This window comes from Hyla sarda, chromosome 4 (assembly GCF_029499605.1).
Source record: "Hyla sarda isolate aHylSar1 chromosome 4, aHylSar1.hap1, whole genome shotgun sequence".
Classification (NCBI taxonomy): domain Eukaryota; kingdom Metazoa; phylum Chordata; class Amphibia; order Anura; family Hylidae; genus Hyla; species Hyla sarda.
The window spans coordinates 119,646,262-119,790,440 of record NC_079192.1 but is presented as its reverse complement, the minus strand read 5'-3'; the positions used below and the strand labels follow the sequence as shown (position 1 = coordinate 119,790,440).

The following is a 144,179-nucleotide window of genomic DNA, read 5'->3' as shown; positions in this document are numbered from 1 at the left end:
CCTGCAGGACCCAGTAGCCTCAGACTCCCGTCTGCCTCCAAAGGTGTTCAGCCCACATGCTAAATTTGAAGAGCTCCTGGACGTGGCTTGGAAACATACAGAGAGAGGCGGTTCCATGCGCCTAAAAGTATGCAAACCCTCTTTCCATTCCCGTAGGATCGAGTCTCTAAGTGGACCACCCATACTGTGGACCCTCCGGTGTCCCGGCTGTCCAATACCACTCTCCCTCTGGCAAATGCGGTGCTTCTCAAGGATCTGTCTGACAGGCACATTGAGGGCCTCTCTAAATCTGTCTTAGAGGCATCATATTCTGTCTTCCTTCCACTCTTTGCCTCTACTTTGGTTACCAAGGCACTTTCTGCCTGTGCTGCTTATCTGGGCCAGGACCTCGTGTCTGGGGCTTCCCTTGACTTCTTGGTTGATCTGGCCCATCAGATCGCTTTAATGGGGGATTTTCTCTGCAACGCCTCTTTATCGACAGCAAAATACTCTGCCTCTGGTTCCGCTAATTTGGTTGCCATCCGGCGTTTCCTCTGGCTTAAGGCCTGGTATGCAGACCCCGCCTCCAAATGGTCTCTGATTGATCTTCCATTCCTGGGAGACCATCTGTTCGGCAAGCGCCTTGACGAAATTATCTCCGAGACCATGGGGGGCAAGAGCCCCCTCCTGCCTCAGAATCTTACTCTGCGTTCTGATCCTCACCGTAAGTCTTCATCCTTTTGGGCCTCAGGCCGCATGGACAAGGTCCAAGCGTCTCAGAACAAGAAGGCTCCATCCTTCAAATCTCAACTTTCTTGTAATTCAGTCCCTAAATCTGTCTGCTTCGCCTCCAAGCTGGCAAAACAGCCTTCCTCATGAAGGGACGAGGCCACCTGAGCTACCTTCTCGGCGGGGTGGTGGGCGTCTTCTTTTTCATGACGTATGGCTCTATAACGTGGCCGACGCCTGGGTTCGGGAGGTGTTCTTGCAGGGTTACAAGATAGTTTTCTTCTCTGCCCCGAGACCATTTCTTCCATGTAGAGTCTGTGTCCCTCAATGAAGACTATGAGAAAGGGATTTTAGGGTAAGTAATAAAAAATCCACATTTAATGTGGCTCAGTGATTCTGACAGTCTCTTCTCCCCACTCAGATTTACTTCATTGTCAGATGTGGCCATTGTTGCACGTAGTTTGCCTTTTTACAGTTAACAGTTGGGGTACAGATTTATTTTCCATTTGGGATCTTGTGACATGGTCAGTTTTGAAACAGGACAGTTGTACAGTATGAGGTATGATGTGCCTAGTGCATCAAGGGTGTAAGTAGTGTAGTGATGAACAAGCTTTAAGTCATGGTACTATGAAAAGGTGGCAGTGAGGTGCATTGGGACATCCTACTCCACTGTGTGAGAATGCATCCACTCTTCAATTAGGAGTTATTCAACCCTCCAACCACAGCTCCTCTGCTGGATAGAAAATAGAGATGATTTTGAAAGATGTCCCCACCAACCACTTACAGGTGTTAACCTCTTCCCGACCCATGACATACATGTACGTCATGGGTCTGCTCCCATTCTATAACATGGGGCCACGGCGTGACCCGCATCATAGCGGGTCGGGCCCGGCACCTAGCAACAGCCTGGACCTGTGGCTAATAGCTCGCAGCACTGATCTCAGTGCCTATTAATCCTTTAGACGTGGCGTTCAAAGTTGATCACCACGTCTAAAGTGAAAGTTAAGAAATGCCGGTTAGCTCAGGGGGCTATTCGGGATCGCCGCAGTGAAATCACAGCATCCAGAACAGCTGTAGGACACGAGGAGGGTCCCCTACCTTCCTCCTCGCTGTCCGATTGCCGAATGACTGCTCAGTGCCTGAGATCCAGGCATGAGCAGTCAAGCAGCAGAATCATTGAGCAATGTTATCCTATGGGATAACAATGCTCAATGTAAAAGATCAGTGTGTACAGTGTTATAGCCCCCCATGGGAGCTATAACATTGCAAAAAAAAAAGTTAATACAGATAATTTAACCCCTTCCCTGATAAAAGTATGAATCACCCCCCTTTTCCCATTTAAAAAAAAAAAAAAACACTATATATAAAAATAAACACGTGGTATCGCCGTGTGCAGGAAACGCACGGTTAATGGCGTACGCGCAAAAAAATTCCAAAGTCCAAAATAGCATATTTTTGATAACTTTTTATATCATGAAAAAATGAATAAAAAGCGATCAAAAAGTCCGATCAATACAAAAATAGTACCTCTAAAAACTTCAGATCACAGTGCAAAAAATGAGCCCTCATACCGGCCCATACGCAGAAAAAATTAAAAAAAAGTTATAGGGGTCAGAAAATGACAATTTTAAACGTAAACATTTTCCTGCATGTAGTTATGATTTTTTCCAGAAGTACGACATAATCAAATCTATATAAGTAGGGTATCATTTTAATCGTATGGACCTACAGAATAAAGGGACGGTGTCATTTTTACCAAAAATTAACTGCGTAGAAACGGAAGCCCCCAAAATTTACAAAATGATGTTTTTTCTTCAATTTTGTCGCACAATGATTTATTTTTTTTCCGATTTGTAAAATAACTGATGTCATTACAAAGTAGAATTGGTGGTGCAAAAAATAAGCCAACATATGAATTTTTAGGTGCAAAATTGAAAGAGTTATGGTTTTTTAAAGGTAAGGAGGAAAAAACGAAAGTGCAAAAACCAAAAAACCCTGGGTGAAATTTTTTTTTCATGTCAACTGGTTCCAGATAGTTAAACAAATTTTTAAATTATTCTATTAAAAAAATCTTAATCCTACCAGTACTTATTAGCTGCTGAAGTTGAGTTGTTCCTTTTGTCTGACAACAATGCTCTCTGCTGACACCACTGTCTGTCTCAGGGATTGTGCGGCGCAGGAGAGGTTTGCTCTGGGGATTTGCTCCTACTCTGGACAGTTCCGGGCATGGACAGAGCTGTCAGCAGAGAGGTAGAGCCAGTTGATATGAAAAAAATAAAATTCACCGGAGTACTCCCTTAATGCAGTGTAGGGAACATCTTAGACTTGTGTCTCTTCCATGTGGTCTCTGTGAGAAGCAATAGTCTGAGAGTTACAGTGCAGTGATAATGTTGGAAGGAAAATGATATAGCAAGACATGGCTGGATGATAGATATGACTGCAGGGTTACATAGTAACATAGTTCGTAAGGTTGAAAAAAGATCAGAGTCCATCTAGTTCAACCTATATCCCTAATGAGTCCCTACTGAGTTGATCCAGGGGAAGGCAAAAAACCCTCATACTAGAGGTAAAAATTCCTTCCCAACTCCAATATGGCAGTCAGAATAAATCTCTGGATCAACATGCTGTCCCTAAATATCTAGTATACATAACCAGTGATGTTGTTATTCTCCAAAAAAGCATCCAGACCCCTTTTTAACTCTTTTACAGAGTTCACCATGACCACCTCCTCCAGGAGAGAATTCCACAGTCTCACTGCTCTTACTGTAAAGAACCCCCGTCTGTGGTGGTGTAGAAACCTTCTTTCCTCTAAACTTAGAGGAGGCCCCCTTGTTATAGATACAGTCCTGGGTATAAATAGATCATGGGAGAGATCTCTGTATGGACCCTGATATATTTATACATAGTTATTAGGTCTCCCCATAAGCCTTCTTTTTTCTAAACTAAATAGCCCCAATTCTGATAATCTTTCTGGGTACTGTAGTCCTCCCATTCCCCATATTACTCTGGTTGTCCATCTTTGAACCCACTCCAGCTCCACTATATCTTTCTTGTACACTGGTGCCCAGTACTGTACACAGTATTCTATGTGTGGTCTGACTAGTGATTTGTACAGCAGTCGAATTATTTCCTTGTCGTGGGCATCCATGCCCCTATTGATGCACCCCATAATTTTATTTGCGTTGACAGCAGCTGCCCAACACTGGTCACTACAGCTAAGTTTACTATTAACTAAGACCCCTAAGTCCTTTTCCGCTTCAGTCGTCCCAAGTGTGCTCCTATTTAATATATAACCCCATCTCAGATCTTTCCTCCCCATGTGCATTACCTTACATTTATCAGTGTTGAACCTCATCTGCCACTTCTCAGCCCAAACCCCCAACCTATCCAGATCCATTTGTAACAGTGCACTGTCCTCTATTGTGTTTACCACTTTACAGAGTTTAGTATTATCTGCAAAGATTGCTACTTTACTATTCAACCCCTCTGCAAGGTCATTAATAAATATATTAAATAGAACAGGACCCAAGACTGACCCCTGTGGTACCTCACTTGTAACAGTCACCCAATCAGAATAAGTACCATTAATAACCACCCTCTGTTTCCTATCGCTGAGCCAGTTACTTACCCACTTACATACATTCTCCCCCAGCCCAATCCTTCCTATTTTATGCACCAATCTTTTATGTGGCACCGTATCAAATGCTTTGGAAAAATCCAGATATACGACATCCAGCGATTGCCCTTGGTCCAGTCTGGAGCTCACCTCCTCATAAAAGCTGATCAGGTTAGTTTGACAGGACCGATCCCTCATAAAGCCATGCTGATATGGAGTCATACATTTATTTGTATCAATGTACTCCAAAATAATATCTCTTAGAAAACCCTCAAACAATTTACATACAACGCAGGTTAAACTAACAGGTCTGTAATTTCCAGGGTCACCTTTTGTCCCCTTTTTAAATATTGGCACCACATTTGCCATGCGCCAGTCCTGGGGAACAGTCCCTGTTACTATAGAGTCCCTGAATATTAAATATAGAGGTCTGTCTATTACATTACTTAATTGCTTTTGAACTCGGGGGTGAATGCCATCTGGACCTGGTGATTTGTCTATTTTGATTTTTTTTTTGTAGGCGGCACTGTACTTCTTCCTGGGTTAGACAGGTGACCTGTATGGGGGAATTTACCTTATCACACTGTATTTCACCTGGCATTTCATTTTCCTCAGTGAATACAGTGGAGAAGAATTTGTTTAATATATTTGCTTTTTCCTGATCCCCGTTTATAATTTCTTCCTCATCATTTTTCATTTTTGACCTTTTTGATATTTATATACCGTATATACTCGAGTATAAGCCAAGTTTTTCAGCACGATTTTTCGTGCTGAAAACACCCCCCTCGGCTTATACTCGAGGGAACTCTCCGCCCTCAGTGGTCTTCAACCTGCGGACCTCCAGATGTTTCAAAACTACAACTCCCAGCAAGCCCGGGCAGCCAACGCCTGTCTGAGCTTGCTGGGAGTTGTAGTTTTGAAACATCTGGAGGTTCGCAGGTTGAAGACCAGTGCGGCCTTCGACATCATCCAACCCCCCCACCCTCTCACCCCCCTTTAGTTTTGTACTCACCTCCCCTCGGCGGGATGTTAGGGTGAGCTGGTCCGGGCCATCTGTGCTGCAGGGACCGTCCGGTGGGGAGGGATGGTCGTTCCGGGCTGTCCATCTTCACCGGGGGGGGGGGGGGCCCTCTTCTCCGCACTTCGGGCCCGGCCCCGGAATAGTCACGGTGCCTTGACGACGACGCACAGGGACGTTCATGAGCAGCGTCCCTGTGCGTCGTCGTCAAGGCAACGTCTCTATTCCGGTCCCGAAGCGCGGAGAAGAGGCCCCCCCAGGCTTGCTGGGAGTTGTAGTTTTGAAACATCTGGAGGTCTGCAGGTTGAAGACCACTGCGGCCTTCGACATCATCCAGGCCCAGCCATTGCTACATTTCGTGGGTGTGCGCTTATTCTGTGTGCAGCCCCGTCGCCTTCTCCTGCTGGAGCCGCATATAAAACTCGCTCCTGCTAGAGGCTGCTGAAGAGGGATCCTGCTGACCCTTACTGGCCCCTGAATTGGCCTCTACTCAGCATTCTGAAGTGTGCTGTGGACCCTGCCCTGCTCTGGAGCCCTGAACTGTGAGTCTTGCTGGGAACTGTTCTCTCTACATCTGCCTCTTCTCTGTCTGCGGTCACTTTATCTGCTAATATGGGTGGCTCTCACAATAAGGCCAAAAAAAAAAAAAAATCGAAGGTGACTGCTGAGGGGGCTTGCCAGTCTTCTAAAGACGACAATTCCTCCAACAATGGTTCATTACAGTTGGGTGTTCTGCCCCGCAGGGACTCCTGTGCCTAGCCCTCTGGCATCTAAGGTGTCCTCCCATGCGGCTAAAGCACTCAGCCAATATTCCAGAGCCCATGAACGACCGGACTGTGACTCTCCTGATCCATCCCTCCTGCTGTTTGAGGGACACACACACACACACACACACACCACACCACACCACACCACCCCCCCCCCCCCCCTTTAAAACTATCACAGCAGTTTTTGAGCCAAAAGCAGAAGTGGATCCTACAGGAGGAGGAGTAAGTAAAAGACCCTTTTATAGTTCTCATTCACACTTTTAAATCCACTTAGTTTTGGCTCAAAAACTGCAGCAACATTTAAAACAAGAAAAAAAAAACTGCTAGTAGCATTTTTTTTTTGGCGTTTATCGTATGTGTTTTTCTCAATGCCAGAGGAAAGGACAACACACTTGTCATTTATTTTCTGTCATTTTTATTCCACCTATAGAAGTCTATTAGAGGAGAAACGCCACAATTTCTTTAAAAAAAACAACAGAGCAAAGCTGTACATAAAAAAAAAAAAAAAGGCTAAAGAATAAAACAATGCCAAACAAAATGCCATGTGGGTCTAGCGTTACATATTTCCCTATTACTTCTAAGCCAGTGTTTCCCAACCATTGTGCCTCCAGCTGTTGCAAAACTACAACTCCCAGCATGTTGGGAGACACTGCTCCTATTGAGCCGTTTTTTAGTTACTCTTTATTCAGAATTAGCAAAAACGTATTCCAGGTCAGAGATGCCAAACTGCAGGATAGCAGACATAGTTGGGGTTTTCTTTTGGAACCAGCCAGACAGTCTTGAAAACACCTCTGTATTCTCTTCTGAAAGATTTTCCTGTTCTTCATCAATGCATTTTTTGGATATATTACATACATTTTTCCTAGATTAACTGCTGTAAGTATCATGAATTGCAGTCTTGTTACTTGAAGACTGCAAGTATTCTGTGTGCCACCAGAGGGCACTGTCGATTTTTGCTTGATATCCTTTTTTTTTTTTTTTTTTACATTTTCCTATTCTGCCGTAAATAAGACATCATGGACAACTTGGCAGAATGTATCCCACAAATCTCTAGCACGGTCTTTAATAAGAAGAGTTTTACTGAAAATCTCTTTGAATTTTTACAACACGTATTGATCACACGGGTCATGAACATACAGGCTGATAACCCTAAACCAATGATATAATCAAAAAGCCTTAACCAGCCTGTAAAATGGATGCCTCTCCTGAGGATAAGATCCCAGCACCCCCACCGATTAACTATTTGAAGTGGCTGAAACCTATTCAATATTTCCTTATGCTTTCCTTGCAATCACCATGGTATAGTAGCACCAGTGCAAGGAACTGCAGCATTATCCTGTTCACTTAAAGGGGTACTCCACTGGAAAACTTTTTTTTTTTTTTTAAATCAACTGGTGCCAGAAAGTTTAACAGATTTGTTAATTACTTGGATTAAAAAATCTTAATCCTTCCAGTACTTATCAGCTGTTATACGATCCACAGGAAGCTCTTTTCTTTTTGAATTTCCTTTCTGTCTGACCACAGTGCTCTCTGCTGACATCTCTGTCCATGTCAGGAACTGTCCAGAGCAGGAGAGGTTTACTATGGGGATTTGCTTCTACTCTGGACAGTTCCTAAAAGGGACAGTTCCTAAAAAAAGGTGTCAGCAGAGAGCACTGTGGTCAGACAGAAAGGAAATTCAAAAAGAAAATAACTTCCTGTGGAGCATATAACAGCTGATTAGTAGTGGAAGGATTACGATTTTTAAATAGTGAAAGTAATTTACAAATCTGTTTAACTTTCTGGCACCAGTAGATTTAGAAAAAAAGGTTTTCAGTGGAATACCCCTTTAAATGGGCTATCGTGGCTTTTTAAGAGGCCTCTCAGGCAGAGCCAAGAACACCAGGCACATAAGGAGTCGGAGTATGGTAGGGCACGGAGGCACAGAGTGGACCACATGGGAATTAGGTAAACCAGTGGCTGTGTCTGCCAGGAGGAGCAGTATGCTGGCAGGGGTGAACTGCCGGCATTACAGGTCATCTCATGAAACAACTTGTGTCCTTATGTTCTTTCAGAGCAAATGGACATGACAGACAAGCAACTCTGTTCTGGTGGACTTAAGCCATCTATGTATTTTGTGGTTGGTCCTTCATTTAAATGGCCAACCATGTATTATTGGATTTCCCCAGGGAGTTTTCACAGCTTCGATTAGGCTATGTTCATGTGGTGGAATGTCCGCATGGAAAATTTGTGTGTGGATATTTCACCAACAGAGGATCGCAGGTGCTAGGAATGCTCGGAAAGGCACTGTCTCATAGATGACAATGCATTTTCTTCCAGAATCTGTAGAAAGAATAGACATGTCTATTCTTTCTGCGGATGCCGGAATCTGAATTTCCGCCTCAGAAACATCTTGTACGGAAATTCTCCGTGTGAACAGTGCAGCAAAATCCCATTGAAATCAATGGGACTCTGCTGCAGCGGAATGTACGTGCGGAAGATTCATGTGAAATTCCGCATGGACATTCTGCCATGTGCACATGGCCTAAGAGTACCAGGAGCCAGAAAAAAAAAAAAACTCATGTAACAACCACTTTAAGGCATGATTTCCATTGGTTTCATGGGTTCTCTTTGTAATGTATGGAGCTCAATGATCCTCATTGGCATGTGGAGACCATCTGGGGTCTGTCTTTTTAACGCCAAAAACATTGCTGCGTGCTGCATTATTCTTGTCATCTAAAGTGATGAAAAGCCAGATGTGAACATGGCCTAATAAGAGTAAATCCTTTATGTTGAAAATTAAACCCAGCAGATGGAATAGATTCTAGTTTTTTGTGCATATTCAAGCATGATAGAAGTGATTTTGACTGAATAGCTCATGACTAGGGGATCGTCTAGATCCGCTGGCCCCTACCACCTCTCCCACCTTTAAATAAGACAATCACACTTGCTCTTGTGGTAGAAACGGCCACAGCGGACCACATTTTATTAACAAACCTTCCAAAAATATGTAAATAAATAACTCTTCATATTAACATCAATTTTGCAGCCAACATTAACCCCATTCCAAATAACAGATATAAAAGTGCAAATAATGATCATAACAGTGCAAACAAACTACTTAACTTGAGCTCTTAGAACTCCCCTGAATGAAGAGGGGACCTGAAGGCAACCAAATTCCCAACTTCTCCTACTGTGCCCTTAGTCGCCTCTCCCCCTGACCCAAGGGCCCCACCTTCGGAGAGTATACTGCCAGAACCAGCTGGGTCCCATCCCAGCTCCACCAGGGGCCGGTATAACCGGGCCGCTGCCACCACTTTTCCATAAATGCCTCCAAGTCCCCCCTTTTCCTTCCTGCCACAGTGGCCGGGCGTGAAACCTTACCCCCAGCCGACCCTCCACACACACACAGCAGTTTCGACCGCCTCGCGGATCGACAGCGTCCAAAGATCACAGCCAAATTGGTTCAGGTGCACGCCATCAGCATCCATCAAGTCCACATCCGGCACCTCCAAATCTACATGTCGAACCACCAGCCCCCCATTACTCGCCACAAATTTAGCCACTGCCTTGTTTACCCGAGCCCTAGCCCGATTCACGCAGCAGACCGACCGTGTCTGCCGCCACCTAAGGCGCGCCACTATGTCGGACCACACCAGCAGGAGACCCGGATACATGGACCATAACCTCAACAGGTCCAACTTAATGTCTCTAATCAGAGACCGGGAGGTCCGTACCGCTAGGTCATTCCCCCCGGCGTGCACCACCAGCACATCTGGGAGCCTATCCTCGGCCACAAAGGAATGAAGAAACGGAAGGAGCTCAGACCACAACAAACCACCCCTTCCCAACCAGCGCACCTGCACTGCCGACCCAGAGAAACCCAGCTGCCGACCCTTCGGCCGCACCACCGCTCGCACGCCAGCCCTCCGCACATACGAGTGGCCCGCAATCCAAACCAAAAAGGGACCAGCATCTGAAAGACAAAACACAGAACATAAAAAGACCCCGAAATCAAGACACCCAAACCAACAAACCAACCCCCACAAAAACACACCCCATTACAACAAATGCCGCCTCACATACAGTTGGAACCTGCCTGACTCCCACATGCCAATCCTCTTAATAACCTCCGGCCCCAACCCCCAGCTTCCGTGGCTGTCCCAATCCGGAATGAATGTGAACTATAACCAGTCACCTCTCCCCCCGCCACGGCCACACACCGCCGGAACACCTGAATTAACTGAAAACGAGACAAACTCTCACCATTAGCATGCACCAACAGCGAGCCCCCGCACCCCGGCCGCAGCGCCACAAACGCCCGGTAACACCACACTGGGCACATGGCAGACGCCTCCAGCGACACCAAACGTACCAGAAAACCCCTACCCAGCTGATCCGTCTTGGACCGGCGAATACAACATTCCAACACCGCATCCACCACACTCACGTCAGTCACCAGCAAACCCCCAACCGCCCGCCTACTAGGCGCCACCAACTCTGAGACCCAGAAAGGTCCAAAAAACGCCAGGGAGAACGCCAGGCGAAAAAGCACCACCTCAAACTCCGACACACACACCCCTAACAACACCATCCCCAACTGCTCCGGCAACTCAAAAGAAACAGGCCAGCGTGAATCCCTCACCTGAGCACCCCTACGAAACCCTTTAGCAGCTTGCCGCACCAAAAAGGCCTTAGTGACATCGGGCAACCCTTTAAACTTAAACCAAAAAGCCAAGGCCACCAAACGACGGCTCAGCCCGGATGGGGACACTCCTTCCCCAAAGCACTGGCCCACATAACACAACACCCACACTTCCCAATCCACCTGCTCACCAGCACTCGACCAGTCTCCCAACACCGACTCCCACTCCCGCCAGCACCTACTATACCCAGACCACGTAACCTCACTCACGGACCGGCGAACCAACATCAAGGCATCCCTCAGATTATCGTCCACAGCCACTCCGGGCACTGTTCGCCATGCACTGCCGCCTCCGGAGCCAACTTCCGAAACCGCCCCCACTGAAAGCGAGAAAGAGAATCGGCTATATCATTCTGTACACCAGGAACATGACGAGCAACAAAATGGGAATTCAACTCAAGCCCACGGAACACCAACCTGCGCAGCAAATGCACCACCGGCGGTGAAGACGCCGTCTGTGCATTCACTGCCTGAACCACCCCCAAATTGTCGCACCAAAAACAGATCCTCCTGTTCCGGAGCCGATCGCCCCAAATCTCCACGGCCACTACAATAGGAAACAGCGTAAGGAGCGCCAAATTCTTTACCAAACCCATCTCCCTCCAGGCATCCGGCCATGCACTGGCACACTACCTACCCTGCCAGTATGCCCCAAATCTTCCACTGCCAGCCGCGTCAGTATACAGGTCCAAAGCACCACTAGACACCATCCCCTCCATAACCGCAGAACGCCCATTGTAACACTCCAGAAAGGACTGCCACACTAGCAAGTCCGCCCTCAAATCAGCCGACAGCCGAACATAGTGATGCGACCGTCTTTCCCCAGAGGTGGCGGCCGCCAACCTACGGCAGAACAACCGCCCCATTAGCATAATGCGGCACGCAAAATTCAAACGCCCCCAAAAGCAATTGAAGGTCCCGCAACTGCAACTTGCGAACCCGCACAGCCGAAGCCACGGCCTCCTGCAGCTCCGACAACTTGTCGGCCGGCAACCGACACTCCATTGCCACGGAATCAATGACAATCCCCAAAAACTTAATTTCAGTAGCCGGGCCCTCCGTCTTGTCAGACGCCAACGGAACCCCAAACAAACGAGCCACCCTCTCCATTGTGTCCAACAAAATCCCACACAAGTCCCCATAAACAAAAAATCATCGAGATAGTGCAGCACAATTACAATTACAGTATGCTGTCTGCTCACATCTCCCCTAGCATTAGCAAAACTACAATTCCCAGCTTGTCCTCACTGACAGTAGCGGGACACAAGCTGACAGTGGGAGGATTTTTCGGACCACACCACCCATTCTAAAAACTTACTAAGACACTCAAAATACAAACATGTAATAGAACAACCCATAGGAAGACATAAATCAACAAAAAACTGACCCTCCCAACAACACCCAAGGAGACGAAAACAGACGGAGCCCCCCCCATGGGATACCCCAGACCCCGCCACCGCAGGAAGAGCCCCACTACCCCCAACCCCAGACTTCAATCGCCCAGATGCCCCCCACACCCCCGTCGCCCCCTGCAACACACCCAAAAACTCCCGCAACAGGTCACACAACCCCCCCCCCCACGTTGGAGTTGGTGGTGGACTCACCCAACCTCTCTGGGGCGGACGGCCCAGAGGCTGTGACTCCAGGCGGACTCAGATGCACCAGCGCCGACTCCTCTCCTTGACAAGATGACTCCCGACCCGGGGCCCGACCGGCCCCAGCTGCAGCAGCCCGCACCACTCCAGCGGGGGCCACACCACAGGACTGCAGAGCAGCAGATGCTGGCAGGTTCACAAGGGACTCAGCAGGCTCCACGTCCATAATTTCACCCTCCTCAGCCTCCAATGATGAGTGGGCGGGGCCTGACACCAGCCCCCCACATAGCAGGTCAGCGTGCGTTCCTCGCCGGCTGCCCGCCCCCAACCTCAGGGGCCGATGGGGCCGCAGTGGTACTCCTGGAACCCAGGCCCCTCCGTGAACGTCCTTCTGCAGAGGCCCGGGCACTACACCTGGCCTCAGGCACTGTGGATGCAGCAGCCGGCATCAGCCCCGCCCCCCTCCCCGGACTGTCGCGCCTGCGCACCCCATGCAGTGACCGCCGGGGAGAGGAAGCAGGCGACTCTTTCCTTGAGCGCCCAGAGCCCCGACGCCGCCGGGCAGTCCTCCCAGCCTCCACACCGACCCCCAAGGCAGCAGCACGGACAGGGGGAGCCAGAGGGGCCAGCACAGGGGACTCCCGACGACGCCGTGCCCGCGGCTCCGACCCCGGGCTGAGACATTCTGGCGCACGGGAATGCCGAGCGCTCGCCCGCGGGGCCGCCAGAGCAGCAGGAGCCGCAGCAGCAGTGGAAGCCCCCCACAGCTGCATTTCAAACCACTCGGTACCCCACTGCAACGCCTCGTCATGCTACCGCCGCAGTATCGCCTCAAGCTGGGACTCCATCGCAGGTACCGCTCCTCACAATCTTCTGTCTTCCCGGCAACTGACCTATACTTCCTGCTAACCCCCCCCTATTAACCCTTACTCGCTCCTCCCCCTTTTTTCCCACTCTTACCTGACCCTTACTTGACCCCTCTTGCTTCTCATCCCACCCCTGTCATGAGCCCTCCCATTCTGTCCGGTACATGGGCTATATTTCCATATATTTACTGGAAATAAATAGTTAAAGGGTAAAATCCTCCCCCACCCTTTAGTTATGACAGTCAACAGGACAGTATTGAGTTTAGCATTTTCCTGAGGTCCTGGGACACAATGGAGGAGATTCATCAAAAATTGTGGAAAAGAAAAGAGGAAAAGTTTCTGAGTTGCCCATAGCAATCAATCAGATCACTTCTTTTATTTTTGACAAGGCCTCTGGAAATCTGATTGGTTGCTATGGGCAATTGGTCAACTTTTCCTCAGCACAGGTTTGGTTTTGTTCATGGCTAATTCTGATTTGCCCCATGCAATATTGGTAGGTTTGACCAACTTTTTATTTATTTAATGTGTATGGAGGCCTTCAGGGTCTGTTCACACTTGTCAGATCTGACCTCAATTTCGGCAGCAAGATGCAAAAGCAATCTGTATCTAGGGTTACCACCTTTCTTGCAAAATATTAGGCCCCTTTCACACTGCCATTTGTGCCCGGCAATTGTGCTTGTGATGGAATAATGGCCGCAGTAATGGATGTCAGAGAATCCCATTCAAGTGAATGGGAACCTCTGTGCATGTTATGCCTCCCGTTGGGCTTCTTCACACTAATGGCCATTAAAGCATACCCGTCAGATCCAACAATTTTTTTTTTTAAATCTATAACTCAGTACCTAATCCTGACCATGTACATGGATTTTATGGGTCTAGCACCTTTTTTTTTTTTTATTACACTTTTAATTTGGAGGGGGCATGGCCTCACTGTGCAGGTCTCCGCCCCCTCCCTCAGTATGCTGTCTGCTCACATCTCTACTAGCATTAGCAAAACTACAATTCCCAGCTTGTCCTCACTGACAGTAGCGGGACACAAGCTGACAGTGGGAGGATTTTTCCTCCAGGTGTGAGCCCTGCACTCACAGCTGTCAATCAAGAAAGTGTGTCCATGACATAGGTTATGATGCATGGACACAGCAGGACTAGTATGTGTCCAAGCATAGTATGTGTCCATTATATATGCATAACATCACAGTATACACATATGCAGGGAAAATGTCCTATTCTGACCCCTACAACTTTTCTTTATTTCTCCTTATACACGGCTGTATCAGGGCTTATTTTTTGCACCCTGATTTGTAGTTTTTAACAGAGCCATTTTTGTTTTGATGTGACGTTTTGATCACTTTTTTAAATTAAATTCGGGAGTTGCAGTTAGTTACTAACTACAACTCCCAGCATGCCCTGATACAGCCTGTGGCTCAGCAGCTGCTCCAAACAAAAATTACAACTTCCAGCATGTTGGACCATATAATGGTATATAGTATAGGTCAGTGTTTCCCAACCAGGGTTGCCTCCAGCTGTTGCAAAACTACAACTCCCAAAATGTTGAACTCCCAAAATGTTGAACTACAACTCCCAAAAAAATAAATAAAAAAAAATAAAAAGAACAAAAACAAAAAATACTACAACTATTTCTGTGACTTCTACACTAGCAAAGAGCTGGTGTAATTTTTTTTATGTAAAATTTACTAACCATGCCCACTTTTACAAAACCAGTGTGACTAGTGTAAACATGCGATCATTCTCATGTAAAACACAGTCAGACCATGAAGAAGTGATTTGCGCCGCAGTTCTCCTTTAAGTACTGATAAATCAAGTCCCTGCTGGTGGACAGCTGCTAGTTGCCAGTGAGCAGGCGGCGCTACTGCATAAACTTAAAACCAGTGGCTGTATACAATGGAAGCAGAAAAAGTTGCAATGCACTCACCATCATGCAAGCTTCTTACTTTATTAAGGCAAACACTGTAAGAATAGGCAGAATCTGGAAAATGACTAAAACATCTGTGAAATTGCCCTTAGAAACCTATTATTAATTATTTTAAAAAACCGTTGCCAGTAGGATAATTTATTAATAATAGAAAACGCAAAAGGAAACAAAAGAGGACAACATGGTTAGAGAATATTGCCCCTAAGGGGAATTATCCTTGCTTAAAGGGGTTATCCACCATAAGGTGATTTTAGTACGTACCTGGCAGACAATAATGGACATGCTTAGGAAGGATCTGCGCTTGTCTTGGGGCTAAATGAGATTACTATAATACTGTGGCTAGCTTTTTGTGAACTGGTATTTCCTGTTTGACTACAAATCCCACAATTCCATCTTCCTCCCTCCCACACATCAGCCACCACACCCATTGAAACATAAATGAGCTGCATCTATTCAAATCAGTGTGGTTTTCAATCAGGGTGCCTACAGCTGTGGCATTAGTTGCTGATTGATCTCTCTCCCACCAAGCGATCCCTCCACCCGTTGAAGCAGACAGGCTCCCTGTCATCAGCTGACTAGTGAGTCAGGTCTCGGCCGCATTGCAACCTGGGAAAAATCTGAGACAACAGTCATTTTGTATGCTGTTAAAAATAAATATTGGGGTGAAAATCACATAAGAATTGTGAGAAAACCGTCACACACAGGTACAGACACTATATTATGAATTACACTAACTTTACAGCCCCTGTAGCATAGTCAAATAAAAAAAATTCCTGGAATACCCCTTTAAACTGTTCCATCTGTAAGTATGGGTTAACTCAATCGAGTTAACCTAATTTGTGGGAGGAGTCTGTACCTGGATATATATGGGCTGTGACCCTAGATGCAGTCTCTGCCGGCATCCCGTTTCATGTGCCTCGTCACTTCCAGGTCTTATCCAGCAGAGTGTCTCGTTGTAAGTACTCTAACTCTAGGCGCAGGGTTTTACTATGCCGGGCTGCTGCCGCACTCTCAGCTATTGCGAAGCCTCGGGGGCTCACCGGGGGGGGGGGGGGGGGGAACGTATATATACCCCTCCTTCTGGGGACCAAGATCCTGCGGTAATCACTCACAGCTCTCGCTGGGCTTAAGGCTGGTTCGCACGCCGGGTCTGCTTGGCAACCTATCGGATACATCGCGCTCCGTTAAAGGTCCCTGATCCGGGGTTCTCCAACAGCTGTGAGTTTTAAACTCCCAGTAATCATCTGGGGTAAGGGCGCTGTTTCTGGACTTATCTGGACTTATCTGGACGGGCATGTACTATGGCCACGTTTAAGTCATTAGTATTATCACGGTGGTTTTGTTACTTACATGATATTGCTTACCATTATGCCAATCATGGGGTCATTGTCATGTGGGTAAAACATCTTGGTACATGTGTTTATCAGCTATGATTAATTACAGCTGCGTTATGTGTTTTTCAGTCGGCATACAGTTGCAAAAAAAAGGGGAAAAAAAGGAAAAAATAGGTATATATGAAAAAAATGTATATATGTATATATTAATAATAGAAAGTGTGTTTACGTGTTGTGGGCATATGCATGTATATGTGAATGCATGTTCATGTGTACACGCGTGCATGCGTGTGTGTGTGTGTGTATATATATATATGTATGTACATACGTTTGCATAACAGGTAAAGGGTATCCTTTAGCGTCTTCTGTATAAATCGGTATGTACAGTCATGGTTGTAATGTTTCGTCCCTGATGTTGGTCATATTGGTCTGTGTATATGTTGTTATATTCAGTCTAATATGGGAGTTTTATTTCGTCACTTCTTGGTAGGTGGTGGTAGAGGTCGTGGCGTCATATGATTATGCATCCCCTGTACGGGTTAGCTTAGTGCCTCATAATGTGTTCTGAGTCCTGCCGTGTCTGGCACTCTTACAAATGAGTATATATATTTTTGTCTCCATAGAAACCTTGTTACTATCTTGCTTTGCAGTGAGTATTTTCTACAATATATTTTGTTGTACGTTTTCTAAGTATATACGTTGAGCATTGTTTTCCCAGGCGCTCAAGGTTTTAAATTGCATCCCATGTATAGGTAGCCATAGTACCTAATGCTAGTCCTGAGTCCCGCTGTGTCTGGGATCCTTACAAATGAGTTATATACATTTTGTCTCCATAGAACCTTGTTGCTATCTTGCTTTCCCTCAGTGAGTATAGTCTACAATTGCAATATATACATACATTAAGCATTGTTTATTCCAAGCGCTCAGCTTCATCTTGCAGGTTTATATTTTTAGGTACCGTGCGTGTTGTGGATCGGTAAGTTTCAGTTTCTCTCCTTACTGCATTTCTTTTCTGGAGGTTGATTGCCGTGTCAATCCACGATACCTCGTGTTTTAAAGGGTTGTTTAATTAATTGGGTAAAAATTGCCAGTAGAGGTTGATTGCTCTCGTCAATCCTCACGCCTCTTACCTGGCTAAGCACTTGGTTTGTCTTGTCTTCACTCAGTAGGCAGATTGCTCGTCCATCCACGCGCCTCATGTTGTCGTGTCTGGTTTGTTGTTGGTGGCTTAGGTTGTTGTACTGCTCCTCTGTCTCATGACGTCGTAATTATTTTTCTAGGTATCATGTCGCAAGTGTCGGACAGTTTGGAGCGTGCAGCAGTTCTGCTTTCACCAGCCAGATTCTCTGGGCTCAGCAGCGTTCGATCTCTTAGATCTTGGACCGTGCCCAAGATAACCGTTAAGCTTCGCTGTCGGGGTATCCCATTCCCGGCTACGGCCCGAAAGGCTGAACTTTTTAGAATGTTGTGTGCTCATACTGCCCCTAACACCTAAGAGCAGGTTGAGCAGGGCCCTGTTGGTACTTCTTTAGTTCAGATCCATGCACTCCTCAACAGTGTCAACCTCATTCAATAACATGCAAGACAGGATTGCGGCTTTAGAGACCCGCAATACCTCTACAGCTCCAGCAGTTAATCCTGAGCCCGTCGCTACGTCCTCACCAAATCTGCCCACGCCAGGTATGTCCCCACCTGTGATGGACCTCCTCCCTGCACACTTTATCTACTACTACTCTGAGGCTACTAGGAAAGACATCCTTGATGGGAAAGATGTCAATCTGGCGTCACTCCTAGTAGCCTCACAGGACGTCCTTGACAACAAAACCTTTGCTTGCGGAGAAGTGTCCATAATAGTTAAGTCTTGAGATCCTAGACTCAATAGGAAACTCAATATCCCTGAGTTGGTTTTAGCTTTTAGTTTGTTTTAGTTAATGTGGTCTACGCTGCCAAGCAAGATAGAAGAATTGAATTGGACCAGTATCTGTACAAACTTGTAGATTTGGGCTACAAATTCGGTGGGTTTTCATTTTATGACTAGTGTTGAGCGGCATAGGCCATATTCGAATTCGCGAATATATGGACGAATATTCGCGAATATTCGCATATTCGTTATATTCTCGTTTTATTTTCGCGTATGCAAAAATTAGCATATGTGAAAATCCGCATATGCGAAAATTAGCATATGCTAATTTTCGCATATGCAAATTTTCGCACGCCAGTCTCACACAGTAGTATTACAGCCTTCTTTACACCACACAAGCTGGAAGCAGAGAGGGGTGATCACTGTGATGTGTACTGTGAAGAAAAAAAAAAAAAAAAGAATATTCGTAATTACGAATATATAGCGCTATATTCGCGAATATGCGATATTCGCGAATAATATTCGAATTGCGAATATTCGCGAGCAACACTATTTATGACTACCATCGTTCCTTTTCTACCAAAGCTGCAGCTACTTTTTTCCAATTCCACCAGGCTACTAATTGGGCAGCTCTCGATACAGAGCTATTTTGTAGGCATTTTGCCAGGTTGAGAGCTCCTCTCAGAGCAATTTGTCAATCGTCCACGCATGCCACGAACTTGTGCCCTAACGTGTTGTCACCAGCCATTTCTAGCACTTCGAGTGCTCCTGCCAGTGGTGCAGTTCCCAAAACTAAAGCAAGTGCGGCAGTTGACAAATTGGGACAACCTGTTCACTATCTTGGGAATGCGCAAATTTGTAACAAATTTAACCTGTCTTCCTGAAGGTTCAGCCAATGCCGCATATTTGTACCATTTGTCACAGGGCTCACCCTAGGAGTCAGTGTCCCAAAAAAATTGGGCCAGAGGTATTACTAGGCAGGGTTAACACGGATGTCCTGCGAGCTTGCTTATATGGTCATTCTGCACCCGATTTAATCGAGTTCCTGCGTGACGGCTTCACCTCAGGGTTCAATCCCGGGCTGGTCACGCTTCCCCAAGCGACCCATGTAGAATCCTACAGTCAGCCATCAAGTCCCCTACTGTCGTTTACGAGCTAATACAGAAAGAGGTCTCCAAAGGTTTTGTCATAAGCCCCTTTTCCAGTGCCCCGTTTAGCCAATGGAGAAAATTTTCAAATAAATACCGACTAATCTATGATTTGTCCACGTCCTATTCTTTCACAATTCCGAGCATCAATTCCCAGATTCCTTCAGAGGAATTCACGTTAAAATACACCTCAGTGGATAAGGCCATTCAACAGGCCCTGCTTCTCCGCAGAGGCACGTGGCTTTCAAAAGCTGACATATCCGACTCCATCAAGCTTCTGACGATTCGTCCGGACTTGTGGCAATGGCATGGCATTAAGTGCGACAATCAGAACTATTTTGCTACACGTCTTACATTGGGTCCAAAAGTAGCCCCCGTGTTATTTGACAAGTTTTCTACGGCTTTGGAGTGGGTTCTGGTTAATTGTCAGTGCTCAAACATGCTCCACTATTTAGATGACTTTTTGCTGCTGGAACGTCCAGATAGTCAGCCTGCGGATTTAGACACCCTGTTTTACATGTTTCATTGCCTCAACGTCCCAGTGGCAGATAATAAGGTGGAAGGTCCCGCCACTTCTATCACATTTCTGGGGATAATATTGGACACTGCTGACATGGTGTCAAGGCTGCCTCAAGACAAATTGGATCATATTTGATCATTCATCCATGGTACGGTACTGTCTCAGATGATCAATAGGCAACAACTGCAAAGTCTCCTGGGCATGCTGAACTTTGCCATGAGGATAATTTCTCAGGGCAGGGCATTCGATTCGAGACTCTTGGCATTTTTACCAACCGCCCAGGAAGCTGACTCTCCGGTAAGGTTGGATCAAGCGGCCAAAGCTGACTTGGTCATGTGGGATCAGCATCTGACTGGATGGAATGGGGTGTCCATGTTCATCCCTAAAGCTTCTCGTTTGTCTCCTGTTGTGGTCACTGACGCAGCTGCGTCAGGCGGTTATGCAGCGATATTTGAGCCCCACTGGATGGCTGAAACTTGGCCCGTGGAGGTGTTTACTTTCCCCGAATTCACCAGCACCACAGCGTTGTTCTAGATAGTACCCTTAGTGGCAGCAGCATTTACTTGGGGTCACTTGTGGGAAGGTCAGACCATAATCTTCCATACAGATAACATGGCAACCCGAGACATAATCAGCAAAGGGAGATCCAGATCGTTACTCATCATGCCCTTTTTGCGCAAACTCACGCATATTGCCTTGCTAAGTAAGTTCCATATTGAGTGTGTTCACATCGAAGGGAAAAAGAATTGTGCTGCTGACGCTCTATCTCGTTTGAACGTTCAGGTATTTCATCGACTTATGCCACAAGCGGACAGTTGGTGTCAGGATCCGGACTGGTATGCGGAGAGGACACTGGAGGTGGATCCTCTGTGTCAGTGAGGTGATGGCGTGGGCCGTACCAGGGGAACGGAATTTAAGGGGTTACTGGTTTTCACCAGAGCCCCCCGCAAAGCGGGATGGACTTGCAGCGGCAGGTAACCCCCAGGTCGTTCCACCCAATAGCGACTCAACCTCACTGATAGCTGAGACAGGCGCGGTACACAAGGACAAGGCAAGAGCAAGGTCGGACGTAGCAGAACGTCTGGGCAGGCAGCAATGGTTCATAGTCAGGGGCAACGGCAAGGGTCTGGATACACAGGCTTGGGATACACAAAACGCTTTCTCAGGGCACTAGGGCAACAAGATCTGGCAAGGACAGGAAGGGTAAGTGGGTTTTTATATGTTTTAGAACTGATTGGGCCAGGCACCAATTAGTGGTGCACTGGTCCTTTAAATTTCATAGAGACGGCGCGCGCACGCCCTAGAGAGCGGGGCCGCGCGCGCCGGGAGGGCAGTGAAGGAGGATGTGGTGGGTGAGGGACACGGGGCACGATCAGTGAGCGGGCACGTCCCGCACCTCGGATCGCGTCCCCTCCGGGAACATGGAAGCAGCGGGACCCGGAGCGCTCGGCGTGACAGTACCCCCCCTCTTTTTGGAGCCCAGGAACCTATGGATGAGTTCTTTGTCGAGGATATTGTCCTCGGGCTCTCAAGGCCTCTCTTCGGGGCCACAATTCTCCCAGTCAACAAGAAAAGACGAAAAATCTGGAGAAAAATTGCTTTGCCAACTGTGGCGCAGAAGGAAGGCCTGGAAGCGGAATAAAATAAGCCATTTTGGAAAAACGATCAACGACCACCCAGATGACAGTGTTGCCATGGGATACAGGAAGATCAGTGATGAAGTCCATGGCTATGTGGGACCAAGGCTGTTCAGGCACCGGCAGCGGATGGAGAAGACCTGAAGGTTTCTGACGAGGGGTCTTGTCACGTGCACATATTGTACAGGCTCGTACGAAATCGGTCACATCCTTTTCCGAGGAGGACCACCAATAGTGTCTGGCAATCAACTGTAAAATCTTTTTTTATTCCAGCGTGACCAGCCAGAAGGGAGGAATGGCCCCATTTGAGGATTCGGAGGCGAAGTCGGGGAGGAACATAAGTCTTTCCTGGAGGGACAGGTACCAGAGAAGCAGGAGCAGAAGAGATCAGGCACTCAGGGGGAATGATGTGCTGTGGAAGGGTCTCGGCTTCAGAGGCATCGGTGGTACGAGATAGAGCATCAGCTCTGACATTCTTGTCTGCGGGATAAAAATGGATCTGAAAGTTGAACCGGGCAAAAAACAACGACCACCTAGCCTGGCGAGGATTTAGCCGCTGGGCGGATTGGACATAAGACAAATTTTTGTGATCTGTAAAAATGGTGATGGGGTGAAGGGATCCTTCCAAAAGATGTCTCCATTCCTCAAGGGCCAACTTAATCGCCAACAGTTCACGGTCTCTGATGGAATAATTTTTTTCTGGAGGTGAAAAGGTTTTGGAGAAAAATCCGCAAGTGAGATTTTTTCCTTTAGCGGATTTTTGTAGGAGAACAGCTCCGGCTCCAACAGAGGAGGCGTCAACCTCGAGGAAGAAGGGCTTCCGAGGATCAGGTCTGGACAAGACTGGAGCAGAGGAGAAGGCGGCTTTGAGGTGGTTAAAGGCTTCCTCCACCTGTGGCGGCCAGGATTTCGGATTAACATTTTTCTTAGTCAGTGCTACAATAGGAGCAACGATGGTGGAGAAGTGGGGAATGAATTGGCGGTAGTAATTTGCAAATCCGAGAAATCATTGGATTGCCCGCAGGCCAGTGGGACGAGGCCAATCCATTACCGCAGAAAGTTTAACAGGGTCCATTTGAAGACCTTGTCCGGACACAATGTAACCCAAGAAGGGAAGACTGCTGCGTTCGAAAAGACACTTCTCGATTTTGGCGTAAAGTTGATTTTGGCGTAGTCGCTGGAGCACTTGACGAACATGAAGGCGATGTTCCTCTAGGTTGGAGGAAAAAATGAGTATGTCGTCAATATAGACTACCACACAAGAGTACAGCATATCCCGAAAAATTTCATTAACAAAGTCCTGAAAGACTGCTGGGGCATTGCATAGACCAAAAGGCATAACTAGGTATTCAAAGTGACCATCTCTGGTATTAAAGGCGGTCTGCCATTCTTCACCTGCTCGAATACGGATGAGGTTATATGCGCCCCTTAGATCTAATTTGGTGAAAATCTTAGCACCTCGCAGTCGGTCGAAGAGTTCGGAGATGAGAGGCAGAGGATAGCGATTTTTTACGGTAATTTTATTGAGACCGCGGTAATCAATACAAGGGCGGAGAGATCCATCTTTTTTAGCGACAAAGAAAAATCCAGCTCCAGCCGGGGAAGAAGATTTTCGGATAAAACCTCTTTTGAGGTTTTCTTGTATGTACTCAGACATAGCTTGGGTTTCCGGGGCAGAAAGTGGGTAAATCCTACCACGGGGTGGTGTGGTACCAGGGAGCAGGTCGATAAGACAGTCATAGGGTCTATGTGGTGGAAAGACCTCTGCCTGTTTTTTACAAAAGACGTCCGAAAAGTCCTGACAGGCCTTAGGAAGACCTGGCAAAGGAGTAGCCATGGAGACTTGGCAGGAAGAAACTGGGTGAAGACATCGCTTGTGGCAAGAAGATCCCCAGCTCTTAATGTCCCCTTTGACCAAGTCGAGGCTAGGCGAATGACATTGGAGCCAGGGCAAGCCCAGAAGAATTTCAGAAGTGCAGTTGGGTAGCACAAAAAATTCAATATGTTCATGATGGTGAACTCCTACAGTCATGAGTAGCGGTTGAGTGCGGTAACGCACGGTACAGACCAGTCTCTCTCCATTGACGGATGAAATGAAGAGAGGCTTGACAAGATGGGTAACTGGAATGTTGAATCTGTTTACTAGGGAGGCTTCAATGAAACTTCCTGCTGAAGCCGAGTCCAAGAAGGCCACAGCGGAGAAGGAAGTAGTATTAGCGGGTATAGCAATCCGCACATGTAAAGTCAATTGTGGAGAGGTAGAATTCACTCCTAGCAATGACTCTCCTACGTTGACAAGGTGAGTGGGTGCGTCTCTCAGACGCGGAGGACGAATAGGACAGTCCTTAAGGAAATGTTTGGTGCTTGCACAGTATAGGCACAGGTTTTCATTCCTACGGCGAGTCCTTTCTTGTAGGGTCAGGCGAGACCGATCCACTTGCATAGCCTCCTCGGCAGGAGGCACAGAAACAGATTGCAAAGGACGTTGGAGGAGAGGAGCCTGGGAGGAAAACCGCCTGGTGTGAACAAGATCCTTTTCCTGACAAAGCTCGTGGCAACTTTCCGAAAAACTCATGTCGATGCGGGTGGCTAAATGGATTAGTTCAGACAGGTTAGCAGGAATTTCTCGTGCGGTCAGGACATCTTTGATGTGACTGGATAAGCCTTTCTTGAAGGTTGCGCAGAGGGCCTCATTATTCCAGGAAAGCTCAGAGGCGAGGGTGCGGAACAGGATGGCGTATTCGCCCACTGAAGAACAAGATTCAGCAAAGCAGTCTCGGCTGAGGAAGCCCGGGCTGGCTCCTCAAAGACACTCTGACTGAGTCTAGCTGAAGCTGGGTCTGTATTCTAAAGTGTTGTATTATTAAGTGTTACATTTGAGAAGTTTTATAAGCAGAAGTTCATGTGCTAAGTATACTGTGGATCATTGTTTTCCAAACAGGGTGTCTCCAGCGGTTGCATAGCCCTTGCATTTTATTTTTTTTTTTTTTTTTCCTCCTGTCTGTAGCACACCTGGGGGAGGGGTTAATTGATTAACTGCTCTCAGGTGTATAAAACTAACTGGGAAACTCTGTGAGCCCTGCTCTGACTGAGTCTAGCTGAAGCTGGGTCTGTATTCTAAAGTGTTGTATTATTAAGTGTTACATTTGAGAAGTTTTATAAGCAGAAGTTCATGTGCTAAGTATACTGTGGATCATTGTTTTCCAAACAGGGTGTCTCCAGCGGTTGCATAGCCCTTGCATTTTTTTTTTTTTTTTTTTTTTTTTTTTTTTCCTCCTGTCTGTAGCACACCTGGGGGAGGGGTTAATTGATTAACTACTCTCAGGTGTATAAAACTAACTGGGAAACTCTGTGAGCCCTGCTCTGACTGAGTCTAGCTGAAGCTGGGTCTGTATTCTAAAGTGTTGTATTATTAAGTGTTACATTTGAGAAGTTTTATAAGCAGAAGTTCATGTGCTAAGTATACTGTGGATCATTGTTTTCCAAACAGGGTGTCTCCAGCGGTTGCATAGCCCTTGCATTTTTTTTTTTTTTTCCTCCTGTCTGTAGCACACCTGGGGGAGGGGTTAATTGATTAACTGCTCTCAGGTGTATAAAACTAACTGGGAAACTCTGTGAGCCCTGCTCTGACTGAGTCTAGCTGAAGCTGGGTCTGTATTCTAAAGTGTTGTATTATTAAGTGTTACATTTGAGAAGTTTTATAAGCAGAAGTTCATGTGCTAAGTATACTGTGGATCATTGTTTTCCAAACAGGGTGTCTCCAGCGGTTGCATAGCCCTTGCATTTTTTTTTTTTTTTTCCTCCTGTCTGTAGCACACCTGGGGGAGGGGTTAATTGATTAACTGCTCTCAGGTGTATAAAACTAACTGGGAAACTCTGTGAGCCCTGCTCTGACTGAGTCTAGCTGAAGCTGGGTCTGTATTCTAAAGTGTTGTATTATTAAGTGTTACATTTGAGAAGTTTTATAAGCAGAAGTTCATGTGCTAAGTATACTGTGGATCATTGTTTTCCAAACAGGGTGTCTCCAGCGGTTGCATAGCCCTTGCATTTTTTTTTTTTTTTCCTCCTGTCTGTAGCACACCTGGGGGAGGGGTTAATTGATTAACTGCTCTCAGGTGTATAAAACTAACTGGGAAACTCTGTGAGCCCTGCTCTGACTGAGTCTAGCTGAAGCTGGGTCTGTATTCTAAAGTGTTGTATTATTAAGTGTTACATTTGAGAAGTTTTATAAGCAGAAGTTCATGTGCTAAGTATACTGTGGATCATTGTTTTCCAAACAGGGTGTCTCCAGCGGTTGCATAGCCCTTGCATTTTTTTTTTTTTTTTTTTTTCCTCCTGTCTGTAGCACACCTGGGGGAGGGGTTAATTGATTAACTGCTCTCAGGTGTATAAAACTAACTGGGAAACTCTGTGAGCCCTGCTCTGACTGAGTCTAGCTGAAGCTGGGTCTGTATTCTAAAGTGTTGTATTATTAAGTGTTACATTTGAGAAGTTTTATAAGCAGAAGTTCATGTGCTAAGTATACTGTGGATCATTGTTTTCCAAACAGGGTGTCTCCAGCGGTTGCATAGCCCTTGCATTTTTTTTTTTTTTTTTTTTTTCCTCCTGTCTGTAGCACACCTGGGGGAGGGGTTAATTGATTAACTGCTCTCAGGTGTATAAAACTAACTGGGAAACTCTGTGAGCCCTGCTCTGACTGAGTCTAGCTGAAGCTGGGTCTGTATTCTAAAGTGTTGTATTATTAAGTGTTACATTTGAGAAGTTTTATAAGCAGAAGTTCATGTGCTAAGTATACTGTGGATCATTGTTTTCCAAACAGGGTGTCTCCAGCGGTTGCATAGCCCTTGCATTTTTTTTTTTTTTTTTTTTTTTTTTTCCTCCTGTCTGTAGCACACCTGGGGGAGGGGTTAATTGATTAACTACTCTCAGGTGTATAAAACTAACTGGGAAACTCTGTGAGCCCTGCTCTGACTGAGTCTAGCTGAAGCTGGGTCTGTATTCTAAAGTGTTGTATTATTAAGTGTTACATTTGAGAAGTTTTATAAGCAGAAGTTCATGTGCTAAGTATACTGTGGATCATTGTTTTCCAAACAGGGTGTCTCCAGCGGTTGCATAGCCCTTGCATTTTTTTTTTTTTTCCTCCTGTCTGTAGCACACCTGGGGGAGGGGTTAATTGATTAACTGCTCTCAGGTGTATAAAACTAACTGGGAAACTCTGTGAGCCCTGCTCTGACTGAGTCTAGCTGAAGCTGGGTCTGTATTCTAAAGTGTTGTATTATTAAGTGTTACATTTGAGAAGTTTTATAAGCAGAAGTTCATGTGCTAAGTATACTGTGGATCATTGTTTTCCAAACAGGGTGTCTCCAGCGGTTGCATAGCCCTTGCATTTTTTTTTTTTTTTCCTCCTGTCTGTAGCACACCTGGGGGAGGGGTTAATTGATTAACTGCTCTCAGGTGTATAAAACTAACTGGGAAACTCTGTGAGCCCTGCTCTGACTGAGTCTAGCTGAAGCTGGGTCTGTATTCTAAAGTGTTGTATTATTAAGTGTTACATTTGAGAAGTTTTATAAGCAGAAGTTCATGTGCTAAGTATACTGTGGATCATTGTTTTCCAAACAGGGTGTCTCCAGCGGTTGCATAGCCCTTGCATTTTTTTTTTTTTTTTCCTCCTGTCTGTAGCACACCTGGGGGAGGGGTTAATTGATTAACTGCTCTCAGGTGTATAAAACTAACTGGGAAACTCTGTGAGCCCTGCTCTGACTGAGTCTAGCTGAAGCTGGGTCTGTATTCTAAAGTGTTGTATTATTAAGTGTTACATTTGAGAAGTTTTATAAGCAGAAGTTTAAAAAGCAGGAGTTGTAAGCAGGACCCACTGTAACTGTAAGTATTACACTCCGTTGATAAAAGTAGTTTTTCTTAATAGTTAATAACAGCTGTTTGTCACCAAGGATATGGACAGCAGGATTGGAGGTTTTCTTCAGTGCACATTGTGCCACATGTATACATCTCTGGAGCAGCAGCTTCAGGGTGAATACCGCTGTGACAAATGTGAGCATGTTGCCCACCTGGAAGCTCGTATTAGAGATCTAGAGGAGCAAAATGCAACATTGAGGGCGATTGACAATCTTACAGAGCAAGCAGTTAGTGGGGTAGAAATGGAGGTTGGAGAAACTAGCCAGGAGGCCCAAGTAGGGAGCTGGGTTAATGTAGTTAGAGGGACTGGAAAGGGGGCAAGGAAAAGGAAGGTCACTTCTGCTTCTGATCTCCCAAGTAAAATTGCCAAGTTGGGCGATGATGCGAGGGCCTCAGTGTCAGAGATGGCAACCCTAGTGGATACTGGTCTCCCTAACAGCCGGGGGAACAGCTCAACTAGTAGTGTGGGGGATGGTAACGCAGGTAGGCCAAGACAGTTAGTTGTGGTAGGGGATTCTATAATCAGGAAGACGGATAGAATAATTTGTCGCCAAGACCACCTCAACCGAATGGTTTGCTGTCTCCCTGGTGCCAGGGTTCGGCATGTGGTGGAAAGGGTGGACAAATTACTAGGGGGGGCTGGGGATGACCCAGCGGTCGTGGTCCATGTGGGAACCAACGACAGAATACATGGTAGGTGGAGGTCCTTGAAGAATAATTACAAGGAACTAGGTGCCAAGCTGAAGGGAAGGACCTCTAAGGTTGTGTTCTCTGGAATACTTCCTGTGCCATGCGCATCGCAGGAAAGACAGCGGGAGCTTAGGGAGTTAAATGCATGGCTTAAGTCGTGGTGTGAGGGGGAAGGGTTTGGTTTTTTAGAGCACTGGGCTGACTTTTCATTAGGGTACAAACTCTATTCTACGGATAATTTGCACCTGAATGGAAGGGGGTCTGCTGTGCTGGGGGAGAGAATCCTGGAAGGGGTGGCTGAGTATTTAAACTAGGTGAGTGGGGGGAGGATAATAAAGCAAAGAAAGCAGACAGTGGGATGGATAGGTTAGAGAGGGGTCAGGACATAATGGCGGGTGGAGAGGAGTCCTGTGGGGGGAGGTTAAGAGCAGTGGATAAGGAGATTCATGCGTTACAAACCAGCTGTAAAAATAAATGTAGCCCGAAAAATTGTAATCCCAATAATTCAAAAAATCCCATTAGCCCCAATAACTTAAATAATAATGTTAGACCCAATAACTCAAAAAATCCCATTAGCCCCAATAACTTAAATAGTACAATTAGCCCTTATAACTCAAAAAATGACATTAACCCCAATAACTCTGAAAATCCCATTAGTGAGACTATATGTGTAAAACTTAATGGAAATGTAAAGTGTATGTTCACAAATGCCAGAAGCCTAGCAAATAAAATGGGGGAGCTTGAGGCCTTGATACTGGAGGAACATATTGATATAGTTGGGGTCACTGAGACATGGCTGGACTCCTCGCATGACTGGGCTGTCAATCTGCAGGGGTTTACATTGTTTCGCAAGGATAGAATGAACAGAAAAGGTGGTGGAGTCTGTCTGTATGTAAGAAGTGGTATGAAAGTCAATGTGAACGATGCCATAGTGTGTGATGATTCTGAGGATGTGGAATCATTGTGGGTAGAATTACAAAAGGAGGGAAATACTGAAAAAATAATATTTGGTGTAATCTACAGACCCCCTAATATCACTGAAGAGATAGAAGGTCGGCTGTATAAACAAATAGAGAGGGCTGCCCGGGCAGGTACAGTGGTAATAATGGGAGATTTTAACTATCCAGATATAGATTGGGGCCGGGGGTTGGCTAAAACTACAAAGGGGAGAAAATTCCTAAATTTATTGCAGGATAATTTTATGGGCCAGTTTGTGGAGGACCCAACAAGAAGTGATGCCTTGTTGGATCTGATCATTTCCAACAACGCAGAGCTGGTTGGTAATGTAACTGTGCGGGAAAACCTTGGTAATAGCGACCACAATATAGTTACTTTTGACTTAAAATGTAGAAAACAAAGACAGACGGGGAAAGCAAAAACATATAACTTTAAAAAGGCAAACTTCCCTGGGTTGAGGGCTGCACTACAGGACATAGACTGGGGGGAGGTGTTCTCAAATACTGATACAGAAGGTAAATGGGACATCTTTAAATCGACTCTAAATAACTATACAGCTAAATATATACCAAAGGGGAACAAATATAAACGATTAAAACTAAATCCTACATGGCTGACAAATGAGGTTAAAAGAGCAATAAACAACAAAAAAATAGCCTTCAAAAAATACAAATCTGATGGGTCAGCTATAACATTTAAACAGTACAAGGAGCTTAATAAAATCTGTAAAAATGTAATAAAAACAGCAAAAATTCAAAATGAGAGACAGGTGGCCGAAGAAAGCAAAACTAATCCTAAATATTTTTTTAGATATATAAATACAAAAAAACCAAGGACAGAGCATGTAGGACCCCTTAATAATGATAATGGGGAGGTTGTCACGGGCGATCAAGAGAAGGCGGAGCTACTGAATGGGTTCTTTAGTTCTGTATATACTATGGAAGAAGGAGCTGACATTGGCCAGGTCAGTGCTGGTAACACATCATATAATGTACTGAACTGGCTTAATGTAGAGATGGTACAAGGTAAGTTAAGTAAAGTAAATGTAAGCAAATCTCCAGGGCCGGATGGACTACACCCAAGAGTTCTTAGAGAGGTAAGTCCAGTAATATCTGTACCCTTGTTCATGATATTTAGAGATTCTCTGGTGTCTGGTATTGTGCCAAGGGACTGGCGCAAGGCTAATGTGGTACCAATCTTCAAGAAGGGCTCTAGGTCTTCGCCAGGCAATTATAGACCGGTAAGTCTAACGTGCATTGTGGGTAAATTGTTTGAAGGACTTATAAGGGATTACATTCAGGAATACATAGGGGATAATAGTATTATAAGTGATAGCCAGCATGGGTTTACTAAGGATAGAAGTTGTCAAACCAATCTAATTTGCTTTTATGAAGAGGTGAGTAGAAGCCTTGACAGAGGAATGGCTGTGGATATAGTGTTTCTGGATTTTGCCAAAGCGTTTGATACTGTCCCTCACAGACGTCTGACAGGTAAGTTAAGGTCCTTGGGCTTGGAAACTTTAGTTTGTAACTGGATTGAACACTGGCTCATGGATCGTACCCAGAGAGTGGTGGTAAATGATTCGTACTCTGATTGGTCCCCGGTTATTAGTGGTGTACCCCAAGGTTCAGTACTGGGCCCGCTGCTGTTTAATTTATTTATCAATGATATAGAGGATGGTATTAACAGCTCTGTTTCTATCTTTGCAGATGACACCAAGCTTTGTAGCACGGTACAGTCTATAGAGGATGTGCATAAGTTACAAGATGACTTGGATAGACTAAGTGTCTGGGCATCCACTTGGCAAATGAGGTTCAATGTGGATAAATGTAAAGTTATGCATCTGGGTACTAATAACCTGCATGCGTCGTATGTCTTAGGGGGGATTAAACTGGCAGAGTCACTGGTAGAGAAGGATCTGGGTGTACTTGTAGATCACAGACTACAGAATAGCATGCAATGTCAGGCTGCTGCTTCCAAAGCCAGCAGGATATTGTCATGTATCAAAAGAGGCATGGACTCAAGGGACAGGGACATAATACTCCCCCTTTATAAAGCATTGGTACGGCCTCACCTGGAATATGCTGTTCAGTTTTGGTCGCCTGTTCATAAAAGGGACACTGCAGAGTTGGAAAGGGTGCAGAGACGCGCGACCAAACTAATATGGGGCATGGAACATCTTAGCTATGAGGAGCGATTAAAGGAGTTACAATTGTTTAGTCTTGAGAAGAGACGTTTAAGGGGGGATATGATAAACGTATATAAGTATATTAATGGCCCATACAAAAAATATGGAGAAAAACTGTTCCAGGTTAAACCCCCCCAAAGGACGAGGGGGCACTCCCTCCGTCTGGAGAAGAAAAGGTTTAGTCTAAAGGGGCGGCACGCCTTCTTTACCGTGAGGACTGTGAATTTATGGAACGGTCTACCTCAGGAACTGGTCACAGCAGGAACAATTAACAGCTTTAAAACAGGGTTAGATACATTCCTGGAACAAAATAACATTAAAGCTTATGCAGAATTATAAAACTACATCCCTTTCCCTTATCCCCTTACACCCTTCACTTCAATCCCCTGGTTGGACTTGATGGACGTATGTCTTTTTTCAACCATACTAACTATGTAACTATGTAACTATGTAACTATGTAAGTACTTCTGAGAAGAAGGACTGGATTGTAGCTGTGACAGGATCGTTGCGGTCCCAAAGCGGTGTGGCCCATGACAAGGCCTTTCCAGACAGGAGGCTGACCACGAATGCCACCTTAGACCGTTCTGTAGGAAATTGGTCCGACATCATCTCCAGGTGTAGGGAACACTGGGACAGGAATACAAGGCATAGGTTAAAGACCCCATTAAACTTGTCTGGAAGAGACAAGCGGAAACTGGGAGCAGCCACTCGCTGCGGAGGAGATGCAGGAGCTGGCAGAGGAGATGGTTGCTGTTGTTGAGGCAGTAGCTGTTGCAGCATAGCGGTCAACTGAGTCAGCTGTTGTCCTTGTTGCGCGATCTGCTGAGATTGCTGGGCGACCACGGAGGTTAGGTCAGCGACACTGGGCAGCGGGACCTTAGTGAGATCCATGGCCGGATCTACTGTCAGGATCCGGACTGGTATGCGGAGAGGACACTGGAGGTGGATCCTCTGTGTCAGTGAGGTGATGGCGTGGGCCGTACCAGGGGAACGGAATCTGAGGGGTTACTGGTTTTCACCAGAGCCCACCGCAAAGCGGGATGGACTTGCAGCGGCAGGTAACCACCAGGTCTTTCCACCCGATAGCGACTCAACCTCACTGACAGCTGAGACAGGCACGGTACACAAGGACAAGGCAAGAGCAAGATCGGACGTAGCAGAAGGTCTGGGCAGGCAGCAATGGTTCGTAGTCAGAGGCAACGGCAAGGGTCTGGATACACAGGCTTGGGATACAAAAAATGCTTTCTCAGGGCACTAGGGCAACAAGATCCGGCAAGGACAGGAAGGGTAAGTGGGTTTTTATATGTTTTAGAACTGATTGGGCCAGGCACCAATTAGTGGTGCACTGGCCCTTTAAATTTCATAGAGCCAGCATGCGCACGCCCTAGGGAGCGGGGCCGCGCGCGCCGGGAGGGCAGTGAAGGAGGATGTGGTGGGTGAGAGACATGGGGCGCAATCCGAGAGCGGGCACATCCCCCACCTCGGATCGCGTCCCCTCCGGGAACATGGAAGCAGCGCTCGCGGTCAGCGGTGCCGACCGGAGCGCTGCATACAGAAGCACACCACGAGCGCTCCGGGGAAGCAGCGAGACCCGGAGCGCTCGGCGTGACAGTTGGGTTACCCCAGCTCCTCATATCAATTCCCCGATTCTGGACTGAGCACCCATTTATCTGGCGCAGTTAATTTAATTAATGCTTCGTTAGCTAAGAATACAGCCAGATCCTACAATGTGGCTTGTGACACTTTCCTTAGGTTTCAACAATCACATCCATCCTCCTGCCCACTAGACATTAGGTATATCCTAGCCTTCTTATCCTTTTGCCACTCATCACTTTAACTGGCTCATAGCACCATCCGGTTATACCTGGCAGGCATACAACATCATCTCTCTCTCAGTCACCCAGGCATTCCATCCCTGTTTAACGCACATCGAGTCAAAGCAGCCCTTAAAGGTGTTCTGAAATCAGAGGCCCCTAAGCGTCCCAGTAGACTCCCAGTGTCAGCTTCCAGTTTTCAGCAGTTCAGTCTACTGCTGTAGAAAATTCCTTTTGGGGTGTCCGCTCGCCTAGTCCTTAAAGCTGCCATTTACATGGGTTATTATGACTACCTCAGGCCAGGCAAATTCACCAAAACGTCTTAAAGGTCCCAGGTTTTGTTAATCAAACATCTAATGAAGAAGTCACTTTCTTCCCTACTAACAATCAGTGGTGCCCGGTGGCAGTTTTCAGAAGTCTTATATTATTTCTCAAAGCTAATTCACAAGATTCTCCGTTACTACCATTTCCGGTAACTCAGGGGACTTCACTAAACATGTCAAGACCTTGGCTCTTGGCATTGGTTTAGATCCAAGTTCTGTGTCAGGTCATTCATTTAGGATGGGGGCTGCATCATCAGCTTCTAGACATGCTATTCCTTCTCATGTCATTAAAAGATTGGGTTGTGGAGTTCACCTTGTTTTCAGACGTATATTACTGACCCGCAGGTTGAAATGGCTAGAGCTTTCTGTCGATTAGCAGAGTTGTAGTGTCTGTTTAATTTACAATAAAAATGTATTCCTAAACCGCATGTGTTTTGCCCCCTTCAATATAGGTTACTCTATACGGCCGTCCAGGCACACCCCAGGCATGGTTATTTGTTAGTTACACTTCGGTACGAATTATCTGACCACAAGTATGGGTTAACTCAATCGAGTTAACCTAATTTGTGGGAGTAGTCTTCACCTGCATTTATACGGGCCTTGACCCTAGATTCAGTCTCTCCCGGCATCCCATTTCACCCTCCCTTCCCTTATTTTAAGGTCTTTCCTTTGGGGTAGCCCCCTTCTTTATAGGTCACCCTATACGGCCGTCCAGGCAGACCCCAGGCATGGTTATTTGTTAGTCACACTTCGGTACAAATTACCTGACCACAAGCTAAATGTTGTTTAAACACAGTTCACACTAGGAGGGGTCACAATAAAAACGTAACCATTAATAACATGTAAAAGTACACACGTTGTTTACAGCTAAATGTGCCCGTGGGGAAGACAAAACGACAATTATACAAAAGGGTAAAAGAACACCTATACTCTCTTAGAATGGGGTTATGTGTTTAATAGAACACATGACCGCTGTACATAAACACGATATATCAGTATTAAAATTTACTAGCATAGAGCAAATAGGTTCTACCGATAGGGGGATTGATTGAGAAACCCTCCTCTTGAGATGGGAGGCTACATGGATTAGCTGACTTAATGCTTTAGGGCCTTTGGGTCTGAATGATTGGAATGATCTCTCTCCCTTCCTGTAATACATGTCATAGCTAAGTTATTTTATGTCTCAGTATTAATGTAATGTTTTTAATTTTCACTTACTTATGTATGAACACGCCCCCTTGCACAGAATATTTAAGAGACATAGAGCACCTGTGTGCTATAGAGACTGGAAGAAGTGTAGGTGAAACAGCCTGTCGTCTCTACACTCCCCCCGCACGCCACTACCCTCCCGCTGTACCGCTAGGATTGTATGAGGAGTCCGCCCGTCCTGGATCTTTGGATGGATGTACAGTGTTTCCCTCAATAAAGTAAGAAGCCTGCATGATGACGCAACTTTCTGCTCCCATTGTATACAGCTCATGTAAAACACATTGAATATCTGATGGAAACCTTTTTGCGCCAAAATTTTCACGTAAAAAGTTTTGAATATGACCCCCACTGTTTGGAAAACACTGCTCTTATAATACATGTCTGATAAATCTGTGGTAAAACCCATCTATGGACACTGAAATTAAAAATGTAAATGCTTCAGTCAGGCGTACAATGTGGGGCAGGCAGACCTCCAGCCAAATGATCTGCTTACTGTGGGACAACAGCCGCAGCTTCATGTAATTAAAGGGCAAAGTCAGGAATCTTGTTCTGTAATTTCACAGAGATTTGGAAACAAAATAGACCATTCAGTAGCACAGAGCAGCTTTGTTTCTTGTCTGCTCCTCTGGGATTTGCCGCTTTTGTTCAAGCCTCCCTTGTCCATTTGCTTAACCTCTGAAGGTGGAAAACAGATCAGCAGCTCCAGCGGGAAGAAACCGAGGAACATCAATGATTGGAGGAGTTTGCAAGAATCCTTGGAGATCGGGGACGGTGCAGAACATGACACTGAGGAGATGTCACACATAGGTCAACAGGTCTACATGTGTGAGACAGAATATAGTAGTGTGTAAAATATGAAACCAGATTCCTCTGTGATGTACGGGGGAATTAATGGAATCACTGACATGTAGCCTAAATTCTCAATAAACGTATTACTCTCAAATTACATGAGCGTACTTTTTTTTTTTTTTTTTAAATAGTAAATTCTCACAGAAACATGGCTACAACCCTGACATGGCATCCCCCACCGCTCTAGCTCATAGTGGTCTTCACTTCTCCCATATACCCACATCTAATTACAGGCATGGTGTAGGAGTTGGTGTGTTTCTCTCCCCACAAAGCACTTTTCAGGTTATTTCTCCATTACTCTCACTTTGATTTCCCTCTTTTAAGGTCCAGACTCTGAGTAAAATTATGTATTACTTACAAAAATCTGTTCTGTTGTTTCTGAGTTACAGGCTCCTTTGCTAGTATGCAAATATGTCCCTTTGTGCAATGGAGGCGGGAACCAGCTTTCCACACTACCCTGCCTCCTTCCTCTTATATGCCTGCCTATCTTCTGCAGAAATCTTCCCCCTCCCATCCTAATGACCTGATGCCCAGGTAAGTGCTCTGCTATGCTCAGGTGCAGCTTCCTGCTCATTGCTTCTCGCGTCCTAGTGACATGGAGCCTATGCCCACATGCCCACTCTGCTATTCTAGCAGAACACATGGGTACATGCTCTCAGGTCATTAAGATGTGAGTGTTTAGATTCAGGAATATGTAAATGATGGATGGGCATATAAGAAGAAGGAGGCAGGGAAGCTTGGAAAGCCGGCTCCAGCCTCCATTGCGCAAAGGGCAATACTTCAGAAACAGCTGGACCGATTTTTGTATGTAATACATCATTTTACTCAGGTTCAACTGCACTTTAACCCTATGTATCAGGTTTAATGCATGGGAACTGGCTGTCAGTTTCCCTTTAATTGGTGTCCCCTACTATCAATATGTCTGTCTCCTAAAGTTTGTCAATGCACTTTAGACATTCAGAGATTGGCTGGTGACTGGTTCACCCTCCTTTTTCCAGTTTTTTATAATGAAGCTCTTAAAAAATAAAAATTCCGCCTTTTGTCTCAACTCTATCCCTCATAGCCAGTAATCTCTCACAAGCAGGACCATCACTCGTCTGGTTACATTTTTTAGTGTGTAATATTATTTTGTCTGATATTTGTCCTTATTTGTATTTGTACCTGCAAAATTGTAAAGTGCTGCAGAATTTGTTGGCACTATAAAAATAAATATTATTATTATTATTATTAGAACTGCTATAATAAAATACCTGCATTCTTTGCACCTCCTTCTTGGAATATTATTGCTGCTGTTTTCTATGGGCTGAGGGGAGTCTGGTAGTGGCTTACCCCAGCACTTTCCATTCAGGACACATGAACACTGCGTCATGAAGCCAAGACCTGTCTTACAAAACTGGCTGTGGACAGCATTTGTAAAAAGTCCCCTGGTGCAAGGATTTTTGCCACCCTAGGCGAAAGCTAGTTTTCCCGCCCCCTTGACCATGCCTATTGGCTCCACCCTTTGACACATCCCACATTACTACTGGGGTGACACACTGTAACAAACCTCCTCCTTATGTAATTACCTTACTACTTGGGTGACACACTGTAACAAACCCTCTCCTCATTATATCTGCTCACTACTCGGGTAACATACTATAAAAAACCTCCTTCTCATGTAATCTCCTTACTACTGGGGTGACACACTGTAACAAACCTCCACATGTTGATGTGGATTTTATCAACGCTCTTGTAACTATCTTACTCCCGGCCAAATCCATATACAGAATCTATATACCAAAGTATACCAAAGTAAATCAAATGGAGCCAATGTCAGTTTCAAATTCTTCTGTGCTTTATTAGGCTGTCCACTGGGTTATATAACCTCTGTACTTAGCATAAGTTCCCACCCTCACTAGTGGGATGTTCTAGCATATAGGGAGTGAGCAAATAGCAGAGAGTAGAATGGGGGATGGGCATTGTCCTCCTGGCCAGCAGCTTCCTCTACACAATGGTGGGGGTGAGATAGGATAGAGCAGATGGGGGAGGAGTGAGCAAGTAACAGAGAAGCATGGAGTCCTCATCTCAAATGGGCATTATATATATATATATATATATATATATATATATATATATATATATATGAGTATACCCATATACATCCATTACAATGTAATCACCTTACTACTGGGGTGACACATTGTAAAAAACCTCCTCCTCATGTAATATCATTACTACTATGGTGACACACTGTAACAAACCTCCTGCTCATGTAATAATCTTACTACTGGGGTGACACACTGTAACAAACCTCCTGCTCATGTAATCATCTTACTACTGGGGTGACACACTGTAACAAACCTCCTGCTCATGTAATCTCCTTACTACTGGGGTGATACACTGTAACAAACCTCCTCCTCATGTAATCTCCTTACTACTGGGGTAACACACTTTTTGTATACTATTAGAAATGAATCAAGTTGATATAGGTATATTAAAATATAGTTTTTATTGAACTCAGTTATAAAAACATATGTATCGTGTATATACTGATGTTCACAGGTTGGCAGACATAAAAACTACCAGGTCCAGCACCCCTTACCCTCTCTGAGTAGTCCCTGAGGAAGGAGCAAAAACGCGCTCGGGGTCCAGGCACAGCACCAGCAGCGGACATGGGTAAGCGGCCATGCATTTACCAATTGATATGAGGAAACTCTCTGTATTATTAGTGGGCAGAATATAGTGGAAACCCCTAGTAGGAAAGAGACAATGCTATGCTTTACTCCTTATTGCAACCAGTGAGAGTGCATGGCTTATATGTATACCTATACCCATGATATTATGCAATACTATGAACGTAACCTGTAATATAGACTTTTATTTCTATATATTTAGGCAAAGGGTGCCGGCCCTGGTTGTTTTTATGTCTGCCAACCTTTGAACATCAGTATATACAAGATACATATGTTTTTATAATTGAGTTCAATAAAAGCTATATTTTAATATACCTATATCAACTTGATTCTTTTCTAATAGTATACAATAGTTGTTATATCAAGTTGTTCTACTTGTTGTAGATAATGTGAGTCCTAGTATTAACCTCAGCATTAGGTATAAGTATGCAAACATAGGTAGGCACAAGTGGTTGGAGTTATTTAGTGTAATGGGGTGACACACTGTAACAAACCTCCTCCTCATGTAATATCATTACTACTGGGGTGACACACTGTAACAAACCTCCTCCTCGTGTAATATCATTACTACTGGGGTGACACACTGTAACAAACCTCCTCCTCATATAATCTCCTTACTACTGGGGTGACACACTGTAACAAACCTCCTCCTCATGTAATATCATTACTACTGGGGTGACACACTGTAACAAACCTCCTCCTCCTGTAATCTCCTTACTACTGGGGTGACACACTGTAACAAACCCCCTCATCATGTAATCTCCTTACTACTGGGGTGATACACTGTAACAAACCTCCTCCTCATGTAATCTCATTACTACTGTGGTGACACACTGTAACAAACCTCCTCCTCATCTAATCTCCTTACTACTGGGGTGACACACTGTAACAAACCTCCTCCTCATGTAATCTCCTTACTACTGGGGTGATACACTGTAACAAACCTCCTCCTCATGTAATCTCCTTACTACTGGGGTAACACACTGTAACAAACACCCTCCTCATGTAATCTTCTTACTACTGGGGTGACACACTGTAACATACCTCCTCCTCATGTAATCTCCTTATTACTGGGGTGACACACTGAAACAAACCCCCTCATCATGTAACCTCCTTACTACTGGGGTGATACACTGTAACAAACCTTCTCCTCATGTAATCTCCTTACTACTGGGGTAACACACTGTAACAAACACCCTCCTCATGTAATCTTCTTACTACTGGGTTTACACACTGTAACAAACACTAATTTAGCAGACAGTATCACATATAACAGCATTAGATACAGAGCTTGGCAGACAGTATCACACATTATAGGATTAGATCCACGGGCTCACGGGGGATGCAGTGGATCTCGGAGCCCTCCTCCAGCATGATGAGGAACAGGAGTGCGGGGTTGCTGTCACAGAGTATTACTTTTTGCCACTTGCAGCACTCCGCCAGCATGATAAGGAGCGCGGGGGGAGGGTTGCGGTGGAGGAGAGAATTGATGCGTGCCGCGTCTAGCGACGCCTCAGGTCTAGCGTGGCCTCAGGTCTAGCGTGGCCTCCTCCAGTCACTGCTGCAGAACCTTGGTGTCAGGATCCTCAGGCTTTTCTCGCCAGCTCGGAGCCACCAGCAGCTGAGCAGGATCCGCCAGGACGGCACCACACGGCAGGGGCGGCTGGCGTGATGTCAGGAGCTCTACTAACGTCAGGAGCTTTTATGGTCTATTCACACGTCCAGTATTCTGCGCAGATTTGATGCGCAGGATTTTCTGCTGCAGTTTTCAATGTAAACTGAATGACTGAACACAGCTTGAAATCCTGTGCATCAGAATACTGTACGTGTGAATAGACCCTTAAACAAACAAGCCTGCGCACGGCAAGCTTGCTTCTCTTAAAGTGACAGTGGTCACTTGGAACAAGCTACCGCTGTGCCAGCGAACACAGGTAGCGAGTAGCGCGCAGACAGCCCGGGCCCCCCTAATACTGCGTGCCCTGATGGTGGCCCTGGTTACTGCTGGGGGGGGATCCCGTCAATATCGTTCCCTGCATGATTTCATGGGGGAGAGGATCACTGCTTACCTCTCCTCCAGCATGAGGATGGGGGGAACGTGCCATCAGGACTGGGCTGGCTGATCTGGACTTTGAATAGCTAGCTGGCTGCATTTGTTGCAGTGGGCAGAGGGGCGCCCCCCTCGAGAGGCCGCTCTAGGTAGTTGCCTATGTTACCTATAGGCAGAGCCGGCTCTGAAAGTCCCACATTTTAGCGCAACAGGTTTAAAAAAAATGGCTGGCTTTAACGGAAGCACTTGTGTTTCTATGCAGATATCCCTTTGAGTAGAGATGAGCGAACTTACAGTAAATTCGATTCGTCACGAACTTCTCGGCTCGGCAGTTGATGACTTTTCCTGCATAAATTAGTTCAGCTTTCAGGTGCTCCCGTGGGCTAGAAAAGGTGGATACAGTCCTAGGAGACTCTTTCCTAGGACTGTATCCACCTTTTCCAGCCCACCGGAGCACCTGAAGGCTGAACTAATTTACGCAGGAAAATTCATCAACTGCCGAGCCAATAAGTTCGTGACGAATCGAATTTACTGTAAGTTCGCTCATCTCTACCTTTGAGGTGTAACTGGGTCCCTCTGCTACATACATGAGAGCAGTAGTATATTTAGACATCATAGTTAGAGTTCTATTGTTAATTTTGTATTAGAACAGTGTTTCTTAACCAGGGTGCCTCCAGCTGTTGCAAAACTACAACCCCCAGCATGCCCAGACAGCCAACGGCTGTCCGGGCATGCTGGGAGTTGTAGTTTTGCAACAGCTGGAGGCACCCTGGTTGGGAAACACTGTATTAGAGCCTAGCAGTGTACAGTGGTCCCTCTGATCTCCATTATAGAAGGTTTTACGAAATCGTAGACTCGGAACAGAATACAGTAATAATATGCAGCTAGACCCCCTGTGCTTACTGTTTATTACGGGGACATAACATCTAGTACAGGGTTAAGTACAGGACTGATCACTCACCTGCCTCTGGTTTAGAGCTCACATGTTTCTTGGGTAACAGTTTTCCATAAACTACTTATACTGAAGGAAACAAAGGTTAATTCTTAGGAACAAGAGGGACCTTTTATTAGCAGAGCTGCTTTATTGTGGGTCTAAGGAGCTTGGGTTTTGCTTTCCATATCTGAATGGAGGTCTAGTAAAAGTGTCCACCTATTTTACTGGAGGAGCTAAGCTGTAAGATCATTGTATAACATTGGATATCCAGTTCTATTGTGGAAGTAAACCTTGTCTGGTACAAAATCTTCACTCAAATATAGTAAAAGTATACTGTACTACATATTTTGCAGGCAGCAGCCTAACTTCATCAGTAGAATCTGTATACAGCTAATAAACAACTATTTGCATATACACTATGTGGTGTCTGGGGTGTTGAAACGGTGTAGCAGGGTCTGGTGGTATTAACCCTGTGGGGTAAGATGTCATTAACCCTTGATTTGTCGTGACGCCAGGGTGCGGTTGTTTTCTGTAGAAGGCCCTGGCAACAACCGGCCCAAAAAATGGCAGGAAATAAAGGAACATCCACAGCAGGAATTGTGCAAATAACGGGAACTTTTACTTAAACTTCTTATAGAACAGTCTTTACAGTTATACAGTTTCTCTTGAAGTAACCGGGATGCAGGATACCTCACAGGCTGGGACTTGTAGTATTGAGATTTATGCAGGCCACTGTGCTACTAATTGTATGCTTGAGTTGAATAGTAGTCACTAGGAATTGTAGATAGAGCTTGATAACTCACGGTTTTAGTGGCTGCAGGTTCCTTAGGCTTTGGCCTAGTTGCAATTGTGCAGTGTATTCTGAGATTGTGCTTCTTTTAGGTGCAGGTCTCAAGAGAGAATAGAGCGAATTTAGAGACTACAGCCCCTTATATACTATGGAGGCTGAACTACAGCCCATTGGTTGCCAAGCCTGTGGGTCCTGAACCCAGGGAACTCTGGGTACATCACATGACTGTATCACATGACCCAGGAAGGTCCTGTACATTTTATACATTCGTACAACCTTTATACAGAATAGACAATATGTACAATACATTTACAATGCATTTCTATAAGGTGTAGCTGATAAGAAAAGATGGGAAAGTCCTCCAGGAGAGCCCTATGGACTTCAGGGACTCTTCTTGAGGGGACTTAGGACAGGAACAGGACAAGGTCCTGTACCGGAACACCACAACTGTGTGGACAAAGGTATTGGGCCCCATCTTATAATTACTGAAGTCAGACATTTCATTCAGTCCCATTACCAAAGATGTATAACATCCAGCCCCTACCAATGCAGTCTGCCTTTACCGACATATGTAAAAGAATGGGGCATAAAGAGCTCCCTCAATCCCAGAATGGTCCTGTAATAGGACTCCACCACTGCATCATGTTAGGCTCCTTTCACACTATACATTCATCCATTTTAAAGATCCTTTATAATGTTCCGTTACAAAAACCCTGAAAATTGGCTGATATTTACATTATCTGTTTTAACCTGTCATAGCCTGTTATTAATAACGGACGTTATTTTGTGACGGGAGAAATAGTGCATGTACTATTTCTTCCGTTCTTTCTCCCGTCACAAAATAACGTCCATTATTAATAATGGGCTATGACGGGTTAAAACCGATAATGTAAAAATCCCATAGACTAAAATGGGATTTTGTAATGGCCGTATGGGATTTTGCAACGGCCGATTTTCAGGGTTTTCATAACGGAACATTATAAAGGATTTTTAAAACAGATGACTGTATAGTGTGAAAGGGGCCTTAGTTGATGACATTTCTCCCTCCTAGATCTTTTACAATCATCTATGAGTGATATTATTGAGCTGTGGAACCACACAAACTCAGCCACGAAGTTGAGACCACGTTGAGTTATAGAGCAGGGTTATTGAGTCCTGAGATGCATAGTGCATGAATGTCACCAAGGCTCAGCAGAGTCTCAAACCACATCTGGCAATAAAAATCAGCACAAAAACCCTGGTATGGGTGTCTATGGCTGAGCAGCTGTATGAAAGCCTTACATCACCAAGCACAATGCAAAGTGTCGTATGGTGTGGTGTAAAGCATGCCGCCACTGATCTCTAGAGCTGAAGGGACATGTTCTGTGGGGTGATAGATCACGCTTCTCTATCTAGCAGTTTGATGGATGAGTCTGGGATTGGCAAATGCCAGAATGTTACCGGCCGACTGCATTGTGCCAAATGTAAAGTTTTGTGGAATAATGGGGTTATATTTGAAGTGTTGGCCTAGGCCCTTAATTCCATTAAAGGGAAATCCTAATGTTTAGCATACAAAACAATGGTATGCTTCCAACTTTGTGGGAACAGTTTGGGTTTTGGCAAAGCATCATTGTTGCTTTGGTAAGCGAGTTCTGATGACTTTTTTTGCTTTAATTTTGATTATTTGCTACATATTTATCATACTATCACAGGGGGTTGTGCATATATGAGCTGGTCTCATGCGCAGCAGACATGAACGTCACCAACCTGCCTTGATCACGGACGTTCATGAGACCAGCTAACATTAAAGACGTCTAGGGGAAAGGTACGCATATTGGCCCAGATTTATCAAAGAATGTCGGTAGAGCTATTTTACCACGTTTATTTGGGTGGTGGGTTTGACTAGCGTGCATCTTATTTATCAAGAAGGTGCAGCAGAATGAGGAATTTTGCGCAGCTCTGTTGTGGTGGGAAAAGCTTTACCACATACACTTTTTCTAGACGCTTGTGAGGGAGGGAAGTAGACACTTTCCCGGGTCCTCAATTTGGCAGGTTAGGTGTTTTTACTTAAAGGGGTATTCCAGGCAAAAACCTTTTTTTATATATATCAACTGGCTCCGGAAAGTTAAACAGATTTGTAAATTATAGCGGCAGATGAGCAGGATACTTGGCACCACTTAGAATTCCGGACTGGTAAATGGCTTGAAAGTGTGTACGCCCCTTTAACTGCTATTAGAGCTATATATGTGGTGCTTGCACGCTGGGAGTATAGCAAATTACAATGTATCATCAAAGATAAAGAAATGCAGAGCACTCACCCAAGCTTCTTCTGCAGTGGTACTTTATTGCAAAACTTACAACATAGGGGTACACAGGAGGGGGGAGCTGTGTAGGAGAACGCGGGGGTATCGATCGAGTCGATACCCCTGCGTTTTCCTACACAGCTCCCCCACCCGTGTACCCCTATGTTGTAAGTTTTGCAATAAAGTACCACTGCAGAAGAAGCTTGGGTGAGTGCTCTGCATTTCTTTATCTTTGATGATACATTGAGATTTGTAAATTACTTCTATTAAAAAATCTTAATCCTTCCAATAGTAATTAGCTTCTGAAGTTTTCTGTCTAACTGCTCAATGATGATGTCACGTCCCGGGAGCTGTGCATGATGGGAAAATATCCCCATAGGAACTGCACAGCTCCCAGGACGTGAGTCATCAGAGAGCAGTTAGACAGAAAACAACAACTCAACTTCAGAAGCTAATAACTATTGGAAGGATTAAGATTTTTTAATAGAAGTAATTTACAAATCTGCAGTAAATAAAGAAAAAAGGTGTCCTGCACTCACCGCTTCTATCCAGGTAATCCTGCTCCCATCTCGGGTCACGACTCGAACACGGAGGACATGGGTTGTGGAGCGCTCAGAGGCGACTGCCGGCGGTTTCACGCATAGGAATGCGCTTCATCCGGCCTCGTTAACGCCATCGCGCTGTGCGAATTATAAAGGTGCAGCTGGTGAGTCACATGATTCCAGGTGAACTCTCACCCCGTGTTACATTCAAAAGTGAACGGACCGAAAACACCACATAAGGAAGCAAAAAGCAAGTTAGGTAAGTACATCAATACTAATAGACCTAAATCTGCCCTGAATAAACAAAAATTTATAAAAAAGGGGAAAAATCTAATTTATCATTTAACCCTAACGGCCCCTGTGCGTCAAGGCGCAGTATCCAACGCGCCTCGGCACGCAGGAGCAGACAACGTCTATCTCCTCCAGAAGGGTGACAAGGGATTGTTTCAAGACCTCCAAATTTTAACGTGGTGCAATTTCCACCATGTATGGATTGCATATGCTGAACAAATCTTGGGGAACCACCTCCTTTTCGAACCGAGTACATATGCTCACGCACTCGGGCCCGGAGTTCTCTCTCGGTTTTTCCAATATAAAAAAATTGGCAACTACAACATAAAAAATATACAACGAAGGTGCTCCGGCAGGTGATGAGGTGTTTTATTTCAAAAACATAACTCCCTAATTTAATAGAAATCGCATTAATGTTGTGAGGGCATTGAGGACAGAAGCCGCACTTCTTATTCCCTTTCGGGGCTATACCAGACAACCAAGTCTCCTTGGGATGTGCTTCTCTATTCAACTTCTGACCCTTCAGTAGATCAGCGATAGTCTTGTTTTTTCTGAAGGTAACTATGGGTCTATTTTGTGCTGTATTCACAATGTCTGGATCTGCCATTAGTAGATACCAGTTCTTAGTGATGGCAGATTTGATAACGTGATTCAGAGGGCTGTTTTTAAAAGCAAACGTGAATTTTGAATTTTCTTCAGTGGTGGACGGAAAATCTTTTTTCTTATTTTTTGAATCAATAAGTAAATCTTCTCTGTTTTTAATTGCAGCTCTCCTGTAAGCTCGTGCTAATACTTCATCAGGATACTGACGCTGTCTAAAGCGTGTAAGTAAGTGTCCTGCTTGTTCCTCATAATCAGACTGCTTGCTATTATTTCTTTTTAAACGTAAAAGCTGGCTATACGGAATAGAATTTTTAGTTTCAATAGGGTGGGAGCTCTTATAGTGCAAAAGAGCATTTCTTGCCACTTCTTTCCTATAGCCTTGTGCCAGCAGCTGGTTATTCTCCACATAGAGTTTAAGATCCAAAAATTCGAGACTATCTCCCCCAAACACACTCGTAAATACCATGTTCATAGCATTGACATTAAGATACGCTACAAAATCCTCAAACACACTTGGAGGCCCGTCCCACACCACCAGGATATCATCCATATACCTCCAAAAAGCCCGAATATGCCTTGAAAAAAGATTGGAGGTACTGAAAACATACTCCTGTTCAAACGCGGCTAAAAACAAATTCGCGTATGAACAGGAGGTGGGACTCCCCATTGCGGTTCCGACTTTCTGTCGGAACCATTGATTGTCGAATTGAAAAGTATTATTGTTAAGAATAAACATGAGGGCATCACAGATAAATTGTACAAAACCGTGTGACTTGTCGGTCCTATTCAGAATGTTTTGAATGGCTTGCACACCCGTAATATGGGGAATGCGGGTGTACAACGCCTCTACATCTATAGATGCCAACGAGAAAGAGGGTTCCCAATTAAAGTCGTGAATAAACCTTAATACGTCTCCTGTATCTTTAAGATATGTTGGAATGGAGGTAAGGAGGGGTCTAAGGGACCAATCTACGTATTTAGATAAGTACTCGGTCACCGAACCCACCCCCGCAACAATAGGTCGTCCAGGGGGGTGGGTGCGGGACTTATGTACCTTAGGTAACAAATACCAATTGGGGTCACTGGGGGTCACAGGTATAAGGCGTTCCGCTAATTTCAGATCCAACACTCCAACCTCTACATAGTGGCGAAGGAACGATCTCAACTTCTCTTTAATACGGCTCGTAGGATTCTCCGACAACTTTTCATAGGTATCTATCGCAGACAATTGACGCTGAGCCTCTTGGTTATAATCAACTTTAGACCAAACAACAATACTGCCTCCCTTATCTGCTCTTGAGGTGACAAGATCCTCTCTCTTAACTAACCAATTCAGACCTTCAAATTCATCGTTAGATAAGTTACTCAGTGGATGGGGGTAAATGAGTGCCTTCATGTCATTTTTTACTGCCTTCATGAACAAATCAATAGGGCCACCCGGTGCCAAGGGAGGGTTGAATGTGGAGGGGACCCCCCCCAAAAAAGGGGGGGAGTCCCCTCCACATCGAACCTGTGTGGCATCATCTGATGCCAAGTCAACTAACATATTCGTAAACTCCATGTCATTAGCATCAAAACCCTTAACAGGGATAAAGCCCAAAGGGCCTATATGGCAAGGTGTATTACAATCAATTAATGCAGGAGGTTTTTTTATGGAGCTGGAAAAAAACTTATTGAGGTTAATTTTGCGAACAGCCCTAAATAAATCGACTTCAAAGGAGACAAAATCAAAACCTTCAACTAATCCAAAATTCAGACCTTTAGACAAAGCAGTCAGAGTACTCTGGGGGAGGACAACATCTGTCAGGTTCTCCACCAGAGTCTCCCCTGCTAATCCCTCCAAGTGACCTCCTTGCGTTTCTGTGCCCACTTTCCTCTGAGCGTGCCTCTTTCTGCCCCCCCTTCTGGTCTTCTTTCTAAAGGGGGTTGCTGAGTATAGGAGTTTCCCTGGCTAGAATCTCTATTACCCTCATCTGAAGCGCTCGTGTCTGATTCAGTGGTCCAGAAATCTTGGCTTCTGCGACCCTTGAAGTTTCTTCTTCTAACTCTTCTACCTGCATTTCTTCTACCATTTTTGTTATTATTGGTACTCCAAGAAACAACATTATCGTTGTCATAATCGCGCTTATCGCGCACAAATTTGTCACGTTTTACTTCTTTTATCTCAATCTGGAGGAGGGCCATCTTCTTCTCAAGATTTTTTAAGAAAGTGGTTGCTTGGATTTCAGATACTCGTTTACGAAATTCACTTTTAGACCTTTCCAAATCTTCAGTAATTTTAACATAGTCTCTCTGATGTTGTTCCAGGACTATTTCTACCAATTTCAAAGCATGTTGCATATGTGCAGATTTCCAAGCATGCATGAACTCATTACTATCCAAAAATTGGGACGGAAATTTATAATTCCTTAAACCCCTAGGAGCTCTGCCTGAGTCAACATAAGCCTGCAACGAATTAATAGACCAAAAAGATCTTGCTTCCTTTTCAGTGAGTGAAACAATTCTGTGCTCAAGTGCTCGTATGCTAATTAGCTGCAATTCATCCTGCAAATTGCAGGATGAAAAAAACGCTCCAGCGTCCTGTCTTCCTGTGTCCGGCATTGGATTACCATCTGTGGAACTATTATCTGTCTCCATAGCTGGTACAAGGCTAGGTAGCGTGCTCAACTTAAGAACATGTGCAGAAAAAATACTAGAAGTAAACAAGAAACAACAGTGGCACCGATACCTTAGGCCTCCTAAGACCACGAGATGGAGACGGCGTCCCGCTAGACTGGAAATCCACCCTGGCAGCGGAGGTGCTAGGACAATAAAGACCGTAGTCACTAAATTGTAGTAAATAAAGAAAAAAGGTGTCCTGCACTCACCGCTTCTATCCAGGTAATCCTGCTCCCATCTCGGGTCACGACTCGAACACGGAGGACATGGGTTGTGGAGCGCTCAGAGGCGACTGCCGGCGGTTTCACGCATAGGAATGCGCTTCATCCGGCCTCGTTAACGTCATCGCGCTGTGCGAATTATAAAGGTGCAGCTGGTGAGTCACATGATTCCAGGTGAACTCTCACCCCGTGTTACATTCAAAAGTGAACGGACCGAAAACACCACATAAGGAAGCAAAAAGCAAGTTAGGTAAGTACATCAATACTAATAGACCTAAATCTGCCCTGAATAAACAAAAATTTATAAAAAAGGGGAAAAATCTAATTTATCATTTAACCCTAACGGCCCCTGTGCGTCAAGGCGCAGTATCCAACGCGCCTCGGCACGCAGGAGCAGACGACGTCTATCTCCTCCAGAAGGGTGACAAGGGATTGTTTCAAGACCTCCAAATTTTAACGTGGTGCAATTTCCACCATGTATGGATTGCATATGCTGAACAAATCTTGGGGAACCACCTCCTTTTCGAACCGAGTACATATGCTCACGCACTCGGGCCCGGAGTTGTCTCTCGGTTTTTCCAATATAAAAAAATTGGCAACTACAACATAAAAAATATACAACGAAGGTGCTCCGGCAGGTGATGAGGTGTTTTATTTCAAAAACATAACTCCCTAATTTAATAGAAATCGCATTAATGTTGTGAGGGCATTGAGGACAGAAGCCGCACTTCTTATTCCCTTTCGGGGCTATACCAGACAACCAAGTCTCCTTGGGATGTGCTTCTCTATTCAACTTCTGACCCTTCAGTAGATCAGCGATAGTCTTGTTTTTTCTGAAGGTAACTATGGGTCTATTTTGTGCTGTATTCACAATGTCTGGATCTGCCATTAGTAGATACCAGTTCTTAGTGATGGCAGATTTGATAACGTGATTCAGAGGGCTGTTTTTAAAAGCAAACGTGAATTTTGAATTTTCTTCAGTGGTGGACGGAAAATCTTTTTTCTTATTTTTTGAATCAATAAGTAAATCTTCTCTGTTTTTAATTGCAGCTCTCCTGTAAGCTCGTGCTAATACTTCATCAGGATACTGACGCTGTCTAAAGCGTGTAAGTAAGTGTCCTGCTTGTTCCTCATAATCAGACTGCTTGCTATTATTTCTTTTTAAACGTAAAAGCTGGCTATACGGAATAGAATTTTTAGTTTCAATAGGGTGGGAGCTCTTATAGTGCAAAAGAGCATTTCTTGCCACTTCTTTCCTATAGCCTTGTGCCAGCAGCTGGTTATTCTCCACATAGAGTTTAAGATCCAAAAATTCGAGACTATCTCCCCCAAACACACTCGTAAATACCATGTTCATAGCATTGACATTAAGATAGGCTACAAAATCCTCAAACACACTTGGAGGCCCGTCCCACACCACCAGGATATCATCCATATACCTCCAAAAAGCCCGAATATGCCTTGAAAAAAGATTGGAGGTACTGAAAACATACTCCTGTTCAAACGCGGCTAAAAACAAATTCGCGTATGAACAGGAGGTGGGACTCCCCATTGCGGTTCCGACTTTCTGTCGGAACCATTGATTGTCGAATTGAAAAGTATTATTGTTAAGAATAAACATGAGGGCATCACAGATAAATTGTACAAAACCGTGTGACTTGTCGGTCCTATTCAGAATGTTTTGAATGGCTTGCACACCCGTAATATGGGGAATGCGGGTGTACAACGCCTCTACATCTATAGATGCCAACGAGAAAGAGGGTTCCCAATTAAAGTCGTGAATAAACCTTAATACGTCTCCTGTATCTTTAAGATATGTTGGAATGGAGGTAAGGAGGGGTCTAAGGGACCAATCTACGTATTTAGATAAGTACTCGGTCACCGAACCCACCCCCGCAACAATAGGTCGTCCAGGGGGGTGGGTGCGGGACTTATGTACCTTAGGTAACAAATACCAATTGGGGTCACTGGGGGTCACAGGTATAAGGCGTTCCGCTAATTTCAGATCCAACACTCCAACCTCTACATAGTGGCGAAGGAACGATCTCAACTTCTCTTTAATACGGCTCGTAGGATTCTCCGACAACTTTTCATAGGTATCTATCGCAGACAATTGACGCTGAGCCTCTTGGTTATAATCAACTTTAGACCAAACAACAATACTGCCTCCCTTATCTGCTCTTGAGGTGACAAGATCCTCTCTCTTAACTAACCAATTCAGACCTTCAAATTCATCGTTAGATAAGTTACTCAGTGGATGGGGGTAAATGAGTGCCTTCATGTCATTTTTTACTGCCTTCATGAACAAATCAATAGGGCCACCCGGTGCCAAGGGAGGGTTGAATGTGGAGGGGACCCCCCCCAAAAAAGGGGGGGAGTCCCCTCCACATCGAACCTGTGTGGCATCATCTGATGCCAAGTCAACTAACATATTCGTAAACTCCATGTCATTAGCATCAAAACCCTTAACAGGGATAAAGCCCAAAGGGCCTATATGGCAAGGTGTATTACAATCAATTAATGCAGGAGGTTTTTTTATGGAGCTGGAAAAAAAACTTATTGAGGTTAATTTTGCGAACAGCCCTAAATAAATCGACTTCAAAGGAGACAAAATCAAAACCTTCAACTAATCCAAAATTCAGACCTTTAGACAAAGCAGTCAGAGTACTCTGGGGGAGGACAACATCTGTCAGGTTCTCCACCAGAGTCTCCCCTGCTAATCCCTCCAAGTGACCTCCTTGCGTTTCTGTGCCCACTTTCCTCTGAGCGTGCCTCTTTCTGCCCCCCCTTCTGGTCTTCTTTCTAAAGGGGGTTGCTGAGTATAGGAGTTTCCCTGGCTAGAATCTCTATTACCCTCATCTGAAGCGCTCGTGTCTGATTCAGTGGTCCAGAAATCTTGGCTTCTGCGACCCTTGAAGTTTCTTCTTCTAACTCTTCTACCTGCATTTCTTCTACCATTTTTGTTATTATTGGTACTCCAAGAAACAACATTATCGTTGTCATAATCGCGCTTATCGCGCACAAATTTGTCACGTTTTACTTCTTTTATCTCAATCTGGAGGAGGGCCATCTTCTTCTCAAGATTTTTTAAGAAAGTGGTTGCTTGGATTTCAGATACTCGTTTACGAAATTCACTTTTAGACCTTTCCAAATCTTCAGTAATTTTAACATAGTCTCTCTGATGTTGTTCCAGGACTATTTCTACCAATTTCAAAGCATGTTGCATATGTGCAGATTTCCAAGCATGCATGAACTCATTACTATCCAAAAATTGGGACGGAAATTTATAATTCCTTAAACCCCTAGGAGCTCTGCCTGAGTCAACATAAGCCTGCAACGAATTAATAGACCAAAAAGATCTTGCTTCCTTTTCAGTGAGTGAAACAATTCTGTGCTCAAGTGCTCGTATGCTAATTAGCTGCAATTCATCCTGCAAATTGCAGGATGAAAAAAACGCTCCAGCGTCCTGTCTTCCTGTGTCCGGCATTGGATTACCATCTGTGGAACTATTATCTGTCTCCATAGCTGGTACAAGGCTAGGTAGCGTGCTCAACTTAAGAACATGTGCAGAAAAAATACTAGAAGTAAACAAGAAACAACAGTGGCACCGATACCTTAGGCCTCCTAAGACCACGAGATGGAGACGGCGTCCCGCTAGACTGGAAATCCACCCTGGCAGCGGAGGTGCTAGGACAATAAAGACCGTAGTCACTAAATTGTAGTAAATAAAGAAAAAAGGTGTCCTGCACTCACCGCTTCTATCCAGGTAATCCTGCTCCCATCTCGGGTCACGACTCGAACACGGAGGACATGGGTTGTGGAGCGCTCAGAGGCGACTGCCGGCGGTTTCACGCATAGGAATGCGCTTCATCCGGCCTCGTTAACGTCATCGCGCTGTGCGAATTATAAAGGTGCAGCTGGTGAGTCACATGATTCCAGGTGAACTCTCACCCCGTGTTACATTCAAAAGTGAACGGACCGAAAACACCACATAAGGAAGCAAAAAGCAAGTTAGGTAAGTACATCAATACTAATAGACCTAAATCTGCCCTGAATAAACAAAAATTTATAAAAAAGGGGAAAAATCTAATTTATCATTTAACCCTAACGGCCCCTGTGCGTCAAGGCGCAGTATCCAACGCGCCTCGGCACGCAGGAGCAGACGACGTCTATCTCCTCCAGAAGGGTGACAAGGGATTGTTTCAAGACCTCCAAATTTTAACGTGGTGCAATTTCCACCATGTATGGATTGCATATGCTGAACAAATCTTGGGGAACCACCTCCTTTTCGAACCGAGTACATATGCTCACGCACTCGGGCCCGGAGTTGTCTCTCGGTTTTTCCAATATAAAAAAATTGGCAACTACAACATAAAAAATATACAACGAAGGTGCTCCGGCAGGTGATGAGGTGTTTTATTTCAAAAACATAACTCCCTAATTTAATAGAAATCGCATTAATGTTGTGAGGGCATTGAGGACAGAAGCCGCACTTCTTATTCCCTTTCGGGGCTATACCAGACAACCAAGTCTCCTTGGGATGTGCTTCTCTATTCAACTTCTGACCCTTCAGTAGATCAGCGATAGTCTTGTTTTTTCTGAAGGTAACTATGGGTCTATTTTGTGCTGTATTCACAATGTCTGGATCTGCCATTAGTAGATACCAGTTCTTAGTGATGGCAGATTTGATAACGTGATTCAGAGGGCTGTTTTTAAAAGCAAACGTGAATTTTGAATTTTCTTCAGTGGTGGACGGAAAATCTTTTTTCTTATTTTTTGAATCAATAAGTAAATCTTCTCTGTTCTTAATTGCAGCTCTCCTGTAAGCTCGTGCTAATACTTCATCAGGATACTGACGCTGTCTAAAGCGTGTAAGTAAGTGTCCTGCTTGTTCCTCATAATCAGACTGCTTGCTATTATTTCTTTTTAAACGTAAAAGCTGGCTATACGGAATAGAATTTTTAGTTTCAATAGGGTGGGAGCTCTTATAGTGCAAAAGAGCATTTCTTGCCACTTCTTTCCTATAGCCTTGTGCCAGCAGCTGGTTATTCTCCACATAGAGTTTAAGATCCAAAAATTCGAGACTATCTCCCCCAAACACACTCGTAAATACCATGTTCATAGCATTGACATTAAGATAGGCTACAAAATCCTCAAACACACTTGGAGGCCCGTCCCACACCACCAGGATATCATCCATATACCTCCAAAAAGCCCGAATATGCCTTGAAAAAAGATTGGAGGTACTGAAAACATACTCCTGTTCAAACGCGGCTAAAAACAAATTCGCGTATGAACAGGAGGTGGGACTCCCCATTGCGGTTCCGACTTTCTGTCGGAACCATTGATTGTCGAATTGAAAAGTATTATTGTTAAGAATAAACATGAGGGCATCACAGATAAATTGTACAAAACCGTGTGACTTGTCGGCCCTATTCAGAATGTTTTGAATGGCTTGCACACCCGTAATATGGGGAATGCGGGTGTACAACGCCTCTACATCTATAGATGCCAACGAGAAAGAGGGTTCCCAATTAAAGTCGTGAATAAACCTTAATACGTCTCCTGTATCTTTAAGATATGTTGGAATGGAGGTAAGGAGGGGTCTAAGGGACCAATCTACGTATTTAGATAAGTACTCGGTCACCGAACCCACCCCCGCAACAATAGGTCGTCCAGGGGGGTGGGTGCGGGACTTATGTACCTTAGGTAACAAATACCAATTGGGGTCACTGGGGGTCACAGGTATAAGGCGTTCCGCTAATTTCAGATCCAACACTCCAACCTCTACATAGTGGCGAAGGAACGATCTCAACTTCTCTTTAATACGGCTCGTAGGATTCTCCGACAACTTTTCATAGGTATCTATCGCAGACAATTGACGCTGAGCCTCTTGGTTATAATCAACTTTAGACCAAACAACAATACTGCCTCCCTTATCTGCTCTTGAGGTGACAAGATCCTCTCTCTTAACTAACCAATTCAGACCTTCAAATTCATCGTTAGATAAACCTCAATAAGTTTTTTTCCAGCTCCATAAAAAAACCTCCTGCATTAATTGATTGTAATACACCTTGCCATATAGGCCCTTTGGGCTTTATCCCTGTTAAGGGTTTTGATGCTAATGACATGGAGTTTACGAATATGTTAGTTGACTTGGCATCAGATGATGCCACACAGGTTCGATGTGGAGGGGACTCCCCCCCTTTTTTGGGGGGGGTCCCCTCCACATTCAACCCTCCCTTGGCACCGGGTGGCCCTATTGATTTGTTCATGAAGGCAGTAAAAAATGACATGAAGGCACTCATTTACCCCCATCCACTGAGTAACTTATCTAACGATGAATTTGAAGGTCTGAATTGGTTAGTTAAGAGAGAGGATCTTGTCACCTCAAGAGCAGATAAGGGAGGCAGTATTGTTGTTTGGTCTAAAGTTGATTATAACCAAGAGGCTCAGCGTCAATTGTCTGCGATAGATACCTATGAAAAGTTGTCGGAGAATCCTACGAGCCGTATTAAAGAGAAGTTGAGATCGTTCCTTCGCCACTATGTAGAGGTTGGAGTGTTGGATCTGAAATTAGCGGAACGCCTTATACCTGTGACCCCCAGTGACCCCAATTGGTATTTGTTACCTAAGGTACATAAGTCCCGCACCCACCCCCCTGGACGACCTATTGTTGCGGGGGTGGGTTCGGTGACCGAGTACTTATCTAAATACGTAGATTGGTCCCTTAGACCCCTCCTTACCTCCATTCCAACATATCTTAAAGATACAGGAGACGTATTAAGGTTTATTCACGACTTTAATTGGGAACCCTCTTTCTCGTTGGCATCTATAGATGTAGAGGCGTTGTACACCCGCATTCCCCATATTACGGGTGTGCAAGCCATTCAAAACATTCTGAATAGGACCGACAAGTCACACGGTTTTGTACAATTTATCTGTGATGCCCTCATGTTTATTCTTAACAATAATACTTTTCAATTCGACAATCAATGGTTCCGACAGAAAGTCGGAACCGCAATGGGGAGTCCCACCTCCTGTTCATACGCGAATTTGTTTTTAGCCGCGTTTGAACAGGAGTATGTTTTCAGTACCTCCAATCTTTTTTCAAGGCATATTCGGGCTTTTTGGAGGTATATGGATGATATCCTGGTGGTGTGGGACGGGCCTCCAAGTGTGTTTGAGGATTTTGTAGCCTATCTTAATGTCAATGCTATGAACATGGTATTTACGAGTGTGTTTGGGGGAGATAGTCTCGAATTTTTGGATCTTAAACTCTATGTGGAGAATAACCAGCTGCTGGCACAAGGCTATAGGAAAGAAGTGGCAAGAAATGCTCTTTTGCACTATAAGAGCTCCCACCCTATTGAAACTAAAAATTCTATTCCGTATAGCCAGCTTTTACGTTTAAAAAGAAATAATAGCAAGCAGTCTGATTATGAGGAACAAGCAGGACACTTACTTACACGCTTTAGACAGCGTCAGTATCCTGATGAAGTATTAGCACGAGCTTACAGGAGAGCTGCAATTAAAAACAGAGAAGATTTACTTATTGATTCAAAAAATAAGAAAAAAGATTTTCCGTCCACCACTGAAGAAAATTCAAAATTCACGTTTGCTTTTAAAAACAGCCCTCTGAATCACGTTATCAAATCTGCCATCACTAAGAACTGGTATCTACTAATGGCAGATCCAGACATTGTGAATACAGCACAAAATAGACCCATAGTTACCTTCAGAAAAAACAAGACTATCGCTGATCTACTGAAGGGTCAGAAGTTGAATAGAGAAGCACATCCCAAGGAGACTTGGTTGTCTGGTATAGCCCCGAAAGGGAATAAGAAGTGCGGCTTCTGTCCTCAATGCCCTCACAACATTAATGCGATTTCTATTAAATTAGGGAGTTATGTTTTTGAAATAAAACACCTCATCACCTGCCGGAGCACCTTCATTGTATATTTTTTATGTTGTAGTTGCCAATTTTTTTATATTGGAAAAACCGAGAGACAACTCCGGGCCCGAGTGCGTGAGCATATGTACTCGGTTCGAAAAGGAGGTGGTTCCCCAAGATTTGTTCAGCATATGCAATCCATACATGGTGGAAATTGCACCACGTTAAAATTTGGAGGTCTTGAAACAATCCCTTGTCACCCTTCTGGAGGAGATAGACGTCGTCTGCTCCTGCGTGCCGAGGCGCGTTGGATACTGCGCCTTGACGCACAGGGGCCGTTAGGGTTAAATGATAAATTAGATTTTTCCCCTTTTTTATAAATTTTTGTTTATTCAGGGCAGATTTAGGTCTATTAGTATTGATGTACTTACCTAACTTGCTTTTTGCTTCCTTATGTGGTGTTTTCGGTCCGTTCACTTTTGAATGTAACACGGGGTGAGAGTTCACCTGGAATCATGTGACTCACCAGCTGCACCTTTATAATTCGCACAGCGCGATGACGTTAACGAGGCCGGATGAAGCGCATTCCTATGCGTGAAACCGCCGGCAGTCGCCTCTGAGCGCTCCACAACCCATGTCCTCCGTGTTCGAGTCGTGACCCGAGATGGGAGCAGGATTACCTGGATAGAAGCGGTGAGTGCAGGACACCTTTTTTCTTTATTTACTACAATTTAGTGACTACGGTCTTTATTGTCCTAGCACCTCCGCTGCCAGGGTGGATTTCCAGTCTAGCGGGACGCCGTCTCCATCTCGTGGTCTTAGGAGGCCTAAGGTATCGGTGCCACTGTTGTTTCTTGTTTACTTCTAGTATTTTTTCTGCACATGTTCTTAAGTTGAGCACGCTACCTAGCCTTGTACCAGCTATGGAGACAGATAATAGTTCCACAGATGGTAATCCAATGCCGGACACAGGAAGACAGGACGCTGGAGCGTTTTTTTCATCCTGCAATTTGCAGGATGAATTGCAGCTAATTAGCATACGAGCACTTGAGCACAGAATTGTTTCACTCACTGAAAAGGAAGCAAGATCTTTTTGGTCTATTAATTCGTTGCAGGCTTATGTTGACTCAGGCAGAGCTCCTAGGGGTTTAAGGAATTATAAATTTCCGTCCCAATTTTTGGATAGTAATGAGTTCATGCATGCTTGGAAATCTGCACATATGCAACATGCTTTGAAATTGGTAGAAATAGTCCTGGAACAACATCAGAGAGACTATGTTAAAATTACTGAAGATTTGGAAAGGTCTAAAAGTGAATTTCGTAAACGAGTATCTGAAATCCAAGCAACCACTTTCTTAAAAAATCTTGAGAAGAAGATGGCCCTCCTCCAGATTGAGATAAAAGAAGTAAAACGTGACAAATTTGTGCGCGATAAGCGCGATTATGACAACGATAATGTTTTTTCTTGGAGTACCAATAATAACAAAAATGGTAGAAGAAATGCAGGTAGAAGAGTTAGAAGAAGAAACTTCAAGGGTCGCAGAAGCCAAGATTTCTGGACCACTGAATCAGACACGAGCGCTTCAGATGAGGGTAATAGAGATTCTAGCCAGGGAAACTCCTATACTCAGCAACCCCCTTTAGAAAGAAGACCAGAAGGGGGGGCAGAAAGAGGCACGCTCAGAGGAAAGTGGGCACAGAAACGCAAGGAGGTCACTTGGAGGGATTAGCAGGGGAGACTCTGGTGGAGAACCTGACAGATGTTGTCCTCCCCCAGAGTACTCTGACTGCTTTGTCTAAAGGTCTGAATTTTGGATTAGTTGAAGGTTTTGATTTTGTCTCCTTTGAAGTCGATTTATTTAGGGCTGTTCGCAAAATTAACCTCAATAAGTTTTTTTCCAGCTCCATAAAAAAACCTCCTGCATTAATTGATTGTAATACACCTTGCCATATAGGCCCTTTGGGCTTTATCCCTGTTAAGGGTTTTGATGCTAATGACATGGAGTTTACGAATATGTTAGTTGACTTGGCATCAGATGATGCCACACAGGTTCGATGTGGAGGGGACTCCCCCCCTTTTTTGGGGGGGTCCCCTCCACATTCAACCCTCCCTTGGCACCGGGTGGCCCTATTGATTTGTTCATGAAGGCAGTAAAAAATGACATGAAGGCACTCATTTACCCCCATCCACTGAGTAACTTATCTAACGATGAATTTGAAGGTCTGAATTGGTTAGTTAAGAGAGAGGATCTTGTCACCTCAAGAGCAGATAAGGGAGGCAGTATTGTTGTTTGGTCTAAAGTTGATTATAACCAAGAGGCTCAGCGTCAATTGTCTGCGATAGATACCTATGAAAAGTTGTCGGAGAATCCTACGAGCCGTATTAAAGAGAAGTTGAGATCGTTCCTTCGCCACTATGTAGAGGTTGGAGTGTTGGATCTGAAATTAGCGGAACGCCTTATACCTGTGACCCCCAGTGACCCCAATTGGTATTTGTTACCTAAGGTACATAAGTCCCGCACCCACCCCCCTGGACGACCTATTGTTGCGGGGGTGGGTTCGGTGACCGAGTACTTATCTAAATACGTAGATTGGTCCCTTAGACCCCTCCTTACCTCCATTCCAACATATCTTAAAGATACAGGAGACGTATTAAGGTTTATTCACGACTTTAATTGGGAACCCTCTTTCTCGTTGGCATCTATAGATGTAGAGGCGTTGTACACCCGCATTCCCCATATTACGGGTGTGCAAGCCATTCAAAACATTCTGAATAGGACCGACAAGTCACACGGTTTTGTACAATTTATCTGTGATGCCCTCATGTTTATTCTTAACAATAATACTTTTCAATTCGACAATCAATGGTTCCGACAGAAAGTCGGAACCGCAATGGGGAGTCCCACCTCCTGTTCATACGCGAATTTGTTTTTAGCCGCGTTTGAACAGGAGTATGTTTTCAGTACCTCCAATCTTTTTTCAAGGCATATTCGGGCTTTTTGGAGGTATATGGATGATATCCTGGTGGTGTGGGACGGGCCTCCAAGTGTGTTTGAGGATTTTGTAGCCTATCTTAATGTCAATGCTATGAACATGGTATTTACGAGTGTGTTTGGGGGAGATAGTCTCGAATTTTTGGATCTTAAACTCTATGTGGAGAATAACCAGCTGCTGGCACAAGGCTATAGGAAAGAAGTGGCAAGAAATGCTCTTTTGCACTATAAGAGCTCCCACCCTATTGAAACTAAAAATTCTATTCCGTATAGCCAGCTTTTACGTTTAAAAAGAAATAATAGCAAGCAGTCTGATTATGAGGAACAAGCAGGACACTTACTTACACGCTTTAGACAGCGTCAGTATCCTGATGAAGTATTAGCACGAGCTTACAGGAGAGCTGCAATTAAAAACAGAGAAGATTTACTTATTGATTCAAAAAATAAGAAAAAAGATTTTCCGTCCACCACTGAAGAAAATTCAAAATTCACGTTTGCTTTTAAAAACAGCCCTCTGAATCACGTTATCAAATCTGCCATCACTAAGAACTGGTATCTACTAATGGCAGATCCAGACATTGTGAATACAGCACAAAATAGACCCATAGTTACCTTCAGAAAAAACAAGACTATCGCTGATCTACTGAAGGGTCAGAAGTTGAATAGAGAAGCACATCCCAAGGAGACTTGGTTGTCTGGTATAGCCCCGAAAGGGAATAAGAAGTGCGGCTTCTGTCCTCAATGCCCTCACAACATTAATGTGATTTCTATTAAATTAGGGAGTTATGTTTTTGAAATAAAACACCTCATCACCTGCCGGAGCACCTTCGTTGTATATTTTTTATGTTGTAGTTGCCAATTTTTTTATATTGGAAAAACCGAGAGACAACTCCGGGCCCGAGTGCGTGAGCATATGTACTCGGTTCGAAAAGGAGGTGGTTCCCCAAGATTTGTTCAGCATATGCAATCCATACATGGTGGAAATTGCACCACGTTAAAATTTGGAGGTCTTGAAACAATCCCTTGTCACCCTTCTGGAGGAGATAGACGTCGTCTGCTCCTGCGTGCCGAGGCGCGTTGGATACTGCGCCTTGACGCACAGGGGCCGTTAGGGTTAAATGATAAATTAGATTTTTCCCCTTTTTTATAAATTTTTGTTTATTCAGGGCAGATTTAGGTCTATTAGTATTGATGTACTTACCTAACTTGCTTTTTGCTTCCTTATGTGGTGTTTTCGGTCCGTTCACTTTTGAATGTAACACGGGGTGAGAGTTCACCTGGAATCATGTGACTCACCAGCTGCACCTTTATAATTCGCACAGCGCGATGACGTTAACGAGGCCGGATGAAGCGCATTCCTATGCGTGAAACCGCCGGCAGTCGCCTCTGAGCGCTCCACAACCCATGTCCTCCGTGTTCGAGTCGTGACCCGAGATGGGAGCAGGATTACCTGGATAGAAGCGGTGAGTGCAGGACACCTTTTTTCTTTATTTACTACAATTTAGTGACTACGGTCTTTATTGTCCTAGCACCTCCGCTGCCAGGGTGGATTTCCAGTCTAGCGGGACGCCGTCTCCATCTCGTGGTCTTAGGAGGCCTAAGGTATCGGTGCCACTGTTGTTTCTTGTTTACTTCTAATTTACAAATCTGTTTAACTTTCCGGAGCCAGTTGATATATATAAAAAAAAGTTTTGGCCTGGAATATCCCTTTAATTTCACAGAGCTGCCGGGACATTTTTACTTGCATTTTAGATGCTACAATCAAATTTGACATCATCATGATCAGTGGTGTCTGGCATTAGAGATGGGTCCTGGTGGCAGATAGCCACCAGGACCACCCAGCTATGACCTGCGCTCAGCTTCTGAGCGTGTGTCATAGAAGGGGAGTGGGACGCTCCACAAGAGGTTTAAGGTTGAATTGTGGAAGGTAGAAGTGATTCTCACGCCTACTGGTAGGTGGTGTAGCTTTGCGCCTAAAAAAGTACCTTTGTGCACAAAATAGCGACTTTTGACAAAAGTCGCAAATGATAAATACGTGACCACTGCATGATCAAAAAGAAAAAGTTCTACAGGTAGGCAAAAAGAGTGAAACTGTCTATATCAAAAGATGCATAAAAGTCTCTAAATCTTCTGCTTGCACCTGAACTGCGCCAAAACATAGACAAAAAAATTATGCTCTAAAAGCACTGATAAATCTCCCCCACAAACTATTGCTGTATATACCATATATACTGTTTCCAGACTATTGGCCTCGGATGAGAGGCATAATCAGTGCCAAGTCTGTTAGTAGACACTAAGTATTGCCACGGATTACAGAACAGAAATAAGAACTGCGGGTGTATTTGATTCTTGCAGAATTGTGCCAGAGTAACGAATGCCGGATTATGCAACATATTGATACGTGTGTGATATAATAGAAAAAAGTTAATATTTTATACTTTATATTGTATATCCCAAACAATAGTAGTGCATATGTACTATTTATATTAGAATATAATTTTAGAGTATTACATGATTTATATTATATCCTCTCACAAGGGCACTGTGTTAGGATAGGATTGTATGAACATTTCTTGAAAAGATAGTATTTTAATAATCATCCTTTGCATTTTAAGCATGTTTCATAATTTATTTATTTATATTTCTAATTTACTCATATTTTATTTCCATCATGCACCAGCTCTATTATCTGGTGGCGTCCTTGAGATCTAGATTTGCATTTGCGTTACTTTAGATTTATTATAACACCTTGGGGTATTGGGGTAATGGTGGTCATCCACCTCGGACTTGTTTAGCTGCGAGCTGCACACATCCTTTTTTCTATTTTTTGATAAATGTCACCCTTTGTCTTTTTCTGCCCCTCCCCAAAGCAAGGTCCATTAAGGCATAGTTAAAGGGGTATTCCGGGGAACTAAACCCATAGACCATCCTTTCCCTTTCATCAACCTATGTAATTGTCTAAATATCATTCATTAGCTATATAGAGCAATTTCCCTTCTTTGGTTGTCACTTACATGCATGAAGTGAGGGAATCATCCAGCCATCCACTCTGTCTCTGTTCTACTCCCTCTCTGAATGCAGCCTGCACCCTCCTGAGAGACACAGACCATGTGGTTTCTGCACTGCACTGATGACTCTTTCTACCTTTACTGATGAGAACTGAGAGGTGTGTGGGGCTTTAGCCAATCAGACACTGACTCTCTCTGCTGCTCAGAGAAGGACAATGGGGGCTGCTCCCAGAGAGTTGGCAGAGCAGAGCTGGGAGATGTAGGCAAGGGGAGGGAAGGATGGCAAAGGAGCCATGTATATCAGGCAGGAGTGAGGTTGGTGTGGAAGAACTTCACTGGCCCGCATGCATCCCTGACCTCAACCCAATCTAACAGTTTTAGGATGAACTAAAATGGAGATTCTTATTTCAGAAATGTTCTTCTGGATGAATGGGCAAACATTGCCAAAGACCTACTCCAAAATATTCATTCTGAAAGGGAAGACAAAATGTAAGAGATATTTGCTAATTTATTGAAAATTAAAAACTAAAATTATGCATTGATAGAAATATTCAGACCCTTTACTTAGTACTTAGTTAAAGGCCCTTTGGCAGTGATTACAGCCTTCAGTCTTCCTGGGTATGATGCCGCAAGTTTGGCACATTAGGATTTGGGGATTTTCTGCAATTCTTCTCTGCAGATCCTCTCTGTCAGGTTACATGGGGATCATCTGTAGAAGCCATTTACAGGTCTCTTCAGAGATGTTCCATTGGGCTCTGGCTGGGCCACTCAAGGACATTCACAAAGTTGTCCCTAAGGTACTCTTGTCTTGGCTGTGTCCCTAAGGTACTCTTGTCTTGTCTTTGTTGGAAAGTGAACCTTTTGCCCAGTCTGAGGTCCAGATCACTCTGGATCAGGTTTCCATTAAAAATATCTCTGTGTTCTTCTCCATTTCGCTTTTCTTCAACCCTGACCAGTCTCCCTTTCTCAGCCACTACAAAACACCCCCACAGCTTGATGCTGCTACCACCATGCTTCATTGTAGGGATGGTATCAGGCAGAAGATGAACAGTGCCTGGATTCCAGGATTCCAGGATTTTTATTTTATTTTCATAATATAGTGTCTGTTCCTGTCTGTGACGGTTTTCTCACAATTCTTCTGTAATTATCGTCCCAATATTTATTTTAACAGCATACAAAATTACTCATGTCTCAGGATTTCCCAGGTTGCAATGCATGGAGACCTGACATCACTAGTCAAATAATTAGCGGGAGCCTGTCCTGCTTCAAGCTCCCAACAGCTGTAGACCCCCTGGTTAGAAAAATCTGTGTTTTAATGGGTGGGGTGGCTGAGGAAAGTGACCTCAAACTTACAAGCATGGAACTATGGGATGTGTAGTTTAGAAAACAAAACCCAACAGGAAATACCAGTGCCCATTTAAGGTGCTTTTTTGTAAACTCCATACAGTCTTTCATGTGTCCTCTTTCTAGCCATTCTGCCATGAAGCCCAGGTTAGTGGAGTGCTCCAGTGATAGTTAATTTTATTAAAGTTTCTCCCATGTGCACACAAGATCTTTGAGCTCAGTCAGAGTGACCATTGGGTTCTTGATCATCTCTCTTACAAGGCCCTTTTCCTCTACTACTTAGTTTGGTAGGATGGTCAGCTGTAGCAAGAGCCCTGGTTGTTCCAAACTTCTTCCGGAATTATGGAAGCTCTTGGGAACTTTATTTTGTACCTTTCTCCAGAACTGTGCATCCACATAGTCTCTGAGCTCTATAGGCAGTTCTTTACCCCTCTTGGCTTGGTGTTTGCTCTGAAATACATTGTCAGGTGTGAGACCTCATATAGACAAGGCTGTGTCTTCCCATATCTTGTCCAATCAGCTGAATTAACCCCAGGTGACTCCAATCAAGGTGTAGAAACATCTCAGAGATGATCAAGAGAAATGGGAGGAGCCAGAGCTAAAGTGTTATAGAAAAGTGTATGAATACTTATGTCCATGTCAAATTCATTTTTCATTTTTAATAAATTTGCACACTTTTTTTTTTACATTCTCATTATAGGTTATTAAGTACAGAATGATGGAGGAAAATAGATCTTTTATTGTATTTTAACACAAGGCCTTAACATACCAAAGTGGGATAAAAGTGAGAGGGTCCGGAAACTTCCCAGAAGCACTGTATATTGTATTTAATAGAGTCACTTATTTCCCATCATTTACCCATAGTAACATTAACAAACCAGACTATAGCTTTTGCATCCTGATTTATTTTCTCAGGAACACATGGAGATAATGGTGCAATTACTGTTTTCTCGGAGGTGAGATCTGAACTCATCCTGTCAATGTTCCTCACGTAATTGTGCCTGTAAATGAGCCAGAACAATAGATTTCTGATACATCCAAATTTCAAGTCTTGTTTGTAAATGAATCGCACTACAGTAGTAAGCCCAAAGACAAAAGGGCCAGTCAGACCCTGACTACCCTACTTTCTGCACAGCAGGCACAATAGCAGCTTTGTTCCTCATAGGAAACAGGGCACAGATAGTTTGTGTAAGGATTCTGGAAATGGATGATGATGCATAATAGTTATATAATCAATTTGTATATGTCCTAGTAGACATATAGAGGGCAACCAGAGATTATGCTTATAAAATTGTCTAATACATGTTTTCTAGAGATGAGCGAACTTCGATTCGTCACAAACTTCTCGGCTCGGCAGTTGATGACTTATCCTGCATAAATTAGTTCAGCCTTCAGGTGCTCCGGTGGGCTGGAAAAGGTGGATACAGTCCTAGGAAAGAGTCTCCTAGGACTGTATCCACCTTTTCCAGCCCACGGGAGCACCTGAAAGCTGAACTAATTTAAGCAGGATAAGTCATCAACTGCCGAGCCGAGAAGTTCGCGACGAATCGAATTTACTGTAAGTTCGCTCATCTCTAATGTTTTCCAATAAAATGGGGCAGAATTACTAAAACAATCTATTACCTACACAGTGCAAACTAAGAAATATAAGAATGCACCAAACTTTCACAATGTGTCACAAACTGTTTGATGAATTGGCGCATCTTTAGACACTGTTGTCTAATTTTTCCCCAACTATAGCTTGGCTTATTTTACACTGATATTTTTGCGCTAAACATTTGACATTCAATGCACATCTCAGGCCATGCCCCAATAGAAGGTCTGGTGAGCCACACCCCTTGTCCACAAAAGCAAACCGGCTAACAAGTGCTGATCTACATGAACGTGCATTGATCCGTGCAGTAGAGGTGCTGATGTATTGATATAAACACATGATTTTAGGGTTTCTTGGGTCCCAACACAGTTTTGTTCATTTACACTGCTGCATTGTACAATGTGCTGGAGAGCAAGAGAAGGAGTCCAATATATTCTTGAGATAAAAAAAGGAAGAGGGCAGAAGATGATGAGCACCACTCACAATCCAAACAGTCAAACCCGGTAGCCACAGTGGCACATGTGAAGCACTTTGAAAATGATCTCCAAACAATCCTAACAGCGGTGCTCGCAAAGAAAGTCACTAACATGCAATGGTACGAAGAAAGGAATGTAGCGGCAACTGTTCTGTGAAGGATAAGTTTTAATGGACGATCATAAACAGACAGCTGGAACGGTCCAGAGGGTGGAGCGACACAGTGTTTCGCCGGCGGCTTCTTCCGGCTCCATGGAGCCGGAAGAAGCCGCCGGCGAAACACTGTGTCGCTCCACCCTCTGGACCGTTCCAGCTGTCTGTTTATGATCGTCCATTAAAACCTATTCTTGAGATACATTGGTTATTCTTCCCTCATGCCATCCCCGTACTTGCACTATTTTTCTCCCGTCACAAAATAACATCAGTTATAATAAACCGGCTATGAAGGGTTAAAACTGATAATGTAAAAATCCCATAGACTTTAATGTGATTTTGTAACGGACGTTTTTAAGGGTTTTAATAACGGAACATTATAACGGCTCTTTAAAACAGAAGAACTTTATAGTGTGAAAGCAGCCTTAGAGAAATTGTGTTCTGGGGCAAGAGACACTTAAGAAGAACAATCATAGCCATTACATCTCTTTTTAGTGATCCATTTTTATTATTCCAAAGATGGCATTTAAAACTTGGTTGGTACATTCTGAAGCACATAAAAAATAAAAAAAAAGCCAATAACTGTGGAGGAGACAAGATGTATCTATCTCCATCCTTTTGATAGCCCTTGGTTTCCGTAACTATACTGATTGCCTTTCTCTCCATTCATTTCTGCTTATTGTGTTTCCAAACATAAGTATTTGTTTACACCTTCACTTCTATCAGACAGTTCTGCAGATTGACATCCTATGTATTTATTTCTTTATTTATGCACATTAATAAATCTACCCCCTTTTTTTTTTTTTTTTACTGCGAAACTACTTTCCTCCTACATGAAACTGTTTATGTCTTCTGAGTTTTATTATTCATTTATGTTTTATCTGTTTGTGTGCAGATTTACTGCTGCAGATTTGCTTTAGCAGATTTTTCTACAGAATTAAAGGGGTACTCCACTGGAAAAAAAATTTTTTAATAACAACTGGCACCAAAAAGTTAAACAACTTTGTAAATTACTTCTATTTAAAAATCTTAATCCTTACAGTACTTATCAGCTGCTGTATATTACAGAGGAAGTTCTTTCCTTTTTGAATTTCCTTTCTGTCTGACCGCAGTGCTCTCTGCTGACACCTCTGTCCATTTTAGGAACTGTCCCGAGTAGGAGCAAATCCCCATAGCAAACCTCTCCTGCTCTGGACAGTTCCTAAAATGGACAGAGGTGTCAGCAGAGAGCACTGTGGTCAGACAGAAAATATGCACATGTGAACGCACCCTTAATGGTGTCTGTATAGCTTTGTTTACTTGCACTGATGTCATAGGGTAAAGGATTATTTGTTACACAATAAAATATTTTGAATGTTGCCTCGTGTATATAGAACACTTATATTATTTTACTACACCTGATAAAGGCATCAGTCCTCTGATGAAACACATTGTATGATTAATGTTCTGTAATAAGTTCATAAAGCTGATGTCCCTGATGTCCATCCTGTTCCAAAATGCCAGTCCCCAAAAGTGACCCAATGTTTTTTTTCTACCCTTGTAAAAATAGAAAGATTAAAATGAGATACATAGATATTACAAGTAATTTTGAGATTTTTAATCATTTAAAGGGAAGCAATCATCATATTTCACCCTATAAAATGCTTGGCAAAGCGTTATATAGGGTAAAATCTTTATCCTCACCATCCCCGGGGACGCTCCTGCCTGCGGGGATGGTGAGGATATGAACTGCCTGTGCGGGGAGCTCCTATCACCTAGTCCCAAGTCTTTGGCCGCCAGCGACTCCCTCTCGGCTTGATTGATGGGCCCAGTCATAACTCTGCTCATTAAACAGACGGAGCAGAACGATGAATCGGCCCGTCAATCAAGCGGAGGGGGCGTCGCTGCCGGCCGAATAAGCGGAACTAGGTGAGAGGAGCTCCCCGCACAGGCGACTACTCAGGGGCGTGGCGGGGAGCAGTTTATGAGTTCATATCCTCACCATCCCTCGGGGATGGTGAGGATAAAGATTTGAAAGATTTTACCCTATATAACACTTTGCCAAGCATTATATAGGGTAAAATATGATGATTGTCTCCCTTTAATTATGTAAAAATGTTGTTCTCAGTCTCAGTGCCAAGTGGTTGAAGTTTTCCCATCTTTATACTAAGAGAACAGACACAAATGAGGGGTCTGGAATTCTTCATAGAAATTATGCTTTTGTTCCCCTTGAATTAACTTTCTAATGAAACAAAAATTGAATAGAAGAGAATTTCTTTTCAGGAACACACAAACCCAGAGACAGTGGCCCAAAGCTGTTTCACTACATGTACACATTTGGTTTAATATGTGTTCCCCTCTTTACAGGCTGTGTTCAAGAGCTGCTTATGGTGATACAACAATCTCAATGACAAAGATGATCCAGTTTGTTGTATGTGGATGGATCGATAGATACCGTATTTTTCGCCGTATAAGACGCACTTTTTCTTCTCCAAAACTGGGGGGAAAAAGTCGGTGCGTCTTATACGGCGAATACACCCCTATAGTGGCGGTCCCTGCGGCCATCAACGGCCGGGACCCGCGGCTAATACAGGACATCACCGATCGCGGTGATGCCCTGTATTAACCCTTCAGACGTGGCGATCAAACCTGACCGCCGCGTCTGAGGGGAAAGTGACACTAACCCGGCTGTTCAGTCGGGCCGTTCGGGACCGCCGCGATTTCACAGCGGCGGTCCCGAACAGCCCGACTGAATAGCCAGGTTAGTGCTTACAGGACACCGGGAGGGACCTTACCTGCCTCCTCGGTGTCTTCTCCGTTCAGGGATCCCCTGTATGGCCGGCGCTCTCCTTCCTCGTCATCACGTCCTCGCGTACGTGCGTCGACGTGCGTAACGATGTGATGGCGGCGACGGAGAGCGAGGATACCCGGCCGGCAGCAGAGACGTTCCGGAGCGACGGGAACATGGCGACAGCGATGGAGCGACATCCAGGGCAGCGGTGACGGGTCCGGAGCGGCGGGGACACGTGAGTATTACCTCCTATGCAGTGGTCTTCAATCTGCGGACCTCCAGATGTTGCAAAACTACAACTCCCAGCATGCCCGGACAGCCAACGGCTGTCCGGGCATGCTGGGAGTTGTAGTTTTGCAACATCTTGAGGTCCGCAGGTTGAAGACCACTATTGGGTTCAAAATCTTTATTTTTTTAGATTTTGCACCTATAAATTGGGTGCGTCTTATACGCCGGTGCGTCCTATAGGACGAAAAATACGGTAAGCCTTTTCTTTGTGGCTCTTTTTAAATCCATAACTAGTTGACTATTACTTATTATCTTCTATCCAGTAGCTGGACACTAGAATACAGGCTAAGTACCCAAGAGTTGTTCTCTCTTTATTTATATAGCGCACACAGATTCCACAGCGCTGTACACTCAGATTGGTCCCTGTCCCCATTGGGGCTCACAGGTGTTATGTATATAACTATTTTAGAGATCTTGGGGGAGATTTATCAAAACCTGTGTAGAGGATGAGTAGTGCAGTTGCCCGTGGCAACCAATCAGATCACTTTTTTCATTTTTTACAGGTCTTTTTAAAAAATGAAAAAAGCAATCTGATTGGTCACTATTGGCAAGTGCACCGCTCTTCTTCCACACAGGTTTTGATAAATCTCCCCCTTTGTGTTTGTGGGTTTCAAAATGTGATTTCCCTATAGGGGCATAATAGGGATATATTTTTAGCCGATTTTTACATATTTACATTTTATATTTATTTATATTATTCAAATCTCCCCCTTTGTGTTTGTGGGTTTCAAAATGTGATTTCCCTATAGGGGCATAATAGGGATATATTTTTAGCCGATTTTTACATATTTACATTTTATATTTATTTATATTATTCATATGTTTATGTATAGAGCCATGTATAGAAATGTATCCATAGAGGAATTATCCAAACAAGAGAATAATTGCAAATCTTTTGTAGATTCAATGGAAACATTGTAACCTTGTAAATTTCTATACATTGCTCTGGATTATTTATATAGATGTCTCAATCCTCTATAAGAATGTTGATTTTGCAAGACTTGTCTTTGATTTAAAGGGGTTGTACAGCGAAAAGTAACCCAACCCCTTTCCACAGAACATAGATGGGAATGACACGCACTCCATTTATTCTCTATGGGAGCGCCGAAGAGACCCAAGTGCTCGGGCATCTCTGGTGCTCCCATAGAAATGAATGAAGTGTTGGCTGTCCCCAGTACACGCTCCTCTTAGAGAGCTGGTACCCATTAAGGAGATTGTGTGGGGGGCGGGGGGAGATCCCATTGGTCACTGCACAACTGCTTAAAAGGGGTACTCCACTGGAAAAAAAAGTTTTTTTTAAATCAACTGGTGCCATGAAGGTAAACAAATTTGTGTATTACTTCTATTTAAAAATCTTAATCCTTCCTGTACTTATAAGTTGTTATATTCTCCACAGGAAATTATTTTCTTTTTTCATTTCCTTTCCCTTTCAGGAACTGTCCAAAGCAGGAGAGGTATGCTATGGGGATTTTCTCCTACTTTGGACAATTCCTAAAATGGACAGAGGTGTCAGCAGAGAGCACTGTGGTCAGACAAAGGAAATTCAAAAAGAAAAGAACTTCCTGTGGCGCATATAACAGCTGATAAGTACTGGAAGGATTAAGATTTTTAAATAGAAGTAATATACAATTCTGTAACTTTCTGGCACCAGTTGATTTAAAAAAAAAATGTTTTCCAGTGGAGTACCCCTTTAAAACTAAACCTAAGAGCCTTATTACAGGGGCCAACAATCAGCCAAAAAAAAACCCGCAAATGCTCATTTGTTGGCTAAACGGATTGTTTTGACTGGTCAATAAGCATAATGGGATATGTGCAGCTGATGTCCGATGGCAGTAAATGGATGCTTTTACATCGCAGGGTAAGAATGTGTAAAAGAGAAACATTTTGAGAATGTGAAATAATTGTCTTGAGTGAAAAAGTTGAGAGGAAATCAATTGTTATTATCATTTTCTGCCAAATTCTTAGCTATTAACATTATGCATGCAGCTACCTTAAAATGGTAGAAAGAAAATGATGAAAAAAATTTGGCATCTTAAATGTAGATATAAAATATATTTGTGAATGTGGACAGGTCCATCAACCAATCAGAAATGTCACTCGGTCACCTTACTCTATGGCTCTGCCTGTCTTCTCTTCTATTGCTCTGCTTGCAGTTGACAGTGGATGACACTAGGCTCAATTAAAAAATGGGGTAGGAGTAAAGAGAGCCCCACAGTGTCTGCCAAACTCTTTTCAATTCTATTCATCTTTTGTTTTTCCCATTGGCAGGGGGTTGTCTATTGGTAATACACAGCAAGCAAATGTGATAAAGAACTGAGCAGCAGCAAGACCCAGGAGGAGCTGCCAGACTGTGCGGACATTAGATTTCAGGTGAGTGAACCAAGTCTATTTCATATGACTATTATTGCTAATATAATTATTATTAATTATTATTATTATTATTAATTATTTTAAAGCTCTATTTAGGGCTGCTGCATATACCACATTAGGGTGATTCCACATATGTTGGATTTTTTTTCTTGCAGATCTGTCACAAATATGCAGCATAAATTGTATGTATTTCATGCATATCTTGTTGATGATTCACTGTAGGTACACAGAAAGTGTTGAATCCAATCACAATTTTGGCTGTAGCGAGAAATCTGCAGTAAATTTAACCAAGGGGGGAAATTGATTTTTCTTTTTCTCCAGGTCACAGCATATCGGCAGTAATTACATCAAAAGTCTTTTTTTATTTTATTTTTTATAACCGTTTATACTCGAGTATAAGCCGACCCGAATATAAGCCGAGGCCCCTAATTTCACCCCCCAAAAAAGGAAAAGTTATTGACTCGACTATAACCTAGGGTGGGAAATACATCATCCCCCCATGTCATCATCCCCTCCTGTCATCATCCAGACCCCCGTCATCATCACCCTATCATTTTCACCCCCGTCATCATCCCCCTGTCATCATCACCCCGTCATCATCACTCTGTCATCATCCCCCCCTTTATCATCACATCATCACCGCCTGTCAATCCCCTCAGTGGTCTTCAACCTGCTGACCTCCAGATGTTGCAAAACTACAACTCCCAGCATGCCCGGACAGCCATCGGCTGTCCGGGCATGCTGGGAGTTGTAGTTTTGAAACATCTGGAGGTCCGCAGGTTGAAGACCACTGCGCGGGCCTCCCTTTAGTTTTCTACTCACCTCCCCTGGTCCGGGTCATCTATCCTGCAGGGAATATCCAGTGGGGAGGGTTAGTCGTTCCGGGCTGTACATTTTCACCGGGAGGCCCTCTTCTCCGCTCCGGGCTGGCCCCATACTAGCGACGTTGCCAATGGCTGTCCGGGCATGCTGGGAGTTGTAGTTTTGCAACGTCTGGAGGTCCGCAGGTTGAAGACCACTGCGCGGGCCTCCCTTTAGTTTTCTACTCACCTCCCCTGGTCCGGGTCATCTATCCTGCAGGGAACGACCAGTGGGGAGGGTTAGTCGTTCCGGGCTGTACATTTTCACCGGGTGGCCCTCTTCTCTGCTCCGGGCCGGCCCCGGACTAGTGACGTTGATGATGGCTGTCCGGGCATGCTGGGAGTTGTAGTTTTGCAACATCTGGAGGTCTGCAGGTTGAAGACCACTGAGAAGGAATTGACAGGCGGAAAGTTTACTCGAGTATAAGGTGAGGGGGGTGTTTTCAGCACGAAAAATCGTGCTGAAAAACTCGGCTTATACTCGAGTATATACGGTAAGTGCTGCTCCCCTCAACAGTGCTGCCCTAGGCACAGGCCCTCTGAGGCCTAGTGCATAGTCAGCTTAAAATACATAATGTAAGATAAAAACAAATTCAATGCAAATGAGTTGATTAATTGACAGACTGTTACAGATGAAAAGACTCAACAAAGGGGCACACAAAACTAAAAAGAGAAGAAAGCTTAACATGGAAGGCTATGCAGTGAATGAATATACTTGGCGATCAGCCTCTATGTATGCTGAGCTTGAACATGCTATGGTAGAGCTATGTAAGATACAAATGGTCATATGCTGCGCTCCCCCCTTAGAGTCAGAAACATCAAACAATGCTGGTCACATGAAGAATACCCCCTGTAGTATACCCTCTAAGAAGCTCCAGGATAAGATAAGCTGAGAGGTGCTGACACTTCAAAAGCTGAAGAGTGTTCTGTTCTTCCAAAAATACTTTTTTTTTTTACAGAAATATCACGTTTTGCGCGGTTCACAAGCACATGAGTAGAGAAAAGGGACTACAAATCTCCTGACACCACCGCTCCATTCATTGTCTATGGGGATAGCCAAGTACAGCTCTACTGTGCATAGGGGATAGGCTGAAATTATTAATCATTTCTATTTGAAGAAGATCAAATGTGTTAGTGAAGTCTCAACCTGGTAAAATGATTATGTAAGATCAGCACAATTTACATTTGTAATGAAAGATCTTCTATACCTGATGGTACATATAGAAGTGCACACGTTTTATTATCTGTATCAATAAAAATTAGGGGGTATCATATTTTTGTAGTATGTTATAACTAAGCAAAGGGTTATTGTTCCGGCCCCACTCGAGCAGGCAGTTCTCTCCTCCTTTTCTGTTCCATCTAATGGCATCTCCTGAATGTTGTGCTCTGATTAATTAATAAGCCTGACTGAGTAATGCCTTGTGACGCCTAATCCCAACCCGGTGACTATAGAAGCTTTGGGCTGGAGTCCTCAGGGCAGAAATAGTGGTTACAATCCATGCATTCAAACCATACTTTGCCATTTGGAGCTTTTTGAACATATCCAACACTGACTTACATTGCTGTGTTACTTACAACTGTTCAACGGTGAGTATGATATATATAAATATATATATGTGGTTGATACTATATCATTTGGAGACCAGTTCTTCACAGTCTTTGCACACATTTTCAGTGATCATAATGCTACATTGTAGAACAGGAAACAGATGCTTTTCCGTCTGAAGATAACATGCTTATCAGCCAGGGTTATAGGAGGAACATATGTTCTGTTAAACCAGGTAGACTGTGCATTGCTGTTTCTAGAACATTTTGACTTATAGTGGTTGCTTTTATGTTTTCATGTGGCTTCTCCATGCCATCTCTGGTTTTAATATGTGTAAGAGACCTGGAGTTTGATCTCATCTTTGTTCAGGTCACAATAGGATGTATTTAGCCCTATGTATCTGAAACATGTAGGAAAATGTGTTATTACTATGGCGAGTTGTCCCGTCACATTAAGTTAATGTAGCTGGAACTTGTTTTTCCCCCATATAACAGTATATGGGTCCTAAATATATACATGTGTTCAACCACCTATAAAAGATGTTGTTTTGCAAAAATATATGGAATAAAAATGGAAAAAATACAAACAATTATATAAAGTTACATTTTAGATGCGGGTTGAAATCACTGACAAATGGAGGAAATGAACGTTAGACGGATGAATTACTTAATGTCTATAAGGCATTACATAGGGCTGGAGGAGTCATTGTAAAAACTTTTGGAATTTGGAAACATAAACTATGTAAATGGAGGCTCTGAGCACCTCTCCTGCACTTTACCTGCTACACAGAGAAAAGAAGATTATTGTATAAGATATGGGGGATCTCAGATAAATAAGCAAACTGAGCCTTTTAGTAGGAGTTATCTTTTAAAGGGGTACTCCGGTGGAAAACATTTTTATTTTTTATTTATTTTTTTTAAATCAACTGGTGTCACTAAATCAAAAAGTTAAACAAATTTGTAAATTACTTCTATTAAAACATTTGTGTCTTTCCAGTACTTATTAGCAGCTCTTTTCTTTTTGCATTTTTTTCTGTCTTGTCCACAGCACGATGTGTTCCGCTGTCCAGTGCCGTTCTAGCGAGTCCAATCATCCGGCGTCCGAACTGAGACGCCAGATGATTGTGAACTGTCCCATTGAAATGAATGAGATCAGTTCTGTGATCAGTTTCCCTCCGTCACGCACGCTGCCAGACAACTTTTATATGTAAAGAAGGCCTTACCTTCCAATCTAACGTTCTTATTTTCTGTATATTCTCAGTACTATATTAAAGAGAGAATATAATGGTGAATTATCAAATAATGAATGCAATGTATTGTAGTGTTAACTGTAGTGTTGGTCACACAATGTGGGGGAGCTGCTGACTGACAACTCATGATCAGTGCAAAAAAAGAAATAGATCAGGGTTAAGTAAATCTGGAGAATGGGGCCCTGAGTCTTCCGGGGCCTCACTGCTCCGTTCATTGTCTATGGGAGCGCAGGAGATACAGTCCAGCACTGTTGTGTATCAGACAGGCAAAAGGCAACCTTCAGCACTGCAGATGTTATGGACTACATCTCCCATGATCCTTTGACAGCATTTTGGCTATATAAGTATCATGGGAGATGTAGTCCAAAACATCTGCAGTGCTGAAGGTTCGCTTTTGCCTGGTATAGGGGAAGTGTCATAGACTCTTTAATACCTCTTTAATATCCATCTGGACTACACCAAATGTGCATATTAGTGAAGTTCCTAAAGGTTACGGGTGCCTTTAGGACTAAAGCTTAAAGTGTACCTGTAAAGTTGGATTAAAAAAATTACTATAGTGCTGCACTTTAATAATTTTTCATAAAATTTTACAGGTGCACTTTAACCCCTTAAGGACCAAGGACGTACAGGTACATCCTTGGTCCTGCTCTCCTGATATAACGCGGGGTTACACAGTAACCCCGCGTCATATCACGGCGGGCCCGACGTCATAGTGAAGCTGGGACCCGCCTCTAATAGCGCGCAGCGCCGATCGCGGCGCCGCGCGCTATTAACCCTTTAGCCGCGCGCTCAAAGCTGAGCCGCGCGGCTAAAAGTGAAAGTTGCCGGCTAGCTCAGTCGGGCTGTTCGGGATAGCCACGGCTAATCGCGGCATCCCGAACAGCTGACAGGACAGCGGGAGGGCCCCTACCTGCCTCCTCGCTGTCCGATCGCCGAATGACTGCTCAGTGCCTGAGATCCAGGCATGAGCAGTCATGCGGCAGAATCGTCTATCACTGGTTTCCTATGAGAAACCAGTGATCAATTATGAAGATCAGTGTGTGCAGTGTTATAGGTCCCTATGGGAGCTATAACACTGCAAAAAAAAAGTGAAAAAAAAAGTGAATAAAGATCATTTAACTCCTCCCCTATTAAAAGTTTGAATCACCCCCCTTTTCCAATAAAAAAAAAAAAAAACAGTGTAAATAAAAATAAACATAAACATATGTGGTATCACCGCGTGTGGAAATGTCCGAATTATAAAAATATATCATTAATTAAACCACTCGGTCAATGGCGTGTGCGCAAAAAAATTCCAAAGTCCAAAATAGTGCATTTTTGGTCACGATCAATAAGTCCTATCAATGCAATAATGGTACCGTTAAAAACTTCAGATCACGGCGCAAAAAATGAGCCCTCATACTGCCCCATACACAGAAAAATAAAAAAGTTATAGGGGTCAGAAGATGACAATTTTACACATATTAATTTTCCTGCATGTAGTTATGATTTTTTACAGAAGTCCGACAAAATCAAACCTATATAAGTAGGGTATCATTTTAATGGTATGGACCTACAGAATAAAGATAAGGTGTCATTTTTACCGAAAAATGTACTACGTAGAAAGGGAAGCCCCCAAAATTTACAAAACAGCGTGTTTTTTTTTCAATTTTGTCGCACAATTATTTTTTTTCCTGCTTCACCGTAGATTTTTGGGCAAAATGACTGACGTCATTACAAAGTAGAATTGGTGGCGCAAAAAAAAAAGCCATCATATGGATTTTTAGGTGCAAAATTGAAAGAGGTATGATTTTTTAAAGGCAAGGAGCAAAAAACGAAAATGCAAAATTGGAAAAAACCCCGGTCCTTAAGGGGTTAAAGTGCAACTGTCATGAAATCTGGGTGCAATAACCTGCACACAGCCTTTGTACTGTGTGCAGGTGGTGGGTATAGCAATGTTTTTACCTAATATTTGCAGGCTTTCATGACGCCAAAAAATGCTTTTAATCAAAGCCACTGATGGTCGGATAGGCGTGGCACGAGGTAGGTCACGTCCACCCCCACGCCTACCCAGTATGTCAGCGCTGGGAACGCTGTGTGATTGACTAGCTAATCTTACGTGCGTGCCGCTGTGTGTCATCCAGCAAGCGCTCACTCCCACCGTCGTCTTCCTCCTCAGTGCGCCTGCGCAGTGCTAGGTGCAGAGAGCGTGCCTCCTCTCTGCACCTAGTATCGAGAACTAACCTGATTGCGCGCTGCTCTGCGCAGGGGCACTGAGGAGGAAGACGGCGGCGGGAGCGAGCGCTTGCTGAATGACACACAGCAGCGCGCAGGTTAGATTAGCTGAAGGGCTCATGCGCTGGGACCCGTGTGTCAATCACACAGCGTTCCCAGCGCTGACACACTGGGTAGGCGTGGCGGGGCATCGCGTACATGCGCCACGCCTATGCAACCGTCAGTGGCTTTGATTAAAAGCATTTTTCGGCGTCATGAAAGCCTACAAATATCCGGTAAAAACATTGCTGTACACACCACCTGCACACAGTACAAAGGCTGTGCGCAGGTTATTGCACCAAGATTTCATGACAGTTGAGCTTTAAGCTTAAGTCTGCATCGTACATGCATATTGATTGTATATATATATATATATATATATATATATATATATATATATACACAGATATACACATATCTAGTCGGTCTATTATATTATGTTCTATCTATCTTCGGATAGATATATGTTTATCCCAGGCAGGTTTCCATTTTTACCTACTGGGGATTTACCAACCTCATCTGCTGGAAATTTGTTCAAAGCAACTACTACTCTTTCAGTAAAAGAGTAAGTGGATGCTTGTTGTTGTAAAACTACAGTATCCTGACATACATACAGACTAATAACTTCCTATGGTATCCTCACATGCTACTTGCTATGGTTTCCTGCTCAGGGTCACAATTTTAGAGACTTGGCTGATACTACTTCCACAAAATCCACATAATTTTTTTCCCCTATTTACTAAAGATTTGCAAATAATATTAATATGTGACAACCATCCTTTTATATACCGTTTTATATACTTTTTCTTGTTGAATTATTTCCCCAGCTTCTTGCGTGGACAAAGAAGAAGTGAAATGTCAGACATTGTAAGTATTTGTGTTTTGTCTATTGAGTGTTTACTATTTGTAACTTTTTATTTAGTAAACAAATATCTGTTGTGTGCTACAATGCCTTCTTAGGTATTGGCTTTTACAACTAGCCCAGTGCTTCCCAACCAGTGTTCCTCCAGCTGTTGCAAAACTACAACTCCCAGCATGCCCGGACAGCCAAAGGCTGTCCGTGCATGCTGGGAGTTGTAGTTTTGCAACAGCTGGAGGCACACTGGTTGGGAAACACTGGGCTACATTTTCATATGGTGAATGCAATTTCAGTTGGCTATAAAGCTTTCCTATTGGTAGTAAATACTACTAGATATAATACTACATATATTTACTAGATATAATACTACAATATACTACTAGAGGAGAACAGTCCTGATAATAAAAGATTGTATTTTACGAAGATGTTAAGAGAAAAATGCAAATATGACTACAGGGCTTCTTAAAGGGGTTATCCGGGAAAAAAAAAAAAAAAAGACTTTTTATATATATATATCAACTGACTCCAGAAAGTTAAACACATTTGTAAATTACTTCTATTAAAAAAATATTAATCCTTTCAGTACTTATGAGCTGCTGAAGTTGAGTTGTTCTTTTAATTCCTCTTGAATTCTCCGCTCCAAATTAATGCAAATCTCCTGCCCATTGACTTTAATGTTATTTCTGCTGTCCTGTTCACACTGCGGAAATTCTGCTAGCAGAACTCCGATGCTGAATTCCTTTCCGCTTGAAGAAAGAACATGTTCATTCTTCAAGCGGAATCTGCGAGCAGAATCCAATAGAAGTCAATAGTAAAAAAAAAAAATTCTGCCCGACATCGTTTTCAAGCGGAATTCAAGCAGAATTCGAGCGGAATTCAGAAAAGTAGATTAAATAGCCTCCTCCTTCATTCCTCTTCATTTCCGCATGGAAATTCCGCTTGAATTCTGCTCGAATTCCGCTTGATAGAGAAGGCAACCATTTCCTGACCGAAACTAAGTGCTCTCTGATGACTCCTGTCTTGGGAACTGTCCAGAGTAGAAGCAAATCCCCATAACAAACCTCTTCTACTCTGTGTAGTTCCCGAGACAAGCAGAGATGTCAGCAGAGAGCACTGTTGCCAGACAGAAAATAACTCAACTTCAGCAGCTTATAATTATTGGAAGGATTAAGATTTTTTAATAGAAGTAATTTACAAATCTGTTTAACTTTCTGGAGCCAGTTGTTTATATATATATATATATATATATATATATATATATATATATATATATATATATATATATATTGTGATGAGGTGGCAAGGAAAGGGTGTATTTCCTTGGCTCACCCTGAAGTATCTCTCACCTGCTTCTTAATTAATGAGGCAGGAGGGAAGGGAGGTGTGTATATAAGATGGAGAGTCAGTCTAATCTGGGCTCTTCCTAGGAGACAGCAAGTGGGCTGTAGGGAAGAGACAGAGCCTGCTGAGGAGTACACAGCCCGAGCTATGAGTGGCTCAAAGAGTGACATGAATTGTGAGTAGAAGGTTGCAGGGGACATATGTTTAACCGGCTGAGGGAAGCTCAGCTGTTGTTAGTCAGGACAAGCTGATCTGTTTAGTCAGTGACCAGACGGTCTAGGATTTTGCTTTGTTCCTGCTTTTTGTTAATTTTTTTCCCTGCAACCTGTCTAATAAAACTGGAAAGGTGCCAGATTTGCATTATAAACGTTTGTTTGCTGGTTTATTGAGAAGAAACGCATCCTGTGGCGTAGTCCAGGACGATCCAAGAGTGAATCCCCGAGGACGGTTCCTTGCAATATATATATATATATATATATATATATATATATATATATTAAACGGGATGAGTATTTAACTCAGGGAGAGTTCACCACTCCTGGTGTGACGGAGCTTTCAAGGGCCACTAAGCACTCCGCAGGCATTCTGGGTAGGGGAATATGCAAATCAGCTCATTACATCACCTTTTCAGGCGATGTTCCCTGGTATCAGCTTAGCTCCAGTTACGGAATATAAAAAGCTAATCGGGATTAATGCCAAGCCAGAACTCTCTCCAGAAGGAAAGCATACCCATCTGCTTTCCTTCTGGAGAGAGTCCTGGCTTGGCATTAATCCCGATTAGCTTTTTATATTCCGTAACTGGAGCTAAGCTGATACCAGGGAACATCGCCTGAAAAGGTGATGTAATGAGCTGATTTGCATATTCCCCAATATATATATATATATATATATATATATATATATATATATATATATATTATAGATTTTTCCTGGAATACCCCTTTAACTGGTCATGGGGTTTGACACAACGTAGATCAATTTTGGGGAAAAAGATGCCAACAGTTGATGCCCCCTGCTGGAGGAAAGAAGGGCCTATGGAGAATTGGAATTCTCAAGATCTTACAGTCTATGGGGAAAGAGTATGAGACCAATCTAAACTAGACAATCTTCTAATGAATCTATAGCAGCAGAGTGATTCACATCCCTAAAAAAAAGTTAAAAAAAACATTTCTCATTTGGAATTTTAAGTATTTTTTTTCTCCCAGAAAAAAAACAAAAATCCAAAATGTCTATTTTAGTTTTAAACTTTATGGTTCCAACTAGTTTGTTGTACCATTGGTTATGTTTATTGGAAACTGTTATCTATGAGCTCTAATGTTTGTTGGTTGCTTTTAGACAGGAACATATCGCATTGTTTCAGAAGAGGAACAGTCTCTCCGTGCCAAACTAGAGCGTCTGACAACCAAAGATCATGGAGCAGTGTTCGGCAAATGTGAGGTGCTACCAGAACATACAGTGCAGAAGGTAATTCTTATTTTAAAGACCATGAGTAGGGTCTGCTTTCTTTCCAGAAATGGCGCTATGACTGTCCATGGGTTAGGTCTGGTATTGCAGTCCAAGCAATTGGTGCTGGGCTACAATGTCAGACAGCCAATGTACAAGGGTAGCTCTGTGTCCTGAGAAAAACAGACATGTTTTATCAGTAAACAATCTTAAAGCAGTTGTGCGGCAAAATGATCCTGTTTATGGTGTCAAAAAGTATAATAAGCAACTTACTAATATAATGTTATCTGCTCCCTCCTTTATAGCTTTGACATCATGTCACATTGAGCATTCCTATCACTGCTCCCCTCCACCTCCTTTCTGCTCAGGACAAGACCAGTGATGGGAAGAGGGCGAGATAATATTATCGCTCAAATGATGTTAAGGCAGCAGGAACCCTTTCAAAGATAAGGCAGCAGGAAGTGTTTCTGCCAAAACAGACTTACTGCTACCTTAAAATGTAATGAGCAGTAATACAAGCTCCCCCTCTTCACATCAATGGTCTTAGCCTGAGCAGAGAGTATAGGAGGGAGGAGCAGGGACATGAGCATGTCATGTCACAGCTACAAGCCAGACAGCTCAGCTAATATGGAGATCTGTACATTATGGATAATTACATTATATTAGTAACTTGCTTTATTATATTTTTTGACACTATACACTGGTTGTTTCTTTCACTGGACAATCCCTTTAAGTTAAAATGTCAATCCAATATTACTCTTCCAATTGCCAGATTGAGAATGGAGAGACACTACTGCATGCTGGTATGTATAGCTTCTAAAACATATAGGGCTAATGTATATTTTAAAGGAGATATCCAGTGGTGAAAAATGTATCCCCTATCCTAAGGGGATAAGTTTCAGATCTCCCCCCTACGATCTCCTGTACAGGGCCCCGACAGCCTGTGGAAAGGGGGCGTGTTGACTAAAGGTAGCTTAAGGATATGTTCACACTGAGGAATTGGGGCGGAAATCACGCTGAAGATTTCCACCCCAAAATACAGTTTTTTTTCCGCTCAGAATTAGCAGCGATTTTGCGCGGAATTTGCACAGAATTTGCGCGGAAATGCAGGTTTCATGCAGATCAATACTCCTCTTTCAAATACTCCTCTTTTTTTTTTCATGCGGAAATTCCGCGCGGAAATGCTTCTGACTCCGCCTGAAAGAAAGAACATGTTCTGCTTGAGGAAATTCAGAATTCTGCTTGAGGAAATTCCTCAGTGTGAACTGAGGGGCAAAAATTCTGTACAACTCTTTGGGGATTTTCACTGCTGAATGAATTGGAGAGGAAAAAGCGAGCAGAATTACTCGTGGAAATTCCTCTCCTATTCCTCAGTGTGAACATACCCTAAGGATGCGCACGCGCCCAAAACGCATCCGGCTTCAGTGGTGTGGTCACAGTTAGGTGGTGTACAGTATCCTGTATCATGGCATTTTAAATGGCTAAATAAAAGTTTGAAGTTTTATCGAGTGACTCTGATTGCTTCTGGATTATGTGCATCACCAGGCCGGGTGAGGATCCATGCGACACAGAGAGGAGGTGAGCTGAACAAATTGAGACATTATATGTTGTCTTTATCACCAATTGGTTAAGAATATCTCATCACAAGGAAAAAAAAAATATTCCTGCAGCTCCTAACGTCAAACATCACATTTCTGTTTTACTGAAAAAAAAAAGAAAGTGTCCTTGTCTGGAGAATCATACATTTCTTCTTTCTTGAAAATGAAAACTGAACTTTGGCTCCTCCTCTAATACCTAATGCCTTATAACTATAGATACGTACACCTAAGTTAAAGGGGTGCTCCACTGGAAAACATTTTGTTTTAAATCAACTAGTGCCCGAAAGTTAAACAGATTTGTAAATGACTTCTATTTGAAAAATCTTAATCCTCCTAGTACTTATCAACTGCTGTATGTTCCAGAGGAAGTTCTTTTCTTTTTTTGGATTTCCTTTCTGTCTGACCACAGTGCTCTCTGCTGACACCTCTGTCCATGTCAGGGACTGTCCAGAGCAGGAGCAAATCCCCATAGCAAACCTCTCCTGTTCCTAAAATGGACAGAGGTGTCAGCAGAGAGCACTGTGTTCAGACTGGAAAGAAATTCAAAAAGAAAAGAACTTCCTGTGGAGCATACAGCAGCTAATAAGTAATGGAAGGATTAAGATTTTTAAATAGAAGTGATTTACAAATCTGTAACTTTCTGACAACAGTTGATTTAAAAAAAATAATAATGTTTTCCAGGGGAGTATCCCTTAAATTATCAAATAGTGGGCCGGCATTCTCTATCCAAGATAGTGTACGAGGCACTTAGTCTAGTGTGCGACCCTCACGTACCAAAAGAAACAACATGCATATAAATGGTGGGTAGACTTTTTCTTTAGAACTAGTCCTATATAACTAGTCTACCCACCATTTATAGGTAAACCTAAGTCACTTCATCAATGCAAAAACCTATCATGGTTTAAAGAGGCCCTATAGCCTCTCCTGACCCATCTGGTGTATTTCCCATGCTATGACAATTTTGAAGCATCATTACCTAGTATTCTGCATTGTGCAATTCCTCCATTATTCCTACTAGAACCTTATAAATACATTGATAACTAGAATAACAGAGAAGGCTAAACACACAAACTCAATTGAGTTCCTTCTTATTCAATTCATGAAAAGGAAAACCCATACATTCAGAGCTCCAAACAACTCCACTTGAACAGACTGAATTCAACACGTGTGTAGGGCTATTAAAGTGCTAGCAGCACGCCAACTAAATGTAACTTACCATGGCTGCTAAATGTAACTGACCGAGTCCTGCGAGACCGTCTTTGTGCAATATGAAATAAGAAAATAATACCGGAAGAATCTTCCTGAAAAAAGTGAGTTCTTGCATATTTTTATTCACGTAAAATACTGCTGAAGTTGGCGTGCTGCTAGCACTTTAATAGCCCTACACACATGTTGAATAACAGAGAAGGAGCCATACAAGGTAAGAGGCTCCTAAATTGTTATTTCCTGGGGAACACAATTCATTACATGTAGGAAAGCTAACAGATCCTCGTTACAGAACATAAAATACTGAGTTTTTTTTGTTTTTTTCACATTTTAAGGCTAAAGATGAATTAAATGAGACAGATGAGAAGAGAGAATCCGCTGTAAAGGAACTTCGAGACCTGATACAGGAGAAGGCAAACACTGGCGATGAGCTCCACAGGACGGTGGCAGAGAAGACGGTCGGGAAGGATAATAGCTTTTTTTTGCGTTTCATTCGGGCCCGAAAATTTGATGTAAATAGATCGTACGACCTTCTGAAAGGTAAGAGGAACGTCCCACTTGTTAGACTTTTATAACTCTTCTAGATTAGAATGTAAAGGGCTGCTGACATGTAGCCACCTCTCCATTCAATCTGGGGGCTACTTTGCCTTGGAAAAGGGGACAGCAAACCACAGACTCTTATTCTCCCAAAAGGGGATCCCAGGGGTAAGACCCCTCCCCACTTATTAGACATTTATGATAAATCCTGTAGTAAAGTTATTATTGTGTTTGGAGAGAAAGCTCTTTTATTAGAACGTATAAAGGTTATCATTCCTCTTTTGTCATTACGTGATAAATACAATAATGAATGTTGTTGGAAAATGTTTGTATGCACTGCAAACTTGACGCAACAAAGATGACACTGTGGACATTTAGGACTGGGACGTAGCCCTATTTGACCTACAAGGCATGCGACTATGAGCAAACCCATGGTAAATGGTGCCTGCTCCTGAACAATGGATTATAGTCTATGCAGTGTCAATTGCTGCAGGTTTCTGTACATTAATACATGTCATAAAGCTGTATGTTCTAAGCCCTGTATAATACTTAAAGGGGTTTTCCAGCTATTGTGGTAAGCCAGAAGGGTAGTGATATAGGGGTGTTGCAATGATGCTACAGGGTCTGGTGGTATTAACCCTTATTTGGTCGTGACGCCAGGGTGCGGTTGTTTTGTATAGAAGGCCCTGCCAACAACCAGTCCACAAACGGCAGGATAATAAATGGAATGTCCACAGCAGAATTTATGAGATAACTGGAACTTTTACTGAACTTCTTATGACAACAGTCTTTACAATCAAACAGTTCCTCTTGAGGTAACCGGGATGCAGGTTCCTCACAGGCTTTGCTGGGACTAATAGTCTTGAGCGTTAAGCAGGCCACTGTGCTACTAATTGTAGGATTTGAGTTGAATAGAGCTTATAACTCACTGTTTTAGTGGCTGCTGGTTCTTTAGGCTTTGGCCTAGTTGAGATGAATTGAGATATGCTGATTGTGCTTGCTTGATAGTCCGGAACTAAGAGCGAGAATTTAGTGACTACAGCCCCTTAAGGGGGCAGGACTAATCCCATTGGTTGCATAGCCTGTAAGTCCTGAACCCAGAGAACTCTGGGTACATTACATGACCCAGGAAGGTCCTAAATATCTGTACAACCATTATAATACATCACGTGACCTAGGTAGGTCCTATACATTTGTACACTATACAGAAATACATTTATATGAGGCAACCAACCGGCAAGCCCTGCAGGAGAGCCCTGTGGAATGGAGGGACTCTAACTGAGGGGACTTTAGACAGGGACAGGACAAGGTCCTATACCGGGACACCACACTATCATGTTATGGTGGTGAGGGGAACCATACTTATCTTCCTCACTTCACTGCCACGCTTTCATAACAGAGACTGCTCCCTGATGTACTACACCTCCAGGATAGTGGTCGTGTGAGACAGTGTGCTCAGCCAATCAGCAGTGGAGGTGGGACCCCCCCACCAACCTGCACACATTTAAAAAAATAACATCACAGCTGGAAAACCTCCACATGTACAAGATCTGCTGCATATTTGATGCGCAGGATTTAAAGGAGTAGTGCAGTGAAAAATAACTTATCCCCTTACAGATTGCGGGGGTCCAACCACTGGGACCCCCCGCAATCTCCAGAATGGGGTCCCGGCAGTCTGCCGGAAGCGGCCTTTCCAACCCCCACAGGAAGCAGAGGCCGACACGCACCCTCTATGTATTTCTATGAAATACATGGAGGGAGCATGTTGGCCGGCGTTCCGTGCGGGGGTCGGCACGCCCCCTCCCAGCAGACTGTCGGGACCCCATTCTGGAAATCGCCGGGGGGGGGGGTCCCAGTGGTCGGACACCCCACGATCTATAACTTATCCCTCATCCTTATCCCCTTATCTTTCACTACACTGCTCCTTTAATTTAGCAGATTTTCTGCTGCAGTTTTCAATGTAAACTAAATGACCAAACACAGCTTTAAATCTGCAGCTTCAAATCCTGCGCATCAAATATACAAAGTATACTGTACACATAAATAGACCCTTAGGGTATGCTGGACTACTACTTTAAAATTTCTACTAGTTATGCCCATGGTCTCCTGCCAGCCATTTGAAAATATTGTTGAGGTGCTTTTACATGTAACAATATATGAAGAAATTAGAAATATAATGCATTTCCTTGCTTATGCTTTTTCACAATAATTACGGGCATTTTACATTTTAACTTTTCCGTTTTTAGTCTATGTTAGAGCTTTTCTGTGATATCACTAATAAAAAAAATTTCAGCCTTTTGTAAAAATAAAAATAACCAAAATGTTTAAAGTGAAAGGGAAAAGTAAAATCCAGTAATTGCCTGAGCGTTTGTCCTTTCATTATTCATTTCATTACATGACCAGTAGGTGGAGCTAGTGCACTAGATTCATGAGCATTAGCCAAAGTGATGGATAAAGTCCCAGCAAGGTATTTTCTGAGAAGATAATAAAGTTAATTACGCTCGCCAGGACTATAATATCTCCCTTTAATGAAGTGTCAATTAAAAAGCCTCATTTTGTCCCACAGTGCATTAGCGGACAGATAGATGTAGCTCTTCCATCAGCCTGTTCTCTCCTCCGGTATTGATCTCTATGCACATATAGCTTATGCCTACTCCAAAAACGTAATATCGCCTTCACTGTATGCATATTGCTTTAGAAATGGATTAAAGAGAACTTTATGCGTGTGTGCTCATTATCCCTGTAGACCAGTGTTTTCTAAACAGTGTGCCTCCAGCTGTTGCAAAACTACAAATCCCAGCATGCCAGGACAGCCGAAGGCTGTCCGGGCATGCTGGGATTTGTTGTTTTCCTACAGCTGGAGGCACACTGTTTAGAAAACATTGTTGTAGACTAATGAAATGTCCAAAGGTTTCCAAAATGCTGCAGATTTTCTGTCCATATCTGCAGATAGAAAACCCACAGTGGTATACATTAGCAAAAAATAAAATGTGATAAAACATTCTTATCCAAAAAAATTACCAGCATGTCAGTTTTTGCAGCGGAAAGAGAACACATTTGTCACCAGTTCTCCCCATTGACATCAATAGGGAAGTAAATTGCTACACAATTACCAGGGGTTCTATAGCAAAACCTTCTGGAACAGAAAATTGTCTTAAAAAAAAAAAAAATTGCCCAAATTTATCCATCCTGTTATCCATCAACAGCATAATCTGGAACTGGACAGTCTAAGGGCTCGTTCACACTGCCGTTGTGATCCGTTAAATTGAGCTCCATCAGACAGTTCGTCGAACGATGGGAGTTGAGTGGAGAAAAATGTCGGTATGTCCTACTTCTATTCTCCGCTCAATTCCAGTAAAATACCAAATTTGTAATGGGCTTCATTTAAGTCAATGGAATCCGTCGGGACCCGGAGGTGTCAGTTGTGCTCCGAATCGTTCTGTGTCCGTTCTGCACAACTAAGCCTAAGGATGTGGTAAAGCTATCAAAATAGCTCAGGCTATTTGGTAAATTTGTTAAAAAAATATATATACTAAGTTTTGGTACATTTTGGCGCAGTGTGTGTCACATGTTAAAGGGGTACTCCGCTGGAAAACATTTTTTTTTAAATCAACTAGTGCTCGAAAGTTAAACAGATTTGTAAATAACTTCTATTTAAAATCTTAATCCTTCCAGTATTTATCAGCTGCTGTATGCTCCACAGGAAGTTATTTTCTTTTTAAATGTATTTTCTGTCTGACCACAGTGCTCTCTGCTGACACCTCTGTCCATGTCAGGAACTGTCCAGAGTAGGAACAAATCCCCAGAGCAAACCTATCCTACTCTGGACAGTTCCTGACATGGACAGAGGTGTCAGCAGAGAGCACTGTTGTCAGACAGAAAATACATTTAAAAATAAATACAACTTCCTATGGAGCATACAGCAGCTGATAAGTACTGAAAGGATTAAGATTTTTATATAGAAGTCATTTACAAATCTGTTTAATTTACTGGCACCAGTTGATTTAAAATAAAATATTTTTCCAGCGGAGTACCCATTTAAGCCATCATAGTGACCACACCCCCTTGTCCTATGAGGCAAAAATAATGTCAAAAACACTTATTGGATATCTTCCAGGAAAAAAAAAAAAACAGGGAGGCACTCGTGGATAACTCCAATAGCACTTTATTCCGGTATGGTCACGGATACAACAAAGGCCAACGGGCCGTTTCACGCTCACATGCGCTTAATCATGACCTATATGACCTGATAGTTCATAATTAAGCGCATGTGTGCGTGAAACCGCCTGTTGGCCTGTGTTGTATCAGTGACCATACTGGAATAAAGTGCTATTGGCGTTATTCACGTGTGCCTCCCTGCGTTTCTTTTCCGTGGATATGTTTAAAGTTGCCTTCCCTATGGGATTGAGCACTGTGGAGCAGCTGGGCCGTTCTTCCGGGCGTTAGTTCCAGTTCATACCACCTACGGTAATCCATATGCGGCAGTGCCGACTCACTTTTGACTTTCCTTGTGACTTATTGGATATCTATCTATAAGTTTTACAGAAAATCTGACACCAGGGTCACCTACACTAACCTGCTGGTACAGGCTAATGTGGGTGATGCCAATTTCAACTGTGTTTTGGTGTTCTGGGGGCATTTCCAGACCCCTGGTGCACTCTTATGCTCACCCAACTCATGTACAACATCCCCTTTATAAATCTTCATGGCTCTGCCTACAAGTATACATATATGTGGCCTCTGTTGCAAAAAGGCTCAGGAGAAGCGTAAAAGTAGTGCATGTGCCATGGTGGTATGGGTTGGCTGTGCTGGAGATCTCATAACACATATCAGCTATGTGCTTGTAGGCAGAAACATTAATATTTATGAAGAGGGTATTGTACAGGGCGAAGCTTGGCAGGCAAAAGAGTCCACCAAGGGGAAGGGAACGTCCCCCAGTGCACTAAACCAGTTAATTTACATATGTAGACAAAGGGAGACGGCGCTCCTAGTGTGATACCGTCAACAAATAGGATACAATTTAAGCAATATTGCTCACCGATGTCGGTTGTACTGCGACCAAGTACAACAATGGTGCAGGCATAGACCCTATGCGGGCGAAACTCGGCAGCCGCTCCTGGCAACACGACGTGAAGCAAAAACAGATCCCTCCAGGACAGCACAGGATAGAGCTGGCGCACAAGACTTCAAGGTAAAAGCAGATTTACTTTACCCGGCATGCAACGCGTTTCGCTGGATAACCAGCTTCATCAGGCTGATGAAGCTGGTTATCCAGCGAAACGCGTTGCATGCCGGGTAAAATAAATCTGCTTTAACCTTGAAGTCTTGTGCACCAGCTCTATCCTGTGCTGTCCTGGAGGGATCTGTTTTTAATTTACATATATGACATTTCGGGCATAACTTGGGAATAGCACATATCAAAAAAGGCAAACATTGGAAACTTCAGAAAAGGAGAAAAAGAAAGCTTAGATAGCCGTGACATGGAACTTCACATGAGTGAGGATTGTGCCCATGTGCCTATTCCCTTACAAGTCTAGAATGCATCAGCAGTGACAAACGGCCATAGGCTGAAACTAGTTACTGCAAGTGCCATTTCTGAACTTGTGTTCCTGAAAGAAAAAGTGATTTTCCTGAAGTTTTGGCAAGTACCACGATCGATCATTTTTCTGCTGGTGGATGGACTGCTTGACTATACCTACAAGTACTTTGAACTTTGAAAAGTATTTCTTTACATCCAAGGGGGGTAAGGGGGGTATATCAAAAGCGTACAGAGCTTGTCAGGCTATTTCCCAGGTCCCCATCCTAAACTTTCAAGTAAAATGGGAAAAAGATCTTAGTAGAAAAATTCTCTCTGAATGTTGGTCCCAAATGTACGTAGCTCCTGTAAACCTGTCGTAATTGTGTCTCCCATTTGGAAAGTTGGTACCTTACACCGACACGTATGTCCAAAATGTATAATAAAGACAAGTCTGGGTCATTGTGTTGGAGATGTTTACAGGAAGAGGGCACACTTATACATGTTTGGTGGACATGTCCTCCAATACAGAAAGTCTGGGAAGAGATAAATACCCTGTTAAATAACATCTTAGCAAAACAAATAGAATTGGGCCCTGAGCTAGCCCTTTTAAACATAGGGCTAGAACACCTCCCATATAAGGACAGACTTATAACTTTTCACTTGCTATCCGTTGTCCGCTCAGCAATAGCATTTAATTGGAAGTCACCCAACACTCCTAAGACAATAGAAATCCTAAATCTTTTAAGCCATGCATGCGTTATGGAAACATTAAGATTGGACAAAGTGGACAGTACACCTATACAGGATAGTAAATGTAAAATATGGGAACACTGGATAAAGGAAATTAGAGTATTAAGAGCTGTCTAGGGTTAGTAAACGCTGGTGCGAAGACTTGGGGAGTGGGGGAGTGTGAGGTGAAAGGACAAGTATGAGAATAGGTGAGAATGTAGGTATGGTTGCTAAGGCTTGGCTATTGGGACAGTATTTCTGTCTAAAAGAAAAAAAAAAGACTATACCTACAAGTAGAGCCGCATCAATAGCATATAATTACACAGCTCTTAGGCAACCACATTCTGCAAGCATGTAAGTATTCTGTAGTGGGAAATCCACCCTAAAATCTACATGCAGCAAGACTGATCCACGATTCTAGTCTCATGCTTTGGTCGTGTGATCACTGTCTAGAAATGTTAAGACTTATCAAGTGAAACAGATTACCAGACATGTGACCAGACTTTGCCTCCTTAACAATTCATTCCATAGATATTCCCCATATTCGTGTATCTAAATTACTAGTGGGAGCAGATCTTCTGTATCTGACCATCTGACTGTGATAAGTATCATTACAGAAGAAATCTCATAAGAAGAAGGATCGTCCAGCGCTTGACTCAGGGAACAAACACTTTATTGGGATGCCATGGAGAACAAACAGGTACACGGAGACATGTGACGCGTGAAACGCGTCACATGTCTCCGTGTACCTGTTTGTTCTCCATGGCGTCCCAATAAAGTGTTTTTTCCCTGAGTCAAGCGCTGGACGATCCTTCTTCTTATTCCATTGTCGAGGCGGAGTCCTCACCCTGTCACGAGGGTGAGCTGCTATGAACTGTGCTCTAGAAGAAATCTTATGTAACACTGAGCACTCGTGATCACCTAAGACACTTCTTATCCCACCTCCATACCAGCTACTGCTTGTTTCTCAAAGGCCACAGCAAATTGGGAATTTGGAAAACGGTATATTACTTTCCAGTGGTCACTTCAATACTGGTTGGCATAGTAACCGCATAAGTGTAATGAACATTATACATCTAAGAGATTAGATTTGTCTTGGCTGTAATGATGGAAACTTGCAGAACACTGTAGTCCTGTAGAGAAACAAGTGACAGAAAAAAGCCAGGAAACCTGGAGCTTGCTGCATTTTGGAAAAAAAAAATACGCCAACCCAAAACAACAAAAACATTACAAAACAAAATGCTTTGTGGCTGGTACACACAGTATTTTTGGTCTCATTGAAGTGTCACTATAAGCAGGAGTGGGACTAACTTTTGATTTTAGTGCAAAATATTGACCAAAAGGAGGATCAAAATGAGGCCCATCATAAGAGGCCCAAAATACTTTGTAAGGGCCCAGCCTTTATGTACTGCATTTTAGATTTTACTACAAACTTTAAAGCAATGTTTTCTGACCCCCACCCAAAAAGAAAAAAAAAAACCTTAAAGGGGTACTCCGCTGCTCAGCGTTTTGAACAAACTGTTCCCAATGCTGGAGCCGGGGCCGGGAGCTCGTGGCATCATAGCCCTGCCCCTCGTGACATCACGCCCCACCCCCTCAATGCAAGTCTATGGGAGGGGACGTGATGCTGTCACGCTCCCTCCCATAGACTTGCATCGAGGGGGCGGGGAGGGGCGTGGCATCACGAGGGGTCGGGGCTATGATGTCACGAGCTCCCAGCTCCAGCATTCGGAACAGTTTGTTCCAAACGCTGAGCAGCGGAGTACCCCTTTAATTAAAAAAGACCAGAGTCCATCAAGTTCAACCTATGTATGCTAAATACACTTCTGTTTTGGCTCAAAAAACTACAGCAGAAACTGGAGTGATATTTTTCTAATAAAAATGTGTGTGACAACAGTAAAAAGATGCAATATCTTATTATGCACAGTTGAACCATTAAAGAGAATATGTAATAAAAATGGCTTATTGTTTCAAGTTTTTATGTTAAACTAATTTTTAAGAGTTTGGGGTTTTTGTTTTTTCTAATCTTTCATTTTACTATCTAGTTTATAGTTTTCAGTCTGGGCACTGGGCCTAATATAAAAGGGATGTCCAGTCATGCAAAACGTATCCCCTGTAAATAGGATATGAGATGAGTATGTGATGGAGGGGGTCCATCCATTGAGAACCTCCCAGATCTCCAGAACGGTACCCACCTTTTACTTTGGAGCGCTTGGGAGTGACGGGCTGTTGTGCCAATCACCAGCTTAGATGGGACATTGCAGCAGCTGGTGACTGGCGGAGCCGGTCTTCATTTCAGTGACTAGTTCATTTTGGGAGGTGGGGGCGGAGCGCTCTGAAGTAAGAGATGGGCCTCGTTCTGGAGATTTCAGAGGTTGGAAACCCAAACTCCCCCTGCGATTACACACGGATCACCTATCCTGTGAATAGAGGATATGTTTTACATAACAGGACATCCCCCCTTTAAGCTGAGACTTTCTGTTCTGTACAGATCACTTTCCAGCAGTATTACTGAATTACAGGATTCTTTCCTGAGAAATGACCTTTGCACAGGTCACAGAGCATGCCCAGAAATATTCCAATTCTAGTGAATAGGGTCTCAGCCAGTCCATTGTCATCTATGTCCATGGGACTTGCTGTAAAGCCTATCACAATATGATGTTAAAAACAGCATAGGCAAGATGGCAGCCCCATTAATAATATACAAAAAAATGTAATAAATAAAAAATTAGAAAAAAAGAAACAGATTAGGAAAAAAAATGTTTCAATATCTAGTTGTAATCAGTAAAAAAAAATGTCAATACAGTCACTTTAATCAGTAAGGCTACTTTCGCACTATCGTTGCACCCGGTCGAGAACGGACATTACGTTTTTTTAAATTTTTTTACTTGATCGACAGTTATCTGGATGAGGCACAATGGGCAATAACTGGTCCCGATGGATCCCATTATAGTCAATGGGGTCCGTCAGGCACCATTATTTTGTATCAAAAGTAGCAGGAGAAAAAGCCGACGCTTGCAGTATTTTTTCTCCCACTATTCCCCCTCGAGTTCCCCGACAGCCGTCACACAGCCACGTCATAACGTCAGTGTGAAAGTAGCCTAAGTTGTATGATTTCTATTAAAAAAAAGTGTTTTTTATATATTTTTTTTATTTTAAAACTTTGCTATGTTTATATAATAACAATAGAAGATAAAAAATGAATGTCATCTGTGCCAGTTATAGGATACAGAATTTATTTAAGCATTTAGACATTTTTGGAATATTTTCCGGAATATCCTAAATAATTGCCCCCCGCCTGACATTGTCCTGATTACCTAGTGTTGCATCATGTTGTGTTCACTGGGAGGATCTGCTATTGATTAACTAGTGAGTAACTTCTCCTTCTGGGAATTTACAAGTGAACCGACCCTTCGCCTGTACATGGCCTTGTGTATCAATTACTATTCTGCGGCCACCTACAGAGCTCTGCACAGCTTTACACTTACACAACACAGGCTGAAATGTGGCCGAAATGCTGCTAATGGCCTTGTAAATGCTTAAAACTAGTAACACAATCCTGTGGCTCATCCCCAAATTGGGCAACAAAAAGTAAAGGGTTATGGTATTCATCACCTGGAATACATAACACATAATTTTACGACCGAGTTGATCATTAGATGGTGGACACCAATCTTTATATTGGTATGTTTTTCATTTTTGGGGACATAAAGTGGCTATAATGAAGGGGCATGGTATAGGGGAGGACCGTCCGGGTACAAGATCCACATGCTAGGAGGGGGACAGCATACAACCCTTTCTGCATTGTTTTGTGTATGAAGAACTAAGGCAAAAAATAGAATATTAGCCCCAGGTGAAGGAAAACTGCACCTCGGCCATGATTTCTCAAGGGTTTATGGGAAAACCTTCTGTATTATTTTTAATAGCCGACTCTGATTTGAGTATATTCTTATGCTTCCTGTGTTGCTTTATATACAGTATGTGTGTGTATATATATATATATATATATATAGGTATGTTCAGATAATATCAATAAATAGCTTTAGAATCTTGTACAGGTAACATGTGGACCTATTGTTGTTGGGGAATACAATACTAGCACTGCTATACTGGTGGTATAAGGGGAGAGTACTCACCGACACCTGTGTGTTCTCAGCACTCCCAATGTTGGACAATTCTTATCTGACCATTATAGTAGTGAATATTTTCCGCACATGGCGAAATCCTCAATGTCCATCACATTAGGACATTGTTTCTTAACCAGTCAGCCTCCAGCTGTTGCAAAACTACAACTCCCAGCATGCCCGGACAGCCGTTGGCTGTCCGGGCATGCTGGGAGTTGTAGTTTTGCAACAGCTGGAGGCACACTGGTTGGTTGGGAAAGACTGGGCTGGCTAGTTCTGACAGCCAACGGCTGTCCGGGCATGCTAGGAGTTGTAATTTTGCAACAGCTGGAGGCACCCTGGTTGGGAAAGACAGGGTTAAACGTTCATATGGTGAATGCAATTTCAGGTGGCTATTAAAGGGGTACTCCTGTGGGAAACTTTTTTTTTTTTTTTTTTTTAAATCAACTGGTGCCAGAAAGTTAAATAGATTTGTAAATTACTTCTATTAAAAAATCTTAATCCTTCCAGTACTTATTAGCTGCAGAATACTACAGAGGAAATGGTTTTCTTTTTGGAACACAGAGCTCTCTGCTGAATCATGACCAGTGCTCTCTGCTGACATCTCTGTCCATTTTAAGAACTGTCCAGAGTAGGAGAAAATCCCCATAGCAAACATATGCTGCTCTGGACAGTTCCTAAAATGGACAGAGATGTCAGCAGAGAGCACTGTGGTCATGATGTCAGCAGAGAGCTCTGTGTTCCAAAAAGAAAACTATTTCCTCTGTAGTATACAGACCCTAAAAAGTACTGGAAAGATTAAGATGTTTTAATAGAAGTAATTTACAAATCTGTTTGACTTTCTGGCACCAGTTGATTAAAAAAAAAAAAATTTTTAATTCTACGGGAGTACCCCTTTAAGCTTTCCTAAAGGTAGTAAGCTTATGTGGAAAAAAAGCAAATAAGACCCTGCAAGGGGTAATGATCATTAGATGGTGGACACCAATCTTTATATTGGTATGTTTTTCATTTTTGGGGACATAAAGTGGCTATAATGAAGGGGCATGGTATAGGGGAGGACCGTCCGGGTACAAGATCCACATGCTAGGAGGGGGACAGCATACAACCCTTTCTGCATTGTTTTGTGTATGAAGAACTAAGGCAAAAAATAGAATATTAGCCCCAGGTGAAGGAAAACTGCACCTCGGCCATGATTTCTCAAGGGTTTATGGGAAAACCTTCTGTATTATTTTTAATAGCCGACTCTGATTTGAGTATATTCTTATGCTTCCTGTGTTGCTTTATATACAGTATGTGTGTGTATATATATATATATATATATATATAGGTATGTTCAGATAATATCAATAAATAGCTTTAGAATCTTGTACAGGTAACATGTGGACCTATTGTTGTTGGGGAATACAATACTAGCACTGCTATACTGGTGGTATAAGGGGAGAGTACTCACCGACACCTGTGTGTTCTCAGCACTCCCAATGTTGGACAATTCTTATCTGACCATTATAGTAGTGAATATTTTCCGCACATGGCGAAATCCTCAATGTCCATCACATTAGGACATTGTTTCTTAACCAGTCAGCCTCCAGCTGTTGCAAAACTACAACTCCCAGCATGCCCGGACAGCCGTTGGCTGTCCGGGCATGCTGGGAGTTGTAGTTTTGCAACAGCTGGAGGCACACTGGTTGGTTGGGAAAGACTGGGCTGGCTAGTTCTGACAGCCAACGGCTGTCCGGGCATGCTAGGAGTTGTAATTTTGCAACAGCTGGAGGCACCCTGGTTGGGAAAGACAGGGTTAAACGTTCATATGGTGAATGCAATTTCAGGTGGCTATTAAAGGGGTACTCCTGTGGGAAACTTTTTTTTTTTTTTTTTTTTAAATCAACTGGTGCCAGAAAGTTAAATAGATTTGTAAATTACTTCTATTAAAAAATCTTAATCCTTCCAGTACTTATTAGCTGCAGAATACTACAGAGGAAATGGTTTTCTTTTTGGAACACAGAGCTCTCTGCTGAATCATGACCAGTGCTCTCTGCTGACATCTCTGTCCATTTTAAGAACTGTCCAGAGTAGGAGAAAATCCCCATAGCAAACATATGCTGCTCTGGACAGTTCCTAAAATGGACAGAGATGTCAGCAGAGAGCACTGTGGTCATGATGTCAGCAGAGAGCTCTGTGTTCCAAAAAGAAAACTATTTCCTCTGTAGTATACAGACCCTAAAAAGTACTGGAAAGATTAAGATGTTTTAATAGAAGTAATTTACAAATCTGTTTGACTTTCTGGCACCAGTTGATTAAAAAAAAAAAATTTTTTAATTCTACGGGAGTACCCCTTTAAGCTTTCCTAAAGGTAGTAAGCTTATGTGGAAAAAAAGCAAATAAGACCCTGCAAGGGGTAATGATCATTAGATGGTGGACACCAATCTTTATATTGGTATGTTTTTCATTTTTGGGGACATAAAGTGGCTATAATGAAGGGGCATGGTATAGGGGAGGACCGTCCGGGTACAAGATCCACATGCTAGGAGGGGGACAGCATACAACCCTTTCTGCATTGTTTTGTGTATGAAGAACTAAGGCAAAAAATAGAATATTAGCCCCAGGTGAAGGAAAACTGCACCTCGGCCATGATTTCTCAAGGGTTTATGGGAAAACCTTCTGTATTATTTTTAATAGCCGACTCTGATTTGAGTATATTCTTATGCTTCCTGTGTTGCTTTATATACAGTATGTGTGTGTATATATATATATATATATATATAGGTATGTTCAGATAATATCAATAAATAGCTTTAGAATCTTGTACAGGTAACATGTGGACCTATTGTTGTTGGGGAATACAATACTAGCACTGCTATACTGGTGGTATAAGGGGAGAGTACTCACCGACACCTGTGTGTTCTCAGCACTCCCAATGTTGGACAATTCTTATCTGACCATTATAGTAGTGAATATTTTCCGCACATGGCGAAATCCTCAATGTCCATCACATTAGGACATTGTTTCTTAACCAGTCAGCCTCCAGCTGTTGCAAAACTACAACTCCCAGCATGCCCGGACAGCCGTTGGCTGTCCGGGCATGCTGGGAGTTGTAGTTTTGCAACAGCTGGAGGCACACTGGTTGGTTGGGAAAGACTGGGCTGGCTAGTTCTGACAGCCAACGGCTGTCCGGGCATGCTAGGAGTTGTAATTTTGCAACAGCTGGAGGCACCCTGGTTGGGAAAGACAGGGTTAAACGTTCATATGGTGAATGCAATTTCAGGTGGCTATTAAAGGGGTACTCCTGTGGGAAACTTTTTTTTTTTTTTTTTTTTTAAATCAACTGGTGCCAGAAAGTTAAATAGATTTGTAAATTACTTCTATTAAAAAATCTTAATCCTTCCAGTACTTATTAGCTGCAGAATACTACAGAGGAAATGGTTTTCTTTTTGGAACACAGAGCTCTCTGCTGAATCATGACCAGTGCTCTCTGCTGACATCTCTGTCCATTTTAAGAACTGTCCAGAGTAGGAGAAAATCCCCATAGCAAACATATGCTGCTCTGGACAGTTCCTAAAATGGACAGAGATGTCAGCAGAGAGCACTGTGGTCATGATGTCAGCAGAGAGCTCTGTGTTCCAAAAAGAAAACTATTTCCTCTGTAGTATACAGACCCTAAAAAGTACTGGAAAGATTAAGATGTTTTAATAGAAGTAATTTACAAATCTGTTTGACTTTCTGGCACCAGTTGATTAAAAAAAAAAAATTTTTTTATTCTACGGGAGTACCCCTTTAAGCTTTCCTAAAGGTAGTAAGCTTATGTGGAAAAAAAGCAAATAAGACCCTGCAAGGGGTAATGCTCATTGTAACGTCTGGGATCTATAAACAGACGTGTTTCTTAAAGGGGTTATCCACCATAAGGTCACTTTAGTACGTACCTGGCAGACAGTAATGGACATGCTTTGGAAGGATCTGCGCTTGTCTTGGGGCTAAATGGCTATGTTGTGAGATTATCATAACACTGTGGCTAGCTGTTTGGGAACTTGTATTTCCTGTTTGACTTTTTTCTTTTTTTGACTACAAATCCCACAATTCCATTTCCCTCCCTCCAACACATCAGCCACCCCACCCATTGAAACAAAAGAACTGTGGTTTTCAGGGTGCCTACAGCTGTTGCATTAGTTGCAGATTGATCTCTCTCCCACCAAGCGATCCCTCCACCCATTGAAACATAAATGAGCTACATCCATTCAAAAGACCTGTGGTTTTCAATCAGGGTACCTACAGCTGTTGCATTAGTTGCAGATTGATCTCTCCCCCACCAAGCTATCCCTCCACCCATTCAAACATAAATGAGCTACATCCATTCAAAATACCTCTGGTTTTCAATCAGGGTGCCTACAGCTGTTGCATTAGTTGCAGATTGATCTCTCTCCCACCAAGCAATCCCTTCACCCATTGAAACATGAATGAGCTACATCCATTCAAAAGACCTGTGGCTTTCAATCAGGGTGCCTACAGCTGTTGCATTAGTTGCAGATTGATCTCCCTCCCACCAAGCGATCCCTCCACCCATTGAAGCAGACAGGATCCCTGTCATGAGCTGACTAGTGAGTCAGGTCTCGGCCGCATTGCAAGCTGGGAAAAATCTGAGACAACAGTTATTTTGTATGCTGTTAAAAATAAACAGTGGAGTGAAAATCACAGAAAAATTGTGAAAGAACCGTCACACACAGGTACAGGCACTATATAATGAACTACACTAATTTCACAGCCCCTGTAGCATAGTCAAATAAATAAAAAAAATCCTGGAATACCCCTTTAACTTAAAGGGGTACACCGGCAGAAAACATCTTATCCCCTATCTAAAGGATAAGGATAAGATGTCTGATCACGGGGGTCCCGCCCCTGGGGACCCCCGTGACCACCAGGCCGGCAGCAGCGGCAGCCAGAATACACAAGCTTGGAGCTTCCATGTTCATGACGTCACACCACACCCCTCAATTCATGTCTATGGGAGGGGGCATGACGGCTGTAGTCGCCAGTCATCCGGCACGGAGCAAAGTTCGCTGCATGCACCAGATGACTGGGGTGTCACTGCAGAGATCCCAAGAGTCCCCAGTGGCAGGACCCCCACAATTAGACATCCTCTCCCCTATCCTTTTGGATAGGGGATAAGATGTTTTCTGCCGGAGTACCTCTTTAAGGATGCTAATTTTAAAATAGTGCTTCCAAACTGGTTCTGGGTTTTGACACAACGTACATCCATTTTGGGGTAAAAGTTCTCAACACTTGATGTTCCTTCCAGGAGGCAGGAAGGGCCTATGGAGAAGAGGAATTTTCAAGATCATAATGCTTATGGGGAAAGGGTATGGGACCAACTTAAACTAAACTATGTCATCTTCTATTGAGTCTATAACAGCAGCGTTATTTCCATTCCTTGGCTGTGTGGCATGCTGGAGTTGTAGTTTTGCAATAGTTGGTGGCACAGTAGTTGTGAAACACTGCATTAGGACATATCATAAATGGCCAACCTGAACTAGAGGATCACTCACTATTTTTAATTTAAAGGGGTACTTGGTGGAAAACTTTTTATTTATTTTTTTAAATGAACTGATGCCAGAAAGTTAAACAGATTTGTAAATGACTTCTATTTAAAAATCTTTACCCTGCCAGTACTTTTTAGCAGCTGTATGCTAAAGACTTTTTTTGTCTTGTCCACAGTGCTCTGTGCTGACACCTCTGTCCATGTCAGGAACTGTCCAGAGCAGCATAGGTTTGCTATGGGGATTTTCTCCTGCTCTGGACAGTTCCTGATATGGGCATCAGGTGTCAGAAGTGAGCACTGTGGACAAGACAAAAAAGAAATTCAAAAAGAAAAGAATTTCCTCTGTAGCATACAGCTGCTAAAAAAAGTACTGGCAGGGTAAAGATTTACAAGTAATTTACAAATCTGTTTTACTTTCTGGCACCAGTTCATTTAAAAAAAAAAATAAAAAAAATAAAAAGGCTTGGTATCAACTGGTGGCCTGTCCTCAGCATAGGTCAATAATATAGGATTGGTAGGAGCCAATCTTAGGTGTCTAAAGGAGCCACAGCACATTTGCTGCAGTTTCCTTTCTTGTTTACTAGGTACGAGAGGTATTATTTAGCGTTTGATATTTGCCCCTCCTATTTTTGTCTTGGCCCCCAATGTGCCCAATCCCCATTGACCATAAACTTGTGTTATTTATCAAAAGTCACCATATGGTAGAATGTCATAACCACCAAAACCTCCGTACTGCATCTCCAGTCATCCGACACGGAGCGAAGTTCGCTTTGTGCACCGGATGTCTGGGGTCCCGCAGCCAAGATCCTTTGGATAGGGGATAAGATGTTTATGTGCAGAGGACCACTTTTAGTGTGGTTCTGTTTACAGGTGCTTCCCTCTGTCTGTGACGAAAATATAGAGTCTAGGGAAGCTTTTTGTTACAAAGAATCAGCTTACTTGCTTGTTCCTTGTAGGACTGTTGTCATTTTGCCAGAACTACTGCTGTCAGTGTCTTGAAGACTATCACATCTGAAGTGTAGAATACCTAAGAGGCCACTTTAAGTAGATGATGGAATATGTAGCTTGTAAATCAAGGTTAAAGAGGACTGGTGACAAAGCCCCAAAAAATAACATTGTTTTAATAAGATTAATTTAATATCTTAGGGTGACCAGGTCACACACCTTTTTACAATGTATTATAACGCCCTCCCGTTCCCAAGATATGTTGGTTTATAGTTTGTCTGATCATTTAGGGAATCAGTCAGATGGGTGTAAACTTAATTTTAACCCCTTAATGATTAATGTAAATGTACGTCATGGTGCGGTGGTACTTAGCGCACCATGATGTACATTTATGTCATAGACATGACCGCGAGCACCGTACCGTCATGGGCGGCAGGTTTCGGCTGCTATAAGCAGCCAGGGACCTGCCGGTAATGGCGGACATCCGCAATCACGCTGATGTCCGCCATCCATTAACCCCTCAGATGCTGTGATCAATACAGATCACGGCATCTGTGGCAGTGCAGAACTTTAAATGGATGATCGGATCGCCTGCAGAGCTGCCGCGGGGATCCGATCGGCCAGCATGGCGGCCGGAGGTCCCCTCACCTGCCTCCGGTCATTTCCAGGAGTCTTCTGTTCTGTTCTGAGATCAAGCAGACCAGAGCAAAAGATTGCCGATAACACTGATCAGTGCTATGTCCTATACGTAGCACTGAACAGTATTAGCAATCAAATGATTGCTAGAGATAGTCCCCTATGGGGACATAAAAAGTGTAAAAAATAAAGTTAAAAAGTGTTTTAAAAATAAAAAAGTAAAAAATGTGAAAAATCCCCTCCCCCAATAGAAATGTAAATCGGTCCTTTTTTCCCCATTTTACCCCCAAAAAGCGTCAAAAAAATGATTAATTAACATATTAGGTATCGTCACATGCGTAAAAGTCCGAACCATCAAAATATATTGTTAATTATCCCATACAGTGAACAGCGTAAATGTAAAAAAAAAAGTCTGTAAATGTATAAAAAAGTTAAACATAAGCAAAAGTGGTACCGATCAAAACTACAGATCACGGCTCAAAAAATTTGCCTTCATACAGCCTCCTTTATGGAAACATTAGAAAGTTATAGGTGGTCAAAATAGGGCAATTTCAAACATACTAACTTTGTTAAAATAGTTTGAGATTTTTTTTAAAGCGGTACAAAAATCATATAAAATGGGTATCATTTTAATCATATTGACCCACAGAATAATGAAAACATGTCGTTTTAGTCCATATTTTATATTGGGTATTCCAGGAAAAAAAATTTTTTTTAGATCAACTGGCTCCAGAAAGTTAAACAGATTTGTAAATTACTTCTATTAAAAATCTTAATCCTTCCAATAATTATCAGCTGCTGAAGTTGAGTTGTTCTTGTCTGTCTAAGTGCTCTCTGATGACACGTGTCTCGGGAGCTGTCCTCGAGTAGAAGCAAATTCCCATAGCAAACCTATTCTGCTCTGTGCAGTTCCTATGGGAATTTGCTTCTACTCTGGACAGCTCCCGAGACACGTGTCATCAGAGAGAACTTAGACAAAAAAGAACAATTTAACTTCAGCAGCTCATAAGTACTGAAAGGATTAAGATTTTTTAATTGAATAACTTCCAAACGGCTGGAGATATTTCGATAATACTTGGTCACATGTTACTTACATGTCCACTTAAAATATAGGATAGTTAATTTAACCCTTAACTATCCCCATTTGTGAGGGTCAGGGTTTTTGTTTAAAGTCTCATGTAAATCAATGGGAAATGTATGTTCCCACATAACTTCCGTACGGCTGGAGATGTTTCAGTAATACCTGGTACACATATTACTTATATGTCAAATAAAAAGATATGATAGTAAAATTAACCCTTACCTACACCCTTATAAAAAAGATGGGTTTTTGTTTCAAGTCCCATTCAAGTATATGGGACTTCCAGTACCTTATTCCACAAGCTCCGCTCTGCATCTCCTGGTGAATGTGTCAGTCCGGCTTGCAAGCCACACCCATCTCACAAAGACATACCCACTGTTTAAGCCCCATCCCTTTAATTCTCTACCCTTTTTGTGCATCAGTCTGGCTTGCAAATCACGCCCAGTCCCACAAAGCCACATTCCCTTCTATTTTCAGCTTACAATATCGTCATCACAAATCCATTCCACCTGAGGACAGGATATGAGGATGGGACACAAAGACAGACTATGAGGATGGGACATAAGGATGGCATATGAGGACAGCATATGATGGGATATGAGGTCAGGACATGAGGATGGGACATGAGGACAGGACATGAGGACGGTATAGGAGGTCGGGATAGGAGGTCGGGATAGGAGGTCGGGATAGGAGGACAGGATAGGAGGACGGGATAGGAGGTTGGGATATGAGGTTGAGATAGGAGGTCAGGATATGAGGTTGAGATATGAGGACGGGATATGACAACAATATATGAGGATGGGATATGAAGTCAAAAGCTTCCTCCTTTGTTGATTTTCCTCCCCAAAAAAGATTAGGAAGGAAAAACCAGGCAACCCCGGGTACTCAGCTAATATATATATATATATATATATATATATATATATATATATATATAACTCAATGTGTGTAGGTGGGTATGTTCCAGCATCACTTTCAAACGGCTAAAGACGTTAACATGAAACTTGTTACACACCTTACTTATATGTCAACAACAAACATAGGATAGGTAATTTAAACCTTACCCACCCCTATTTGCGAGGGTCAGGGTTTTTGTTTAAAGTCCCATACAAGTCTATGGGAAATATGTTACAGCATAACTTCCAAACAGCTGGAGATATTTCGATAATACTCAATTACATGTTACTTATATGTACATTTAAAATATAGGATAGTTAATTGAACCCTAACCTATACCCATTTGCGAAGGTCAGGGTTTTGTTTAAAGTCCAATGCAAATCTATGGGAAATGTATGTTCCAGCATAACTTCCGTATGGCTGGAGATATTTTGCTAATATATGGTTACATGTTACTTATATGTCAAAAAAAAAAATGTAATAGTTAAATTAACCCTAACCTACCCCTTATGTGAAGGATGGGGTTTTTGTTTCAAGTACCATACAAGTATATGGAACTTCCGGTACCTTACTCCACAAGCTCCGCTCTGCATCTCCTGATGAATGCGTCAGTCCAGCTGGCAAGATGCACCCTCCCCGCATTCCATGCTCCATCTTGCAAAGACATGCCCACCTTTAAGCCACACCCCTTTTAGTTTCAGTTTACAATATCTTTATCACAACTCAGCCCCACCTGAGAACTGGATATGAGGATTACAAATAGGGATTAGATATGAGGACAGGATATTGGGACGGGATATGGTGTTGGGATATGAGGTTGTGATATGGGGACAGGATATGGGGACAGGATATGAGGATGGGATATGAGGAGGGGATTTGGGGTCGGGATATGAGGACAGTATTTGAGGACGAAAGCTTCCTCCTTTGTTGCTTTTCCTCCCCCACATGCATTAGGTAGGAAAAACCAGGCAACGCCAGGCACTCAGCTAGTGTACTAATATAATGTGGATGTCCAGAACTTTGATTGAAGTTCCACATGATGAATATTACAATAATTACAACAATGTACAAAAGTGTAATAATATTACGATGATGTAAAACAGAACATGAAGTAATACATAACGCTCTATGAACATATAACACAGAACACTTACAGAAAAAATCATCATACCCTACAAACAAAGGAGAAAAAAATAAAGGGAATCATTAAAGTATTTTAATGTTTTACTGTCGGGTCCCATTGGAATAACCATTTTCTGAATAGCTGCCTTTCAAAAGTTAAATTCGAAAAACTTGGATGCTCAGAGGAGCCGTTATTATGAGCAGAACTTATGAACTAGACATAATAAAACAGAAATTCAACCAGCTAAGGAGAATGAATATAAAGCCGTACTGTACAAGTGGCAGCGGCAAGACACAGTCACTTTGTAGAGAGTGTGAGCAGAGGGCCCAGGGGAGGAGAACAATCTCCCCTTCAGAGACCAGGGAATTGAGCTTCCCTTACTAACCAAACACGCAGCAAAAAGGAGACATTTACCATCCTGTGACCGACTTCATAGGGATTTCCTCATTCAGAAATCATTTCCTCCATTGACTATTAACCCTTCCCAGAATTGATAATGATTTGCAGGAAACAGTACAGGCAGATAGAGTTAGACTTTAAACCTCAATATAACTTCATCTCGCAGCAATTAAAAAAAAAATTCTTAATGCAAAATGCTGAGCACTACAGAGGCCATTACATTGTACTTATTTATAAAACTACAGTGGATTGTACAGTCATTTACAGTGTAATGATAGAGGAGACTGAAGCCTTCATGTCACCTTTTGAAATGAATTGTCAATAAAATGTTTTACATTTTTAATTCTCCTTTAAAATGTTTTTTTTTCTTTGTTTTGTAGAACTCAGTAGGTTTTTATATTATCTTCAATTGTATCTAATATCGCTGTATTTTGTAAATGTGACATATGAGCAGTAAAATATCCCCCTCCACACAAAAACAAACAAAATAATGCTACGTTATGCAGCATTAAATATGTATAGGTGTTTTTCTTATGATAAAGTCATGAAAAAGTTAAGCAATTTTCGAGTTGCTGTATTCTTTCGATTTTTCTGTTGACTTAGGAGTTAAAGAAGAGAGATTTTTTTAAATAGTACAGATATTATATAAATACATGCACATTGAATAGAGGATTTAATGGTAATGTATCATCAAGATGATGGCATACTTAAAGGGGTTATCTGGTGTCTACCTTTTTTTTTTTTTTTTTTAAATCCTGTCCAGGCTGCCAGTATAGATAAAAACCTAGACTTACCTCTTGCTCCCTGGGTATCGCTGCCCCTTCCTCTGGAGTGGTCCACTTCATGGTTGTTGGGGATCGTCAGACTTATCGACGCCCACTTATCGAGCGTCAGTGTGATGTATTAGGCCCTAATACATAAAAAAAGCTAAATGCTTTTTTATTATAAACACATTTTTTTACATTTGTATTTTTTATTTGTAACTGACTATCCAAGTATACATTACCATTAGAAAATAGGTAGTTACAGTGGTATTCCCATCTCAAACATTCAGTAGGTGCTACTGATATTTGTACAAACTTGATATGTGGTCCAGACATGTCAACCATTAAGATCGCATTGGGTCTCAGTCTTGGTGCAATTGTAAGTTATAGGCAGGTGAAGTGCGCAGCAGTGCTCTCCAGTCTTAAGCCAGTTGACTTGCATCTGTCATTTGATCTATAGTTGTGAAACCTGTACAACAGTCTGGTAGGAGTTAACAAGCATACGCAAAGAATATCTTTGTTTGTAGATTTGGTTGCTTTACTCCAATAAAAATATATATATTTTTAAAAGTGTCCATGAGTGTCAAAAGTGTGGCCCAGTGTCCACTATGCTCCACTATGTTAACACTGGCAAAAACCACTCTGAAACAAAATACCTCCAAATCAGAGTGTAATTTTCAGTGCAGTTCTTGGTGTTAATTTTCATGTGGCTTTTTTTAAGTCAATTGGTGCCAGAAAGTTGAACAGATTTGTAACTTACTTGTAGAATTTTTTTTTAATCCTTCCAGTACTTATCAGCTACCATATACTCCAGAGGAAGTTGTGTAGTTCTTTCCTGTCTGACCACAGTGCTCTCTGCTGACACCTCTGTCCGTGGTGTCAGCAGAGAGCACTGTGGTCAGACTTAAAAGAATTCCAGAAAGAAATACAACTTGCTCTGTAGCATACATCAGCTGATAAGTACTGGAAGGATAAAGATTTTTACAATTCAATTTACAAATTTGTTTAACTTTCTGGCACCAGTATATTTAAAAAAAAAAAAATTAAAAAAAATTCCACTGGAGTAACCCTTTAAACCTTTCTAGGATCAACAATACATCGTTCAATGCTCTGAACAGTTCCTGATATGGACAGAGGTGTCAGCAGAGAGCACTGTGTTCAGACTGGAAAGAACTACACAACTTCCTCTGTAGTATACAGCAGTGGAAATGTACTGGAAGGATTAAGATTTTTAAATAGAAATAATTTACTAATCTTTATAACTTTCTAGCTACTGTTGATTTGAAAACATTTTTTTCCACTGGATCACCTATTTAAGCTCCTTTTCATTTCAATGTGAGTTTCCAAGAGGAACCATTCTGAAAAGTGACACGACTTCTTTTTAGAACATTCCCCATTAAAGTCATTGGTAAATGGAAACCATGCATCGTTTGGGGACTTTTTGGCAATGATTTCATGTGTATATAACTTTAAATGGGAGTTCCATAAAGTGCATAGCACCATTTCAGAATCCTGGCCACCTTAACCAGTCCACATGGGCACTCTTTCTCAAGATGAGGGCCCAAAGATGGGAGCTGAATCTAACAGACATTTATGGCATAATTGTTTGAGATGGGAATTCTGTCTTGCAGGTCTATTGGGGAGATTTATCAAAATCTGTGCAGAGGAAAAGTTGACCAGTTGCCCATAGCAACCAATCAGATTGCTTGTTTCATTCTTAAAAAGGCCTCTGAGAAATTAAAGAAGTGATCTGGTTGCTTTGGGCAACTGGTCAACTTTTCCTCTGCACAGGTTTTGATACATCTCCCCCCATATCCTTTCAGAAATAGTAAGCTGACACTTTGAAAGGTCATTTTAAACTTGAGAGACTGCTCAGTGCATTAAGCATGTGTTTTGACTTTTTAAATATATATTGATGTACAATGCTATGCTGCACTGAATATGTATTATACCTCCTTGGACTGTGGGTGCAGGCCACAGTAGAGCACCGTATTAAATTGCCTTGGTCATCAGTGATGGGTGAGCCTTCTGGCACAGAAGATACATGTAAAACATAGGTGTGTTTAGTTATGGTGACTCTACGGCCTGGCACTCACAAGGCAGAGATTGAGAGTTGTGTAGGCTTAGTGCATTGTCAACCTGTAACTAGCTAGCTCTGGGCAATCTGCCTAGGTTGTATAATAAAATCAGACCAATACAGACCCAAACCTGTACAACTACAAGGCTGTAATTGGGTAACTATGTGGAGCTAAGAGGAGTTCTCTAGTCCTGGTGCACCAATGGACAGTTATGTGGCATTGGTTAAAGGGAATCTTTCAGCTGCAATTCACAATTCAAATTGCTGACACTGTTAGACAGTTATTAGAGTAAGGAGAAACACGGTACCCTTTATATATCCAAAATATTAAATATGCTTCTATTCTCTGGTGTCAAAGAAGCATTCACAAGCCCTTTAAATGTTGAAGGCTGGAATGCCTCCTTACTCCCCCCCCCCCCCCCCAATTCCTGCTTGATTGACAGTCAACTGGAGGCCTAGCCCTGTTTCCAAATCTTACACATTTTGTATGTAGGGTGCAGAGACGTAACTTGCATAGACGTTACTGGTCTAAGATAGTATAGGAAATATGTTAAATTAGTCATAGAATTATCCAGAAAAACATATTCCAATGAAATATTTATTTATTCACAATATATTAATAATAAAAGTGGTTCAAGACAATTGATGAACACAAGAACAATGTCGTTCAGTATGAGTACCAGGAAAGAATCAAATGGGGAATTCTAATCTTATCCCGGTCTGTGATACCTGCCTGTCAGAACTGTAGGTCCCCTGTCCTTATGACCTGGGCCTATACCGGAACCTCCCTGTAGACCCTAGGCTGGGTTGGGGATACAGATAATAGATATGGTATACAGGTATAATTGGCTGCAGCAGGAAATCACCCCTTAAATCATTAAGTGTCCATAAAGACGCACAGATTGATTACATAGGAGACAAAACACATGTGGTAGATATAGTAGCAGTTTGTACCAGTCGGAGTTGCCCAGGGGTATAGGAAAGTATTCATACACCAGACAGAAAAAGTTGTCTACAAAGCATAACTTAAGATGTCATTATGCATAAATGAGTGAAACCATACATATCCAACGTGTTTCGCTACTCTGTTTTACTGCAGGTAGCTGGTCTGGGATTAGTAAGGAATACTTAGAGAAGGGTCACTAGGGACCCTGCACGACAGTTAGTGTGCCTTCACATGTATAGATAAGTGATGCTTGATGGCGTGTGTACATTGGACAGTCCTCAGTTTCATTACCCTAGCTGCGGACAGAACCTGCTAGCGAACGCTACACATATGACGGGGTGCGATCCTCTCCCTGGTCATCCTCTGGGAATACTGGACCGGACCGAGCCCACATCCCAGGGACGCCATCTTCAGATTCTTATGTTAATCAACTGAACGTCTGCCACTCATCCTCTTCTGTAACCAAACTGAGGACTATCCAATGTACGCACGCCATCAAGCATCACTTATCTATACATGTGAAGGCACACTAACCCTGGGCTAATAGCGTGCAACATTGATCGTTGTGCGGCACGCTATTAATCCTTTAGACGCGGTGTTCAAAGTTGATTGCCCCGTCTAAAGTAACAAAAATACACTCCCGGCAGCTCAGTTGGGCTGATTGGGACCATTGCAGTGAAATCGCAATGTCCCGATCAGCTAGAACGCGAGCGGAGGCTTACCTGCCTCCATCGTGTCCGATTGGTGATCGATTGCCCCAAGCCTGAAATCCAGGCTTGAGCAATCGACCGCCGATAACACTGATCATCTCCATGTTAATTCATGGGGGTGATCTGTGTATAGGATGGTGTTATAGAGGGGGCTATAACACTCCAAAATAAAAATAAAAAGGTGAAAAAAAAGTTAATAAAGATCATTTAACCTCTTCCCTAATAAAAGTAAGATTCACCCCCCCCCCCTTTTCCCATTTAAAAAAAAAACTGTGTAAATAAAAATAAACATATGTGGTATCGCCGCATGTGGAAATGTGTCTAAAATATATAGTATATAAATATATAGTTAATTAAACCGCACGGTCAATGGCGTACGCGCAAAAAAAAATTACAAAGTCCAAAATAGTGTATTTTTGGTCACTTTTTATATCATGAAAACATTTATAAAAAGTGATCAAAAAGTCCGATCAATACAAAAATTGTACCAATAAAAACTTCATATCAAGGTGCAAAAAATGAGCCATCATAACAGCCCATACGCAGAAAAATAAAAAAAGATATAGGGGTCAGAAGATGACAATTTTAAACATATAAATAGGAAGTACGACAAAGTCAAACCTACCGTATATAAGTAGGGTATCATTTTAACTGTATGGACCTGCAGAATAAATAACTTTACTGAAAAATGCACTGCGTAGAAAGTAGAAACGCAAGCCACCAAAAGTTACAAAATGGCATTTTTTCTTCAATTTTGTCATACAATGAATTTTTTTTCCATTTCACCGCGAATATTTTAGTAAAATGACTAATGTTACTGCAAAGTAGAATTGGTGGTGCAAAAAATAAGCCATAATATGGAATTTTAGGTGCAAAATTGAAAGGGTTATGAGTTTTAGAAGGTGATGAGGAAAAAATGAGAAATGCAAAAACGGAAAAACCCTGAGTCCTTAAGGGGTTAAGTTATGCTTTGTAGACAACTGTTTATGTCTGGTGTGTGAATTCTTTTCTATTCCCCTGGGCCACATGTGTTTTGTCTCCTATGTAATCAATCTGTGCGTCTTTATGGACACTTAATGATTTAAGGGGCGATTTCCTGCTGCAGCCAATTATACCTGTATACCATATCTATTATCTGTATCCCCAACCCAGCCTAGGGTCAGTACCAGGAGAAAAATCAGATGGGGAATTCTAATCTTATCCCTATCTGTGATACCTGCCTGTCAGAACTGTAGGTCCCCTTTCTTTTCCTGGTACTGCATACTGAACGACATTGCTTCTGTGTTCATCAATTGTCTTGAACCACTATTATTATTATTAATATATTGTTATTAAAGGGGTACTCCGCCCCTAGACATCTTATCCCCTATCGAAAGGATAGGGGATAAGATGTCAGATCGCGGGGGTCCCGCCGCTGGGGACCCCCGGGATCTCGGCTGCAGGACCCACCTGTTGCGGCTTCCGGCAGCGCTGGAGGCTCTCATCCTAACGCCTCACGACCACGGTGACATGATATCGTGACGTCATGACTCTGCCCCCGTGTGACATCACGTCCCGCCCCCTCAATGCAAGTCTATGGGAGGGGGCGTGACAACTGTCACGCCCCCTCCCATAGACTTGCATTGAGGGGTGGGGCGTGACATCACATGGGGGCGGAGTCATGACGTCACAATCTCACGTCACCGTGGTCGGGAGCCGAAGCCTCCAGCGTTTATGAAAGCCGCAACAGGTGGGTCCTGCAGCTGAGATCCCGGGGGTCCCCCGCGATCTGACATCTCATCCCCTATCCTTTCGATAGGGGATAAGATGTCTAGGGGCGGAGTACCCCTTTAAATAAATATTTCATCGGAATATGTTTTTCTTGACATCTTGTATATAGCGCAGACACAAGATATGGAAACAGGGCTCAGTGCTAGAAGCCAAGCCCTAAGTGTCAATCAACTAGCGACAGGGATGGCAGGAGGGGCATTCCAGCCCTCAGCACTTAAGGGGCTTAGGACCGCCTCTTTGACATTTGGCACTAGAAAATAAAAGCATTTTCCTATGTTATGGAAGCACAGACAGATATATGAAAGGTACCATGTGTCTCCTTGTCGTAACAGCTATATAACAAAGTCACCAGTTTGGAACGTGAATTGCAGCTAACAGATTCCTTTAACCTGAAGGCCTGTCACCTGCTCTGGAAAGTTGGATGTTAGAGTTGGAATAAATAGGTGGTATATGTTAGTCATCCACTCATTCACCTTGCAGTCAAGTCAGAATAGTAAATTGATATGTGTGGCCCACACTAGTACAGCTGTCACTTTAGTGTAAATTCATGAAATTGCTTCATACTAAAGACAATGTGGTTTTTGTGCATAAAATGGTCAATGAGACAAATCCCACATTAAAGGAATCATGGGACATTGAGCAGAATGAGACATGAAGTATTCAGTATACTGACAGATGCACAGACACCCACAATGAATAACATGTTGACAAGCCCTATGCAACCACATTGCAAACCACCATGTACAGTCTATGAATACAAATAGCTTCATGCTGCTGAAGGTCACGGCAGGCATGTACTCTCTTATACATAGTAACTGGTTGAAACAAAAACTCACGCCCATTCCAGTGAAAACTATTTTTTTTTTCAAATGAACTGGTGCCAGAGATGTAAACAGACTTGTAAATTACTTTTATTTAAAATCTTTATCCAGTACTTATCAGCTTCTGTATGCTACAGAGGAAGTTGTGTAGTTCTTTCCAGTCTGACCACAGTGCTCTCTGATGACACTTCTGTCCATGTCAGGAACTGTCCAGAGTACAACAAAATCCCCATAGCAAACCTCTCCTGCTTTGGACAGTTTCTGATACGGACAGAGGTGTCAGCAGAGAGCACTGTGGTCAGACTTAAAAGAATTCCAGAACGAAATATAACTTCCTTTGTAGCATCCAGCAGCTCATAAGTACCAGAAGGATTAAGATTTGTATTTACAATTTAATTTACAAATCTGTTTAACTTTCTGACACCAGTTGATTTGAAAAAAAAAAAAAAATTGTTTTCCACTGGAGTACCCGTTCAAAACTTTCTAGGATCAATAATACATCATTCAATGCCAAATTACATTTAACCTTCGATGCAATTTGTTATTGGACAAGTATTTAGCCTCTTTTTGAATGCAGTCATAATGACCACTATTACTACTTTTGATATAGAGCAGGGGTCTCTAAACTGTTGCAAAACTACAACTCCTAGCATGCACGAACAGCCACCGGCTGCATGCTGGGAGTTGTACTTTTGCAGCATATAGAGGGCTGCAGTTTGAAGACCACTGATATAGAGTATTCCATAGTTTGACTACTCTAGGTGTGAAGAACCCTTTACTATACCCATGTCTAAAACAACTTTCCACCTTGTCCTTTCTATAGTTCTTGGAAGGAATAAGTTATGTCAGTTCTTTGCATTGACTATTTGTGAGAATCATGTCTCTGATAACCCGCTCTGACCTCCGCAGCGATCTTTTTTTTCTGGTTGCCGGTGGTCAATCTGTCACACTGTGACTCTAATTGCTGGCCCCTGCAGTGGTTTTCCTGGTGCTGTGGCCGATTGCACCACGCTGCTATTCAGCGTATTAACGGGGAGGCATGGCTGCAGCTGGCGATTAGCTGACATTGTGGGGGATCGACTACTGGCAACCAGGAAGAAGATCGCTGCAGAGGCCAGAGCGGGTTACCAGAGGCACCGGGGGAAGTGTCAGAAGCCATGTATAGTTTTTTTTTTTTGTTTTTTTCTTATGCCGGCAGCCTAGGGAAGTTTGAACATTTTTTTTGTATCTCTGAGTACTTCTTTAAAGGGGTACTCCAGTGGAAAAACTGCTAAACACTACAGAGGAAATGATTTTCTTTTTGGAACACAGAGCTCTCTGCTGACATCACGAGCACAGTGCTCTCTGCTGACATCTCTGTCCATTTTAGGAACTGTCCAGAGCAGGAGAAAATACCCATAGCAAACATATGCTGCTCTGGACAGTTCCTAAAATGGACAGAGATGTCAGCAGAGAGCTCTGCGTTCCAAAAATAGAAGAATTTCCTCTGTAGTGTTCAGCAGCTAATAAGTACTGGAAGGAGTAAGATTTTTTTAAATAGAAGTCATTTACAAATCTGTTATACTTTCTGGCACCAGTTGATTTAAAAAAATAAAAAAAAGTTTTCCACCGGAGTAAATTATAGACTGATCATTTCTTTGTCAGGTGGCAAACGTCCAAAATTAGATCAAATATTTTTTTCCTTTACTGTAAATACTTATAAATCCAACATGTGCCACCTTTGTTTTGATATGTTGCCCTTGATAACAACCCGTTAAGGTGGTCCCACATACTCAGTTAAACTGGTCTATCCAGGAAGTACTGGTTTAGTTGGTCTTATCTGTGTATGCAAGCAAGGGGGATTGTGGGAAAGTGTCTGTTCTGTTGTCTGGCAATAGCAGGGTCACAGCTCAAAAAGGAAACCAGGATTTGATCAGATCCATGGGGGAAAAACTGCACAAGGATGTAAGTTACTTTACTTAAAAAGCACATTTGTCCTGCTTTACTTACCATATTTTTCGCCGTATAAGACGCACTTTTTCTTCCCCAAAACTAGGGGGAAAAAGTTGGTGCGTCTTATAAGGCGAATACTCACCTATGGCGGCGGTCCCTGCGGCCATCAACGGTCGGGACCCGCGGCTAATACAGGACATAACCGATCGCGGTGATGCCCTGTATTAACCCTTCAGACGCGGCGATCAAAGCTGACCAGCGCGTCTGAAGGGAAAGTGACACTAACTCGGCTGCTCAGACGGGCTGTTCGGGACTGCTGCGGTGAAATCGCGGCGTCACGAACAGCTTACAGGACACCGGGAGGGACCTTACCTGCCTCCTCGGTGTCTGCTCCGTGCCGGGATCCCCTGCATGGCCGCCGCTCTCCTTCGACGTCATCACATCATCGCGCATGCCATCCCGTCATCCAATAGGAGCCGCGTGCGTAGCGACGTGATGACGGCGACAGAGAGCGTGGATCCCAATGAAGAAGACATCCGGAGCGTCGGGGACGTGGCGACAGCGATGGAGCGACATCCAGGGCAGCGGTGACGGGTCCGGAGCAGCGGGGATACGTGAGTACTACCTCCTATACCAGTGGTCTTCAACCTGTGGACCTCCAGATGTTGCAAAACTACAACTCCCAGCATGCTGGGAGTTGTAGTTTTGCAACATCTGGAGGTCCGCAGGTTGAAGATCACTGTTGGGTTCAGAATCTTTTTTTTTTCTAGATTTTGCACCTTTAAAATTGGGTGCGTCTTATATGCCGGTGCGTCCTATAGGGCGAAAAATACGGTATATGTATATGGTACACGTCTGATTTTACTAACTTTGCTACATGAAACATCCCCTATAAGACGTACAAATGTATAGTAATTTTAAATAGTTTTTGCCTCTTCAGCTATTGTGTGACTAAAATGTAATATTAGACCATGAGAGGCTGAGTAAACACATGAAGCAAAGCATAACCTCATTTATTTAAGGAATACATCTTTCCAAATGGGACCGTTTCATAAAGATTAATCCGTGATCCTTCCAACAGGCTATGTACATTTCCGTCAGCAGTACCCCGAGCTATTTGAGAACCTGACACCAGAGGCTGTGAGAAGCACCATAGAGGCTGGTTACCCTGGCATTCTAACCAGTAGAGACAAGAATGGCAGAGTGATCCTACTTTTTAATATTGAGAACTGGGACTATGAGGAGATCACATTTGATGAGGTTTGTGGTGCTATGTATATTTCTGTGTGAACAGTTGCCAAAATCCTAATTACATCTCAGCTATGTCATTCAAGGGGATCTAGACTGAAGACTATTAGAGGTAGAGATGAGCGAACTTACAGTAAATTCGATTCGTCACGAACTTCTCGGCTCGGCAGTTGATGACTTTTCCTGCGTAAATTAGTTCAGCCTTCAGGTGCTCCGGTGGGCTGGAAAATGTGGATACAGTCCTAGGAAAGAGTCTCCTAGGACTGTATCCACCTTTTCCAGCCCACCGGAGCACCTGAAAGCTGAAGTAATTTATGCAGGAAAAGTCATCAACTGCCGAGCCGAGAAGTTCGTGACGAATCAAATTTACTGTAAGTTCGCTCATCTCTAATTAGAGGCTTTGTATAATTCTTGGGGGACATCAATGCTTAGTGCTTCCATGTAGGAAAGCCTTTTTAGACACAATAGGCCACGCGATTGAAATCCAGCAAAGTCCCTCAATGAAAGTGATGCTGCAGACTGTTTCCACTGCCCTGTTGTAGGCAATGACGCCATCAGCCAAGAAAACCGGCTGCTTTCATGCTCAGTTTTATGGTATATTTAAACTACTGCATATTGTTACAGATCCTCCGTGCCTACTGCATTATTCTGGAGAACCTTTTAGAGAATGAGGAGACCCAGATCAATGGATTCTGCATTATAGAAAACTTTAAAGGATTCACGATGCAACAGGCATCTGGTATTAAACCATATGAACTGAAAAAAATGGTGGACATGTTACAGGTAAAATGTATCCTTCTAATGTTATAAACCAATGTATGTCAAATTAAAGGGGTACTCCCATGGAAAACGTTTTTTTTTTTTTTTTTTTTTTTTTTAAATCAACTGGTGCCAGAAAGTTAAACAGATTTGTAAATTACTTCCATTAAAACATCTTAATCCTTCCAGTACTTATTAGCTGCTGAATAATACAGAGGAAATGGTTTTCTTTTTGGAACACAGAGCTTTCTGCTGACATCATGAGCACAGTGCTCTCTGCTGACATCTCTGTCCATTTTAAGAACTGTCCAGAGTAGGAGAAAATCCCCATAGCAAACATATGCTGCTCTGGAAAGTTCCTAAAATGGACAGAGATGTCAGCAGAGAGCACTGTGCTTGTGATGTCAGCAGAGAGCTCTGTGTTCCAAAAAGAAAACAATTTCCTCCGTAGTATACAGACTAGGGATCGATCGATATCGTTTTTTTAGGGCCGATACCGATAATCGGTGGAGGTTAGGGCCGATAGCCGATAACTTATACCGATATTCCGGTATAAGTTATCGGCTATTTATCCCCCCTCGACACCGCTGCAGGTCATTGATTTAAAGCGGGCGCTTTAAATCAATGCACTGCAGTGGCTTTTGCGGTGCCATAGGCCGCCGCCAAAACCACCCGCTTCTCTCCCCATACCTGTAAGGGTGGTCCGGGCCATCCTTCCTTCCTGTAGTGTCCGGCGGCATTCTGGGCGGAGGGTGAACCGGTCCGGGCTGTCCTTCTTCTCCGGGGTCCTCTTCTCCACTTTGGGCAGGCTCCAGCCTAGTACACTGCATAGACGCCGCTACGCAGTGACGCCCGTGTGCAGCGATGCACCTGACGTCACGGCGTAGCGGCGTCTATGCAGCGTACTAGGCCGGAGCCTGCCCGGAGTGGAGAAGAGGACCCCCGGAGAAGGACAGCCTGGACCGGTGCACCTTCCACCCGGAATGGCGCCGGACACTACAGGAAGGAAGGATGGATGGCCCGGACCACCCCCATTAAGGGTAAGTTTATTTATTTATTTTTTATTGACTCGGAGGATGGGGGAGGGGCCCGACCGGTATAGCGGTATGGGCAAAAATCCATACCGGTATACCGCCCAGCACTACGGTGGAGGGTGCGACGTGGTGGGTCAGGGGGGCCGTCGCGGTGCGGCGGGTCAGGGGGGGCGATCGCGGTGCAGTGGGGGCGGTGCGGGGGGCGGGGCATTATCGGCTTATCGGCAAGGTAATTGCCGATACCGATAATGCCCAAAATCGTGATTATCGGCCGATAATATCGGCCATACCGATAATCGGTCGATCCCTAATACAGACCCTAAAAAGTACTGGAAGACTAAGATTTTTTTTATAGAAGTTTTTTACAAATCTGTTTAACTTTCTGGCACCAGTTGATTTAAAAAAAAAAAGTTTTCCACAGGAGTACCCCTTTAATAACAATGCATTGGGATCTCTACCTTGATGTAGTTTTATTGGCAAATGTTGGGAATATAGAAAAAAATTAATAGGGCGTTAAAGATTTAGCAGTAGTTTTGAAAGTTTTTCTCTTCCCAATGTCCACCCAGTGCCAGGAATTGTTACACATTGAGCATCACCTATTCCTGCTGAAGGTGGCACAACTTATTTTATATGACCCCAAATCTCTGGCCACAAGGATTCATTGTATTATTTGAGCACTGTAGGACAGTTTTAACTTTTTTAGGCACTATGTAGCACTTGTATTTGGGTACTGTAAAGAATATTTTTCTGCAATATAAAGCAGAAAAGACATCATTTAGCATGAGGCCATCCCTATTTCATTAAAGGTGGCCATACACATTCAATAGTTATCAGCCGAATGTTTATTTTCTCCCGGGAAGTGGCAGCCAGACAGCTCGTGTGACTATAGGGTTGGACAGTTCAAATCATAAATGCTTGACCCTTCTCTCCCCTGACATCATATGTCGAGAGACTGCCATACACTTTAGACAGTCATTTACACTTGCCAAAGTTGGTGGGTTCCGATGGCTTATGTCCGAAGTGTATATTGCTAGTTTGTGGACGTGTGTAATTACAACTTCTAGTTTGAATACACTGATACTTTAGTTTTGACAATAGAAATAATTTATTGTACAATTAGTTATTTGTTATAGCTACATTCAGGACTGGAATTCAAAGCAGAATGCCAATACAGAAAATGTTAATATAAACTTAAAGTTTACATGTCTATTCAAAAGTTGTTAAAAAGCCTGTATTTTAAGTTATATCTTGAGAGTGGTCAAGTTGATTCTAGTTCTCTCGATGTTGCTATTGAGCTCCTAAGAGTCACAATTCAAGAGGTGGGACAAAAATTGGCTATTTGACAATAGTAAAACACATTTCTTTCCTCCCTTGCATCTCTGGCCAATGACAGCACATACAAATCTCTGGCATGTCATGACCTAGATCTGCAAAAAGATGCTGCACTGTGATAGGGGATGACAATAGATGGCATATGGAAGGAGTAGAAGAAACTGATGCATTGATTTGGAACATGCTATGTGAGCAGAAAGGAAAGAAACAGCAGTAGCAAGATCACAGCAAGGAAGGGGTTACACTAAGCTGCTACCGTCACTGCTGCTGGGAAGCTTAAGAAAAGGGGAGGGTGAGCACTGCAAAACTGTGGAGATACAACAGTAGATTAGCTGGTATTTATACAAGGGACAGATGCTGGACGGGTGGTCACAAATGAGAGGGAAGCCTTGTTTTACCTTTGAGGAACAATGTGGATCATCTTCAGCAAGCAGTCTGGTTTAGCTTGCAGGTACACTGCCCAAGGTTTCTCAAGCTTACATTTACTCTCTCCTGCACATAGTAAATGCACTTCCTGCAATCAGTTCTGTTATAGTTGTTACATAGGACGGATTTCCCCTAACAACAGGCAGTGGACAGAATATTGCAGGGAAGTGAGACCCCTAGTTGCCAACATTTTAGAGCAGTTTCTGGGGTAATGAAGTGGTTTACAAATGTGTTAGAAATCACAAGGGCTCTTAAATGAAGGGAAGTTGACAAATCCATATGTAGCTTATATAACAGATATTACATAAATGTTCTATTGTGTAATGCACATCTATTCAAGGTGAGTAAGATAAATGTTCTTTGTCTTTTACCTTCAGGACTCTTTTCCAGCAAGATTTAAGGCTGTTCACTTTATATACCAGCCATGGTACTTCACCACCACTTACAATGTTGTAAAGCCTTTTCTGAAGAGCAAATTACTGGAAAGGGTGAGGTATCCTTTATACAGATACACTTTGCTTTTATAAAGGCAATATGAGGTGGCAGCATTTCTTGTAGTTACAAAGCACTGACATACTGTTCATGCCCCTTCACTTCGTATAAGATGAAGGAGTGGGCCACCAGGCAGACTATTCCAGACAGGGCCTATTGGGAATGATAAATGCATCATTTAAAATTGTGGAACAAAAGTTAGCAACTATTTTTGTTTTTATACCTAGTATATTTTCCTTGTAACTAATTAAGTGGGGTATTCCAGGAAAAAACTTATATATATATATATATATATATATATATATATATATATATTAACTGGCTCCAGAAAGTTAAACAGATTTGTATATTACTTCTATTAATTTTTTTTAATCCTTTCAGTACTTATGAGCTTCTGAAGTTAAGGTTGTTCTTTTCTGTCTAAATCCTCTCTGAGGACACCTGTCTCGGGAAATGCCCAGTTTAGAAGCAAATCCCCATAGCAAACCTCTTCTTAACTGGGCGTTTCCCGAGACAGGTGTCATCAGAGAGCACTTGGACAGAAAAGAACAACCTTAACTTCAGAAGCTCATAAGTACTGAAAGGATTAAGATTTTTTTAATAGAAGTAATTTACAAATCTGTTTAACTTTCTGGAGCCAGTTGATATATAAAAAAAAGTTTTTTTCCTGGATAACCCCTTTAAATATTACATAGATCCTATCCCTTGGTTCTTGGATCAAGATTCAGGAACTTTTTTTTCATAACATTAAAGATATTTTTTGATTGTGACTTCTTACCAGGTTTTTGTACATGGGGAGGACCTTGAGAGTTTCTATAAGGAAATCGATGCTGACATCTTGCCTGCTGACTTTGGAGGAAACCTGCCAAAATACGATGGAAGGATAATTGCTGAAAAGCTTTTTGGGCCAAGAAATGAATCTGAGGACACAGCCCTTTAAAGAACATATACTATTTACTATATGTACCTATAAGTTAGTACAATGCTGGAACGCTATTATATGTCTCCTAGTTCTGTTAATTATAATAAATCTTCCAGTACACACTTTCAAACTTCAACGCACATATGTTATCTAAGATATCCACATATCATGTCTATCTATACATTTTCTATAGTATAGAACCCTTACTTTATATTTCAAGGGATGTTCAATGAATATTCTATTACAGTGGTCCCTCAACATACGATGGTAATCCGTTCCAAATGGACCATCGTTTGTTGAAACCATCGTATGTTGAGGGATCCGTGCAATGTAAAGTATAGGACAGTGGCCTACAACCTGCGGACCTCCAGATGTTGCAAAACTACAACACCCAGCATGCCCGGACAGCCAACGGCTGTCCGTGCATGCTGGGAATTGTAGTTTTGCAACATCTGGAGGTCCACTGGTATTAAAGGTTGTACTCATGTGTCCCCGCCGCTGCCCTGGATGTCGCCGTCCATCGCTGTCGCCGCGTCCCCGGGGTGTCCCTGACGCTCCGGCAAGGCCCCTGCTTCCCCGGCATCCTCACTCTCCGTCGCCGCCATCACGTCGCTACGCACGCCGCTGCTATTGGATGACGGGACGGTGTGCGCAGCGACGTGATGACGACGATGGAGAGCGCTGACGATGCAGGGATCCCGAAGAGGACGCGCCGGAGCCCCGAGGACAGGTAAGTGATCGTCAGCAGACCACACGGGGCACTGTAAACGACTATCCGGTGGCAGCTGAAGCAGTCTGTGCTGCCGGATAGCCGTTTATGCGATGGCCCCGACATACAAAAGCATCGTATGTTGATGCTGCCTCTGAGAGGCCATCACGTGTTGAAATGATTGTATGTCGGGGCCATCGTAGGTCGGGGGGGGGGGGGGCACTGTATATTGATTGACAGAACAAGGATCCCATGTCCCCTACTGCTGCACAGAAGGTGTAGAATGTGTCCTTAGGTTTCCATAGAAGTTTATGGACAGTGATTGAAACAGCCAAGCAAGCACGTGGCTATATTCATATGTTGTATACACTTCTACAGGGACTGCACATGTTTGATGCTCTTATTCTATTTCTGCTCAGGTTCATGGCAGCAATGGGGGTCACAGAACCCAAAGTCCTGCTAATCAATTGGGGTCTAAACAGTCATTACTCCACTTAAAAAAGAAAGCTGGAGTTGTAGTACCCCATATAATACATAACAACGTACTAATAGTGACATGAGAACTGGCTATTGCAATGAACATTCATATTTTTATCTATTCTGACATATCATTATGGGGAATCTGTCAGCAGCATCACCTTCATTAACCTATTCATACAGAATAATAGTGCAGCTGATCGTAATGCAGGTTACCTTTTCTAAATTTGTTTTGCCATTGCGGAGACATAGAAAAATGGTAAAATGCTAATTATCTTTTTGGAGCACTGGGGGCATTCCCAGCCCCTTGATGAACTGTTCTGCCTGCCCCCTGTAATACATCCCCTTCATATATATTCATCTTCTTCTCTCTAGTACGTTGCCTATATGTGCTGTGACCTTGGCAAAGCAGCGGATGCGCACTTGTGGTCCAGAGTCGTTCATGATGGCACAGACACACTGCGCATCCGCCATGTGGTGGTGAGAAGATGGATATGCATGGAGAGGGGTGTATTACAGGAACCACTTGTGCTAAAAATGATCATTTGCATGGAACAGCACAACAGATTTGAAAAAGGTAACCTGCATTACGATCAGTACCACCCACACTATTACCCTGTATAAACAGATTAATGCTGGTGATGCTGCGGATTCCCTTTTAGAAAATATCAACAATGGAAATCCGTGATCTTTGTGTCTCTCAGGATTGCTAGAATGCTAGTACTTATGTCACCCTTTCAAGCACTTTTCCTCTTTGGCTTCTATCTTGGATGTCCTTGGTGCCCAGCTCATGGACTCCCACAGACATGGACATATCAGAAAATATGTAAGGATGAACTTGTAGTTGGTTAGGAATCCCCTCTGATGCAAGAAAACATGATTTAAGCCGTATGAAGTTATTTACAAGCCATTGTTTGTACTTGTATTAAAGTTTATATAGAGAATAAAAACATATATATATAGTAGAAGGATGTAGCAAATAAACACAAAATACTGTCTTTATAATGAAAACTGCCTTAGTGGTATATTGTGCCATGCTGATCAGGTAGGGGAGCTGATGAAGTCTTTCTGGTGTTGGGTGCCAATAAACCACAGGGCTATTTAGACACTGGGCTAGGGCAGAAAACGTTATCATTGCCCCAGTCGAGAAAGGGTCTGGCTAAGACCATGGTGCAGACATAGGACGTGTGACTAAGACAGAAGATTTAATGCGCTCAATCCTCCTTCATATTAAAGTATTGGGAGAGTTTATTGCACACCTGTGACAGTAGATGAATCACTTGCCTTTGTACAATGTCCGGTGCTATAAAGGACCGGTTTGCAGAGGTTCAGCGGTCATCTGTTTTACGTCTAGTAACCTAATAAAGGAGAGATGTACCGTAGCAGCTGTGGTTTCAATCTCAGAGCCTAACTTGGAATCCTAATGCCTTCCATGCACATCCATACTGTGACAGGTAGTAGATTCTGGTTCCCATTTAGAATACCAGTATAATTTGCAGTGATGGGAAGTGCTGGGTGTTTCTTAAGATCGATGACAGTGTTTGTGCAAAATGAATACGGCCAATTCGACGGTTGTTCTACAGGATACATAAACAAGTGCTTACATCAGCCTTTATGACATGTGGCTGACATTTGTGATCATTAACTTTGCCCCAATGATGTCATCCAACACTGTAATTCTAACCCCGCTCTTAATAATTAGAAATTCATAGTGAGGTCCTGAATGAGGAGAATAGACAAGATTTTCCGTAGAATTTAAAGTATGTTTTGTATGGGTTCATTCTTAAAATAAAGTCTTTTAAACATCGTATGAATTGGCTATTGTCTGTTTTCTTCCCAGAAGTCCTATACATAACGCAAGTGGTGAGTGACCAAAGACGTATGCTTGGATAAGCAGCTTATTAAATACTGGACAGACATGCATTAATGTAACACAAGGTGGTCATGGGTAGGGTAACATCATGGCAGAATTATAGGGGCAGTAATTCAAAGAATAAACACAGAACTCCCAGATTCTTCAATGTTATAAAAGCTCTAGAGTTTTATTTCTAACTAAAAGTACTTGAAAAGGCAGAAAGGAGCCGTCAAAACGTTGTACTGTTTCTTTTGGTGAGAAGTAAAGCTCTAGCTGCTTTTCTTGCTTGAAAGAATTTGTCAGTGCTGCAGTTTTTCTTCAATTTCAGAATAATCTGGGACTCAAATCTGTGGCCCTCTAGATGTTGCAAAACTATAAATCCCGCAAATTGCACAAAAAACAAGTCGTCACATGGTTCTGTGGATGGAAAAATAAAGAGTTACAGCTCTTAAAAATGAGAGGAGGAAAAAATGTCCTCAAGGCCAAAATGGGCTGTGTCCTTAAGGGGTTAAGTCTTTCCAGGTAAGTTTTATTTTTAAGACTTTTGTCTTAAAAATAAAACTTCCAAAATTTCAATTTTTTTCATTGTAGTAGTCCTCAATAATCAATAGCACTCTGAAACCATGAGCAGCGTGTCAGTATATTGTGGTCTCCTGGAGGAAGAGCAGCATGACATTCTACGGGGTACAGCCATATGGAGAGTTTGTTTTGCTAGAGAATGTAGAAACGTGCTGCAGCAAAGGCATTTGGAGAGGCAAGTTGTGGCTGGAAGATGTCTTCAAATAACTATTTATATTGATAATGTATATACTGCTCACCTCAAAGACCCCCAACTCTCTGGAAAATTGGTGTCCCCAAAAGGCCCTTTAATATAAGCTGTCGCTATATATTCAATATATATCAGTGGAAAGGGCCAATTATATGGCTGCTATAGAGGGTCTGAGGAGATCTGAGCCCCTCAAACCTTTATGTGGTATCAGGTTACTTACACACAGAATACCAGCATACCATATATACTCAAGTATAAGCCGACCCGAATATAAGCCGAGGCCCCTAATTTTACCCCAAAAACCCAGGAAAAGTTATTGACTCGACTATAGGCCTAGGATGGGAAATACATCATCCCCCCCTGTCATCATCCAGACCCCCGTCATCATCCAGACCCCCGTCATCATCCCCCCCCTTCATCATCACCGCCTGTCAATCCCTTCATCAGTGGTCTTCAACCTGCGGACCTCCAGATGTTGCAAAACTACAACTCCCAGCATGCCCGGACAGCCATCTGCTGTCCAGGAATGCTGGGTGTTGTAGTTTTGAAACCTCTGGAGGTCCACAGGTTTAAGACAACTGCGGCCTTCGTCATCATCCAGCCCCCTCCCCCCTTTTGTTTTGTACTCACCTCCCCTCGGCGGGAAGTTAGGGTGAGCTGGTCCGAACCATCTATGCTGCAGGGACCGTCCGGTGGGGATGGTTAGTCGTTGCGGGCTGTCCATTTTCACCGGGGGGCCTCTTCTCTGCGCTTCAGGCCTGGACTAGTGCCGTTGCCTTGACGATGACGCACAGGGACGTTGCGGATGAACGTCCCTGAGCATCGTCGTCAAGGCAACATCACTACTCCGGGGCCTGGCCCGAAGCACGGAGAAGAGGCCCCCACGGTGAAAATGGACAGCCCGCAATGACTAACCATCCCCACCGGACGGTCCCTGCAGCATAGATGGCCCTGACCAGCTCACCCTAACTTCCCGCCGAGGGGAGGTGAGTACAAGACAAAAGGGGGGGGGGGGGGTGGATGATGACGAAGGCCGCAGTGGTCTTCAACCTGCGGACCTCCAGAGGTTTCAAAACTACAACACCCAGCATGCGGGCTTGCTGGGAGTTGTAGTTTTGAAACCTCTGGAGGTCCGCAGGTTGAAGACCACTGATGAAGGGATTGACAGGCGGAGAGTTCACTAGAGTATAAGCTGAGGGGGGCGTTTTCAGCACGAAAAATCGTGCTGAAAAACTCGGCTTATACTCTAATACTCTAGTATATACAGTAATAGTTTGATATCCTTAAGGAAATGGAGCCTATACCACGGAAATGTGGAAGACAACATCTAATTTTGAAATAGGAATATATTTATCGTAACTGGTTAAGGTATGGATCTGAAACATTTAACACAAATTTTCTAGAAGAACTTTTGACATTTGAACTCTAAGCCGAAACTAGTTAAGTGGCAGCCTAGTTCCAGCTGGTTTTGTTTCTTTCAAAAAGCACTAGATATTTTACAGACACATTGTACAGTTGCTTTAGATTATATACATATGGAAGAAATCATAAAGGTTAAGTAAGACAACGTGCGGGGGTTGGGGACACAGCATCTTATCACGTCTATGCAATAGAATGATCATAAATGATGTTCTGCGTCTTTAGGTTATGAGCAGGCAACAGGAAAATACAAAGCAATGAAAAAAAGAGAAGGGGATTCTAGGTAAATTCCTCTTATGTGACACCATCTGGGGAGTCTACAAATAAAAAGAAATTAAATGGAACACTTTGGCATGGACTGTGGTAGAACGATGGTCACGTAATCAGGTGGGGTACTCATAGAGAGAAAGTCAGACACTATATTATGTTTTTCAAGGAACCATGGAAATCTGGCATTAAATGTGGAAAAGTGTAAATTGAGTGAAAAGTTTAAAAACACTTCAAATATTAAGTTATTGTGGAAAAGCCAAAAACGTAACTGATCCCAGTGATTTATGGTGTTGAACCAATTTATAATGTGTCTGTGCTGTTCATGCCAGATGTTAAAATGGAGGGGAAAAAAATCTGCACTATAAATGGTCATTGTAAATGAGTTTCTTACAATCTCAGCATACACTATGAGCCTGAAGCTATGGAGAGCTAAGCAATACTGATACTGACACTAAAATACTAAAAACTAAGTTATAAGCGTCTGTAATGGAGCTCCTGAATGAAGCTTTGCAACGCTAATGTGAACATAGCCTTAAAAGTAATCTGCTTTTATCACCAAAGCAATGGAGCTTCTGAACTCTGAATGTCCTTTTCAGCTAGATTTCTAATTCATTCATTCCTTATATGATGTTTTCAAAGTGTTGTAGCCCAGAGGGAACACAGGACAGCTCTGCAGCAAAGAAGAAACCTGTGGTATGGCTGGAAGCAGTAGATTCACAGACTTTTATGGTTAGGGTATGTTCAGACTATGGAAATTCAGTGAGGAAATGTGTTGCTAAATTTCCAAACGGATCCGCGCCGTTCACCATGCTCCAGAATTGTCAGTTCTTTCTAGGGTAGTTTGCCGTGGACATAAGCACCGTGCCATTAAAAATTTGTTTGCCGAAAGATTGATCTTCAGTCTTCCTGCATAATACAATTCCTCATCGGAAGTTCTGCTACGGAACTTCCAACATGTGATCTAAGCAGCAGAATCCCATTGAGCTGCTTCCCATTGATGTTAGAGCGGAATCTATGCAGAATTTCTGTAGTGTGAACAAGACCTTACTGTAGCTTCTATCACACTGCATGGGAGTGTCAAATGGTAATTCCCTTCACCTAAGCAAGCACAGTGAAGGGTGTGGTGGCTGCACAGTGACAGTAGATAGTGAAAAGTTCCCCCAGGGCACACACTATTAAGTGTCCTTGGTGTTAGCAGTGCAGATAAGCCAGACACAGATGTAGGGAAAATATAACACATCTTTACTTGCAGAGAAATCATCCAAAAGAATTGAGGCACAGTCTCTTATAAAACAGTATTTCAAGAAAAGGCTGGAGAAATGGAAACACCCTTGAGAAGGTAAAGTAGGAATTTGGGATCCCAATAACTCTATGCTCTGCTCTGGTTCATTGACAAAGCACTAGTCCACTAATTTGCTTTTGAGGGCTGCACACTCACTGGTTGGCTCCTAGCAAATTCCTAATGTATAAGAAGTACTCCCTGAAGGTCTGGAAGGTCCTAGGGTAGCTATGGATCTACTCTACAACTTTTCCCCACTGTTTCTAGCTTTGTTTTTCAAACTCCTCTTCCCTTCAGAAATATGAATTAGGATAGATGCTCCAGAATACAATCGTAGCTCTGCAAGAGTTTATAAGAACCAAGCTATCCTGGGAAAACGTAAGATGCTGGCCCTCTCCAAAGGGTTACACTGGACAACTTAAGATGCTGGTCCCCTTCACTGGACAAAAGAAACCCTCAGACAATCTCTCAGCCTGAACTAGTTTCCTCTCACTAAGGAGAGAGAGGCTGAGCTAAAGCAGGCCAGTGTAAGTGAATGTGCTCCCTTCAGTCTCACCCAATACAAGGCTCAAACATCAAAAGTCTGTCATTGCGCAGATCATCCAACTGGACCAGACCTACGGCATCCCGGGCCAAAGGATAGCAGAAAGTCTTGCTCTTGTGAGAGACATGGTCCATTACAGTCAGAGCCATCATGTACACGCAGCCCTGTTCAGTCTGGATCAGGAGAAGGCATTTCACCATATCTCTCATGAATTCATGGGCAAGGCTTTGGTCAAGCTGGGTCTGGGAAAGATGTTCTGTTTGTATGTTAACATGATGTACCTACAACATAGAGGGGGAAGATAGTGTAGGTAGGGAGGAGGGACTTATTAATGTACCTGGGGGTGGAGCAAGGGGGGGAGTTAGAATAGATAATAGGGCTAGGCTTCATAGGGGAAAAAAACATACAGCTTTGAATTGCATGTTGACTAATGCCAGAAGTCTGTCCAATAAAACTGACAAACTGGAGTTGATAATGTCTGAGGAGGATTATGACATAGTGGGTATAACAGAGACTTGGTTGGACGATAGCTGTGACTGGGCTATACAGGGTTATAGTCTATTCAGGAAGGATCGGACAAAACAGAAAGGGGGAGGAGTTTGTCTTTATGTAAAGTCCATTCTGAAGGCCGCACTGCAGGAGGATATATGAGAGGGAAACGATAATGTGTAGTCATTATGGGATGAATTATATGGAGATAAAAATAAAAAGAATCCACTAAACATAATGGAAGAGCCATAAGATCAATTACTGAGGCAAATCAACAAGGCAGCAAATCAGAATGAGGTGATAATAATGAGGGACTTTAACTATCCTGATATAAACTGGAAGACTGAGACCTGTGAATCTCATAAAGGAAACAGGTTTCTGACTATAGATAAAGACAAATATCTGTCCCAAATGGTGCCGGGTCCGACCAGAGAGGGCACCCTGCTAGACATAATATTAACCAACAGTCCTGATAGAGTAACTAATGTGCAGGTAGAAGGACACCTAGGAAATAATGATCATAATATAATACATTATAACTTGTTCTTCAATAAGGGAATCTCTCGAGGGGCCACAAAAACAATGAACTTTAAGAAGGCAAAGTTCGATCAACTCAGAAAAGCCCTTAACAATATAAATTGGGAGAATGTCCTGAAAAACAAGAATACTGACACTAAATGGGAGACAGTTAAAAATATCTTAAATTATCACTGTAAGAGGTACTGTATATACTTATGGGAATAAAAGGGCCATTGTGGATGAATAAAAATGTTAAGGGTTCTGTTTGCGCATCCCCACTGGTTAATGCCCACTCCTCGCCTCCACTGCCTTGAGCTGTCTCTCCAAACCAGTGCAGCCTTGGGAGAGCTCGGGGCTGGAATTGGAGTTGTTTACTAGATTTATTTTGTGCCTGTGCTGTGGTTCTCGTTCCTACTTTTCTCCTCTTTTTTATTCTCCCTTCTCTTTCCCTTTCTTCCTCTATTCCTTCTCTTTCTCCTCCTTCCCCTCCCCTTCCCTTCCTATCACTCCCAAACCTGTTATAGCCCCATCCCTCCCTATCCCTACCTCACTCCCCGGCACCCCCCCCTCCCCTTTCCCTAGGAGGGTTGATGTTTGATTGATCGGACTGCCGCTCCCTGTTGTTACAATGTTGTGATTGTTGTTTTGCGTTTCATTGGAATCCCTCTCTTATGTAAATTTTGCTTGTCATTCGGTTTGGGATAGACAATATTTTTCTATTTGAAAAAATAAATAAAAACTATTTACTTTGAATTTTTTTTATGGGGGAATAAATGACTAAAATAAAGCATTTAAACTACTAAAACAGAACGGCAGTGAAGAAGCTTTAAATAGCTATAGAGAAAAATGTAGAATATATAAAAAACAGATAAAAGCCGCAAAAATAGAGACAGAAAGACTCATTGCCAAAGAGAGTAAAACAAAACCCAAAATGTTATTTAACTATATTAATAGCAAAAAGGTTAAAAATGAGAGTGTTGGCCCTTTAAAAAAAAAAATAATGAGGAAGAAATTATAGACTGGGATCAGGAAAAAGCAAATATATTAAACAAATTCTTCTCCATTGTATTCATAAAGGAAAATGAAATGCCAGGTGAAATACAGCAAGATAAGGTAAACTCCCCAGTACAGGTCACCTGTCTAACCCAGGAAGAAGTACAGTGCCGCCTACAAAAAAATCTAAATAGACAAATTACAAGGTCCAGATGACATTCACCCCCGTGTTCTAAAGCAATTTCAGGGGTTATCTAGGAAAAAAACTTATATCAACTGGCTCCAGAAAGTTAAACAGATTTGTAAATTACTTTTATTAAAAAATCTTAGTCCTTTCAGTACTTATGAGCTGTTGAAGTTGAGTTGTTCTTTTCTGTCTAAGTGCTCTCTGATGACACCTGTCTCGGGAGCTGTCCAGAGTATAAACAAATCCCCATAGCAAACCTCTTCTACTCTGTGCATTTCCAGAGACAAGCAGAGATGTCAGCAGAGAGCACTGTTGTCAGAAAGTAAATATCAACTCAACTTCAGCAGCTGATAATTATTGAAAGGATTAAAGGGGTTATCCAGCATAAGGTGATTTTAGTACGTACCTGGCAGACAGTAATGGACATGTTTAGGAAGGATCTGCGCTTGTCTTGGGCTAAATGGCTATGCTGTGAGATTACCATAACACTGTGGCTCGCTTTCTGTGAACTTGTATTTCCTGTTTTCAGTTTTCTTGTTTGCCTACAAATCCCATGATACCATTTTCCTCCTTCCCACACATCAGCCACCCCACCCATTGAAACATAAATGAGCTACAGACCTCTGGTCTTCAATCAGGATGCCTACAGATGTTGAATTAGTTGCAGATTGATCCCTCCACCCATTGATGCAGACAGGCTCCCTGTCATCAGCTGACTAGTGAGTCAGGTCTCAACTGCACTGCAAGCTGGGAAAAATCCGAGACAGCAGTCATTTTGTATGCTGTTAAAAATAAATATTGAAGTGAAAATCACATAAGAATTGAGAAAAAAACGTCACACACAGGTAAAGACACTATATTATGAACAACACTAACTTTACAGCCCCTATAGCATAGTCAAATAAAAAAAATTCCCGGAATACCCCTTTAAGATTTTTTAATAGAAGGAATTTACAAATCTGTTTAACTTTCTGGAGCCAGTTGACTTAAAAAAATAAAATAAAAAAAATAAAAAGTTTTCTCTTGGAATACCCCTTTATGTAATGTAATAGACAGACCCGAATTATTAATTTATTAATTAATTATATATTATTAATTAATTTTAATATTCAAGGACTCAATAGTGACAGGGACTGTTCTCCAGGACTGGCGCATATCAAATGTGGTGGCAATATTTAAAAATTGATCAAAAGGTGACCCAATTTTGGAGTATCTTGATAAAAATAAATGTATGATCCCATATCAGCATGGCTTTATGAGGCATCGGTCCTGTCAAACTAACCTGATCAGCTTTTATGAGGAGGTGAGCTCCAGACTGGACCAGGGGGAATCGCTGGATGTCGTATATCTTGATTTTTCCAAAGCATTTGATACAGTGCTACATAAAAGGTTGGTGAATAAAATGAGAAGGATTGGGCTGGGGGAGAATGTGTATAAGTGGGTAAGTAATTGGCTCAGTGATAGGAAACAGAGGGTGGTTATTAATGGTACTTATTCTGATTGGGTGACTGTTACTAGTGGGGTACCACAGGAGTCAGTCTTGGGTCCCATTCTATTTAATATATTCATTAATGACCTTGTAGAGGGGTTGAATAGTAAAGTAGCAATCTTTGCAGAAGATACTAAACTATGTAAAGTGGTTAACACAATAGAGGACTGTGCACTGTTACAAATGGATCTGGAAAGGTTGGGGGTTTGGGCTGGGAAGTGGCAGATGAGGTTCAACACTAATGTAAGGTTATGCACATGTCGAAGAAAAATCCGGGGTGGGATTATGTATTAAATGGGAGAACACTTGGGACCACTGACATACAAAAGGACTTAGGAGTCTTAGTTAACAGTAAGTTTAGCTGTAGTGACCAGTGTCAGGCAGCTGCTACCAAGGCTAATAAAATCATGGGGTGCATCAATAGGGGCATAGATGCTCACGACAAGAAAATAATTCTACCACTGTACAAATCACTAGTCAGATCACACATAGAATACTGTGTACAGTACTGGGCACCAGTGTACAAGAAAGATATAGGGGAGCTGGAGAGGGTTCAAAGACGGGCAATCAGGGTAATACAGGGAATGGGAGGACTGCAGTACCCAGAAAGATTATCAGAATTAGGGTTATTTAGTTTAGAAAAAAGAAGGCTTAGGGATGACCTAATAACTATGTATAAATACAGTATATCAGGGGACAGTACAGAGATCTCTCTCTCTTGATCTATTTATACCCAGAGCCAGCCGCAAAGCGGGATAGTCTTGCTGCGGCAGGCAGCACCCAGGTCGCTCCCCCCGGCACGACTCGTCCACACAGGTAGCTGGGAGGTGGTGTGGCACAGAAGGAGACTGGCAGGACCTGGCAAGATGGCAGTAGCTCAGGGCAGGTAACACATGTGCAGGGTAGGAAGTTAGCAAGGACCAGGTACACAGTAACAGAGACACAGAACTTTCACTATGGCAATAGACAACCAAAGATCCGGCAGGGAACCAAGGGAGGAGCTGATATTTAAGGACCAGGGTGCACGTGTAGACACTTGACTAAATGACCACTGGCCCTTTATGAGTGAGAGCCATGGCACGCAAACACCCTAGGAGGTGGGGGCACACGCACCGGGGCTGCGAGGACAGGTAGGTGAGTGACGGGCTGAGATTTGCATGCGGGTGCGTCCTGTGATGCGAATCCCAGCCCCGCCGGCAGCGGAGACATGACAGGGAGCTCGTCTGGCCGGAGCGCGGATGTTACAAATACATAATTGTGGATTTGCTATTTTTCCATTCATCTCCCAAAAAAGGTTAATAAAGGTTAATCCCCCAAAATGAAATCATGAAAAATAAATGTTGTCCCACAAAAAACTAAACAATCATATGGCTATGTGTGCAGAAAAATAAGACAAAATATGTGACAATATATAAATAGAAAAAAAATTCTTGATCATTAAAGGTGAACTCCAGCCAAATGAAATTACCTTTATATAGCTGCACATGATAAAGTTATATAACTTTGCAATGTGAAGTGTAATCTCTGCTGTGCACATAACCTGTTTCTGCAGCTAACACAGGAAGCAAGCCCAATGCGTGTAGTTTTTTGCTCAATCAGGATTTTCAAAGTCTTTTTATGGGGGCTATGGGGGGGGGGCATCTGATTTTGAAACAAATCAGCTGGAATGCCTTGTGGAGTAATGGTGAGCATGTATCAAAAAAATTTTGTTGACTCCATTTTGGGGGATTAACCTTTATTAACCTTTTTGTAAAACAGCAAATCCACAATTATGTATTTATTGTTTTTTGCATTCTAAAAACGAAAAATGATCTTAAAAGAGGTGAATTAAAACTTAAAGGGGTACTCCGGTGGAATATATTTTTAAATCAACTGGTGCCAGAAAGTTAAACAAATTTGTAAATTACTTCTATTAAAGATTCTTAATCCTTCCAGTACTTATTAGCGGCTGTATACTACAGAGGAAATTCTTTTCTTTTGGGATACATTTTCTGTCACTACCACAGTTCTCTCTGCTGACACCTCTGAAATCCCAAAAGAAAAGAATTTCCCCTGTAGTATACAGCCGCTAATAAGTACTGGAAGGATTAAGAATTTTTTTTATAGCAGTAATCCACAAATCTGTTTAACTTTCTGGCATCAGTTGATAAAAAAAATTAAAAATAAAATAAAAAAAAGTTTTCCACCGGAGTATCCCTTTAACTTTTACAAATACACTTGGTATAAAAACTCATTTACAAAAGCCAAAAACATTGGTAGTGGTATAGGTGCCACCAACGTCAGCAGAGAGCACAAGCCATCAGCAAGGTTTCAAAAAGGTGTGTCTTCTGCCTACTGGAGAATTGGCCATAGGGAAGTATTCATGTGTGTAGCATCGTTCCTACAATGGTAATGGGTGGGTGTGTAGTCATCAGGTGGCTCTAGATTTCTTGATCCATGCTGAGGAGAAGAACCCAGGTAAAACAATTTCTATTATTCCCTCACCATTTTGCCCTCCAAAAAGAGCACTTGAACTACAAAAAGTGCAACCCCACCACTCTGACCCTCAATACTATCCCAAAAAAAAAAATTTCTACGTGTCGCTAGCATTTTCATTTAAATGCTGGGGTTTTATTGGGGGACAAAACTGTAGATCGGCCCCTTAAAGTAACCACAACATGGCTGTAATGGCATAAACAAAAAATAGAGAAGTGATCCCCGTATGGCCTCTCACACGCATATGGCATCTCCCATATGCGGATTCATGATATAAAGTATATTAATTACAGTCAGAATATTAACAATGCGGATGTTGGAAGTAGAACAGAGAAGCAAGCATTTCTAAGACAGACATAACATTACACAGTGCCTTCTCGAGGAGTGTGTATATGATGTATACTACAGTGTTGTTGGCTTGGCTAGTGCTGATCTAGTGTGTACTGACAAAGCGTGGGAGAGGGGGATATGTGGGCAGCAATGATGCTAAAAGAATACCATAACTGAGACACAGAGGGCAAAGTGTAGCCGTGAAGTGCACAGAACCGGCATACAAGTAAAGCATTATATATCCATCACCTGGCTTCACATCAAATCAAACAGGATGTCTGACATGTGGTCACTGACTCGGGAGGTGGAAACCAAGTGGATAAAAGCCATTCTATGTAAAAGGGGTTTTCAGAAGCTCTGAAAGATTATAAACTACATAATAGGCTATTTAGAAGAGCAGCATACCGAGCACAGGAATTATAGCCGGAAAACCAGTTCTAATATTTTACAGTAATTCAGCCATCCTAACAGAACAAGTGTGTACAGCAACATGTGAAGCCCTGTGCAAGCATTTCAATGAGAATGTTCTTTTAAAGTAATATATTACTCAAAATCTAATTACCATGAAGCATCTGGACACGTTGTCCAGACATGTGAAAAGTTTAGATTGCACCGGGTCTCACTCCTGAGACGCACTGCAGTCGCGAGTTACAGCCACGTGAAGTGCACAGCAGCATGCGCCTCACTCTCAAGCTGTCACTTAAAGGGGTTATCCTGGAAAACACTTTTTTTATATGTCAACTGGCTCCAGAAATTTAAACAGATTTGTAAGTTACTTCTATTAAAAAAATCTTTATCCTTTCAGTACTTATGAGCTGCTGAAGTTGAGTTGTTCTTTTCTGTCAAAGTGCTTTCTGATGACACCTGCCTCGGGAACTTTCCAGAGTAGAAGCAAATCCCCATAGCAAACCTCTTCTACTCTGTGCAGTTCCCGAGACAAACAGAGGTGTCAGCAGAGAGCACTGTTGCCAGACAAAAAAGAACAACTCAACTTCAGAAGCTGATAATTATTGGAAGGATTACGATTTTTTAATAGAAGTAATTTACAAATCTGTTTAACTTTCTGGAGCCAGTTGATATATAAAAATACATGTTTTCCTGGAATACCCCTTTAAACCAGATCCCTTCACTGAATTAATCTGCAGAGTGCAATGGTCAGCAGAGCGGCTGGCCAGGAAGTGAAGTGCGCTGTGACTGGATTATAGTTTAGAATTATAGTAATTATAATGATTCTATTTGAAAATGGTTATGTTTTGCATGCTCTAGCAAAGACGTTTCCATTTAAACCATGCCTGCGCATTCAATTTGGTCCCTGTAACCAATAAGGCTCACAATCAAAATTCGAAAGTAACCTATCAGTATATTTTTGGATTGTGGGAGGAAACCAGAGAATTCCATGCAAACCTAGTTATATAACTTGTATATGTAATTTTTTTTTAACCACATTCTCCTCCTGCAGGCTCCATCTCTACTTTTCAGGTGTCCCTGAGCTAGTGGTTGGAGCCTAGCCATTACGAAGTCTCCCATACCATGTGCACACCTGCTCCTTTACATATAGTACACCCTTAAACAGCAGTATAGGGAACATTATAGAGCAGTACTGAACAGTCTAAGCTGTGATTCAAACACTGGTGTGAGATATACTTACTACAAGTTTCTGAAGCCTCTTCATGTGTCTCTGTTCTCCCCCTCTTTCTCCAACCACTCTTTGTTCTCTCTCTTCCCTAGATTTCAATGAGCACCTATAACCTGATTCTTTAGGGCACCGCAATCTGTCCTGAGACAAATGTGAAGTTTTTACAGATGGAATTATGAGTTTAACCCCTAGAGGACGCAGGGCCTAAATGTACATCTTTGCCACCAGGTGCTTGGTGCACCACAGCGAACATTTACTACCTGCATCAAGCACAGAAGCTGCATTTGCTTCATAGACTGGAGACCCACCGCTAATGTCGGACATCAGTGTTCATGCTGCTACCGCCATTAATGTTGATCACAGCATCTAAAAGTATATTCAAGGCTTTGTAAGACTCATAGGATCACCTGCAGCATGCCTGAAGGGGTCTGATAAGTCAAGATGACGGGGGTCTTCTTATCTTCTCCATGCCACTCTACTGCCATCCGTGTGTGTATAGTCTGCCTTCTGGCATGCTATACAAGTAAATCTCACATATCGCTGACCAGTAATTTAAAACATACTTATTTTGTTACAAAAGTTAGATTTTTTTCTTTAAACAGTACAATAATAGAAAAACATACAAATATTTAATAGTATTGAAACACAGAATAAAGAGATCATGTTAGTTTAACAGTAAAGTCCACTGCATAACAACCCCCACCCCCCAAAAAAAATAAAAAAATACTTGCATAATTGTTGTTAATCTTTCCCTTGGTGGCAGAACTGCCATTCAGAGCCACTTAGCCCCTTGGAATCTCATGAATTTCCCATTATCTGTTTAAATATGTAGACAAAATAACTTTCAATGGTCAACGGAGCCAAGATCTGAAAGAGAAGCAGCAGGTTATACTGAAGTGTATGCTGTATGTAAACTTTATATCAAGGACTAGGAAATTCCTCTGGTGATAAAAAATAGATAAAAGTACAATAAGTCTCTGTCATTTACACAGAAAGGAGATTTGTTTTCCCCCATATAATTTAATAAAGGATTGCTTACAACGGACATTGTTCCTTTCACCCATTAATTCAGGTGCTGGTTTATTTGACATACTTCAGTTTAGTGCTATGAATATAGTAAATCATTTATAAACAGCTTGAGTGTATGGGACCGTAAACTCCTTGCCAGAGTATGGCTTCCACGGCCAATGGAATATTAAAGGGGTACTCCGGTACTTCATGTGGGGGAAGCACTTAGGGACTTACTATCCCCCTATAAGGAGCTCATAGTATTTCTAGTATAACAACTGGGGAATATCTTAGATTTTCTTGTTTATTTGTGGATACATGGGGGTATAGTCATCTCCACCAGGAGATCCTGTGTTAGTAAGTATGCTGTACATCTGAATTATTTCTAAGAGGCCTATTATTTAAAAAAAAGTTCACCTATCTTAAAAAAAAATTTAGAAAAAAAAATTAACTGGTTAGCCAACGTGATAATTTGATACTTGATGGCTAACTTTACCAAAAATTAAGCAAAAACAAGAGGAGCCTAATCTTTTTGTACTTGATAAATCTATCGGAAATAGATTTTTTTTTTGGGGGGGGGGGGGGGGGGGGGTGATTCCATCTTTTCCTTGCTAACTAAAGAACAGAAAGCAAGTTTGGATATGGTATCTTACGGGACTCTTAAATCTTTTACAGGGAATTCTGCACCAGGGAACGATGGACTTCCATTTGAAGCTTATAGAAAATTCTGTGCTGTTTTGTTACCTATGTCAACCAAGCATTCCTCATTTTCCTTTTTGGGGTCATTTAAATCTTTTAATTTTACAAATTTAAGGGTGGCATATTTTGGCAAAAGTTTGGGGTAAGAGTGGAGCACTTGTTTAATAATGGCAATATGAAAAGTTTTTTTAAAACACTTCAAGAAGCTTTTGCTATTGCACAAGAGAATATGTGCAATTTGCCACTCTGCTCTGGTGAGGGCAATGATAAAATCCGCCCTTCCCCATTATATAAGTTATCCCACATGGTGATCACTATATAAAGTGGAGTCTAGTCTTTGGTAACTGTGTGCTACATCGAATGATCATTTCCATATAACTGGTGATCCAGTAGTAAACACAAATTTCCTAGTTCTTAGTATAGGTTAGATCACATCAGACAGCCCAAATTGGGTATGCAGAGAAACAGCTAGGGACGTACTGGAAGTTCTATTATGATAAAAAAAAAAATGCAACACAACATGAATGTGCCACGTAGACATCTGTCACCCACATTATGGCTATTGTCTTTCACTACTCCTACCGTTAAGTCGGTTTCTACTAATCCTTTATGACAGCACCAAGATGAAGGATGTTCCCTCATCACTGAATGGGACATGAAACAGAAGTATAAATCAAAAAGGATAAAATATAACTTTTAATAGGTAATCTTAAAATAACACCTCATATACTGTGAAGAACCCAAGTACTAATTAAAACTGAGTTCGTATTCACAAACCAAATTACCGTATATACTCGAGTATAAGCCGACCCGAATATAAGCCGAGGCCCCTAATTTTACCCCAAAAACCCAGGAAAAGTTATTGACTCGACTATAAGCCTAGGGTGGGAAATACATCATCCCCCCATGTAATCATCCAGACCCCCATCATCATCCCCCCCCCCCCTTCAACATCACCACCTGTCAATCCCTTCATCGGTGGTCTTCAACCTGCGGACCTCCAGATGTTGCAAAACTACAACTCCCAGCATGCCCGGACAGCCAGACATGCTGGGAGTTGTAGTTTTGAAACCTCTGGAGGTCCGCAGGTTGAAGACCACTGCGGCCTCCGTCATCATCCAGCCCCCCCACCCCTTTTGTTTTGTACTCACCTCCCCTCGGCGGGAAGTTAGGGTGAGCTGGTCCGGGCCATCTATGCTGCAGGGACCGTCCGGTGGGGAGGATTAGTCGTGGCGGGCTGTCCATTTTCACCGGGGGGGGGGGGACCTCTTCTCCGCACATTGCGCATGAACGTCCCTGCGCACCATCGTCAAGGCAACATCACTAGTCCGGGGCTGGGCCCGATGAGCGGAGAAGAGGCCCCCCCCCCTGGTAAAAATGGACAGCCTGCAACAACTAACCGTCCCCACCGGACGGTCCCTGCAGCATAGATGGCCTGGACCAGCTCACCCTAACTTCCCGCCAAGGGGAGGTGAGTACAAAACAAAAGGGGGGGGGATGATGACAAAGGCTGCAGTGGTCTTCAACCTGCAGACCTCCAGAGGTTTCAAAACTACAACACCCAGCATGTCCGGACAGCCTGCTGGGAGTTGTAGTTTTGCAACATCTGGAGGTCCGCAGGTTGAAGACCACTGATGAAAGGATTGACAGGCGGAGAGTTCACTCGAGTATAAGCTGAGGGGGGCGTTTTCAGCACGAAAAATTGTGCTGAAAAACTCGGCTTATACTCGAGTATATACAGTATCTATTATATATAAATCTATTTTCTGAGAAGAAGAGTCTCAAAGTACTAGAAAGTAATGATATAGTTAGCTATTATTGTCTATACTGCCAACGCATTTCCTTTTATACCTAGGGGCGTCATCAGGGTAACATTGATCTATCAGACTCTTACAAAATATAAGTTTAGATAGTAAGGGATAGCTTAGGGCGTGTGAATGTTGAGTTACTGCATATATGGTAGGTCCAATGCATGCCTCACATCCATATTAGTGCCCCCCTAAACAAATGAAAAATAAGCACTTTATGGTTATAGTTTAATAGGCCATTCTTAAGATCTTCCTGAAGGAAATCCAAGTGAATGCTAGGATTATCTATATCAAAAGGCCTTTCTTGCAGGGCCTATATTTCAGGAATTAAACCCATGCCAAGTCCTTGCATAAACAGAACCTGTAGAGGGCTTCCTTCCGGACTGGATGGCGGAGATGATGGGGTCTGAAATGCCCCTCACCTCAAAGAGTTATGCTGTAAGGAAACACCTCCCTACTTCAGGAAATCATAGGAGACCTTAAAAGTAGGTCTGGTCTGCTCAGAAGCGAAAGAGGGGGAGCTATTGCTAGGATCTCAAACAGGGAAAACCTGTTCTTCTTGGATCAGGCAAGAGCTATCAGAATTACTTCCCCCTTTCTTATCTTCCTAAGGACCACTGGGATAAGAGGGAAGCGGGGAAAAGGCATAAACCAGGTTCCAATGCTAGTCCTGACCCGGGGCATCCAAATCTGTGGGAAAATCTCTCCTTCTCAGAGAAAAAAACAAGGGAACCTTTCTGTTTTCCTGGGTAACAAACAGGTCATTTTGAGGAAGACCCCAGCTATCGACTATCATGTTGAACACTGCCTCATGGAGTTCCTACTCCACCTAGTCTACTCTCCTTCTCCTTAAAGGGGTTAGCCACCATAAGGTGATTTTAGTACATACCAGGCAGACAGTAATGGACATGCTTAGGAAGGATCTGCGCTTGTCTTGGGGCTAAATATGTTGTGAGATTACCATAACACTGTGACTAGCTTTTTGTGAACTGGTATTTCCTGTTTGAGTTTTTCTTTTTTGACTACAAATCCCATAATTCCATTTTCCTCCTTCCCACACATCAGCCACCCCACCCATTGAAACATAAATGAGCTGCATCCATTCAAAATACCTGTTGTTTTCAATCAGGGTGCCTACAGCTGTTGCATTAGTTGCAAATTGATCTCTCTTCCAACAAGCGATCCCTCCACCCATTGAAGCAGACAGGCTCCCTGTCATCAGCTGACTGGTGAGTCAGGTCTCGGAGACAATCTGAGACAGCAGTCATTTTGTATACTGTTAAAAATAAATATTGGGGTGAAAATCACAGAAGAATTGTGAGAAAACCGTCGCACACAGGTACAGACACTATATTATAAACTACACTAACTTTACAGCCCCTGTAGCATAGTCAAATAAAAAAAATCCTGGAATACCCCTTTAAGAAGTTTGCTTTGAAATTTCCTACTTCTCCCAGGTGCACTGCCATGATGGATAGGACTGTCTTTTCCCTCTAAGAAAATATTTCACTGGAGAGACTGTGAAGGTGGGGATGTCTTGTCCCCCGCTGGTGTCTTATGAAAGAAACTGCTGTCGTATTATCTGAGTAAATAATCAGATGTTTCCCGACTAAATGATTCTGAAGGAACTTTAACATTTCCTATATTGCCCTGAGCTCCTTGTAGTTCAAGGACTTCCAGCCTACATCTGATGTTCAGACCACCTGGACCATGCTCCTTTGGGAAACGGCCCAAAACTATTCCACTTGCATCCGTAGTTACTGCCCCTATCGGGGAATTGGACCATAATTTTCCTATTGAGATATTCCTCTTGACCTGCCACCAATCCAGGGATCTCCTGGTGGTCTTTTTTGTTTAGGAATGATTGTCTCTTGTCCCAGTGAGTGAGAATATTTACATAACGAGGCCTGGAGTGGGCCTGACTCTAGGCTACTGCTTGTAAGGCCCTGGTCCTTATGCAATTCCGTATAGAAGTTTGATTCTTCTTTAGAAAGATTGACACTTTCTGGGCTAAATTCTCCTTTCTGAAGTTTCAGGAGAAAGGACATCTGGGAATCTAAGTCTAACATAATTCCCAGAAAAATCTGGTGGGTGGAGGGATCTAAACTTAATTTCTCTCAATTTCTTTTCAACCCTAAATAGAGACTTGGTTAAGTGTGACTGGATCTGCTCCTGGAAAACCAGGTGTGTTAAAACTCAGGGAGCCAAAGAGATTCGCAACAGGAGACAACAGAACTAGAAATTATGTACACTGCTCAAAAAAAATAAAGGGAACACTTAAACAACACAATGTAACTCCAAGTCAATCACACTTCTGTGAAATCACACTGTCCACTCAGCAAGCAACACTGATTGACACATCACATGCTGTGGTGCAAATGGAACAGACAACAGGTGGAAATTATAGGCAATTATGGAGACACCCCCCAATAAAGGAGTGGTTCTGCAGGTGGTGACCACAGACCACTTCTCAGTTCCTATGCTTCCTGGCTGATGTTTTGGTCACTTTTGAATGCTGGCGGTGCTTTCACTCTAGTGGTAGCATGAGATGGAGTCTACAACCCACACAAGTGGCTCAGGTAGTGGAGCTCATCCAGGATGGCACATCAATGAGAGCTGTGGCAAGAAGGTTTGCTGTGTCTGTCAGTATAGTGTCCAGAGCATGGAGGCGCTACCAGGAGACAGGCCAGTACATCAGGAGATGTAGAGAAGGCCACCAACCCAGCAGCAGGACCGCTACCTCCCCTTTGTGCAAAGAGCAGCAGGAGGAGCATTGCCAGAGCCCAGCAAAATGACCTCCAGCAGGCCAAAAATGTGCATGTGTCCACTCAAATGTTAAAAAACAGACTCCATGAGGGTGGTATGAGGGCCCGATGACCACAGGTTGGGGTTGCGCTTACAGCCCAACACCGTGCAGGACGTTTGGCATTTGCCAGAGAACACAAAGGTTGGCAGATTGGCCACTGGCGCCCTGTGTTCTTCACAGATTAAAGCGGGTTCACAGTGAGCACATGTAACAGACATGACAGAGTCTGGAGACGCTGTGGAGAACATTCTGCTGTCTGCAACATCCTCCAGCATGACTGGTTTGGCAGTGGGTCAGTAATGGTGTGGGGTGGCACTTCTTTGGGGGGGGGGGCAGCACAGCCCTCCACATGCTTGCCAGAGGTAGCCTGACTGCCATTAGGTACCGAGATGAGATCCTCAGACCCCCTTGTGAGACCATATTCTGGTGTGGTTGGCCCTCGGTTCCTCCTAAGGCAAGACAATGCTAGACCTCATGTGGCTGGAGTGTGTCAGCAGTTCCTGCAAGAGGAAGACATTGATGCTATGGACTGGCCCGCCCGTTCCTCAAACTTGAATCCGATTGAGCACATCTGGGACATCATGTATCGCTCCATTCACCATGCCACGTTGCACCACAGACTGTCCATGAGTTGGCGGATGCTTTAGTGCAGGTCTGGGAGGACATCCCTCAGGAGACCATCCGCCACCTCATCAGGAGCATGCCCAGGCTTTGTAGGGAGGTCATATGGGCACGTGGAGACCACACACAACTGAGTCTCATTTTGACTTGTTTTAAGGACATTACATCAAAGTTGGATCAGCCTGTAATGTGGTTTTCCACTTTGATTTTGAGTATGACTCCATATCTAGACCTCCATGGGTTGATACATTTCATTTCCATTGATAATTTTTGTGTGATTCTGTTGTCAGCACATTCATATGTAAAGACGAAAGTATTTCATCCAATTAGTTCATTCATTCAGATATAGGATATGTTATCTTAGTGTTCCCGTTATTTTTAATTTTTTTTTGAGCATAGTATTTCCATATTCAAAGGCACAGCGAATCAAGAATGGATAGTGATGCAATACTATGCCTCCTTCAAATCTACCAAACACATCAGTGTATTCTGGGAAATCAAAGGAACAGTGGTGCCTTATGACTCCATCTTGAAGCATTGGTAGACTAGTCACCAATTGAGGTGCGTTAAGTTTAGGATTTTCCGGTCTGAAGGGGGAAAAAAAAGTATTGGGACAAAAAACTTGAGGGGCAGGAAGACTTAAAAATTTAATTTTTTTAACCCTGCTGAACTAACTTAAGAGCCCAATGGTTTGAGGTCACACTGGCTCATTGGCCTGCAAATTGCAGTAGTCTTTCCACCACCTGATCCCTGTCATTTCTTTGCGGGAGCAAGACCAGAACAATAGTTGGTCTTAAGGATAAAGGGAGAGATTTATCAAAACCGGTGTAGAGGAAGAGTGGTGAAGTTGTTCATGGCAACCAATCAGCTTGCTTTTTTCGTTTTTAAAGAAACCTGTGAAAAATTTAAGAAGCAACCTGATTGGTTGCCATGGGCAACTGCACCACTCTTCCTCTAGACAGGTTTTGATAAATCTCTTGGAATAAGGGGAAGAATCTCTGGAAGGGCGCTTGTTGCCACAAAAAAGGCTGAAGTCACTTAGGGGTTCTGTCGACTGGAAACCCTTTTTGTTACCTGCAGCACTTTTTAGGATCTTGTCAAACTCTGCTTCAAACACCTAAAATCCCTTAAAGG

General features: G+C 42.9%; 1 protein-coding gene across 2 annotated transcripts; it reads left to right on the top strand.

Annotated features, from left to right (window-relative positions):
- The first annotated feature begins 71,457 nt into the window (after positions 1 to 71,457).
- On the top strand, positions 71,458 to 120,917 carry RLBP1 (retinaldehyde binding protein 1). Of its 2 annotated transcripts, none has more exons than XM_056571923.1 (8): positions 71,458 to 71,559; positions 78,295 to 78,334; positions 81,003 to 81,131; positions 84,250 to 84,454; positions 115,532 to 115,710; positions 116,323 to 116,481; positions 119,627 to 119,737; positions 120,523 to 120,917. In XM_056571923.1, exons 2-8 carry the CDS (start codon positions 78,323 to 78,325, stop codon positions 120,679 to 120,681), a joined length of 954 nt encoding a protein of 317 aa, XP_056427898.1. In that variant the 5' UTR covers positions 71,458 to 71,559; positions 78,295 to 78,322; the 3' UTR covers positions 120,682 to 120,917. The 2 variants fall into 2 exon arrangements, with proteins under 2 accessions (XP_056427898.1, XP_056427897.1); XM_056571922.1 differs by lacking the exon at positions 71,458 to 71,559 and adding an exon at positions 73,869 to 74,006.
- The last annotated feature ends 23,262 nt before the right edge of the window (positions 120,918 to 144,179 follow it).

Excerpts from the sequence above, each read along its gene's own strand:
- RLBP1 (XM_056571923.1), top strand. Across the intron at positions 81,132-84,249 it reads CAGAACATACAGTGCAGAAG|GCTAAAGATGAATTAAATGA; the intron begins GTAATTCTTATT and ends TCACATTTTAAG. Across the intron at positions 116,482-119,626 it reads AAATGGTGGACATGTTACAG|GACTCTTTTCCAGCAAGATT; the intron begins GTAAAATGTATC and ends TTTTACCTTCAG.